Below are 136,750 nucleotides of genomic sequence, written 5' to 3' on the forward strand. Positions count from 1 at the left end.
GCTTGCGGACTCTAGAACACAGCCTCAGTAGTTGTGGCACACGGCCTTAGCTGCTCCGCAGCATATGGGATCTTCCCGGACTAGGGCTCGAACCCGCGCTCCCTGCACTGGCAGGCGGATTCTTAATCACTGCGCCACCAGGGAAGCCCGAAATCATTTGCTGAAGCAGAGATTAGCTGTGATTTCTCAGTATCCTGGGAATTCTTGCGAAATGAGAAAAACCAAACCTACAGATGGTTTCTGAACATCACCAAGTTTTCAGGAACGCCGAATTCAAGTACAAAATCAAGGCTGTGGGGTGTTTTGTAGTCACCAGTTCAAAGTTTTATTAATCGGGCTTTTGCTAGTCAGGACTCAGTCATTTTATTGCTCTTCTCTTAAGGCTGCATTTCTTCGGGATTCTGGCAAATTCATAGGCCCTAAATGGGGCAGCCTGGGGTGTGGGAGCTGGAAGCACCCCGACCCATGAGAGGGGTCCTGGTGGGGCTGGGGCCTCACCTTCCCAGGTAGAGGCTGAGAGGCTGGGCTAGGGGGCTGGGAAGGTGTGATCACAGTTGACGCTCCAAGCTCCTGCTTCCTGGGCAAGACGGGGACAGAGATACCCATGGGCAGACAAATGAGGCCGCCTGCGGCTCTGTGGGGCCGCTCCCTGTGGCCTCAGAATTCAGCACCTGTGGGAAAAAAGAGGGAGCTGGCAGGTCCTGTCTTGACACTTTGGGGGTGTGGCTGTGGGCATGTCGCTGTCTGCCTGGCTTCCAGGTGCCACATGAGGTGCCACACGAGGCGACTTAAGGTTAACAGGACCCTTGAGATCTGCACTCTGTGCCGCTCAATGTCATCACCCACCAAGAGAAGCTGGAAAGGTTGATTTTTATGATGAAATCTCCTGATTTTTAAATGTTGGTAACTGACTTTTAATTTCCCTAACACTTTGTGGACCAGATGAAATGTGTCCAAGGTTGGATCTGGCCCTATGGCCACCTGTGTGAGTCTCCATCTTAGGGACTAGGAAAGCTAGGGGTGGGGCAGGGGGGAGGTTCAGGTACCACCATTCCCCACCCCCCCGCTACCCCTCCTCCCCTCCAGGCATGTTTCTGCCTCAGGGCCTTTGCAACAGCTGTTCCCTCTGTCTGGGATTCTTCTCCCACATGTCAGTACTGACTTATCTATCTTCAAAGCATATTCCAGGAAACTCCTCTTTGCTTTTTTGATTATCATGTCAGGTCCTCCCCCAAATTTTCATCTGAATTATATAGAGAACAACACCTGGCAGTAATGTAATGGTGCTCCTGAAGTATTTCTTAAATAATAAGAGAAAGGAGCTCTTATGCCCCCGCTCACCATCACAGAGGCCTTGCTGGAGTGAGGTGGGGGTGGTGAGGGCAGAGCTGCTAATGGGGGCAGGTGGGCAAGGGGGACCACATTTGCTGACAGTTCTGGACCAGTTTCCTCATCACTGGGGATGGGGGCTTGGGCTGATGGCTAGGAGTCCTGAGTGTGAGTTGGAATTATAGGGAAGCAAGAGAGAGGATTTGGGGGTAGGATGGGGAGCCCTGTAGCCTCCTCCCAGGCTGTCTCAGTCCCTGAGACAAGGATCTCAAACTGGCGGCCCCCGGGCCAACCCAACGATTGTATATGTTTGCTTGAGTTCAGAGAGTGTTGCAAAAATTCACAGTTGCCAACATTTAAACTCGGGATATTTCAACATAACAAGCTGCATGTTCAGCTTCTCGTGGAAGATCTGGCCTAACTGGGCCACATTCCCCCTTGGCATTAGTTGTTGGAGGGGCAGGTCTGTCTCCCCGGGGTGACCCAGGCCCCATCTTCCCCTGATAGGAAGCTTCAAGGGAGGGAGGGAGGCAGAGGGAGACCCACAGTTGCTCTGGCCCCAGGCCTGCTCCTGTCACCTCCCATCCGAGACCCACCCTCTGCCTATGTGGCCACCATTACAGCACAGACCCTGGACACACACATCCTGAGGGACTCATTCCTGGGGGATGCATCATGGCGCGGTTCAGGCAGGAAAAATCCCCAGGACTGTCATCCCGAGTCTGCCCGAGGTCAGGGGAAAAGGCATGATTACAGAAAAACCTGGTGATATTTTGAGACTCCCTCCTGAAAGTCTTTGGCAACTAGCATCAGAAAAGACCAAGCCTTGTAAAATCCCTGCACATAGAAGGGGCAGGAGAACACTTCTGAGATGCAAGAACTCAGAAAAAATTATGAATATAGGTAGAGACATAGAGAGGTAAAGCAAATGAGGCAAACTATTAAGAATCGGTGAATCTCTGTGAAGGGTATTTGGGTTCATCGTACTGTTTATGTAACTTTTCTGTAGTTAAAAAAAAAATCAAAATAAAAGTTGGGGCGAATCAATAACATTTTTTAAATTAACATTTATGCAAAAATAATAAAACACAAGATCAAAAACAACAGAGGAAAAATAAATTCAGAATTGGGTAACCTAAATGTTAAATAAACAGAATTTAATTGAACTTTGGATATCATGTATTTATGTTTATACTATACAATAATTAAATATTATTTATAAATAAATATATACATTCATTTTTTTCCCTTTTAGATAAAAGCCTGTGTTCTTCCACACACACACACAGTCTTCCTTTTCCTTCTCTCGGATCAGTCCCTGACCCCTTGGTACCCACTATGCCCCTCCCGCTAGCCGTGGGTGCCTTACCCACTCCTGGCTGCCTAGCCCTGGCCTGGTGGGGGCACCCTGAGGCTCTGAGGCTGATGCTAGGGCTGGCAGGCTCCTGCTTGGCTGCAGAGGCAGGGAGATGAGTCTGCAGTTCTAAGAGCTCGGCTGGCAGCTGCTGCTGTGCAGAGGCACTGACCAGGCAGCCCTCAGGCAGCCAGGGCCCCTGACATCTCAGTCTCCCAGCTCCCTTCCCCCTGCACCTTGGCATCCAAGAAAGCATTGCTGAGAGCCAACTGCACACCCCTGTACATCCCTGAGTCATGACCTGCTATTGCTAACTGCCTCTCTCTATTGTCAACTAACAGTCCTGCAGCATGTGGGGCTGTGGGACTTACCACTTGCTAGGCAGGCATTGTTCTCCCAGCGGAGGAAACGGTGGCACAGAGGAGCTCAGTCACCTCCCCACAAGACACACAGTTATTTAAGGGTTAAAGTTGGGATTCCAAGGCAGGTTGTCTGGCTCCACGCCCTGTGAGTGTGTAGGATCAAGGGCCCCGCATAATTTTGTGGGTCCCAAGAACAGACAGCTGGTCAGAAGAGGGAATGAGACACCAGAGAATATTGCCAGAACCAACCACTCCTCCCCTGCCGCTGCCCCCACCCTGGCCCAGCCTCCATCCTCTCCCTCCTGGACCATCACACAGCCTCCTCCCTGGTCTCTCTGCTCCCATCCCACCCCTTACAGTCAGCTTCCCACACACAGCCAGAGGGAGCCTGTGAACCCCTGAGTCAGATCAGGGCCCTCCTCTGGTTGCATCTCACTCCTGGTAAAAGCCAAGGTCCTCACCATGACCAGCAACCTGTAAATCACTCCCCTACCTGGTCACCCATCACTTCTCCTCCCCACTCACTCACTCACTTACTCAGCTGTAGACACACTGGCCCCCCTGCTATTCCTCCAACCCACTAGGTGCCTTTCCAGCCCCAGGACCTTTGCACTTGCCGTTCCCTCTACCGAGTTCACTCTTCTCACAGATGTCACATGGGTCCCTCCCTCATCTTCTTTTTTCAGGGCTTTGCTCAAATAGCACCTTCTTGATGAGGCTTTCCTTGGCTACTTGATTTAAAACCACATCTTCAGGGGCTTCCCTGGTGGCGCAGCGGTTGGGAATCCACCTGCCAATGCAGGGGACACAGGTTCAAGTCCTGGTCTGGGAGGATCCCGCGTGCTGCAGAGCAACTAAGCCCGTGAGCTGCCAACTACTGAGCCTGTGTGCCTAGAGCCCATGCTCTGCAACAGGAGAGGCCACTGCAGTGAGAAGCCCACACACTGCAACGGGGTGGGGTGGCCCCCGCTCGCCGCAACTAGAGAGAAGCCTGCGTGCAGCAGCAAAGACCCAATGCAGCTAAGAATAAAATAAATTAAATTAAAAAAAAACAAAAAACCACATCTTCAGTCTGGAACCACCTCGCCCCACCCTGTTCTCTACTTTTCTCTGTAGCGCTAGCATATATCACCTCCTGACATGCTGTGTAATCCTATGCTTATTGGTTATATTTATTCTCCCTCCCATGTCCTGTAATGTCAGCTTTGGGAGGGAGGGACCTTCCTTGGCTGTTCAATGGAACACAGGCCTCTGTGTCCCCAGCACAAAGTCTGGCACATAGTAGGTGCCCAGGAAATATGTGTTGTGTGAATGAATGAAAACCATTCTTGCGAGTTACTATGTCCCAGGCCCCATAACAGAAGAATCAGTTACCCCCCTCCCCTTTCCTTAAGTGGGTCACACTTTGGGGGCACCCAAACCCACAAGCGGACTGGGAAGGATCTCAGAGGCAGAAATCCTAGGTTCAAATCCTAGCTCTACCTCTTTCTCACTGTGGGACCTCGGGCTGCCAAGTCTTCTTCCCTGGGCCTCAGTTTCCCCATTTATACAATGGGGATAAGAATAATACCCACCCTGTAGGGCTGCCCTTTGGATTCAATGGGGTTGTTGTGTGGGATGCTGACAGCATGACTAATTCTGAAAGCTGGTTCCCTTCCTGGAAGGGGGTGGGGTGGGAGGGGCACAGCTGTGTGTTTTCCAACAGCCAACAATGGAACTCCTGTAGGAGGGGCCCTCAGGCGTGGAAAACACATCCACCCCTGTGGGTTTCAGACAAAAGTCTCAGGTCTCAGAAGGGATGTTTTCCAGGGCATTTACATTCCTTGAAGATTGTTGCAACAAGAAATACTGGTTTGGGAATACGAGCCCACTGGAGTGGGCTCCCATTGTATCCTTCTCCCTACAATGAGCAGCTGTGAGGGTTGGAGGGCTCCCTCCTAAGTACAGCTCCTGAGGCTAGGACCAGATAGGCTTAAGAGAATCCCTGGGCCACAGCGATTGGCTCAGTGGGGTCCAATCAAAGTGAAACACAGGCATTTTGGTTTAGTAGTTGAGAGAAGAAAAGATTTGGGTTTTGCTTCGGACAGCGGAGAAAGCACATTGGAGGCCTGGAAGGGGAGGTCATTTTGCCACCACCAGAAAAGCCTGCCCGAGGGCAAAGCTGACACCATGGAGGACCACAAACCAAGGGAAATGCTGATAGATACAGTCTGCTCCCTGATCGAGTCATGCCAGCTCTCCCTCTGGAATTTTCAGTTACACACTCTAAAATTTTGACTTGAGTTAGTTTTAATAAGGTTTCCTGTTATTTGTAAACAAGAACAGCCAAGCCGGTATACAGAGAACTTCCGTGGACCCAGAATTACTACACTGTCACTGGGATGTGTCACATGATTTTTACTTCGTTTCAGCCAAATCATTTCTTTTAGCTTCAGTCAGCTCAGGCATCTCCAGGGGTCAACGAGTGCTTACCTTGGGCAGATCAATGCTCTCTGTCTCTCTGTGAACAAACCTGGGTCCCATTCGCTTGGAGAGACGGCTTTGAAATGGACCTGTCCCCCCTCCCAGCCTCCACCTTGGAAAAGGACAACAAGCTGGAGAAGCCACAAGACTTTGCAAAGATGGAAGCACAAATGCCTGGGAACTCAGCGGTCCTCCCGTTGAAGGTGTGAGTGCCCAGAGGCCTGGCAGGTGCCTGGGGAGGGCGGGCGGCACCCCAAAATGCCCCTCAGGGTCCCACACTCCTGCCCAGACCCGCAGGAGGAGGGGGAGCGGTGCACGGCGTTGGTGGAAGATGCGCAGTGTCAGTACCGCTCTCACTGCTCCCCAGGTGGTACCTGCCCCCCATGGAGAAGCCACGCTGGATGGGGGGCCACGCAGTCAGTGCCGCTGAGCACAAAGCCTGTGTCACCCCGGCAGCCCTCCTGCTGGGCAGATGTCGGGCAGGGTGGGCTCAGCGCAGGAGCTGGGACACGAGGAGCCGCAGAGCTTATAGTGGCTGTGGGGAGGGCACACCGGCTCTGGAGGAAGACAGATGAGAGTTAATAACGAGCCAAGCATTGCTCTTCTGGAAAGTATCCAACCGGAAGAGGACCGAGGGAGCAGAGGGAGGGTTGAGGGGGCCAAGGGCAGGTCATAAGAGCAGGGGGAAGGTGGGGGTATCATCAGGAGGTAACGTGAGAGTGATGGTGATGCTGGTGATCGTGGCGCTGGAGAGGAGGATGGTGGTGGTAATGATGATGATGGGGGTGACCATGGTGATGTGATGTTGGAGATGATGGTAGTGATGAGGATGGTCTGAGATAACATTTCCTGAACAATTACTCTACACCGGGCTCTGCTCTATGCTTCCTCAGGGTATTATATTTTATACTTATTAATATCTTCTTCCTGAATTCACTGAAGAAAACTGAGTTAGCCACAAACCACGCAACGTCATTATCATCTAACTGATGAAAAGAGCTACCCATAATTGAGCAGATACCAGGAGCTTGCTTTTCATATAGCATCTTGTTTACACCTCACAGCAACCCCAGGAGACAGGGACTTTCATCACCCCGTTTCATAGATAAGGAAACTGAGGCCAAGAGGGGTTAAGTGACTTGCCCAAGGTCATACAACTACTGAGTGTCAGAGCTGGGATTTGAAGGCTATTGGGTTGCACTGAGCCTGGACTCCCACTTAGCAAGAATCATCTGGGGAGAGCAGCGCCAACCCCGTAGGAAGGACATACTCCCACATTTGCCTGGCCTCCGTCATGATGTGTTTTTAATTGGGGTATAGTTGCTTTACAGGGTTGTGTTAGTTTCTGCTGTATAGAGAAGCGAATCAGCGATATGTATACCTATGTCCCCTCTTTTTTGGATTTTCTTCCCATTTAGGTCACCACAGAGCACTGAGTAGAGTTCCCTGTGCTATACAGCAGTCTCCCCTCATTATTACATCTGCATCAGACATTTGCCTGCCGGGCTCCACTGGCGTTTGGGTTTCTGAGCCCTGAAGAAGCAGCAAGAAACCACCTGGGGGGTGTAGACACACATCAGGAAATGTAAAGAGAGGTGAAGGGCAGCAGACAGGGGTCAGAAGAGTGGGCAGGTCAGTCCACGTGAGGGCTCAGGTGCTCAGCCAGAGGCGTGCGCTTCCTCCTAAGGGCAGCTGGAATCAAAGCAGCTGCATCTTGCTGACTCTCTGAGTGACCTTGCCCAAGTTATGGAACCTCCCTGTGCCTCAGTTTCTTCATCCATAAAACAGAGGTAATAACAGCCCTTCCCTCGGCAGGCTGTTATGGGAACTGAATGAGCTAATGCATATGGTAGCGTCACTTATGGCCACTGAATGCCCACGTGCTTCCCCATCCCAGCACCGCACTTGCAGGTGAGTGGGACCACGACGAGTTCTGGCCAAAGTGCTATGACTTCCGAGGTGAGGATCGAAGAGCAGGGGGTGCACGTGTTACCGGCGTGGCATCACGGGCTGGAAATGAATTTGAATCATGTCCTGGACAATACTGTGGAATTTGTAAGAGAGAGACTAACCCTTGGTCATGGTTGGGAATGGAAATGTTGGGTTGGTTGGTTACTGCCGCGGAACCTAGACTATCGTGGCTGATGCGATGTCACTCAGTGTCGGCCGTCATTTTGTTGTTGTTATCATTGGCTGTGCTGCACCGCTTGCGGGATCTTAGTTCCCCGACCAGGGATCAAACCCATGCCCCCTGCATTGGGAACGTGGAGTCTTAACCACTGGACCACCAGGGAAGTCCCCCAGCTATCATTTTTAATGAAGCATTTTAAAGAGGGAGAGTCCTCACGGGGGCAGTTATCCAGCAGGGTGTGCAATGACTTTACTTGGGTGGCACTGACCTAGGAGGATTTCCTGGAGGTGGTATGGGGCCAGCTGGTGAGAACAGGCTGAGAAGGACCGTCCCCTGGCAACACCCACTCATCACAGGCCATCAGGTGCCTCCAGGGCTGCACGGGGAGGCCTCGTCGCTGGCATTCCTGGCCATAGCTCCCCAGAACGGCACACAGTCTCCCGCGATGCCCCTGTGGCAGTTCTCCAAGTGGATCCGAGGCTCCATGTCCTTACTGCAGGCCCGATAGGGCCTGTCCGGGCCCCAGCCATCTGCAGAAGGCCTGGAATAGGGCTGCCTTGTCAGGTCTGTGTCTTGCGGGAACAGAGGGTGGCAGGCCTGTGGCTGAGCCGTGGGCATCAGAGAGCCACGTGCTGTTGGAGCCACGGAAGCCATCCTGAGTATCCGTGTGAAAGTCCCCTGACAGGCCACAGAGGTTGCCAGTGTAGTTCTCAGGCGCTGTCACCCAGAGAGCACGTGAAAGGCCACAGAGAGGCCAGGGGCCACCTGACTGTGATGGTGGAGTACGTGGAGAATGCCCGGAGAGTGCCCCCAGCCAGGGTCGGGACCCGTTCACCTGGAACACAGGCACCCAGGCTGTGTCAGGCAGACCTGCCCAGATACCAGTCCCTCTGGGGACCCCCTGCTCCTGCCCCCCGCCCCGTGATCCGCTCTCCACGCGGCATCCATTGAATCCTTTAAAATCACAAATCAGATCCTGTCCCTCCCTTGCCCCAACCCCTCCCGTGGCTGCCTAGTACACTCAGATAAAATCTAAACTCCCACCTGTGGCCTGTGCCACCCTACAGAACCAGCCTCTGTCACTCCTCTGTCCTCATCTCCTCTCACTCACCCCCTTGCTCACCCTGCTCTAGCTACACACCAGGCACCATTCCAACCTCTGGACCTTTACACTGGCTGTTCCCTCTGCCTGGTTACCCTTCCCGCCTGTGTCTACCTGACTCCCTCCCTCATCTCCTTCAGGTCTCTGCCCCAATGCTTCCCTGCCCTCTGTCTTAAAGCGTAACACCCCAAAGCTCTTGTCTCCTCTCCTGCATAATTTTTCTACAGAACAAACTATTACCTTCTGACATACTAGAAGTTTACTTATGTACTGGTTTATTATCTTTCTCCCAGGGAGTTTTGTCTAGTTTTCAACAAAATAAACTAAGTCCCTGCCCTTGGAGAACTCTTATTCTGTCAAGAGGAAGACAGACAGGAAACAAAGAAGTGATCAATAGAAAAGATGATTTAAGGACTTCCCTGGTGGTTCAGTGGTTAAGCATCTGCCTTCCAATGCAGGGAACGAAGGTTTGATCCCTGGTCGGGAAACTAAGATCCCACATGCCTCGGGGCAACAAAGCCCACGTGGCGCAACTACTGAGCTCTTGCACTCTGGAGCCCAGGCACCACAACCAGAGAGAAGCCCACACGCCACCACAAAGAGCCCATGCGCCGCAATGAAAGATCCCGCATGCCGCAACTGAAACCCAACGCATCCAAAAATAAAATAAATAAATATATTTTTTTAAAAAAGAAAAGAGGATTTAAGATACTGATACATTACTTTGAAGGAAAGAAAATGGGAGATTATAGTAGAGAGAGACTGGGAGGGATGGCTCCTTTCATGGGGGTGGTCAGGGAGGGCTTCTCAGAGGAGGTGACATTTGAGAGAATGAGAGTGCATCAGCTATATGTGAGCCTCTCCAGGAAGAGTGTTTCAGGCCAAGGGAAGAGCCAGTGCAAAGGCCCTGAGGCGGGAGCCTGGCTGGCTGTTGGAGGAGAAGCAGAGAGGTTGGTATGGCTGGAGCAGAGTGATGAAGGGGGCGAGTTAGAGGAGATGAGGGCAGAGAGGTCACAGAGGCCAGTTTTGTGGGGTCACATGGGCCACAGTTTTACTCCGAGTAAGACAGAGCCGTGGGAAGGCTTTGAGATAGGACCCTTGTGACCTGACTTTAGATTTTTCAAGATTGTATCTTTACTCTGCGGTGGGGAGCGGAGCACGGCCAGGAAGCTGGTTTGCCTTTGCAGTTATATGTTTGATTTATTTATCAAACACTTTATGCCCTTACTAAATGCCTTGTCCTAGGCAATTTATACCTTTTCATCTTCACATACAGGTAGGCCCCTGTGACATATTAAGAAATATATATGTTGTCTCTGCCCCCAGTTTCTGGCACACAGCTCCTGAGCGATAGGGGTGCAGGGAGCATCTTTTGTTTTGCTGTTTGGTCCTTGACCCTTGTTCCTGGTACACAGAGCTCCTAAATCCCTTGGAATTTCCTGGGTGATAGGAGTGTCTTTTGTTCTAATGAGGCAATGCTTGGTGGGCTTCTGGATGGGGGCCGGTCCCTCGAAAAATCAAGCCAAGGTTAGAAGCTTGTTGCTATGATTAGAAGGCTGGAACTTTCTGTCCCACCCCCGCTTCCTCTGGGGAGAGGAGAGCGGGGTAGGGATTGAGTCAATGATTGATCACGCCTGTGTGATGAAGCCTCCATAAAAATACTTCAACTATGGGGTTTGGGAAGCTTCAGATTGGTGAACACAACCACATGCTGGCAGGATGACACATCCCAATTCCACGGGGACGGAAGCTCCCATGTTCGGGACCCTTTCACAGACCCCGCCCTATGTACCTCTCCACCTCTCCATCTGTATCCTTTGTAAGAACCTTTATAATAAACCAGTAAATGTAAGTGTTTCCCTGAGTTCTGCAGGTCATTATAGCAAATTATCGAAACAGAGGAGAGGGTCGTGGGAACCCCTGATTTGTAGCCAAATCAGACAGAAGTGTGGGTAACATGGGGACCCACTACTTGGGCTTGGCATCCGAAGTGGGGATGGTCTTGGGAGATTGAACCTTTCAGCCTGTGGGGTCTGATGCTGACCCGGGTAGAGAGGGTCAGAATGGAACTAAATTGTAGAGAACTGCCTGGAGTGGAAAACCCACACGTCTGGCCACAGAAGTGTTCACCGTACCATGATCCCCCATTCTACAGATGAGGCAACCAAACCACAGGAATGTAAAGCCAAGGTCACTAGCAAATGCACAGTGGGATTCAAACCCAGGCCTCCAGGTCCGGCACCACGCGCTTCACCACTTCACCCCATTGCTGGGCGCTGGGGTGCTACCCACGGCCACCTGTGACCAGAGGTGCGTGAGCCACAGGCCTGGACACCCACTCGAGTACCACCCTCGTGCCTGCGGGCCCCAGACTAATACCGGGTGGGCCTGGTGTCCATTTGTCCCTGAATTGTGGGCCCAGAACAAGAGCATAAATGGAGGCCCACATCTCATATGTCTTCAAGCTGCCGAACTGCTAAAGGAAATACGTTCTATCCTCCTGCCTTGACACCAGGACCTTCCTAATGCCCAGAGGCCAGGTGTGACTCCTCAGGGTTCCTGGACAGGAAATGGCGCCCAAGGACGGGCTGCCCCAGGCCCACCTCCTACCTTCCAGCCCTGGCAGAGGTCCTGCGTATTCATACGACCCAGCCTGCTCTCCTCAGCCCAGTGTGGTTCCACCCTCCCCTGCAGGGGGGCTGCAGGGGGGCCATGGCGTGTGCTCATTGCCGCTGCCTGGTCCATTCTCTGGAGCAAGGTCTAGAAGGGGTTGGGAGGGACAGCAGGATCCTGGGGGCACTTTTCAAAGGGCCTTGGACTCTGCCACCCGTGGGGAGGGATGCAGTCAGAGGTGTCCGGAGCGGGACCTCTGAATTGCAGGGCTGGGGCAGGGACCCTCTGCGCAGTTCTAAGGGCGTCAGAACCCCAGTATCTCTGTCTCCAAAGGGAATGCCCTTGGGCTACCATTTTTTCAGCCTGTTGTTATTCATGTTCATTATGAGTTGGCCGATGCCTACCTGGCCCCCCCAAAATTGTCCCACTAGCAGTGACAGCCGCCATCCTGCCACGTCCCCATCCACCTGCTGGGCCCACGTGGCACCCCAGGGCTCCACTCAGAGGGCGAGGGGGCGTGTGGTGTGGCAGCATGTTCTGGTCAGTGTTTCCCGGCCAAGCCCTCAACACTGGTGGCGAGTCCCGCTGAATGTGTGCAGGTGAGGGTCTCCGTAGAGCCAGAATGTCCTGTAGCACATGGGGCAGCAGCCCCGAACACCCCTGCGCTGGTGGCACAGTTCGTGGGGACCACAGGCATGAGGGTGGCACTCGAGTGGGTGTCCAGGCCTGTGGCTCACGCACCTCTGGTCACAGGTGGCCGTGGGTAGCACCCCAGCACCCAGAAGGATATGTAGCAGCCCTGCGGGCAGCAGCCACAGCGAGTGTGCGGCACGCAGATGCCCGCTTTCAGGGCAAAGCCCTGGCAGAAGAAGCAGCCCGCCGTGCTCTGGCAAGCGCGGGGAGCGGAGGGGTTAAGGCTGGCACAGGTGGCTGGGCAGGGTGGCCCACAGAAGTCATAGTAGCTGGTGGCAGGACACACCATACCTGGGGGAGGGGCACCACCCTGAAAGCCTGGATCCCTCAATCAGAGGGAGAAAAACCTAGGATGGTTGCAGGGTGGGGCGGAGGGGGAGGGGGAAGGGATGGACCTCGGGATACTTCGGAAATCGCCGTTGGTCCTGGTTAATGCTTTCCCTCCATATGGTTTATTAATATCCCATCCACTGGCCACTTAAAAATCATGGCACATGATAAACAATGAGGACTACTCAGGATCAAGTATGGAGAGGTAGGAGGGGGGATTAGACAGGGGCTGAGAGGAGCCCTGATTCTGGTTTGAGGTTTGGGTCGCCACCCCAGAGAGCAGGGTTTGGGGTCTCCCTGGGGGTGAGGGGTTTCCAGTCAGCCGAGCAAGGGGACATCCTTACTGCCCAAGGGGTGCGGTCCTGGTCAGAGGTGAAGAGGCACCTACTGCATCCCAGGCTGGGTCGCCCCTCAGGCGGGCGGATGCCACGCAGGGTGCAGAGCTCGGCGTAGGCCTCCAGCGGCACACAGCATGCGGTTGCCAGGGCCGTACTGGCAGAGGTTAAAGACGCGGGCCTGCATGGAGGACACGGGGTCCTCGTACCAGTGGCACTCAGCGAAGGGCCCGGCACGTTTCGCCGGAACTCTGTAGAGCTGCTCCCCCGCGGGACCTGTCCCGGCAGGGCTCGGAGCACCCCCCATGTCCTGCTGACAGCTGGGGGGTCCCGGGGACTCAGCATGAACACCTCCAAGCCTCACGTCCTGCCCCCTGCCGGACCAGCCCCTGCCAGCCTCTCCCTTCAGGCCCTGACAGCCCCTGGCACAGTTTTATAAAGTTTAAAAAACCCCAACCCATAGTAAAATGATGTTCCTTCTGCCGCTCAGCCCAGAGTAGAGCGTGCATTCTGGAGTCAGCTCTGCTGGCTTCAAATCCCAGCTCTGCCTTTGGACGGCTCTCTACACCTGTGCCATCCAATACAGCCGTCCCCAGCCGCCTGTGCTACTGAGCACTTGCGATACGACTAGTGTGACTGGAGCGAGAGGTTTAATTTAATTTAAATTCATTCACATTTGATTTTCAGTGGCACATGAGGTTCGTGGCTGCTGCATGGGACATCTCAGGACTAAAGGTTTGGTGACGGGGAGGATTTGCTGTCTCCTTTTGGCAAAGGTGGTCGAGCGGAGTATTTAAGATCAAGGACTCTGGAGCCAGGCTGCCTGGGTTCTAATCCCTGTTCCATAATTTGTTACTGTGAGAACTTGGGCAAATACTTATCTTCTGTGCCTCAGTTTCCCCATCTGTCAATGGGTATAATAGTTCCCGGTAATAAGGGGGACCCCATGTTTGCTATTAGCGGCCTCTGTTTCAGCCTGTCTGTCCTTGAGGCACCACCTGCTGTTTGCCCCCAGCCCCGCACTTCCCCCAGCCCAGGCCTCCCTGGTCCAGTATGGCCACTCACCCAGGCCAGCTGTCCCAGCTCTGCCAGGTGTTGCCAAAATCAGCATCGCTGGAGCCGGGCACCCTGCTGGAGAGCACCTTGTCATCACCAGGGTCACCGCTGAAGTTGCCACAGAGGCTGCAGAGGCGGCCCTGGTACTCAGGTCCCACCTGCAGGAATAACGTGTTGCAGCCTTTGAACCATAGCTGGAGCTGGGTGCCCGCCACGGGTGGGCCTCGGGGCCCAGCTGCACCGGGAGGCCCACCACCTCGCCATCCACCTGGGCATGGGGGGCGCTCAGGGTCTGACTCCTCATGCCACCTCCTGCCCCTGCCCAATGCCACAGGTATGGGGGAAGGGAGGGAGCATTAAGGGGCATCTCCAACTCCACGTGTCCAAATCTGAGCTCCCATCATACCCCAAGCCCTGCCCCGCACCTTCTGCATCTCAGGCAGGGACAGCTCCATCCTTCAGGATGCAGGGGCCAAAAACCAAAACAACCTGGAACTCGCCCTCTCTCTCACCCCGCATCCGATCCTTTCAAAATATTTCAGAAACCCACTTCTCCCCATCCCCTACTACCCTCTCCCTGATTCCAACCCCTGCCCCTTCCCGCCTGGCCTATCCCATTAGCCTCCTCTATGGTCCACCTGCTCCCCAGATGCCCTCAATAGTCTGTTCCCCACATGAAGCCAGAGGGAACCTCACCCGATTTAAAATTATAACCCCCACCCCATACACACACGTACTCCCAATCTTCCTTTGGTGTTTTATTTTTCTAGGACTTATTACCATCTGATATATTATATATTTATGTTTTACTGTCTGTCTCCCACTGTTACAATGTAAAGTCAAGCAGAGGAGGGCCCTGTCTGTTTTGTGCTGTGCTGTGCTCCCAGAGCCTAGAACAGGGTCTGACACAGTCAGTGTACAGTTTTGTTGAATGGATGGATGGAAGGATGGACGGATAGAGGGAGCAATGAACCGAAGTATGGAGGGATGGAGGGATCGATGGTGCGCTATACTGTTAGAGATGGTTTGAAGCAGGGGAATTTCAGTGAAGGGAGGCGTTGATAGAGGGGCAGATCAATTGAGGAGTGGAAGGATGGAAGGGTAGGGGATGGATGGATTGAGGATGGTTGTACGGAAGAATGGTTATAAGGATTGATGGATGGATGACGGCTTGGACTTAAAGGCATGAAGGTGGGATGAGGGATTGGCCTGGACAGGACTGAGTGGGCCTTACCCTTCTGCCCTGTCACCTGAACTTGCTGGCCCCATTCCAGGATCATACGGGTCTTCAGCCCCCAGCTGCTGAGCTCTTCCTCCTTGCGGTACGGGAAGGACACGTGCAGGCTGCAAAAGTTCCTGTTGGAAGCCTCTACGCTGAAGGAGAAGCCCCCGCGGATGGGATCTGGCTCGCAGGAATGGGCCAGGTGGTAGGTGCAGGTGCCTTGGAAGTGGGCCACAGCCCCATCAAAGGTGAAGTAATGAGGTCTCCGGTGGCCACACAGGTGCCTAGGGGGCTCGGGCAGTCCAGCTGGCCACCCCGCAGACCACAGACCTCCCCAGTAGGGCACGGAGCTGCTGCGGAAATGTCCTGGTCTGTCGCAGCTGCAGCAGCGGGTGCATCAGTTCACCTAGACCTAGGGAGGGAGGCCAGATAAGCATCCCTGCCCAGCCCAGCTGACCCAAACAGGGCATGGTGGAGGCTTGGGGCCGGCAGAAGTTTGGGTCTGGCCTGGCGCCCACAGGTGCGCATCGTCGTGGCAGGCAGAGCCCTCAGCACAGGCAAGGCCGCCGCTGGGCGGGTGCAGCTGGGCAGGGACGCCGAGGTGCCCTGCACGGCAGGGGTCCAGGCAGAGCTGGTAGCGGCTGTGCTTGGGGCCCGTCGCAGCTGACAGGGCGGAGAAAACAAGCGCAGCGACTAGAATCTGCACCCTGGTGCCCCGGCTCCCTGCCGCCACGGCTCCCTGCCTCTGTGCGTCACATCCCGGCTCTGTCCCCGACCAGGACATTGTTGCTTACCTCTCTAGGGGGGCTCAGCCTCCCCATCTCTGAAATGGATCCCTAGGACTTCCCTGGCTGCGCCGTGGATAAAACTGTGCTCCCAATGCCAGGGGCCCAGGTTCCATCCCCGGCCAGGGAACTAGATCCCACATGCGTGCCACAACTAAGAGTTTGCGTGCCGCAACTAAGGAGCCCACGTGCCACAACTAAGGAGCCAGCGATCTGCAGCTAAGGAGCCCTGGGGCTGCAACTATGGAGCCCGCCTGCTGCAGCTAAGACCTGGAATAACCAAGTAAGTAAATAAATATTTTTAAAAATCAACTATACTCTTTAAAAATAATAATAATAAATTAATTAATTAAATGGACTCTTTAGTACCGGCCTCAGACTTGTTTTGAGGACTAAGCAAGTTAAAATAAACTATGGGTTTGGGACAGCACCTGGCATATCATGAGCGCATGATAAACGCGACCTATTGTTATTCTAGAAACAGCCCCTAGCCTATCCTTCCCTCTCCAGGAACAATCCCACCCCTCTCTCCCCGACTCCAAAGCCTTGGAGGGCTCCCTAGTGCATGGTACCAGAGAGTCACATCTGGATCTAACATCATGGGGGCAGGGCATGGTTTTAGGGATGTTCTGATCCCCTAATGGTCCCATGAGGACTTTGGGTTGGGCGAGGGAGTGGTGCCCCCCCAGAGAACAAGCCTTGTCCCTGTTGCATCCCTAATGTTCGAACCTCTGATACCCAAGCATTAGGGAGTCAGGAAAAATTGTGGTGCAGGGGAGGAGGGCAGGATATTTTGGGGACAATCAGAAAGATATGAATATGGACTCAGTTTTTCATATCAGGGAATTCTTGTTCATTTTGTTAGGTGTGAGCAAATCAGGCCTTTTTTTTTAAGCCCTATCTGTTAGAGAATCATGCTGATCTATAGGCTTCCATGATGTCTGGCACTCGCTTCACAAGAAGTGAATAATAAGGTGAGGAGTGTGGTGGGTCAAACAAAGTTGGCCACAACTTAGCCATTGTTATGCTGCCTGATGGGTACAAGAACCTCCACGATACTATTCTCTCTACTTTCGTTTGTGTTTGAAATTTTCTATGCTAAAGAATTAAGAAAGAAAGAATTGCAGGATGTTGCTATAATAAAACTTCTTCCATTCCTGGAGAAAGAAAGTCTTGGGTTCCAGTCTAACAATGTCCTTTATCAGCTGTGGACAAGTGACTGTAACTCTGTGAGCCTCAGTTTTTCCAGCTGTAAAATGTGGGTTTAAAAAATCATTGTCTGTCACTCATGGGGTGTCTCCGAGGAGGGGACAGCAAGAAGTACATGAAGCCCTCAGCCCCGTGCCTGGGACAGTATAGATGCTCAGGAAGTATTAGCAGTTTGGGGGATTACTGGCATCTCTGGGAATTAGGAAGGTGGACCTCTCAGGTCAGGCTCTCCGAGGGTAGAAAAGGATCTCTAGTCCACTTGACAGGGAGGCAGGGAATAGCACAAGGAATCACAGAGTCAGCCCAGGGGTGGTATTAAAATATACAGCAGTCAAATAGAATTGCTCCAAACCAATTAGCATGCATCCAGCTGGAACCTGGGAAGAGTCTGGAAGCCCTTGCTATACCAGGCTTTGGAATGTGGGAAGAAGTTGGGGGCCCTCAGGAGTACAGAAGTGTTTCGGTCTGTTAACAGTGGGCGTGGCCATCTAGAGCTTGTGATGAGTTCCTGCCCTACTCAACCATGACTCACCACAGAAGGAAGAATTCCTCCAGGGTCCAATGGTGACATTTGCACCCTAGCAGACTGCGGTGTACTCCTTCAGGGCCCAGCAGAGGATGCGGTCAATGCCCCCAGCAAGACACAGACCGCAGATACCACTGAATATGTATGCATCTGGGTTGGTTTCGCTGGGACAAGAGGCAAAGGGCCCCTGGGGGTCCTGCAGGAGCCAGCACAGCCTCCTGGGTAATGCAAAAGCCCTGAGGTGGGGAGGAGACGGACATGTTGCAGGAACAGCCAAGAAGCCAGTGGGGCTGGAGCCAAGTGAGCTAGAGGGAGAGGGAGTGTAGGAGGTGAAGTGTTGGGGGAGGGGGTGAGCAAGGAGAGGCAGCACGTGAGGGTCTCTTAGAAGGATGTGTGAAGGTTAAATTTCATTCCAAGAGCAATGCAGAACCATGGATGGGGTTTATTTATTTATTTATTATTATTTTTTGGGGGGCTGCATTGGGTCTTCATTGCTGCGCGCGGGCTTTCTCTAGCTGCGGCGAGCGGGGGTTACTGTTCGTTGGGGTGCGCAGGCTTCTCATTGCGGTGGCCCCTCTTGTTGCTGAGCACAAACTCTAGGTGCTCGGGCCTCAGTAGTTGTGGCACACGGGCTCAGTAGTTGTGGCTCACTGGCTTAGTTGCTCCGCAGCATGTGGGATCTTCCCGGACCAGGGATTGAACCCATGTCCCCTGCATTGGCAGGCAGATTCTTAACCACTGTGCCACCAGGGAAGCCCCAGAACCATGGATGGTTTTATCAGAAATCTGATGAGATCAGATTTATATTTTCAAGGCATCATGCCAGGTTGCTGGTGACACAAGGGTGACCAAGACACACCCCATCCCTCAAGACAGACCCCTGTCTTTGGGGGTTTCAAAAATCAGGGGAGAGACAGAGGTTGCTGAGGAGGCGTGTGTGTGTGTGTGTGTGTGTGTGTGTGTGTGTGTGTGTACTGGGGGGAGTGTCTTCTAGTCTCAGAATTTAATAAAGGAAGTCAAGAAAAGAGAAATACTCTGGAGTGGGACAGGGGAGTTTTTCAGCTAAAAGTTCATCTTTTTGGGTGCCCAGAGCCCTGGGGCGGGGGAATTGCCTGCACCCTCCCTGGGCCGTTTCCCTGGGTTCCCAATACTTGTAATGTTCTCCCTCAATCAATGTGGCTCCCTCCCTTCACTCCCGTGGCAGTTCCCCACACACTGGCCATCCTTGACCCCAATACTTCATACTGCATGCCCTTCCCCAGCATTCCCCAGCCCCACCCTGCCTCATTTTGCTGGCTCCCTCTCTCATCTGTGTATCTATCTGCCCTCTCCTGTCTTCTCCACTGGAATGTCAGCCCCTTTAGGGCAGGGTTTTGTCTGTTTTGCTCACTACTGAGTCCCTAGCCAAAAACACTGCTTGGCACTTAGTAGTTGTTCAATTAACATTAGGTTTGGTTACTGTGAAGTGAGTAATGACTTGAGGGCTTGTCTCTGGCTTTGGGAGGACGTGAGACAGACTGGGACCTAGGACCCTTTGCTGCAGTGCTGCAATGCCTGCACCTGGACACACCTCTGCTTGAGCAATAAAATACAAAGAAATCGTATGGGACTGAAATAACTGCGTGCATGCAGAGTTGGGGCAAATTCTGGACCCAAAAGATACAAGGAGACCAAAAACCCCAACTGCCACTTTTGAAGAGCCTGGAGCAAAAACAGGGTGTCAGGAGCAAAAGCAGGGTACTGTGCATGCCTCCTGCACTCAACACCACCTAAGGGGTGGGCAAAACACCTAAGCCTCCCCTCTGGCCCGACCCCTGGACACATCCCTACCCTCACCCCGTACAAGGAACAAGCTTGCCCCCCTGCTCAGGGAGCGAGAAAGCAAGGGAACCTGTTGTTTGTTCTTGCTCCCGCTGCTGCAACAGGGGCCCCAATAAAGCGTTGCCTGAATTTCTTGTCTGGCCTCTAGTCAATTTCTATTGATTGGGGAAGGCCAAGAACCCTGGTACAGAGGGGCAGGCCAGGGAGGGCAGAACCCTCAGCTTCCCCCCGGCCCCCCACCAGATCCTTCTGCTGGCCTTTGGAACATGCAATGGGCTACTTCCTTTAGACAAAAAGGGGTTTTGTCTGAGGGACACTGAACTCACTCCTGAGAGGTGCATGGGACTGGGGTGGACGAGGGGAGTCCCTGGGTCCCATGAATTAGCGGGTCTCAGGCCGTCAGGATAAAGCCCTCACTCCGTGTCTGTCATTCAATGCCCTGTGGGCCCAGCCCTGGCCCGTGCGCAGCCTCATCTCTCTCCAGGGTTGACCGAGGTCGTTCAGACCTCAGTTCAGAGGTCCCCTCCTCTGGAAACTTCCCCTTACCCCCCAGGCTGGCCTGGACCCCTCCCAAGGGCTCCCACAGAACCAGAATGTCCCTCATTGAGCCCCAGTGACTCTGCCTGCGCTTCCCCCCATCACAGCCCCGACCGCCCTGGGTTGTTGCTGTCTGAGCACAGCTGTCTACGCCAGTGGAGTGGGGGCTCCACTGGACAGAGCCAGAGACATTGTCAGTCACTGCTGTGTCCCCAGCATCGCCCAGGCAAGGTCTGGTCCAGAGTGCCTCCAACCCACTCTCTAGCTGTGTGGCCTTGGGCCAGACCCCTCACATCTGTGCCTCAGTGTCTCATCTGTGAAAGGAGTAAGAAGGTGGCTCAGGCCACCCCTCAGCTGCCTGCTGAACTGGGGAGGGTCTGGGCAAGGCTGACTCTTACTCCCCCCCAGGACGGGGTGTTCAGGCTCTGGAACAACATCTGTCACCAACAGGGCCCCGGGGTGCAGAGCCCTGAGGGCAGAGTGACATCAGTGCAGCGTCTTTCCCTAAGGTGAAGAGAATAAATCAATCGAATAATGACAGCTAATACTTGACAGCATTCGCTGTATTGCCAGGAACTATTAATCTGTTGGATTCTCACAACAACCCCACAAGCAAGGTACTATTGGCATCATTTGTTTTTGTTAAAGGGGAAACTGAAGCACAGAGAGAGGTTAAGTGACTTTCCCAAGAGCACCCAGCTAGGAAGCGGTGCTGATCGAATTCTAACCAGGGCCGGCTGACTTTGGGATCTGTGTTCTCAACCTAAAGGCTGTACAGGTATATTGGGCAATCCCTGCTTTTAAAAAATAAAATAGAAAAAAAGGGAATGGAAAGTATTTGAGGACTTCCCTGGTGGCGCAGTGGTTAAGAATCCGCCTGCCAGTGCAGGGAAACGGGTGCGATCCCTGGTCCAGGAAGATCCCACATGCCATGGAGCAAGTAAGCCCGTGCGCCACAACTACTGAGCCAGCGCTCTAGAGCCTGAGAGCCACAGATACTGAGCCCATGCGCCTAGAGCCCGTGCTCCGCAACAAGAGAAGCCACCGCAATGAGAAGCCCGTGCACCGCAATGAAGAGTAGCCCCACTTGCCGCAACTAGAGAAAGCCCACGCGTAAAAATGAAGACCCAACGCAGCCAAAAATAAATAAATGAATAAATAAATTCATTAAAAAAAAAGAAAGAAAGTATTTGAGTGTCAACTATTTGGTGACACTTTCTATTATGTGTATGTACATATTGGTGTGACCAAATATTGGCCTAATCTTTGGATCTTGTGAACCTGTTACATCACATGGCAAAAGGAACTTTGCAGATATGATTAAGTTATGGACCTTGAGATGAGAGAGGTTATCCTGGATTATTCAGATGGGCCCAATGTAATCACATGAGTTCTTGACAGTGGAAGATGAAGGCAGAAGTGTTAGAAAGAGGCAGGAGAGATTTGAAGCATGAGAGGGACTGGGCCTGCTGTTAGTGGCTTTGAAGACAGAGGAAGGGGCCACAAGCCAAGGGATGTGGGAGGCCTCTAGAAGCTGAGAACAGACCTCAGCTTACAGCCAGCACAGAAATGGAAACCTCAGTCCTACAACCACCAGGAATTAAATTCAGCAATAATATGAATGAGTGAGAAAATGACTCCCCTAGAGCCTCCAGAAAGGCCCACAGCCCTGCAGACACCTTGATTTTAGCCTGATGAGAACTGTGTCAGATTTATGACCTATGGAATTGTACTGTGATAACTTTTTGTTGTTTTAAGCTGCAGAGTTTGTGGAAATTTGCTACAGCAGCAATAGGAAACGAACACAATTGGGTCCCCAAACTAATTGTATTTTGTACTGTGAGTCTTCATCAAAAATATTTGAAAGTGGGCTTCCCTGGTGGTGCAGTGGTTGAGAGTCCGCCTGCCGATGCAGGGGACACGGGTTCGTGCCCCGGTCCGGGAGGATCCCACATGCCGCGGAGCGGCTGGGCCCGTGAGCCATGGCCGCTGGGCCTGCGCGTCTGGAGCTTGTGCTCCGCAACGGGAGAGGCCACGACAGTGAGAGGCCCAAGTACAGAAAAAAAAAAAAAAAAAAAAATTTGAAAGACTCCTTAATGATCCTGACAAAGGTGGCTCAGCAGCAGGGCCAGGATGGGGAGAAGAGTGTATGTTTGTCCTTGGGGCACCAGCCAGCACCCACTGTCCACTGCTAACATCACCCCAGCTTCTGCCCAGGCAACCTCCCCAGGGGCAGAGCCTGGAGTCAGGCAGAAGCCAATTGGGGAATCATCCCACCCCACATCCCTGAGCCTGGCCAGTGATTGGTTCAAGAAGGAGCCAGTCACAGCCACTGAGACACAGCGAAATTATGCTGGGGCTTCCCACCTGAGGCTTTCTCTTTCCTGCTGGGCTGAAACCTGAGTGCCTGCAGGTCTGGAGCTACTCTTCTCTGGGTGAGCCTGTCCGGACAAGGGCCAACGTGGCAGGAAGCAGGAAACCAGGGCTGATGACACTGTTTGAACTCCAGACTGAGCCAGGCCTGAAGTTGCTACTCTTAGATCATCAATTACAATCGGCCAACAAAATGAGCTGATTGGTTTTCTGTAGCTAGCAAGCAGAAGACTCCCGGCTGGCATGGAGAGGAAGGCAGTACCCATGCCCTGAAATCCAGTACAGTGGTCACTCACCACAGACTACCAGGTGTCTCCAGGGCTGCATGGGGACGCCATGCTGCTGGTACCGCTGGGCATAACTCCCCAGCACGGTACACAAGATCTCCCTCAAACCCCTGGTGGCACAGAGGTCGTGGACATGGTTCTCCATGGAGACTTGGGCCTTGGCTGGCTCGTCGCAGGCCTGGAAGGGCCCGTTGTGGCCCTCAGCAGCCCACAGAAGGCCAGGGACTGGTACTGGCCCTCCCTGTCGTGCGGGCACAGAGGGGCACGGAGCAGCCGGCTGCGGAGCCCCGGTCCTTCCAGCTGAGTGCAAAAAGACCTCTGTGTCGGGCAGCAGGGAGTCATCTTGGGGGTCCCCATTGAAGTCCCCACCCAGAGGGCACCAGCATAGGTCTTGGGCGCCATGACACATAGGTGGTTGCACCAGTCATAGGCGACTAGGAGGCCAGTCTCGGTCTGCAGCACCGCCCCAGAACCACTGAAGTACACATGCACAGGGTCTCCAGCCAGGGGCAAGGGCAGGTGGGCCTGGGTCCCATTAACCTGGAAACACAGATGGGGCCGTGTCCATATCAGACACCCCCGGGTGGGCCCTGACTCCCTCAGGACCCTTGGGATGGGCTCCCCAGGGGGGTTGCTGCCCCCCATGGACTTCTGGCCCTAGACCCTGCCCCAGCTTACTTGGACCCTCCCGGGAGTCTGAGCCTCCGTCATCACCTTCACCCTGTGGGCGTCCACCTCGATCCGCCGTGCCCCTGTCATGCTGGCTGCGGGGCTTAGGTAGTCATTGTCGACCCATGCTGTGAACGCCGGTGCCCCCGGCCAACTGGACAGGTACAGCTCAGCACATAGTGGCAGACCCCCTGGGCTGCGAAGGTGACCCCATCAAAGGTGCGGTAATGGGGGTCACCTGACACCCAGGTGCTGCCTCTCGGGACTCCACAGCGCCAGTCCCCAGCACGCAGGAGACATGCGGCCCCATCTCCGCAAGCCTGGGGGCTACAGCGAGGGGGCCCCCCAGGCTTTTACCCTTGCACGGCTCACGGCAGTGGGGGCTCAGCTCTCGAGCCCCCAGGGACAGGATATGGCCTGCCAGGGCAGCCACAAGGGGCCAGGTGCACGCCAGCCCCACCCGTGAACACATAGTCCTCGCGGCACGGGCTGTGGCAGGTCAGAGGCACCTCCTCGTGTGGGCAGCTGGCCCCGCAGATATCGGCACATGTCTCCCAGTGGCTGCTTTCAGGGCAGAATTGTTCTGGAGCAAGCAGAGAGAGAGAACGAAAGAGATGAGTATCAAGCTTTGAGTTCAAGACAATCTCAGACACACACACACACACACACACACACACTCACACACACACACACGGTAGGGCTGTATCCTCTCAGACCCCAGAACAGGGCCAGATGTTTTTGTGCAGTTCACAGCCTGTGCAACTGTACACAATGTTCTTGGGCCCAGCTCCCACCCTTCTCTTTACTATCTCTCTCCAGCTCACCACAGAAGTCAGGACCACGCCAGGTCCCCACGGGGATGTCAATAGTTTGACAGGCCCGGGTGACGGCAGCCAGTGCCTGACAGAAGACAGCCAGGCTCCCGTTGTCTGAACATAGCTCCTCCACACAGCTGTCCATGAATGGGCCTACAGGGAGGGTAAAGGCACAGGCTGCAAAGGGGCCCGTCAGCTCTGAGAGCTGCCCACAGGCCTTGGGACCTGCATACCTGGCCCTCAGGTGGGCTGGGCAGCTGGGCCATTCTGAGCTGCAGGACCCCGCCTCCTGCCAGCTGGCCTGGAATGACCCAGGCTCCAACTGGGGTGTTCCCAGAGGGGTCAGGGCCTCAGCTTCTGGCTCCACAAGCTCCAGATGCTCACGCTGGATCCACAGTTCAAGGCCGGTGTCCATGGCCAGGCGGGTGGCTGAGTCCCGTGCATGGACAGCAAGCCCAGCCTCGGGGATGTAGAGGGGCAGAGGAAGCAAACGCCCATTCACCTGTGGGGAAAGGATACAGCACTGGGCTCAGGGGCCTTGGCGCGGTTAGACTATGGGGGAGGCTCTCGGTGGGAGACATTTGAGATAGAAATGCTTGTGTCAGGTGAGGTTCAGGTTATGGTGACACTCCTGAAGGGGGAAGGGGATGTAGATGGGGGTATTTACAGCAGAAAATGTGGAAGAGATGCCCAAGGGAGTGGGTGAAGATGGGGGTGAAAACACGGTGGGCTGAGCCCGGGGGCACTCAGCGTTTAGGGTGACAGCTGATGAGGTGGCCCAGCTGGAGAGATGGGAGGAAAACTAGAAGCCTGGGGTCTTAGAAGCGGGGAAAAAAGTGCTTCAGGGAGGAGAGAGGTATCGGGTGGTGTCTGAAGCCGCTGATGGTCAAGCAGGACATGGACGGAGGATTGACTGCTCGACGGGAGGCGGGGGGCCGTGCTCATCAAGGGTGGTTTGGGAGAGGGAGTTCCCTGGTGGTCCAGTGGTTAGGACTCAGTGCTTCCACTGCAGGGGCCTGGGTTCGATCCCTGGTCAGGGAACTAGGATCCCGCAAGCCTCTCTACAAGGCCAGAAAATAGATAGGTGGAGAGATAGATAGATAGATTGATAGACAGACAGATTTTTAAAAAAGAGTGGTTTGGAGGCTTCCCTGGTGGCGCAGTGGTTAAGAATCTGCCTGCCAATGCAGGGGACACCGGTTCGAGCCCAGGTCCGGGAAGATCCCACATGCCATGGAGCAACTAAACCCGTGCACAGCAACTACTGAGGCTGCGCTCTAGGGCCCTCACGCCACAACTACTGAAGCCCCCTCGCCTACAGCCCGTGCTCCGCAACAAGAGAAGCCACGGCAATGAGAAGCCTGTGCACCGCAACGAAGAGCGGCCCCCGCTCGCCTCAACCAGAGAAAAGCCCGTGAGCAGCAACGAAGACCCAATGCAGCCAAAAATAAAATAATTTTTAATTAATTAATTAATCAAAAAAAAAGAAAAAGAGTGGTTTGGGAGGCATGAAGTTGAAGGGGGACAAAAGCCTGACCAGAGAAGATTCAAGAGAATGGAAAGACAGGGCCTGGAGGCAGCGAGCACAGACAACTCTGGTGGGCCTTTGCTATAAAGGGTGTCTAAGAAAGGGGGCAAGAGCTGACGGGGAGGAGGGACCGAGGGAGGTTTCCTAAGATGCGACACATCGAAGCCTGTTGGAATGTGGTGAGGAGCCCGTAAAAAGAGGCAAACTGATATGGTGGGATTAAATCAGTGGGGCCAAGCGTCAGAGTCCCCAAGGGGCTGGTTAAAACAGACTGCTGGGCCCACCCAGAGTGGTGGTCTAGGGTGTGACCCAAGAATTTCCACTTCAAACAAGTTTCCAGGTGACGCTGATGCTGCCGGTCTAGGCCCCCTTTGAGAACCACGGATGCAGAAGAGAGAGAGAAGGAGGCCTCTCCGGGTGAGATTCGGGAACAGTCACGGAGTGGGGCTTAGCCAGGAGCACAGGCCGTCTTCCATCACCGCAGCCTGGAAGGCAGAGGGGCTCGGGCAGAGGGGCTCACAGAGGGTTTCTGCCCAGGTTTCCCAGTGAAATAGGAAGCGAGATCATCGCAGCTGAGAGTGAGGTGATTTGGTCTGAGGGGAGAGGGGGCCAGCGAAGGTACTGGGGGCCTGGTGAAATGGCTCTTCAAGTTCATGATTCCAGGAAAGGAGGTGGCCCAGAGGTGTTCAGCTGCCTAGGGGTGACTGCAAGAGGAGAGGGGAGCCTTCTGATGCGGGGTTTGCTTGGTGTGTGGGAGGGAGGGCACAGGAGGGAACGTGAAATCTGAGGAGGAAAGGGATGAGAGGGAAGCAGCAGGGTCAGTGGGTTAGTAGGTTGGATGGCCAGTGAGGTCAGCCAGTGGCTAGAGTCCGGGAACCAGGGCATGGGAGCCAGAGTCTGGGTTGTGTAACAAAGAAAGGGGGTGGAGGGGTGTCAGCCTCCCTCCCGCTTTCCCTCGGTCTCTATTTCCTATTTCTCCTTTTCTGCCTCCACCCTCCCACTCCCCGCCCGCCCCCCATCTATCCTTTTCTTCCTCTTTTGCTCTGTCTCTCTCCAACTGATGGTCTCACTCCCCTTGCTATCTCTCTGTCTTTCCTTCTCCATCTCTCTCCCAGTCTGTGTCTTTCCCTCTCTGTCACCCATTTTCTCTCCCTCCCTGCAGTTTCCCCTCTGTCTCTCCATTTCTCCCATCTCCCTCCTGTTTTTATCTCTCGCTCTTTTCCTCTGTCTCTGACTCTCTCCCTCATGGTGTCTCCCACTTGCCCAAGAAGCAGACCCGTCCTCCCTGGGCCTGGGCCGGAGAACCCCAGCCTGGGTCCTTCTCTCCCATCCCCTTCCTCACCTGGGGGCCAAGGGTCCCCCAAAAGAGAACTTGGTCCCAGGTGGCCACGAGAAGGGCGCGTGGGGTGGGAGGGCTGCGGGGGAGGCATAGGCCAGGTCTTGGGCCGCCCGCTGCAGTAGTTCAGGCCGGTGGCTCTGCCTGTACCACACGTGGCCCCTGCTCGATGTGGACCCACCCACCCAGAACGGGGCTGCAAAGGCCTGGCCCATCTCCAGGGGAAATGCCTCAGGCGTGAACAGGGCCACAGGCTCCCTGAAGGACACCAGCCCACTGGTGCAGACCTGGGGGAAGTGGGGAAGGAAGAGACAGGCAGAAGGGTGTCATCAGGTCAGGGATCAGACGGGGGACAGGACCCAGGACCCAGAAGGAGCAAGGAGCAGATACAGACAGGATGAGGCAGGGGTGGGGTCAGCGTGAAGATGGGGCCCAGGGACCTCTGGTCAGGGTCAGGGCACTCACACAGGCCATCCTGTGTGTGAACTCAGAGTGTAAAGGGCTCCTGCCGCTGCAGCTCCTCCAAGAAGCCATCATCCTCAGCAGGAAGGGCTTCGTCCCCGTGCTCCAGCCCGTAGGGGTACAGGAGAGAGGCTGGGGACACCAAGACCTGAGGCTCCCCCAGGCCCACCAGGGCGGGGCCATGTCCCTCCAGCACCGCGCACCCCCCCGGACTGGGCCATGTCCCTTCAGTCTCCAAGGTCAGGGTCAGGTCCCCACAGGTCTCCAGGCAGGGCCATGTCCTCTCAGACCCCTAGGACCCTCCCTACCTGGCCCCCAGTCCTGTCCCCTCACCAAGCTGGGAAGCATGTCCAGCCTCACCTCTGAGCTCCTCGCTCCAGGTCACTTGGCTCTGCAGGACTAAGGGGACGGGGTGTCTGCTAAGGGCCGGGGTCCACCCAACACAGCTGACCCTTTTCCAGAGCCCCCAATCCCACTGACCCACCAGCAGCAGTCAGAGCAGCCCCAAGGTAGCCCCATGGATTGGCTGGCCGCTCTGGCTTATGCCTGGAGCGGAGGTGGGGGCCAGGTAGGGGGACCTGTAACTCAGCTCCACCAACCCATTGTTCATGGATCCAGGGGGCCTGGGAAGCACCCAGGGATGCTGGGTCTCATCCGGTCTGGCTGAGGCTGGGCCAGGCCTGCAGGTGGGGGTGGGGCAAGGAAGGAGAGAGGAGGTGGCCCCAGGGCTTTCCCAGGGGGCAGGGTTGTGTCACAGGCATCCAGGCCCTGGAGGAGCTCCCCACCCCATCAGCAGGCCAGAGCCCGGGTCAAGCAAGCCGCAGGTGAGCACACTGGAGCTCTGCTGAGGCTGGAGGGCTGACGGTGCAGAGCGCCGCTCCTTCCGGGGCCCTGCCAGTTCTCTCCCCAGCAGGTTAAAGATGAACTCAGAGCCTCCCCGATCCTAAGGGAGCATGTGCAGGGGGCGTGGTTGAGATGTGCACCTGGGGAGATGAAGGGGCCCAGGGGGACATCTGCAGAGAATAATGGGAGAGTCTGTGGTAGAAACTCATAGTTGGGCATTTGGGAACATGACTGGGGGATGGACCGTCAGAAGGAGAGATCCACCTGGAAAGACGTATGAAGGGCAGGCGACAGGGGGCTCAGACTGTGCACGTGTGGAGATCGCTGGGGGCTGTCCTGACAGAGGAGGCTCAGAATTAGAAAGTGGGGACTCCATCTTCAAAGTGGGAATCCCCAAGCCACTGCTCTGGCTCCCCAAACCCAAGCTAGTCCTTCACATGGTCAAACCCAGTGGGACAGAGGCCCTGCTTTGCAGGCTCCCTCCCACCCAGCATGAAGGAGTGGCCCCGTCACCTTCTCCCCAGTCTGAGCAATCTTTGGTCAAGGCCTCCCACCTTCATCCCCAGAAGACCCCCAGCATCTGGAAACAACAGGTTTCCCTGGGGGCCCAGGGAAATCCTGGGGGGCAGTGTCCAAGCCCGGTCACCCGAGAGGGTGGTCACTCGAGGGGGAGTGGGAGGCTCAGTACCGTCTCCTGAGATGCCCTGGTCACGGTCCCAGTCTTAGCTTTCCCCCCTCACATGCGCCACCTTGAGCAGATTCACAGCCCTCCTGGCTTGCTGCTATTTTATACCACAAAGTTTGGGACGGTTTGCTATGCAGCAGTAGAACTGGGACAGCTGCTCACAAAATAACTGCAGGATTTAAATAGTATTACTTTTTCTGCAGAAACTAAAATCCATTCTCCACTTACAGCACTATTTGAACATTCAGAATAATTATTTCTGAATACAGATGTCGTGGCCATCACAATCATTGTTAATTATGGCGGTAATTTACTTGCGGAATAACCATGGTGGAAAAATAACTACATTTCTCCTTCAACTTGACGGGGAGAATGCCAACTTATAAACCACACATGGAGCTTTCCATTCCAAGTTACATCCAGCAGGCTTTCTATATTTGAAAGTGAATATTCAGATATAAACACTCACCATGAACGCAAAGCCTTGCTTGTATTCCTGAGGTGGTTACATAAATTAGATCAGATGGGCCAAATACTTCTGGGTCGGAGATACACAGCAATGACATGGAAGAGAGAGATTTGATATTTGATCTTTCTGAAGATCAAGGTCCTAGCAGAGCTTCAAAGCAATCCTGTGATTGTTATTATTATTTTTCTAATATCTGCGTGGCTCCTTGGGGTGGGTGACAAGGTTAGTGGCAGCAGGAAGAGAAACAGGCTCACCGACCCCTGGCCAACAAAGGAGACTGACTGATGAGTGGCTGTTGAGTGGATCGCAATCTCCCAACCCCCTCCCCCCTCCAAGAGCAATGATGTGCGCAGAGCCCAGAGTGGTCCCCTGGTCGACATCTTCCCAGTGGACAACCCGTTGGTTTTTAATGTCCAAACTTCCACCATGTCTCCTAGAATCAGGCTGCAGCCCCTCAGGTCTCCCAGGGCGGGGCCATGCCCTCTTCAGTCCCACCCAGAGCAAGGTCATGTCTGCTCAGACTGGCCCCCTCCCTGCCAGGGTGAGCTGTGTCCCCTCGGAACCCCCAGGACATGGTCATATCTGCTCAGAATCCCCCAGGTGGACCATGTTCTTTCAGAGTCCCCAAACTTCGTAAAACACACATACAGTACATTTGTCAGCTAACAACAACAAAGGAAAATGTACAGCCCCATCCCCGTAGCTCAATACGTTTCTAACAAAGCAATGTGTGGGTCAAGTCTCGAATTGTATCTCCGATATGATGGGTAGAACGGTGTAGCAGCATGCAGACGTTTGGAAAAGCGCATGGAGATGTGGGGCTGGGGCGTTCCTGATGGACAAAGTAATGGTGGGATCACCAAATCCTAAGAGTTCGGTCCAGGGAGGGATGCTTGCAGCATTTTCTAAATGGGTATCTGTATGTTATTCAAAGGGGCTTTCCTGTGTCTTTTTATGTTTTAGGAAATTGCTTGGGGGCTTGTAGCTGATGAGCGACACATTTAATTTTTATCATTGAAAGTCATGGGAGGGACCCCCTGGCAGCCCAGTGGTCAAGACTCTGCGCTTCCAATGCAGGGGGCGTGGGTTCAATCCCTGATTGGGGAACTAAGGTCCCACATGCCCGACGGCGCAGCCAAAAAAAAAAAAGAAAGAAAGAAAGAAAAGAAAGTCATGGGAAACAGGCACCTGCTGGGTGTTTTCCTGCAGAGCATCTGGTGTCCAGCAACACCTGGACAAGACTACTCCTTAACTTCCCGTAGTTTAGGGGGCAGTAGTGCCCCCTGGTGGCCATTGGTGTCCCAGCAAGGTCTGCAGATGTTCTAGGGAACAGAGTGGGTCCCAGGGGAAACTGAGAACCACCTCCAGCCCAGATGACAAGATGAGGGTCTCAGGTTGTGCTCACAGGGCCTGGTGCTTCTGCCTCCTCCCTACAGGGCCCTGCTTCCCATGTTGATCTACAGTGGATGTCTTGTTTTCACTGGGCATCTACAACCATTTTTTCTGGAAAGAGCAACCCATTTTCCTTTGGAGAACCCCTCACACTCAAGTCATGTAGTTCCTGAGGGTCAAACCTCCTCCCCACCCCATGCACAGGTGCACAGTGATTTGGTAAGGGATGAGCATGTGACCCAAATCCGTCCAGGGAGAGCCAGGCCTGGGACTTTTTTGCTGTAGCTGATGGGAAAGAAGGATTCTTTTTCCACTGTGGCTGTTAAGTCATCCATGGCATATAAGAGTTTCGGTGGGTTGGGGGGACATCTCTGTCTCTGACTGTAGGGGAGCCTGCTTGGAAATGAAGCTGACACAGAAAATCAGATGTGAGAGAGGAAGTGAGGGACAGTCCTGATGAAAAATATTCAGCAGCTGGATCCAGCAGTACCTGAAGCCAGACGCTCCAGAGCATTTCCAGTTAGGGGAAACAATTAAGGTATTTTCTCTTAAGCCAGTGGGAACTGGAGGATCACACTCCCTGTCTGATGTTTGCCAGGCCCAACTGCTCTCTTCCAACCCCCCAAAATGTCCTCATTTGCTGCTTACATTTGCAAACTCAGAGACCACATTAATCAAAACCATCTTTATTATTTAAAGAGCATCCTGTCATCAGGGGCACTAGATGGGACTCCCCAGACGGCAGAACAATATTTACATGGGGCTCAGAAGGGTGAGGCTCGGGTGGTCCCAGGGCTGAGTGGGCCCGCCACTGTGGAGGACCTTGGAGGGAGGGTATCCTTGGACCTGTGGGCTGGGCCCAAGAAGAAAAATGTTCCATCCCAGGGTGAACCCCATCATGTGGGCTGGAGCCACCTAGAGCAGCTTGGGCCCTGCAGGCGTGCACAGCGAGGAGAAGCCACAGGTCAGAGCTGGGTCACCATGCCGCTGGCTTCGGAGTGAGTCTGGGGAAAGACAACTAGGGGCTTCCAAGGTCTGAGAGGCTTCCCCCAAAGTCCCACAGCTGAACTCCCCTCCCCAGGAGCCCTTTGAAGGCTATCCGTTCCCTAGGGCACCCTCTTCTAAGCCTGAGCGCTGGTTTCTGGAAAACCCTGGCTCCCTTTCCCCCTCAGAGTCCCAAACCCTTCCACCCTCTGGCTCCCATCTGGGCCCAAATTTCACCTTTATGGCCTGGAAGATCCACTCCCGGAAGTCACTGACTTTGGTGTAGACGCCTGGCTTCTGGGCCAGGGCACAGCCGGTGCCCCAGCTCACGATGCCACAGAGCCGCCAACGTGGCGTCCGAGAGATGCTGTCCTCACACACGAAGGGGCCACCGCTGTCGCCCTGGTGGGGGACGGAAGGCCTGGCTGGAAGCCAAGATGGCTAGCCGAGAGGCCCTCCTCGGATGACTGTGGGCTGTGGTCACAGAGCGCTCTGGCCCCGAGGTAGCGAGCCTGACCACCCACTGCCATGTGTCTCCACCCCCGGAGAAGCGGGGGCCCGGGCTGCCCCTCACCGTCCCTCACCTGGCAGGCATCAATGCCACCCTCAGGATAGCCGGCACAGAACATCTTGGGTTTGATCTGGTTCCCGTAGAAGTCGGGGCCGTTGCAGACATCACTGCTGATTATGGGGACTCGGGCCTCCTGGAGTACCCCCGCCTGTTGGCCTGGGGGTGTGCAGGCAGGGCTGGACGAAGCTGGGGGGCATACACACCCCCCTTCCTTCCTGGTGCCCACCCAGGCTCCTTAGTGTCCCTACACCCCTGGGCCATGAGGCCTTCAAGCAGGCCAACGGCCCTTCCCCAGCCCGGATCAGAGTCTCCCTTAACAGTGACTTCACAGGCAGAGGACGGAACTCACCGTAGTACTGCGTGTTGCCCCAGCCAGTCACGGTGCAGATCTTGCCATCCACTAGGGCCTGCCCGGCAGCCGGGAGGCACACGGGCTGGATGTACTCTGTGAGACAGACCACGCTGGTCCCACCCCTGCCGGCCTGCCCCGCCTGGTACAGACCTCAGCCCAGCTGCCCCTGGTGCCCCCGGCCCACCCTTCCCTCTGTTCTTTTACAACAACAACAGCAGAAGTTGCCTTCTACTGAGAGCTCACTAGGTACTAGGCACCTTCCTGGGTGAGTTCCTTTAATATCCCATCAGCCCAGGGAGGTAGGAGTTATCAGTACCCCATTTAAAGAGGGGAAAATAAGGCCATGTCGTTTGTCCAAAGCCTCAGAATGAGTCCATGAGTCGATGGCAGAGCCAGAATTTGAACCCAGCTTGGCCCAATTTCCAAGCCTGTATTCTTAACCATGGCCCATGGGGCCGCCCCTGCCTAGAGGGTGCCTCTGTGAGAAATTTTACAAGGTATTATCTTGAGATGCTCGACTTCCACCTGTCCACAGTAAGAATGGCATCCCTGACACATGACTTCCTTGTGCAGTGCACAACCCTCACCAGTGGTCCTGGCAGCCCTACCTGCTGCCTGCTGGTGACTTCACCTCCCTGAGCTCAGAGCTCTCAGGTGCAAAGTGGAAAGAATAATCATTTCCCCCCAGAGGTGTATAGTGAGACATCGGCGACGCGTTGAATAGCATGCCTGGCTAATAGGAAATGCTCACGTAACTAGCAGTAGTAAAACACAGCGACAATGGCAATGAGTGTTAATATTAACTGAGTGCTGGCATTGCTGTAGGCTCTTGACTCAGATTAACCCTTTTCATCATTTCAATAACCCTCAGAAGTCATTTAACAGATGAGGGAAACTGAGGCATGGAGAGGTGAAGCCACGTGCTCAAGATCGCAGAGCTGGCAAGTACCTGACCCCAAAGCCCGTGCTGTTACCCCTCAGCCACGTGTCTCAAACCTAGGCCCCTCCCACCCCATCTACCTGTGCCCCGTGGATACCTCCCCACTTCAATCTTTTTAACCCTCTTACTCCATTCACTAAAGAGAAGGGTTTATTTTAAAGAGAAACATGCACACCTTTGTAAAGCAATTATACTCCAGTAAAGATGTAAAAAATAAAAAACAAGAGAAACATGTATTATTCAGTACTCTGTAATGACTTATATGGGAATAGAATCTAAAAAAGAGTGGATATATGTGTAGGTATAACTGACTCACTTTGCTGCACAGCAGAAACTAACACAACATTGTAAAGCAACTATACTCCAAAAAAAAAATTAATTTAGAAACAAGAAAAGAAAAACATGTATCGCTCCCTTAAATGGAAAACCAGCATCATGGACCATTCAGAAGAAAAATAACCATAAAAATAAGAAAAATGCAAACCAAATAGTACTGACCTCCCTGGCAGCACAGCCAGGGGCTCACAGGCACTGATTCCAGCGCCGGGCAGCCTGGGCTCAAATCTTTGCCATTTGCCAGTTGTGGGAATTGGGGGCCTTATGTACCTTCTCTGTGTTGGGACCTTTCCCCTTGTGAAAAAACAGGATCATAAGGGAACCAACTCTCCCCGGGCTGTTGGGACAATGAAATGAGTGCATGCTTGGGACATGCTGAGGGCAGTAGCCACACACAGGAGGAGTGTGCAGGTGTTGAAGTTCATCCTATCATCATTATTATTGTATTCTTTCATTATTATTATTGTCATCACACTGTTGCCTGCTGAAGACACCATCATCGCTATTTTAACTTCGTTGTCATCACCATTACTATTTTTTTTAATTTTTATCATTATTATTACTATTCCTGCTACAGAGTGGCCTTCTGAAAGCTGAAGCCCACGGCCTGCCCTTAATCCAAAAGGCATGTGTAGCTGAGGTATTAAAGACACCCTGGCACCCAAGTGAATCTCACTGAGAGCAATGGAAATGCTCCAGAGAACCGTAACACGGATAACGCCTGACTTTCTGATTCATTCATATACTTAAAATTTTTTCATTTCGTTTTTTTTTGGGGGGGGGCAGTAACGGCTCTTCTGAGATATAATTCACATACCACACAATTCACCCACTTAAAGTGCCAAGTCAATGGTTTTTAGAGAGGTTTTAGATATAGGTACTAGCCTGCCTGGCAATAGGAAGGTGCAACCACCGTCACAGTTGATTTTAGGACATTTTCATCACCCCTTTTACCTGGGACCTCCCGACATCCCCATGCCCGCCCCCCCCCACCTCCTGGGGAACCACTAAGCTACTTTCTATCTCTACAGGTTTGCCAGTTCTGGATATTTCATAAGAATGGAATCACACAGTATGTAGCTCTTTGGGCCTGACTTCTTTCTTAGCACAGTGTTGTCCAGGGTCATCCACTGTGTACCATGAATCAGGACTTCACTTCTTTTTATGGCCTAGTATCGTTCCATTGTATGGATCTAGCATGTTTGGTTTATCCACGTGTCAGATGGTAGACGTCTGGGTTGTTTCCACCTTTTGGGATAATGCTGGTCTGAACACTCGTGCCCCAGTTTTGGTGTAGCTACGTGTTTTCATTTCTTTTGGGTACGTACCTAGGAGTGGAATTGCCAGGCCAAATCGTCACTCTGTGTCGAACTGCTTGACCAATCGCCACATGGCTTTCCAAAGTGGCTGTACCCATTGTCCCCATCTAATGAATGCCCAGTGTGTGCCCCTCAGCATCATTTCCCTCATCACCATGGATTCCTATGCCCTAGCCCCCTCCTCCGTCCTCCTGGCCCCTGGTGTCCCCAGGCCAAGGAACAGCCCCAGACTTACCTGTGAGGGGCAGGGAGCTGGACAGGTGGACCAGGGCAATGTCATTGCTGTTCTCCTCGCTGTTGGGGTCTCGAAAGGGGAGATAGCCCCCGTGGTAGATTACTGCCTGCACCCCCAGCTGCACGCCATGGGGTGAGGTCTGGGCCACGGCACCAGCAAACACTCGCCATCGGGACAGGACCCGGTTCCGCCTACCAGGGACAGGAGGGGAGGGTGGCAGCCTGCCTGGGCACAGCCTCCCCGACCCCGCCGCTCCCCAGCCTCCCCCCTCAGCGCCATGGGAGACACTCACTCAGGGAAGCAGTGGGCGGCTGTCAGCACCCAGTCTCTGGAGAGCAGGGAGCCCCCACAGAGGTGTGCTCCATCGTAGCGAAGACTGACTTGCCACGGCCACCTGCCCAAGCTGGTGTCCTGGCCACCCACGATGCGATCGACGGGCAGCTTCCTATGGCCACAGTCTGTGGGAGAGGGGGCAGTCAGGGGCAGTGGGAGGCCTGGACCCCCTGCCTTAGGGGGTCTGAGAGGTCATGCGCCACTCTGAGAAGAGTGAGTGGACACGATCCTAACCTGAGGGGTCTGAGGGACGTGGCTCCACCCTCGGGGAGGGTGTCTGAGGAGACACAGCCCCCTCCTTGGGGACCTAGAGGGACATGGCTCTACCAGGAGGGGAGGGAGATCTGAGAAGACACAGCCCCATCCTTGCAGGATCTAAGAGGATAAGGCCTGCCTGGGGGTGTCTAATGGGACGTGGCCCTGCCCTCGGGGGGGTCTCAGAAGAAGACTCTGAGTTTCAGGGTCTCACCTTGGCAGATGGTAGCTAGGAAACGACCCCTGGGACAGTCGCTGTGGGAGAGACAGGGATGGGGACACAGGGGGAGACAAAAAGAGAGGCCAATTAAGAGGCAAGAAAGGCACATTGGGGGAGCAGGGGTGTGCGTGCCGGGGGCGGTGCGCGCCCTGCCTGCCCGCCGCCCTCCTCACCACACGGAAAGGACCTCGAGCAGCCTCCGGGCATGCGGCAGCCTCCCCTCGTCCACGCAGAAGAAGCCCGACGTGCCGTTGGCGCCCGCCGTCCGCACATCCAGCTCCGAGTGGGCCAGCGCCCTGGGCGGGGCAGGGGTCAGGCCTGCGGCCCCGCCCCCCAGCCCCCCACCCCCAGGGGCACCCCGGTACCTGAGGAAGCCCATCTCCTCGCAGCTGAGCCCCGCCACCCTGGCGTTGGAGCGCGAGGAGCACAGCAGGCGCCACGTGCCCTCCGTCTGGTCAAACACCGTGAGCCGAGCGTCGGCCGGGCCGGCCTGCACTGCAGGGTGACAGGACCGCCGCCTGGGTCGCCTTCCTGCCCGAGCCCTCCCGGCCTCTTCTCCGACCCCGTGGATCTAGTCCTGAGTCCTGGCAGGCCCGATGGCAGCACCCCGGGCCCCCCACATTTGTGACTGCGTCTGGAAGGGCCCATGACTCAAGTTGAACCAAAGATCGAGGTCTCTGGGACTCTGGCTGCCCCGCCAGGGGGAACCAGGGGGCTTCCTCCTACCACTGGGGTTCCTAAGCTGGTTGCCCATGAGCTGGAAATCTGGAATTCTGCCAGGAGATTTGGGACGAGGGAAACTGTTTTAACCAAGCTCCCAGGAGAATGGCATGTGAGGCTGGGTCTGCCTGGGCCCATCTTTGCCCCAAGGAGGCGAAAAATGAGCCAATGTGGAGGAAAGTCAACAGATTTCTGATAACATTTTTAAAGCCCCTGATGGAGTCAGGCTTGAAGAACCCCCAGAACTGTTGCTTAAGTGAGTCAATAATTTCCCTTTTCGTTTAGCCAGTTTCTTAGATTTTCCTTTCGTCTTTTGCAGCCCGAAGACCCTTGACTAATACATCACAGTGCCAAAATATTTAAATAGATTTCCTATAATCTTAAAAAAAAAGAGAGAGAATAGCTATCTTTTTCTGCAGGACTTGTCAGAGCCTTGAATACACACTAAATTGCATGATAATTCTCCAAGCAGAGGATGCAGTATTCATTCATTCATTCATTCAACAAGTGTTAACTAGACACATACTCCATGCCCAGTCCTGTGTGGGGTGATGCCGGGGGACATAAAGATGACCAAGACAGCCCTGGGCTGTGCCCTCACCAACCAAAGTCCACCAATGGGGGAGACAGACAGCAGTAAAAAAATCACCCAACCAAACACAGCATCACAAACTCTGAGAAGAGGTAGGGCGGAGATACACAGGAAGACTGGAGAGAGCTTATGGGGGATTCCTCCTGCCTGGGGCTTTACTGTGTTGAGAAGTGATGCTCCCCTCAGCCCCTCATAGGCTGCTCCTCAGACGGTCAGAGGACCCTTGTCCACACCTAAGCCAGGTCACAGCCCTTAGCCGTATTTATTTACATTTAGCAAACACTCAGTATGTGCCAGGCTCTATTCTGGGCGATGAACAGATCAGACAAAACCCCCAGCTCTGAGGAGCTCAAAGGCCAATAGGTGAGATGCATAACAAACAGGACAGAGAGGTTAAATAGATGGTGTGTCACAAAAGAAGGCGCCAGGGAGGTAAATCGAGCTTGATCGAGGCAGGGGAGTGCCGGCATTGAGGGGAGGGGAGGTTGCACTTTCCAACAGGTGGGCAGGGAAAGCTGCAAAAGATGCGAAGGAGGTAAGAAGCCAGAGGAGGGAACAGAGAACCAGGCCAAAGGAACTGCCAAGTGCAAAGATCCCACGGTGGTGGAATGGGGGGCGGGGAGACACGGGGGATGTTTAAGGAACAGCAAGGAGGCTGGAGCAGAGTGAGCTAGGGGAGGGGAGATGGGAGACAAGACCGGACTGACACTAGGACTTTGGCTTTTACCAGGAGTGAGATGCGGCCAGAGGAGGGCTCTGAGCCAGGAGGGCCCTGATCTGACTCAGGGGTTCACAGGCTCCCTCTGGCTGTGTGTGGGGAGCAGACTGTAGGGGCGGGATGGGAGCAGGGAGACCAGGGAGGAGGCTGTGTGATGGTCCAGGAGGGAGAGGATGGAGGCTGGGCCAGGGTCGGGGCAGTGGGGTGGGGTGGGGGGAACAGAGTTTAGATTGAGGATAGATTCTGTGGGTGGAGCCCACAGGGTCTGCTGAGGTTGGATGTGGGTGTGAGGGAAAGAGGGTCTGAGGGCAATTCCAGGGTGTTTGGCCTGAGCCGCCAGAAGGATGGAGCTGCCACTGACTGAGACGGGGAAGGTGGGGAGGAGTAAGCCTGGGGAAAGATCGGCTGTGCACCCCTTTTCTCCTGAGCCTCCTGCATGGCTGGTGTTCTGAGAGCACATTCTGGGAACGTGAATCTGGTGCAAACTCAATTTTGCATCCTTGTAGGAAGAACTTGGTGAGGCCACACCCAAGCTGAGCAGTCTTCCCACAGCCCCACAGATCTGGACGAGGGGAGGCAGGACTTCCAGGGAAAACCCTATCCTGCTGAGGACAGAGAAAGGCAAACAGAGGATGTGCATTCAGGCCTGAGGGACTCCAAACCCCAAGCTTTTAACGTTGCCCTAGACAGCCTCTCACGTGGCTTCCCTCCTGAGGGTTAAACAATAATGGCACAGTAATAATAACACTTGTCTATGTTTCCTGGGGATGTCAGTGGGCTGACCCCATGCTATGTGTCATATCTGGGGGGTTCCTTGAATCCCACCACCATCCTGGAAGGTAGAGACCATTTCTATGCCCATCTTGCAGATGGGGAAACTGAACCTTGGAGAGGCTATACTTGCCCGGGGGAATATAGCTAAGAACCTGCAAAGCCAGGATTTGAACCCAGGCCTGCCTACCTGCATACTCCCTGCTCCTTCTGTGGCTCTCACATGGACCCTTACCTGTCCCCACCCTAAATATATTCACCCACAGCCTGAACTAGGAGCTTCCTGGCTGGCTCGCCTTAGTCACGGCCTCCAGGTGGGGGCCCAGGGATGCCTGGTACCTCTGCTGGGTGGTGCCCACCACCCGCTGAGTCCCCAGACCAAGACTTCGGGGCTGAAACACCAACTGTGGGTGGGAGTGAATTCTTATTTTTAAATGACTTCTCAGTGCTCTAGGAATGTGATTTCCAGAAAGTGTGAGGTTTTAGGAAAAAATTATCACTTTATGGATGGATTTGGAGGGAGGGGGAGGGAGGGAGGAGGGAATGTCAAATGCCCCCTCCAAGTATTTTTAAAACTATATTCTGTGCCACTGTTTCTCACTTCTAAACTCTTTATTCTTGTTTGTATTATTTTAAGCAATGCAAAAAGTATGTTCTGGGTCACCTGGTTTGCTCAACAAATTGTCTGATATATTTAGAGGTGTGAAAATCCCAGAAAAGTGAGGTGGGGATATCATTTCTGGGTTGTTTTTGTTTGTTCATTTTGTAATTTCCCAACGTTTTTGAAAAACCCGAGTATAATGGAAGGGCACGGTGCTGGCGTTGGCCAGAGCCAGGTCTGAATCGTGGCCTAATTACTTTCCAGCTGGAGGCCCAGGACAAGTTGGCTCATGTCGGCGATCTGTCCTCATGCTTATTCATTAAGCAAAGGTTTCCTGAGCACCTACTATGTGCTGGACACTGTCTGGGGCAGTAAACAAAATGCCCCCGCCCTCCTGAAATTCACCAGGAGTAAATCATGAACTTCAAGTGTGAGGAGGGTTTTACCAGGGTCAGCAGGATGGCTGTGGGGAGCGGGGTGGGGGGTGGGGGGGCAGTGTGGAGCCTGGGGGCAGAAAGGCCCTGCTCAGGAATGTTACAGCCTGAAGCCTGAGACACAAAAGCCCATGTTAACCAAGTTGGCTGAGAGTCAAGTGTTGCACGGATCATTACCTCCTCTAATTCTCACTCCCAGTTTCCAAATGAGGACTCTGAGAACCAGAGAGGGCAGGACAGGTGCGAGCCTCAGCTCAGCAGGGATGGTGCAAGATCCTGAAACCCGCCTCGGGGTGTGAGCGGGAAAGAAGGTGGTGCGGGGAGGGTCCTTCGAGGGCGTGAGAGCTGCCAGTGCGTTGGAGCATGAAGGGCACCGGAAGCAAGCATGAGGTGAGGATGGAGAGGGGCCCACACCCTAGGAGCCTCGGAGCCTGGCTCCTTTTAGCCCAGTGGCAGTAGCGAGCTTCCGGCAAGTGCATGACCCTCTGCCCTGCCATTTATTCAATGTGCGGACTTGGACAAGTCAGTTCACTTCACTGGGCCTCAGTTTCCCCATCTGCAAAATGGGGATGATGATAATGGCCCCGACTTCACAGGGCTCTTGTGCAAAGGCTGCAGCCAGGGCCTGGCATGCGTTAGCCGTCACTATGGCAACTCACTTGGCCGTTTCCTGAGAAACAATAGAGTATAGTAGTTCTACCCAAGAGCTGGATCCAGGCTGCCTGGTTCCCATCCCAGTGACCTGAGGCAAGTCACTTGGTCTTTCCAAGCTTCATTTCCCCGTATTAAAATGGGCTGTGGGGAGGATTTAATGAATCAGTACCTGCAAAGCCCTGAGGCCTGTGCCTGGCACGTGTAAACGCTCTCTAAGGGTCAACTGTGGTGCTTGACCTTGATGGTGGCTTTCCTTGTCTAGATGCTCGTTTCTGCTCTTAATGTGAGCTGAGTCCTTTACGGAACTACATGAGGCTTGTGGGAGTGAAAAATGCATCCCATCACCCGACTTCCCCATTCTTCCTGCTGCCCTGAGCCACAGAACGGCAGCTTGGAGTTGGCATCTGGGAAGATTCATTCATTCCACAATGCGTTTCCGCAACTATTTGTGTGGCCACCTGCATGCAGATACATCCCTATCAGTCCAGTCAAAGAGCTATTCGTGGCCCCATCATTTACCAGCTGCATGTCCTCTCTGGTCCTCACTTTCCACATCTGTAAACGGGGATACTAACAGCAGCTACCTCCAAGGAGAGCTAGAAAAAGGTTGGCTGAATTCATACAGTACCTCTCAAACAGGTTTTGACCACGTTCCGCAATAAGAAACACATTTTTACATTATGATGTAGCCTTGAACGTCTGTTTTCTGGGGTGAACTGTGGCATTGCTCTAAGCCTCAGTTTCCCCATCTGTAATATGGAGAGAATAACGGTCCCACCCTCATAAAACCAAAAGAAAAGCTTAACAGAACTTCTTCTTACTGAGAGAGATGCACTCTGATTTTTTTTAATCTATTTCACACTTTTTAAAGTGTGGTTTTCAGCTCACTAATTTCATGATGCACTAACGGGTAACACACTTAGAGTCTGAAAAACACTGGGTTAGACAAGTGAAGTGTTTAGAGCAACAATACGAGTTCATTCAAAAAACTCCTTTCATTGAGTTCCCACCAGGTACGGGCTTCCTCCAGGGCTCCCCAGAGGGTCTCAGCACGCTCTACTCACCTGGATACAGCGGCTCTTGGTCACTCCTGAGTAGAACGGTCACTGCAGAGAAGGCAGAGGTGAGGGCAGGTAGGCTGGGAACTGCAGGGGGCAGGGGAGGGTAGAGGCGCAGGGGTCCGTCCACTCTCACCAATGGCCCAGGACGCTGCCCCGATGCCTGTCAGGAGCAGCACGGTCCCCACAGTGAGAGCTGCCACCTTGGGTCCAGAGCAGCATGGCACAGTCCGGCCACCTGCAATAGACACCATGCTGGGGCCACAGCCAGGTCTGTCCTCATTGTGGCAGGATCTGAACACGGGGCCAGCTCTGGCCTGCCCCCAGGCCAACTTCGCACGCCTGAGCCTGCCCTGCCCTGGGCCCAGTTTCCTGGGGTGAACAGTTGGCAGGGCCGTCCCTCCCCTGCGGCGAGGACAACCAGGTGTCCAGCCCCCCAAGGGTTCCAGCTGGGAAGAGCCGTGGCTGGGACAGCTTCCGCCCTCCCTGCCTATATTCCTGGCACTTAAGGGATTTCTCCTCCCCTATGACGCTGCGCTTCTGTATTTCCTTCATCACGTTGTGCCGTCTTTTCTTGAACGTCTCACTTCTGCTAACTTTCCCAGAGGTTCTTGGAGGCTCTTGGGGGCTGTGACCCCTGACCTTTGCCCTCTTGGCAACTCTCTTCCCTGCTGTTTGGCATTTCCTCACTGCCTCACTTCTCTCTGCTATACCAGACCCTCTGCCCCTGGGAACCCCCCAAAACCAGAACTCTCCCAGAGGACCCAGCTCCAAGGTCAAATTTGCCCCTGGAGGTTGAGAACCTACATTTGGAAATTTGCCAGCCTCACTTAAAAATATTGGCCTTGGACTTCCCTGGCGGTCCAGTGGTTAAGACTCCGCACTTCCACTGCAGGGGGCAACAGGTTCGATCCCCGGTCTGGGAACTAAGATCCTGCATGCTGCGTGGCGTGGCCAAAAAAAATATATGTATATATTGACCTTACCCATTCTTATGTGGGACCTTGGGCAGGTGGTGTCACCTCTTTGAGCCTCAGCTTCCTCATCTATTTAATGGGCATCCACCTAGCACACACCTCTAAGTATAACGTTTTAAAGTTCTTTTAAATAATAATAATAAAAACCATACTCTTATCACATGTTGTATGTGCCAAGCACTGCTCTGAACGCATTAACTTATTCAGTCCTCATCTAAGTTATGATTCCCATTTTTCAGACAGGGAAAACTGAGGCTCAGAGAAGTGGAGTCACCTGCCCAAGGTGACTCAGCCAGGAAGAGGCTGTGCTGAGTCCTGAACCCTGGGGTCCAAGTGTATAACCACTAAGCCATGCTACCCCTCCCTGTGCTATAGTGGCTGGCATATAGCAAGTTCTCAATAAATGCTTTTATTTATTTATTTATTTTTCATTTTTTATTGGTCAATAAATGCCTTTAAATCATTAGAGCTGTGTGGTCCTGGGCAACTCCCTTCACCTCTCTGGGCCTCAGTTTTCTCATCAGTAAAATGAGACTTCATTCATTCATTGTCCTATTGAACATCCACTGTGTTCCTGGCACCATTCTAGGCTCTGGAGACACATCCCAAAACAAGACGGATGAGATGTTGGTTCTCATGGAGCTCACATTCCCATGTGTGTAAAGTGAGGGGAAAACCAAAACAAGTAAACAAGTAAATGAACTTGATAATCTCCAGATCGTGGCAAAGTCTATGAAGAAAATGATGTGGGTTGGGGGTGGCAGTGTTCTGTGGGGTGTTCAGGAAGGGCCTCCCTAAGAAGTGACTTTGGAGCGGAGACCTGAGGGGTGAGACCAGCCAAGCAAAGACCTCTCATGGAAGGGCACAGTGGGCAGAGGGAACAGCACAGGCAAAGTCCTTGAGGCAAGAATAAGCATGGTGGGTTAGAGGGCAAGAGAGGCCACTGATGTGGCCAGAATGGCATGAGCTTGGGGAAGGCAGTGGGACCAAGGCTGGGGCCAGCTGGGGAGGGCTGGCAGCCCCCAGACAAGAGGGATTTTATTCCCAGTGCAACAGGGGCCCTGGGGCTGAAAAGCCAACCCTTTTGCTAGAGATCAGGAGAACCAAAGGGAAAAGGCAGCTGAAAGCTTTTGCTGGGCCTGGCATGCACCCGACTGCCCTTGGCATCTGCAAGGCCCTCCCAGGGCTGCAGGACCTCCCAGCTTTGCCATCTGTGTCGTGGCAGTACGGCTGATGGGCACAGGGCCAGGCCAGCACCCGGAATGGAGCAGGGAGCAGTCCAGCACCTTCCTGGGATGCCTATTGTCTGAGTGTCTTAAGAATTTGAGAGCCCAGCCATTCCCGGCAACGTGCTCCTCCCTCCAAACAGGCCCCAGTGGACCGGGCCAGCCCAGCCCTGGCTGGCTGACCCCTTCCTGTCTCCCTGAGGAGAGAGGTCCCCACCTCCACCCCCAACCATCTTCCTGGTTCCAGTGGGAGGTCTTGGCTCTGCTAGCCGTCAGGCTTGTCCTGGTTCCTTTCTGTTCAGATGTGCCTGCAGAGCTTTGGGCCACTCACAGCCCAGCCCAGAGGCTTTGGCACGTCTGCTGGGGCAGGAAGCACTGCCACCCTGTGTCTCTTAAGGTGAGAGGCAAAACTTGCTTTCATGCCTTCTGGTTCAGGGGACTTCGGGCAACCCCCAAACAGGTGCCTCTGGTGGGACAGGAAGCATCCTCGCTCTGGGTCCCTGGTGTGAGAGGCATTCTCACTGCATATCTTTGCTGAGGCAGGAAAGCGTCCTCACTGTGCGAGAGGCAGCAGCATCCTTGCGTGATTCCTCAGGGGCGAAAGGGCTGGGTAAGCCAGGACCCCCGAGCTTCCCCCTGAGGCTCTGCTCTCTGTTCCTCCAAGGGTGCTAGGCTGCCCTTGTCTTCTCACAGGACAGTGCTTCTGTCCCCACCATTTGGCTGCAAAACCCTCCCAAGTGACATCTTTGGCTCCTTGTCTCTGAAACTCCATTCAATCTACAGCTCCGTGTCTGTTTTCATTGTACGCAACTCCAGCTTCCTGAACAGAAGTCTCTCCCCGTCTGATTTCTGGGACACCGCCCGTGCCCGATTCTGATTCTCCCTCTACTTCTCCATCTCCTCCACACACTCCCTGAAATCTGGGGTCCCCAGGGCGGCCATGGCCTCCTCCCCCTCATGCTTCCCCACTCCCGTCTGTCTTACACACCTCCACAGCCTGTGTCCCTTTTCTGTCCCCAGCCCTGGACTCTCCTTTGTCCTAGATCGGGGGTCCCGCAGTCTCTTAGATGCCTCCCACTTGAATCCCCAAGGTCCTTCACACCTCCCAGGTCCCATACTGGCCTCAACATCTCCCCAAATCCCCAGGTCCCGTCTCAGAGGCCCTCATCCTCAGGAATGTCCCTCATCTGCAGGACGCCTCCCTCCCACCTCAGCTACAGGCCTCCTAAGTGTCTCCCGCCCACTCTCTCCTTCCCTGCTCCCACCCCATCCAACCCCTGGGCTCAGTCTCTCCTTCTGGCCCAGCCTCCACATAGAACCCCAGGGAATCTTCCTAAACACCAAATCCAACCTGTCCCTACCCTCCATGACTCCCCAATGCTCCCCAGGACAGAGTCTAAAGCCCTCAGCCTGTGGTACCAGCCCCTCTAGGATGTAAGCATGGCTATTAGAGATTTGGGGGTTGAACATGCTTTCCTAAATTCCCACACAGCCATATGGGTCCTTATCAGACAACTGATAAGCCGGTCCAAAAAGCAACCAAAACGACAGGACTTATAAAACAAAGAATACCCACCAGCGCCACCTTGTGGAGAGACCCGGCACTGCCCAGTCATGGGCCAGCTTCTCACCAAAAAGAGTCCTAACGGATCTCAATCACCCTCCCAGCTACATTTCCAACTTTACCGACAGAAATACGAAATTAGCTACGTGCCACTGCACACCGGGCAGATTGTCACCCCGGCTGTTAGCCTTGCTCTTCCCTCTGCCTGGCACACCTACCTACTCCCTCCTCATCCTGAATGTCAACTCAGATATCACCTCCTCTGATTCTAAGTCTCCAGGAAGCACCAAACCTCGCCTTAGGTGTACTTCAACAGCAGAATGGGGCTTCCCTGGTGGTGCAACGGTTAAGAATCCGCCTGCCAATGCAGGGGACACAGGTTCCATCCCTGGTCCGGGAAGATCCCATGTGCCGCGGAGTAACTAAGTCCATGCACCACAACTACTGAGCCTGAGCTCAAGAGCCCACGAGCCAAAACTACTGAGCCCGTGTGCCACAACTACTGAAGCCCGCACGCTTACAGACCATGCTCCGCAACAAGAGAAGCCCGAGCACCGCAACAAAGAGTAGCCCCCACTCGCTGCAACTAGAGAAAGCCCGCGCGCAGCAACAAAGACCCAACGCAGCCCAAAATAAATAAATAAATAGATTTATTTATTTATTTGTTAAAAATCCAGCAGAATGGTAACACAAACATTAGCACAACTGCAGCCACAATGGTTCTCAGAAGCTACACCGACCTTAGCCCTGTCCTAACCCCATCCTGCAGTTTCCTAAAATCCTTGCAACTGTTAATGAGGAAGGTGTCATTATCACCATCCCCAATTTACAGATGAGGAAAGGAGGCCCAGAGAGGTGCAGCCACCCACCCGGGGTCACCCAGCAAGTAACCACAACGCCAGAACTTTTCAGCATTCGTGTCTAGGTTTGAAACGACAGCAGGACTCCCCTCCAGGGCCAGGCCCGAGCTGCCTGGGGATGCACTGAAGACCACTGTGCCTCGGTTCTCTCTGTCCCCAGGCCAGTCTCTGGCCATCCTTCAGCACATGCTCTGCTTTTCATCCCTGGTTCATTCACCCGTAGGCCCCAGGCCTGGTGAGATCCCTTCAGCGGGCTCCAGGAAGGAATGGTTCCAAAGGTGCAGGGCTCTGCTGCCCACCTGCTCCGCAAGGGCACAAGCACCTTCTCCCGAGCCACTGGGAGCCTGGATTTACTCCGGGCCACAGCTGAATGATTTGGGCTCTGATTTGCTAGCTGTGCTGAGACCCAAAGAGGCCAGTAATCTACACCCATCATTTCAGCCAGCACATTCAGGGCTTCCTGCCTATCACAGCATGTAAATCCTCACACCATCCTCTGAGGTGGGCACTAGTACTGTCTCCATTTTACAGAGGAAAAAACGAGGCCCAGAGAGGGTAAGTCACCTGCCCAGGGCCTCACAGCTAGAAAGTGACACTGCCTGGGACCAAACCCAGCTAGCCTGGTTCCAGGAAGAAGAGAGGGAGCCAGCCCCAGCTGGGGAGCGCGGAAAGGAAAGGCCACCCCTAACTGGGCCCTTCCAGCTGGCTCCCAAGTGTGGACCAGGGTAAGAAGGAGCCAGGGTGTCTGGAGCCCCTGCCAGGGGCTTCCATGAGCCCTCGAGTGCCCGCCACTCTGAGGATGTGGTTTCTCCCCACCATCCCTGGAGCAGTTTCTCTGTTGTCTCTCCCCTTTCCATCCATCCGGACCGAGTCCAAAGTCCTCCCTCTGCTGTTTTGCCCACAGTGTGAGGAGGTGGCAGGAATGTCTGGAATCGGTGGGGGTCTTGGGTCCCAGGACTCCAAGTTGGCCGACCTCTTCCACGACAGCTCTGGTGCACCGCATCTGTCTTACACGCTGAGCCCCATGCGGGTGCCTTGTGTGTGTTACGTGCTCCCAACAACCTCACGTAGGTAGGCAGGTAGGTGGGTAGGGAGGTAGGGAGGTAGGTAGGCGGGTAGCATTAGAATCCATGCTTGACCCAGGGGGGAAATGAAGCCCAGAGAGACGACGACACTTTCACAAGGTGGCACAGCAAAAAAGTGGCAGAAGCCAATTCGAATGCAAGCCTGTGTATTTGACTCCGGAGTCTGTGTCCTTAACTGTGATAGCTAGTCTCCCCGCCTTGGCCCCAAGTAGAGGACAGGTCCAGGGATAGCTGAGAGATCACTGGGGGATGAGGGGAAACTGAGGCAAGGAGCCAGGAAGGTCATATGGGGTGGCAGGGAGGCAGGTGGTGCCACAGCCCCACAGAAAATTTGGTTAATAGTTAATCAGGTAGAGGAGACTTCAGAAGCGGGTGGGGATGGGCCCCAGGAGGGGTGCCAGAGAGAGGGGGCTCCAAGGCGGTGGAGGGCTGGGAAGGAAGCACAGAAGGAAGGGCGCCAGGCAGAGCCAAAGTTGGGGCTCAGGGAAAGGGGGACTCACCCTCCTTCTCCGCCATGTCACGGCCTCTAGTTAATGATTCCCCGGCTGACCTCCTGGGCCGGGGCGGGACCTGTGGGGAGATGAACGGGGGGAGGCAGGGCCTGGGGGAGCCCAGGCCAGCCCCTGTGCCCCCAGTCCCAGGCGCCCATCCAGGGAGGCTGAGGGACTGGGCCCCGGCCAGAGCACGCCATGATCACGGACACAGACTGGGCTGGGTTCAAGGATGGGGTCAGTGTGTGACCAGCGGCCAGGGGGATGCCTGGATTTGCAGGCCTGGGGGACCCCATACGCCTGGGCCTGGGTGAGGAGGAGACTAGGGCTCTGAACTCCTGGGTCTGAAGGGGGAGAGCTGGGGCCTCAACTCCTGGGTCCTGGGGAAAGAGGTTTGGGGGCCAGCCCTCCTTCGGAGGAGGGACACAGGGGCCTGGATTCCGGGGTCTGAGGGAGGAGGAGACCGGGGCCGATCTTGGAGTCTGAAGAACAGGGGGCTGGGACTCTGAGGTCCTTGGGGAGAAGCCTGACAGCCCACCCTCCGGGTCCCTGGGAGCCCTTCTACTGGGAGCTGAGCATTAGGGCGGGTTTGGGTGAGGGGGCCCACGTCCTGGGGACTGGAACTGAGGACCCTGGTCCTTACCCTGGGGTCCGGCAGGTGGGGGCGGAGCTGAGAGATGGTGCCGGTTTAGGGTCAGTCTCCAGGCCTGGGCAGGAGCATGGTGGCCCCTCAGCAGCGGCGGCCCCAGAGGCAGCGGCGGCGGTGGCGCGGGGCCTGCTAGGCCTGGCTGCCTCACCTGAGGAGGAGGGGGCTGGGCGAGAGGCGGGGGAAGGGGCGGGGAGGGGCCGGGCAAAGGGATTGGCAGCGCTGGAGGCCACCTGGCTGGTGGGACAGGGTTTGCAGGGGATGGACCAGGCCGGCCCAGCAACCTGCCTCCGGCCTGGAGGGGGCTCAGGTGTGCGGGGCTGAGGGGACGAGGAGCTGGGACTGGCTTGGCCTGAGGGCCGGGGGTCTGGGGAGACAGGGCAGGCTGGGGGTGCTTCCAAGGACCAACGGAAGGAGCTACGAACTGCAGGGACACAGAGGGAGGGCACCAGCTGCCCCAAGCCCACCCTGCCCCAGCTTCTTCGCCTGCCTCCTGCCCAGCCCCCGCCCTGCCCCAGCTCAGGCTGAACCCCGTCCCTGTCCACCCCTGCCCCTTCCGGCACCCTCTGCCCAGCCCCAGGCCCACCACTGCCCCTGCCATTTCCTGCACCTGTTGTCCAACTCCCGAACAAGGCGGTCCCAGCTCCGGGCCGGCTTCAGCCCAGCCCGTGCCCCAGACCCCTCCCGCACCCCAACTCCTGCACCAGCCTCTGCCCCTCCAGTGTCCCCAGCCCAGCCCCAGTCCCGACGCCTGCCCCCGCCCTTGCTCTCCCTCCCCCCCCACCCCCTCCCCCCAGCTGCTTTCCTACAAGTCACGGGGGCTGGTTTGCTTTGGCAGCCTCTCTGCCGCCAGCAGCAATGACCTCTGGAGCTGGGAAGTCCTAGACGGGGGTGGGGGATGGGGACCTGGCCCGGAAAAGGCAGCACTGAGTGCTGAGGCCCAGGCCAAGTGGCCGGAAGTGTCCAGAGGCAGATACACACTGTCCCGCATCAGACACTCTTGGCCAGCAGCCAAGAGTCATCCACGTCACACCCCAGGGCCAGATAAACACCCAGACACACAAGGATCACCAGCAGACACCTGCCTGTGGACAGCCATGCCCTCAAACACAGACCACGGCTGCTCACGCCAGATGGGCCGTCCCTGTACAGTTGGACCCACTCGCTCACCCCTCGCACCCCCTGTACTCACAGCCACAGCCTTCCACAGGGGGCCACACTGGGGCAGCCTTGGCACTGCCCAGCCCCTAGCCTCTCCTCCTCTCTCTCCATTCATGGCCCTCTCTCTCCTCCCCTCATCACCCCCGCTGACACCGGCTACCAGTCTGCTTCCCTGGCTCCTGCTGGCTCCCTCGAAACTCTTGGTCCCCGCAGACCCCAACACATTCATCAAGTACCAAGTGGCTGTACCCGCTGAGCCTTCAGGCAGGCGCTGAGCCTGAGACACTGCCACCATCGTATCCCCGAACGTGTGTGGAGAGGCCCTGCTGCCTGCCCTGGAGGCCCGGTCCCCAGGAAAACTGAGGCTCCTGGATCTGGAGGGGGTGTAGAAGGTGACTGGGCTCACGAGAGAGACTATGAAGCAAGTCCAAGAATCTTTATTTCATGAACAAAACTACTTGTGTAAAGAGAGACGAGGCTGAATGGGCCCCTTTCGAAGTGGCCACAATCCAAGGCTGGTGAGAGACGGCGGGTTGGGCTGGGGCGAGAGTGCATCACAGGGAGAGGAGACCCCAGGTCCAGCCAGAGGAAGCAGGAGGGGAAATGTCGCTGCGGGTCGGAGCGGGTCCCAGAACCCCCCGTCCCGAGCTGTTCCAGCCCATCATAACCCTCACCGGGCAGGGAGGGGGCGGGGAGGGGCTGGGCCCCAGTAGTGCGCGTCCAAAGCGGCCAATGTGTGCAAATCAGCAAGAAAGAGGGGTGCGGAGCCGCTGCCCCCACCTCACCGCCCCCTCCCAAACAGGCAGCAGAAGCAGGCATGGGGGCAGCGGCAGTATTGCTTTACCCATCATGCACGGCGCGGGCGGGTGATGGGGCAGGAGGAAGAGGCTGGATTCGGGGTGTGAGCCAAGCCCCCTGCCCTCTCCCACCCTGGAGGCTCCGTTGGCAGGACTTTGAGGCTTGTGGAGGCCCAGGAATGGCCAACCCCCATTGGGGGCAGGCTGTGCCCGGATGTTCCCCGTTAGGGCTGGCTCTTCCTTGAGGCGGAGCCCAGGGCCTAAAGGTGAGGGAGATACAGGGCATCAGGCACCTAATGGCTGACACCTCCCAGGCCCTCCAGCCCCTGCCTGCCCAGCCCACCTTACCGGGGCTATTCGGCCACCTGGACGCCCGTACAGTTCTCTTTGCTTTCTGAGGTGATGGCCAGGTATTCTGAGCTGTGGGGGCAAAGGTCAGGGGTACAGCAACCCCACCGTCGGTCTGGCCCACCCCCCGGAGGCCAAGGAGGGTTGCGGTCTCTGTCCCAGGTGCACAGGGCTCCAGTCAGAGAGAAGAGGGGGCTGGCTGGGTCCCAGGGATCCTAAAGAAGCCCAGGCTGGGGCTTGCAGTCCTGAATGTGAGGGAGGAGGCATCTGGGGGGTTAGACTCCTTGGGTTCTAGTGGGGAAAGGGGTTGAGGGCCTGGAGTCTGAGTCTGAGGGAGCAGGGACTGGGAGGTTCAAGGGCTAGGGCCTGGAGTCCTGTATCTTTGGGGCAGAGGATGCTGGGCCCGAACCCTGGGTCCTGACAGAAGTGGGGGCTGAAAAAAAAAAAAAAAAAAAAGAAGTGGGGGCTGAGAGCCTGAGGGGGGAGGGGCTGGGACCTCATCCCATCTCTGACACCAAATGGTCCCCTCTGGGGAGGACCGGCAGATGGCGCCCTGGGCTGCTCCCCTGCCCACCTCCCCACTCAGCTCATGCTCCCCTCTGGGAAGCACTGGCTGTCCTGGGCCGCCTCTCCCCCTCCTGAGCGACCCCACTCACGCGTTCTCCTGTGCAGCAGCCTCCGTGGCAGCAGCGATCTTCTTGTAGCAGTAAACCATCTCTGCCACGAACCATATGGTCAACACCACGATGAGCAAGTACATCATGATCTCAGACACGATGGACGCCATGTCTCTGTTGGCTGCAGGGGCCGGGCAGGGTCAGGTGGCAGCCTGAGTGTGCCTTGAGCCTGCTGTGCAAGCTTGGGCAAGTGGCTTGACCTCTCTGGTCCTGGTCTGCAAACGAGGCCAGGCTGCTTCCCTAGAGCCATCGTTGTTACTGTGATTCTCAATAACCAGCCTTGGACGGGCTTCGGGATCACCCTCAACCTGCCTCCCTGTGTAACTCGAGGGTCCTCTGTGTCATTCAGGTGGTTGTAGGTGCCCAAGAGCTGTAGCTCTACAAGGAGAAGACTCAGGTTCAAATCCTGGCTCTACCACTTGCCAGCTGTGTGACCTTGGGCAAGTGACTCAACCTCTCTGGGTCTCCGTTTCACCAACTATAAAAAGTGGAGGGCTTCCCTGGTGGTGTAGTCATTAAGAATCCACCTGCCAATACAGGGGACACGGGTTCGATCCCTGGTGCAGGAAGATCCCACATGACACGAAGCAACTAAGCCCACGTGCCACAACTACTGAGTCTGCAATCTAGAGCCCGCGAGCCACAACTACTGAAGCCCGTGCGCCTAGAGCCTGTGCTCCACAATGAGAGAAGCCACTGCAACGAGAAGCTCACGCACCGCAACGAAGAGTAGCCCCCACTCGCCGCAACTAGAGAGAGCCTGAGCGCAGCAACGAAGACCCCACGCAGCCAAAAATAAATAAATAAAATAAAATCCCCAAATAAAAATAACAACAAAAAATGATTTTAAAAAGTTCATAATCACAATATCTCTTTCATGGGAGTGTTGTGAGAATTAAACAAGCTCTAAAAATCCTTAGAACAGTACCTGACATATACATAGCATTTGATACATGTTTACTATTATTAATATTATTACTGTTATTATTGGGGCAGTACAGCACAGCAGTTAAGAGCAGGGGCTCTGAGACCAGACTGTCAGGGTTCAAATCTTATCTCTGCCTCTTACTAGTTGTGTGACCTCAGGCAAATGACTCCACCTCTCTGGGCCTCTATTCTCCTTCTGTAAAATAAGGATGATAATACTCATGCCTTCTCACAGGGTTGCTGGGAAGAGAAAACGAGTTAACATCTGTAACATGCGTGGATGTGCCCACAGTCAGCACCGCGTTAAGTGTTGGCTATTCGCTGACGTTTTCTGGAAACACTCTATCCTTTCCGCAGCCCTGGCTCTTGCCAACACCAGCTTCCTTTCATTGAGCCTAAATTTAAACTGTAAAGGGAGCGCGTTCAGCCAGGGGACCAGAGCGGAAGGCCACTGTGGCGTCCTCGGCCGGATTTCGCAAGTGTCCACTCCTCATCCCTGGTCCCCTCCTTCTGGATGGTCAGGATCTCATTTTCCCCGCTGTTCCCATGTGGTCTTCCTCCCCTGGGAGTGGGCACTTTCTGCTGCTACACCCGGTGCAGATGGCACCAATGTTTTCTGGACCACAGGGAAGGGGGGGTGCAGGGCTGGATGCTTCTCCCCTGCTTCCCTGCAGGAGGAGCTGGGGACAGGGTTCCACACCTCAACTGTTTGTTCGTTCTTTCACTCCAAAGATACCATGAATGTGTCCCATGCAGTGAATGCATGCTCTCAGCCAGGCTCTGTGCTAAATTCTTTACCTGAGCATCTCTCTGACTCTTTGAAACAACCCCAAGGATAGAGACAGTCCAGGCTTCCCACGTCAGCTGACCTCCGGAAGCACACTGAGTTGAATATATGTTGGATAAAGCTCAATCATCGGAATTCTCACCCCTGCTCCTGGAACTCAATGCCCAAACGGATTTAGGTAATCTGGTATCTCCTGCTCTCCCAATCGGATTAGGACAGTGACAGGTATGGGCTCTGTAGCCCATTTGCAGGACAAGGTCACTGAGGCCCAGAGAGGGCAAAGTGCTGGGCAAGGATGCACAGCCAGGACTGCACTCAGAGTCAAGATTCAACCCTAAGTGTAACCGACTGTAGGGTCCAAGCTCTTATCTGCTCTGGAAAGCTTCCCCAGCCAAAGAGAAACTTGGAAATGGCTGGGATATGTCCAGTGCAGTCTCCATGGACCCACACAGACATCTCAGGAGGTGGGACTCCTCCACTTTACAGATGAGGAACTGAGGCAGAGGGGTCACACTGAGGGGCAGAGGCACCTTCTCTAGGGAGACCTCTGATTTCTTCAGAAACCCCAAATCTTCTGAGAGCTTCACCTGCCTCCCCACACAGGCAGCCACCAGATCTGAAGCCCAGCCTGCACCTTTGCAGGCCGGATGTCCCGCCAGCCTCAGCGACTGCTTCACCTCAACACCTGCTCCCTTCATACTGGGTGTGTCCAAATAGAATTAGCCAGCTTGTCCCCAGCTGCCAGCCCCATCCCTGGTGGGGGACCCCCAGGTGCTTCCTACCATCTTCTGCACCCCTGCCAGGTCAGTGAAGGTCTCACCACCAGCGCCCACTGCCCCTCATTTGGAAATGACTCAGTTCATTGCTGAGGGGTCATTACCAGGAGGCAATACAGACTGATGGGTAATGTTGAAACTGCAGTAAGACAGTGGATTACAATATAAAAAGAATATAGCATGGCCAGTGATGCTAACAATACAATAATATCACGGGGAATGAAAAAAATACTGTAGAGTGATATGTAATGTTAAAAATAGCAATGCTGGGACTTTATTGGTAGCACAGTGGTTGAGAGTCCGCCTGCAATGCAGGGGACACGGGTTCGTGACCCGGTCCGGGAAGATCCAACACACCGCGGAGCGGCTAGGCCCGTGAGCCATGGCCGCTGAGCCTGTGCGTCCGGAGCCTGTGCTCCGCAACGGGAGAGGCCACAGCAGTGAGAGGCCCGCGTACCGCAAAAAAAAAAAAAAGCAATGCTGGGACTTTCCTGGTGGTGCAGTGGTTAAGAATCCACCTGCCAATGCAGGGGACACGGGTTCGAGCCCTGGTCCAAGAAGATCCCGCATGCTGCGAAGCAGCTAAGCCCATGCACCACAACTACTGAGCCTGTACTCTAGAGCCTGCCAGCCACAACTACTGAGCCCACGTGCCACAACTACTGAAACCTGCGTGCCTAGAGCCCGCGCTCTGCAGCAAGAGAAGCCACCGCGATGAGAAGCCCGCACACCACAACAAAGAGTAGCCCCTGCCCGCCACAACTAGAGGAAGCCCGTACACGGCACTGAAGACCCAACGCAGTCAAAAATAAATAAATAAATAAATAAATTTATAAAATAAAATAAACTTAAAAAAATATATCAATGCTACAGTATGTTGTCACTTTGGCAGCACATATACTAAAACTGGAATGACACAGAGAAGATTAGCATGGCCCCTGTGCAAGGATGACACGCAAATTCATGAAGTGTTCCATATTTTTTGGCAGCCGTAATAACTAATGACAAATTCATGGCTAGTGATATACAAAATAAAATTTTCTTTAAAAAAAATACTACAGTATGATTGGTGATGATAAATATATACCAAGTAAAAATTTTAAATACTACAATATGATTGATAATATTTTAGAATACTATAGCATGGTGGCTAATGATAAAAATGTGATAATATGGTTGATAACATTAAAAATACTCTGGTATGATGAATTATGATAAAAAGTTATACGTCTGCTAATGTGAAACAGTATAGCATACAGTATAATATAAAATACTACACTACAGTGAGTAATGTTAAAAAAGCAGTACCGTAATGTGGTGGATAAAAAATACTGGGGTATGGTGGAGGATGCAGAAAATACAGGCTCTGGGAAGATAACAGAAGGAGTTCTACGTTATATAAATATAAGAACACAGGCTCTGGGGGACTTCCCTGGTGGTCCAGTAGTTAAGACTCTGTGCTCCCAATGCAGGGGGCCCGGGTTCCATCCCTGGTCAGGGAACTAGATCCCTCATGCCACAACTAAGAACCCGCATGCCGCAACTAAAAAAAAAAAAAAACCCACATGCTGCAACGGAGATCCTGCACACAGCAATGAAGATCCCACGTGCCACAACTAAGACCCAGCGCAGCCAAATAAATAAATAAATATTTTTCAAAAGAACACAGGCTCTGGGAGGCAGTATAATGTGGTAGATAACATTAAAAAACAGAGACTCTACTAGGTCACGGGTGTGCGTGAGCCCAGCCTCCACCATGCAGGTGAGGACAGCACTGTGAGCAAGGGCTGAGCCACAGGGTGGAAAGAACCTGGATGCCTGAAGGGCATCGTGGAGCCTCCGCACCGCCTGACCCTTCACCGCAACAGATTTGAGAGACAGGACTGACAGAGATTTTGTTAAGCCACAGTATTTGGGGTGTCTTTGTTACAGCTGTCCCCCCAACTCATGAGGGCAGGGCTCCATCCTCTACATCCATGGGCGACTGTCCACCCAGCATAGTGACCTATGCCAAAGAGTCGCTCAGACGTGTCTCCTGAATTGAATTCTGCTGGATCACTTTGACAATACACTGAAAAATGCTAATTATCGGGGCTTCCCTGGTGGCGCAGTGGTTGAGGGTCCGCCTGCCGATGCAGGGGACGCGGGTTCGTGACCCGGTCTGGGAGGATCCCGCGTGCCGCGGAGCGGCTGGGCCCGTGAGCCATGGCCGGCCACTGAGCCTGCGCGTCCGGAGCCTGTGCTCCGCAACGGGAGAGGCCACAACAGTGAGAGGCCCGCGTGCCGCAAAAAAAAAAAAAAACATGCTAACTATCAAAAGAAACCCACAGGCTCTGGCTGACAGAGTATAGTGAATCATGCCAAGAACAGAAACAACAGTCACACAGGCTTGGCCGGGTTCAAATCCAGGTCCCAGCTCTGTGACCTTGGCCATGTAATCTTATCTCCCTGAGCCTCTATTTCCCCATCTGTAAAATGGGGATAGGAAGAGCCTCTACCCCACAGGGTGGGTGGGAGGATTCAATGATGGACTCCATGTAGGGCGCTAAAGCCAGCACCCCTCTCAGGGAAGGGTGGGCCAATGCACGTTGCCGTGATGATGTGTGTGCACTGCAGGCCCCTCGGGACTCACGTGCCCTGCTCTTTGGTGGCCCAAGGTCTGGGATACCTCCCTGACTCTCTAAGCCAATGGGTCATAGGGCCCTGGAAAATTCCAATTTACACCCAATCAGAAGCTAGTTCAGGAAAGGGGTTCAAGGCAGCTGAAGCCAAAATGATGAAATGGTTCAACAACACCTTATATCTCTGCTGCTCGGTGTGGGCCCAGACCTGCAGACTTGGCCTCGCCTGAGGGCTTATTGGAGATGAAATCCTGGGCCCAACCCAGATCTGCTAAGTCAGGATTGACACATCAGCAAGACTGCCAAGTGGTTCGTGCACACAGTCGAATACGACGAGCACTGCTCTAGGAGACGCTCTCCTATCTCCTGCGCCACGTGACAGAGGGAGGCAGGGCTGAGGTTACTTGACAGTCAGACGCACCACCACCATTGCCCCCGTGTGCCGAGGCCCTGCTGTGACAGACACACCAGCCACTGACACCCCGCAACTCGCTCAATCCTCACCAGCTCCCTGGGACATAAGCATGGCTCCACCAACACCAGGAGAGGCAGATACTATTATCATCCTGTTCGCTACGGGACGATCCTTCGGCTCAGAGACAGGGAGGCACCCGCCTGGAGGTCACCCAGCGCAGGTGGCAGAGCTGAGTTATGCGCCCAGCACTTCCACGGGACAGGCCCGCTGTGACCTCCCCGTGGCTGAAGGGAAATGGAGGCCGGAGCTGGACTCCAGGAAGGAGGTGCTACTCCCCGCCCCCGCTGCCCAGGCGCGGAGCCAACCCGTCCCCTACTGGCCATCTGTCCCTCCATCTGGCTGCCCATGGGCCCGACTCACCTTTGTTCACCACCTCAAGGTGGATCTTCTTGACGACGCTGGTGTTGTGCTCGTAGTTGTCGAAGAAGAGCAGGCGGTACACGTGGCACTCGTAGTCGCCCGAGTGGTTGTAGGTGACGTTGGTGATGAAGATGGACAGGTCCTGCAGGTCCTTGGTGCCCCGGCTGCCATTCCACACCACACGGCCCTCAAAGCGCTCATCCTCCTCCAGCTGCAGCACCTCGTTCTCATAGCGCAGGATCTGGGGGCAGTGGGGGCGGGGTCACCGCCGGGCCACGTCCCCCACCAAGACCTCTATTCTGTCCCGAGCCCTGACACACACACATGCTGACACATGCGTTCCTCAGTTATCCGCCCAAGCCCCCACGCGGCATTCCTGGCCTTCATTCTCTACCATTCTTCCCCGGCCCCCAGACACGCTCCCCAGGCGGGGAGAGAGGCAGCCTGATGCCGGCTGCTGTAGACCCCAATTCTCCAGCAGGCCCTCAAAGTTTATGGCGCCCCCTCATATGTAATTCAAACTACACGGAGCAAAAAGGAGGTCAAAAAAGTTCTGTTTCCTTCTATGACGACCATCTAAGACATTTTCGCTCGTACTAAATAATGGCAATGACATTGATTTGGTGCCAGGTGCTAGGTGCAGGAACTCAATCAGTCCTCATGCAAACCTCAGAGCTAGAGACCACCTGCCCCCCATCTTTACAGAGGCAGAAACGGAGGTTCAGAGAGGCTCAGTGACTTGCCCAAGGTCACCAGTCGGTCATGGTGGAGCTGGAATTTGGATCCAGGTCATCAGTAATAGCACATTATTGCAAACAACCAACCAACCCCTACCGGAACCCTGCCCCCGCCAACCCCCACACAGACGCCCACCCTCCACCACCCTGCCAGGCTCCCACACACCTTGACAAACTCCTCTGTGCCCTTCTGGCGGAAGGTCCACTCCGTGAAGGTCTCGGCAGTGGTCTCGCTGCGGCGCTTGCAGGAGATGCACAGAATTTTGAAGGTCATCCCATACACGGCCTCGGTCTCTGAGTCCACCTCCACACAGCCTCCCCAGGCTGAGGACGCTGCGGGGACAGCAGGCTCAGGTCGAGCCAGGGCGCCCGTCGCCCTTGGCAATGCCAGGCTCGCTGGCTGTTAGTTCTCGGGCCCCTCGGAAACCATCTGTTTTCCCGCAATAATGATCAGGAACGGCCAGAAGCAGATGCTGAGCCTGGCCCTGCCAGCTGCTACGCGCCCTTGGCAAGTCCCTCATCCTCTCTGAGCTTCAGTTTCCCTCTGTGAATGGTGAGGGAATCGATCGTCTTTGCTTCTGGAGGTTGCTGGGCAGGTCCTTTAGGGTAGGTAAGGTCGCAAGGGGTCTGGCACACGGGACACCCCCAATTAACAGGGCTGTTACCGTGGTCAGTAGCTCAGAGTCTTTGCTACCCAAGTACCCCTTCTTCAGAAGGCCACTTGCCCAAAATACTGCAGCGTGTAGGTGGTGGGACCAGATTTCCAGCTGTGCTGGAAGTTCAAGGTGGCGGTGTCAGTTCTACCATTATTGCTCTGTAAGACCAGCCAGCCCCAGAGAAATGGGTTGGGAGAAGGCAAGGCCTGAGAAGGAGGTGGGCACGGGAACCAGGGCAAACCCACACTCCAGCCCTGCTCCCCAGTCCCATAAGTTCCTGTCGTCCACCCCCACCCCAAGCTTCTGCCTCAGCCCCCTCTGCTCCCAGGCTCCTCACTTCCTGAAGCCAATCCCACCTCCTATTAGCTTCTCAAAACTCTCAGAGCGCTTTCCTGCCCCAGGGCCTTTGCACCCTCACCGGATTCCAGTCCGTTTGAGTCCCTCCACATTCTTACCTGCCACCTCCTTCCTGCTCACTAGCTAATGCTCTGTCTCTCCAGCTCTGGGGCTTTTCCTTTGTCCCTGATTCTTTCTGCTGTTAATCTTGGGGTTTTCTGCCCTCCTCCTCTGCTGTCTCTTTCCATCTCCCTGAACGCCTCTGTCTTTGTCTCCCCCTCTTTCTCTCTCTTAGGGGTCTCTCTAAAGGTCCCACCACTTTGTGTCCTTTTCCCAGGCTCAGACACGCTCTCCCGGCCTCTCGCTCTCTCACTCCACCTCTCCCTGTCCTTTTTAAACTCCATCTCTTCCTGTGTCTACCTGTGTCTCCATCTCCTTCTGCCTCGCTCAAGTTTTTCCTCTCTCCACCTCTCAGATTCTTAACTCTCTCTCCTCAGTCTCTCTCAGGCACACTCTGCATCCCTCTCTCTTGGCTCCCCACTTACTTCCATCTCTCCAGTCTCCCAGCGGAGCGCTCAGGAGTTCTTCTGTGTCTCTCGCCCCTTCCTTCCGTCTCCATCTCTCCCAGTCTCTCCTTCTCTCCGTCCCAATCTCCGGGCGCCGCCTCCACCCCCGTCCCAACCCCCACCTCCCGCGGCTGTGGGTGTCACATTGCAGCCTGCGGGGCTCCGGGAGCAGCTGACTCCGCGTTTCCTCGCCCCCGGCTGGGCGCCCGCAGCCACCAACCTGTGCCAGCCCGGCCCCCGCCCGCTCGCGCCCACCCGCACCTCCGCGCCCTCCGGAACCCCGCTGCCCGCGCGCACAACTTCTGAAGAGGACTTAGCCGGGCCGGGGGATGGGGTGAGGGTGGCCCCCGCCCGCGGCCGGGAGTCCAACGCGCGAATCCCGCCGCCTGGCCAGTGCTCCAGCTGTGCCCCCCGCCGCGCGCGCCCCCAGCGCACTCACCCAGTGCCGCGCCGACCACGAAGGCCAACAGCGTCCCCATGGTTGCGCTGCGCACGCTGCGCCCCCCTCCCGTGCCGCCGGTATTAACAGCGGGGCGAGAGGCGGCGGGACCCGGCGGCGGTCAGAATGTCCCCGGGAGCGCGCGGGCGCAGCAGCTGCGGCTCTGGGACCGGCGAGGGGGGGAGGAGGGGGGGCGCGGCCCCCCCGCTCCGGTTACCGCCGGGGGCCCAGCCCCGGAGCCCGGTGTCCGGGCATCCCCGCCGCCGCGCGGGCGGCGGCCGCTGCTCGGGCTGTTGCGCTGGCGCGCGCAGCCGAACACATTCGCCAGGTGCGCGGACCCCGGCCCCGCTCCGGCTCCGGCGCGCCTGGGCGCGGGCCGCGGTCTCCTGCGCACTGCAGCGGCGGCGGCTGCGGCCACGGGAGGGAGGAGGGAGAGGGAGAGGGAGGAGGGAGAGGGAGAGGGAGAGGGAGGGGGCGGGATGAATCACCGCGGGGGGAGGGCGCGGCTGCCCAGCCTTTGCCGCAGCGGCCCGGGAGTCGCCCGCTGCACCGGCCTCTCCCGGTGGCGCAGGGACCGCGGCTTCGGGCGTGGGTCGCGTGGTCTGGTTGTCCGACCCCTCCAGACTCCGGGGAGCCCCAGTGTTGGAGTCTGGGAGAGGTCACCCTCAGAGTTACAAGAGGGTTTGGAGAGCGGTTTGAGGGCAGAGCTTCGGACTTCAAATTATGGAGGTCATCCCCATGGGATCTCGAGGGGAACTTGGCTGGGACCTCCAAGTGACCTCCCCCTCAGACCCCTGGCACTCCGGCCTGGAGGTCACTGTGTGGGAACCCAAGTGGGCATGGGGGGTGTCAGGCTAGGGCTACCCATAATACTCCAGACCCCTCTCAAGCAGGATGGGCACCCTGGATCCAAACCAGAAAGTCGGCTCTGGGGATTTGAGGCGCCATGTTTCTAGAGGAAGGCCCTTCAAGACCCCGCTACCCTCTTTTGTCTCTGACGTCATCTTCTACTCCCCTCTCCAGGCCACTCCCCGCTGCTGTCCAGGTCCCTGCTGTCCCCAGTACACCAAGCTCATTCCCACCTCAGAGCCTTCACCCTTGCTCACCTCTGCTTGGGCCACTCTTCCCTTAGATGACCAAGGGGCTCACTTCCTCTCCTCCGGCAGCTCTCGGCTCTAACGTCACCTTCATCAGGCCCCCTGTCCACTCAGGACCAACTGCCTCCGCAGTCCCTTACTTGACCTCCTTTACTAGTTTTGTTTTGTTTCTTTTCTACAGCAGTTGTCACTACCTGACATTATACTCTTCTCTGTATAGTTTTTCTCCATTCACTGCTTGTCCCTCCAACCCTGGAAAACAAGCTCCCGCAGGGTGAGGACACTGTCCTGTGCACCACTGCGTCTCCAGCACCTTCCACTGTGCCTGTCACATTGCAAGTACTCAATAAATATTCGTCAAATGAATAAACCGCCAAGCACAGAGCCCTTCTTTTTTTTTTTTTTTTTTGGCACAGGCTCAGCGGCCATGGCTCACGGGCCCAGCCGCTCCGTGGCATGGGGGATCTTCCCGGACCGGGGCACGAACCCGTGTCCCCTGCATCAGCAGGCGGACTCTCAACCACTGCACCACCAGGGAAGCCCCAGAGCCCTTCTTGTATGGATTCACTTCTACCTCCCCAAACATTTACTGCACTTCTATTATTAATCTGCATTTTACAGACAGGGAAACTGAGGCTGGGAGAGGGCCACTCCCTCTCCCAGGGTCATGCAGCTGGTCTCAGGTGGATCTGGAATCCTGCCAGGTGATGGCAGGGGGCTTGTCTGCTAAATGGAGAGGATGAGGGGTGAGGCTCCGTCAAGACCAGGGTGGGAGACTTTTGGCTGAGGGCTGCTCCTCAGGTCCTAACCTCCAGTTCTGGGTGGGGTGAAGTTCCAGAATCTCCCCCCTGCAGCCTTGCCAGGTGAGAGGAACCAAGGGTGGGGCTGGCCCGGGGCAGAGGGAGAGGAAGCCAGGGACAAGCCAGGGACACCAGATACCTTTGTGATCTGGGCCTTTGTGCCAGCACCTCCTAGGCTGTGAAATTCCCCTGCAAAAAATAACTCTCTTGCTGTTCCGATCCCTCCCCTCTGATCGGGGGTGGCAGGCAGAAGCGCAGTGAGGACAGGCCGTAGGCACCAGGCAGGGGCACCTAGTGACAGCCCTACAAACTGATGTTGGCTGCGCACCTACTACGGGCTTGGGGCTGTTCTAAGCGCTTTATTAATATTAACTCATTTAATTCTTCCTACGAGATGGGTGTTACCATTATGCCCATTTTACAGGTGTGGGAAACTGAGGCTCAGGATGGGTAACTTGCCATGATCACATAGCTAGAGGTTAGAGGAGGCTGGCTCTGCCCTTTGTCACCTGTGGTCCATCCTGCCCCATGCAGCCTCTCCTCCAGTCCTCCGCGCCAAGCCATCAATTAAGATTCTTACAGCCTGACTGTGACTTGTCAAAGGTCTCTCTTTACCCCACCTCACTCACTCTGGAACCAGAACAGGGTTTGAGTGAGACAAACCTAGGTTCTACCTGGACCGAGACCTTGCCTCTAGGCCCATTTCCACATCGGTAAGATGGGGTCCAGATGGCCACAACCTGGACAGGCTGGTGTGGGGTCCTGAAGGGGGGCCCTTGTATCTAAATGTGGAGACACCAGGGGCTAGGCCATGCCTCCCAGGCATGTAACCGTTTGTTTGTCTCCATCTCTTGGAGTAACTGTGAGAATTAAATGAACATCAGACCGTGGCACAGAGCCTGGTACATACTTGGTCCCCACTCCATGACTCACTTTTTTCTCCCCTCAATTTTCCTGCCATAATAGTAACGTTTATTGAATACGTACTCTGTGCAGATCCTGTTATAAGTAGCCACCTTTATTAACTCCTTGAAACCTTATAAAGCGGTTCTCAAAGTGGGGTCCCTGGCGCATCAGCGTCACCTGGGAACTTGTTGGAAGTGCAGGAGCTCAGCAGACTCGCCCCAGACGTGCTGAGTCGGAAACTGAGGGTGGGGTCTGGCATTCTGCTTTTTAAAGAGCCCTCCGGGAGAACGACTCACTTCTGACAACCCTGGGAGACGGGTGCTATTCTTTTTTTTGCAGCACGGCATGCAGGATCTCAGTTCCCTGACCAGGGATCAAACCCACACCCCCTGCAGTGGAAGCGCAGAGTCCTAACCACTGGGCCGCCAGGGAAGTCCCCAACAGGTACTATTCTTATGCTCACTGTACAGAAGAAGCAGCCGAAGCTCAGAGAGGTTGACCTGCTCCAGGCGACATGCCCACTAAGTATCAGAGGTAGGACTGAACCAAGCCGCCAGCCACCAGGCTGTCCTCACAGCCCCCGCACTGGAGCCTGATGGTGCAAAGCTTGTGACAGATGCTCAGGAATTCCAGGTCGCGTCAGTGACTGTGGCCCCAGAAAATGGATGGTGCGCCCCTCCTACCACCGCGGGATCTGAGTGCGACAGGAGGCCCCCACCCACTCCCAGGGCCCCGCAGGCACAACCACAGCCATTTCCAACCCTTTATTGGGGCGCTGTCAGCCCCAAATAAATATAATACATTAAACCCAGAGCTGAGGGAATCGTGCACCCCGGGAGGTGCCCCCCATAACCCCAGCCGAGCACAATAAGTTAGTGGGGGGCCTGCCGAAGGCCGGGCCGGTGCCCTGGCGGGGCAGGCGATGGCAGCTGGACTCACACGCTGGTCTAAAGTGCATCTCGGTTCCGTGGTCCCCATGTCTGCGTGGCCCCTGGCCGGGCCACTGGGAGGGGTGGGCGGGAGGTTCCCGGCGCTCACACCGAGCCAGCAGTGGCCACCGAGCCTCTGTGTCCATCTGTCCATTTGGGGAGATGGCCGAGTGGCCAGATATCCTCAGGAGAAGCTGTCGTCGGACCGTGGCTGGGAGTCGAAGGGAGGGTCTGAGATGGTGATGCCTTGATGCAGCTTCTCCAGCGAGAACTTCATCTGGGGGAAGAGGTGGGCAGGGTGGGGGATGAGTGCTGGGAGGGGCGATGCATCCCCCAACATGCCGCAGCTGAGGAACTGGGGAAGGTCCAGAGAGGCCAAGGTCAGCCTGTGCCTCTGCACCCCAGCCATTCTGCACCCAGTTTTACTTCTCATAGGCAGCAGGTGGAAGGGGCCCAGGTGGCCTGGGTTCAAGTCCTGGCTCTGCTACTTACTGGGTAACCTTGGGCAAGTCCCTTAACCGTCCCAGGTCCCTCAGCTGAAACGTGGGTCAGTAACATACCTGCTTCACAGGATTAATTCAGGGATCTGACGGGTGGACGCCTAGGACCTGGCACACAGGAGGTGCTGGGTACACGTTAGCTATTCTTACTCCCTGCCGTGCGACCTTGGGAATGCCTCTACCTCAACGTTCCTGTCTACTAGATGGGGGGTAACAAGAGCACCCCCCTCGGAGGCTGGCCATGAGAAACAAATCAGTTGGTCATTTTAGCTCTTAGAACAGCCCGGCTCAATTGGTGTCTGCTGTTAGTATTAATTTGTGCAGTCAATCCCATGCCCTTGGCAGTTTGAGAGAGGAAAATCATCAGAATTGAACTGAGGATGGGAAGGCCCTGACCTCCCTCTCTCTGAGCGACGGGACCGCAGCCTCAATGATCCCTCTCCCCTGTCCTGCACAGCCCTTTCCTGCGTGAGCATCTCCCTCTGAGCATGATTTCAGGGTGCAACGAGGCCCCTAAAGGTGAGCCTCAGCATTCCAGTCCACAGTGACCAGGAATGATTTTCACCATCACTGGCACCCAGCCAACGCCAGATGCTCCCCAGCGTCCGGCGTCTGTGCGGACGCCTCCCCCCACCACATTTACTGAGCACTTGCTTTGCGGGATCTCACTAACAACGGTGAATGCAGGTGAGGTGTTTGCATGAGCTGGGCCCTACTCAGATGCTAACTCCTTTAATCCTCACAGCAGCCTTTGAGGTAACATCCATTATCATCCCGTTTACAGAGGAGGAAGCCAAGGCCCCAGTGGTGAAGTCACCTGCACGAGGTCACAGGTCAGAATTTGAACCTGGCCGTCTGAACAGATGCTGCCAGCCAATTACAGTGGTTGTCTGGGGCAACCCGTTCTGGAGATGAAATCCCAATAACCTTCGGAGAACCTCTTTCCCACCCTCACGTGACCCCTTAGTCACCTCATAGGCGGGGAGGGGTTCAGTGACCAAGCCTTATCCCTGGCCACTATGACTGGTTCAGGGATGGGAATGTGACCTTTGGATGTTACCCTGGAATGTAGGTACCATATTGGTCATCCTAGGATGCCCCAAACAAAGGCAACCCTGGGGGTGGGCAGAGTCAAGACCTGGTAAGAGAGACTGATTCTTACTACTATTGAGTGGCTGGATCGAGCCATGCCTGAAGTCAGACATCCCTGGACTTTTTTCCCAGGATGAGAACCAGTAAGTTCTTTCTTCCATCCCACTGATTTTTCCAGCAACCCTGGGAGGTAGGGGCTATGAATGGCTTTCTCATTTAACAGAGAAGGAAAGTGAGGCCCAGATGCACACGCCGCATCTCGGGATCTGAATGCAGGGTCCCACAGCCCAGAGCCGCACCTCGTCCAGGAGCTCCACAGAAGCCCGCAGGATCTGCCTCCACTTGTGCACCTCGACGCTGTGGAACTGCTTCTGCAGGGCCAGGATCTCCGCCCACTCCGTGGCCGTCTGGGGGAACTTGCTGTGGGGGATACAGGGCCTGAGTGGGATCTGGGCCTCCCCCGACCTCCCCAAGCTCCCAGCTCCCTGGGGCTACCCACTCACCCCTTGGCCAGGGCCAGACTGTGCCAGGACTCGAAAGTGTGGGCTGTCCTCTCCAGGGACCAGAGGCGGTAAAAGAGGAGGACGTTGAGGGCAATGAGGACGATGAGGCTGGGGGAAGGGTCAGAGGTCAGGAGTCAGGATACCAACGTTCCCACAAGTGGGGGGTCACCCACGTGACCACACCTTGAAGGGGTGCCATGATTAGCCCTCTTTTCAGAGGAGGAAACTAAGACTCAGACAGGGTGAGTGACACGCCTAGGGTCACACAGTCCATAAGCAGCAAAGTCAGGGTTCAAACCCAGGCCTGTCTGATGCCCGAGCCCTCAACTGCTACTCCAGGCCACCTCGCTGGGGGAGCTGGGGGCACGGAGTGAGGACAAGGGGCTGCAGCTGAGGGTGAGACACAGGTGAGGGGAGGTCAGGACGCAGGACCCTACCTCACACAGATCCTGAGGAGGCACAGAGGGGGAGACAAAGAGATGAGAGCCGCCCAGCTGGTCCCGGCCACCCCCCCGACCCCGGCAGCCCTGAGCTGAGCGCACCGTACAGCACCTCACTGGACTGCTGTTATTGGCAAACTGAGGCCCAGAGAGGCTGAACGTGTGGCCGATCTCTCACTGCCCAGGGTCTGCGGGGAGCATGGATCTCATCTCCATTTCCTCAGAGCACCGTGCCCCTAGCCCCGGCCTCTGTGCATGTCACTCTCCCCGCCTAATCCCCATGGGGTCTCAGCTCAGAGTCCTCTGCTTTCCTGGGAAGCCTTCCCTGACGGCCTACCTGTCCAGCCTGGAGGAAGCCTTCACTGGCCTCCGAAGGCTTCCCTGTCCCCTCCGCCCATGTTTCCTCCATCACCACCCCATCCCTCTGGTCTGGTGCCAGGTCTGTCTCCCCCCAGGGCTGCTGGTCGCTACTGTGTCCCTCGCATCACACAGCTCAGGGCTGGGCACAGAAAACCTGAATGAAGTGTGACATTGCTCCTTTTACACACCTCTCCTGGTTCACCCAATTCCGGCTCCCTCGGGGGCCTGCTCCTCCAGCCCTGGGGGCGCGGTCAGGCCCCTCTGACCCCCGCCAGAGCCCTGAGGCTTCCCTCTCCCTGCAGGGATGACCTCGCCATGCAGACTGAGCAGTACACCATGGGAGGAGTCCTGCTGGGCGCATCTCAAACATCACCTCCTTTAATCCTTGCTATGGGGTGGGGAGCCCGTGCTCTCACGTAAGCAGAGACCCAGAGAGGCCAAGCACTTGCCCAAGCTCACACAGCCAGGGTGCAGATCCAGGCCTGTCTGACCCCCAAGCCCGGCCCCCTTACTCACACAATGCTGATGAGAAACAGGGCGCTGGGGATGCCTGCCCCGGGGCCCTGGTCCACGGACGGTTCTGAGAAGCGGGAGCTGAGGGAGCCTGCGGGGGAGCAACTCGGAGTCAGACAGACTCATCCCCACCCAGATGGACGGGCTCACCCCACCCAGACCCCAGGCCTGACGGAACTCACCTGAGGGGTGCATGCCAACCCGGGTGCAGGGGTCGGGGTCCGGGTGCTGCGGCCCGTCACCGTGGCCCCTCCAGCTCAGGGGCCGCTTCCGCCTGCGCAGGCCGGACAGCAGCCCGCGTGCATCCTTCCCGCCTTCCTCCAGAGACAGCTTCTCGGCCTTGGCGAGCTCTCGCTCTGCAGACACGAGAGAGGACCCTGCATGTCTGCACCCGGCCCGGCCCCGACCCTGTCTGTGGCCCTGGCCGGACCCTGTCCCCTACCCAGGTGGTGGAAGTACTCTTCGATGCCGCTCCACGAGTTCTTCTCGATGAGCGACTTCACAAGGCTCCAGGGCTGCTTCCGATAGCGGATCTCGGAGGACACTCTGGGGTCGGGAAAGGGGTGAGGGGGTCAGGCTCTGACTCCAGCCTTGCTGTCCCATTCCCGGGGGCAGCCTTCCCTCCCCTGATTCAGAGAGGGCCCCTTGTCACCCACAGACAAAACAGACACCCCCCAAGGGTTCCCTGTGATCCCCACTCACCACCCCACTCAGCCCGCAGCCCCTTCTCTGTCCACACCCACTACCTGGGCAGGTCTCCCGCCTTCGGCGCTGCCCCACCACTGCCCACCCAGACTGCCATCCTAGCCTACACCTCACCCTCGAACCCCTTCCATCTTGCTGCTGCGTCCAACTCCACACGGGCTCCTGAGAGACATCCCAGCAAGTCCCAAGCTGAGCTCCAATCTTCCCCCAAACCTGCCCCTCCCCACCTTCCCCTCCCGGTCAATGGCGGCTCCATCCTTCTGGTGGCTCAGGCCAAACACCTCGGGGTGTTCCTGACTTCTGCTCGCCTGCCACGGTGGCAACCACCATTCTGCAGCTGACTTGGGGTGGGGAGACTGGGGCAGGGGCCCTGCGACCATCAGGGGTCAGGTGGAGGGGCCGGGCCACTGCTCACCGGAGGCGGGCCTTGTTCCGGGCAAGGCCCAGGATGCAGTAGCGGTGGGCAGTGTAGAAGTAGTCTTGGTAAGGGATGCCCTGCGTCAGCACCTCTGAGTCCACCACACACCCGCCTGCCTGCGGGCCGTGCCGGAACAGCGTCTGCGGGGCCAGGGGAGGAACAGGGAGTCAGCGCCATGCCCCCCACCCTGGCCCCCGGCCACCCCACCCGCTGGCCACCCTGCCTGGCACACCTGTGTCTCCACCACAGAGGCGCTCTTGGGCCCCAGCGGGTTGCTGATGGGAATGGTGTAGGTCAGCACTCGGCGCTGGCGGCACTCGCTGTCCCCACTCCAGGGGCTCAAGGTCACGTCTGGAGGATGGAGGGGCAGAATGAAGACACCACTCTCCAGTCCTTTGCCCACAGGCTGTAGGAGACTCAGCCTTTCTGGAAGGTTCCAGTTCTCTGGGGACTTGCCCCCAAACCTGCGCCTCCTCCCTGCCCCCACCCCGGTGTCTGCCCCGTCTTCCCTCTGGACGCCCAAAACTTCAGACGTTGATGATCCTCAGAGCTGGGACCGCTCTCGTGCCTACACTTCTCAGCCCTCCTGGGCCACCTCCTCTACTCCTGCAGCCCCAGTCTCCTCTCCTTACCAGTCCTGGCTTCTCCCCTGAGCCTCAGACCTAGGGTCCTGCCACCTCTTGAACACCTTCCCCTGGAAGTCCCCAGGGCCCCTCACACCCACTGGCCTCCGCATCTCCTCAAACACATCCCTCCTCGCCCCACTGTCCTCCAGGCTTCCTGCAGAGCCCTGAGCCTCGTCCTGGACACTCCCTCCCCGTCTATTCACTGACCGCCTGAGCACTGTCCTAGTTCAGCCCATCCTTGCCTGTCCAGGGCCCCTCTTCAGCCTCCCCCTGAGCTCCTGGCCTCCGTCTCTACCCCTGGTCCAGCGGTAGCTTCTTAAAGCCAAGCCTGACCCTGTCCCTTATCTGTCTACAACACTCCATGGCTCCCTAGTACTGCCAGACAGAGTCTGAGCTCCTCAGTCTGATGTGCCAGTCTCTCCAGGATATAAGCATAGTTTTGGGGGACTCGAGTGCCCCCAACACAAGGCATAGTCTTACTCATTCTGCAGGGGATTCTATGTGGTTCATTTTCATCAATACAGAAAAAAGAAACAGAGAAAACTACCATCTGAGTAGGCCCTCCCCAACTTGAATCTCTTTTGCAGCCTCCTGAGCTCCCTGCTAGTCCCCTGGTCAGCCCTTCTGCCTCTGCTCGTGCTGTGGCTTCCACTCTCCACACCTGGCCACAGGGGCCCAGCCGCAGGGGGCTTCTCCCAGTGCCAGCCTCCAGCCTCAGGATCTTTGCAGGTACCCTGCTGGCCTCCTGGACTCCTCTCTCCCACCTCCTCCACTTTCCCTAAGAAAGTTCCTCCTTCAGGCCTTCGTTTCAAGGCCACATCCTTCCAGCAGCCTTTCCTAACACCCCCCAGACCACAGCCACCTCTCCGACATACACACTTCTCTGCCTGAGTATCTGTTTACTGCTGTTCTCACTAGATTCTGGAATTCATCTGTCCTGGTCTCTGCACGGGCCTGACAGAGCGCTCATTAACTCGTATTTATTAAATGCTTACTGTCTGCTACTGTTCTAGGCACTTGTCTAGTATTAACTCATTTAGTTCTCCTGATACCCTGACAAGGCAGGTAACTAGTATCACCCGCATCACACAGAAGAAACCGAGGCACAGAGAGGGTCCGCACCTGGCCCAAGGCCGCTCAGCTGGTAAGAGGCGGAGCCCCTCTGGCCTCACAGATGCTGCTTTTAACTCCCCAGCCTGCCACACCTGATCTGCACAGCGGTGCCTGCCCGTCTCCTGGTCTGCCCCTCCTCACCCCCTCCCGTGTACCTTGGTCACCTCGGCCCCTGACCTGTGAACTTGCACTGCTGCAAGAAGCCCTGCAGGAAGGGCGAGTCTGAGAAGAGCATCTGCTGGAGCCGCTCGGCACCCACGTGGAAGACGGAGTTGATGAGGAGACGACCGGAGAGGTCGGGAAGGAGGGCCGCCAGGTCGGCTGGGCAACAGAGAAGGACAGGGGATGAGGCTGCCTGCGTTCCTCAGTTTCCCTGAGTGACCGCTCCTCCCCACTTCCAGGCCTTGTGGGGTGCCTGGGCAGCCCCGTCCTCCTGGACCAGAGCGGACACAGACACGGAGCTACTCAGCCCCCTCCACCACAGGATGGCTTGAGGGTGGGCGTGTGCCCCAAGCCCAGACAATCAGAGCTACCACCATGGGTTCAAGGCAGAGCACACACCTAGGCTCACGCACCTGCAGTCCCAGTGATGACAGGGGTGGGCCTGCCCGTTAGCCTGAGCTTTCGGCCCCAGTGATTGGTTCAGGGGTGGGTGGATGGGGGTGTGTGTGTGTCCCAAGCCAGGCCATCAGCCACAGTGAGGGGCTCAGGGGTGGGCTTGCTCTCCAGTCAGAGCCAACCCTAGAGCTTTTGGTGCAGCCACTGGGAGAACCATGCTTTCCCTCTGCTAGGCTTGTCTGGGGCAGGCCTGGGGCTCTCTCTGCCACAAGAGTAGAAGCTATCTGAGAATAAAGTTGGCACAGAGAACATGGAAATGATGATGATGATGATGATATAATAACAGCCAACACTTACTAACTGGCCCAAACACTTTACCTGTATTAAGACATTTAGTTCTCTCCATGACAACACTATGAAGTGGGTAGTGTTATTGCTAACCCCAGGTGAGGAAAATTTTTAGATGAGGAAAATGAGGCTCAGAGAGGTTGAATAATTTGCCCAAGTCACACAGCTAGGAAGCAGCGCGGCCAGGATTTGAGCCCCAGCAATCTGGCTTCAGAGCCTATACTCCTATCCACCCCGCTAAGCTGCCTGCAAGCAGAGCTAAATACAGACAGATGTCTAACAACACCATTTAAACGCCTTATCTTAGCTGCCTACTCCGTGGACTTTTCAGTCCCACGAGCCAGCGAATCCCTCGGTGCAGCCCCTGTGAGTGAGGTTTGTCATGTGTACCCGAAGCAAACGAATCGGCCACCTGCCCTGCCTCACCTTCCTCCCCCGTGGACGAGGAGGAGTTACTCGTGTCTGTCAGCAGCTCCTCACTGGGCAGCAGATCCAAGGGGCCCAGGGAGGCGGGCCCGTCAGGGGGGGCGGGCTCTGAGCTCGCGGGTTCGGCCACCGGGGTCACTGTCTGGCTGGAGGAGGCGTCTGGCTGGCTGTCTATCTGCTCCTCCTTGTCTTCCTCTGCCTGCAGAGAAAAGCTTAATCCAGCTTTGTCCCAGCCTAAGGGCCCCTTGTGTACCCACATCCACCAGAAGGCTTCAAGACTGTAGGAGAACCAGTGCCGGGGAGGTCATGTGTAGCTCTTCGCTGAGCTACGGGGGGCCCTGGGGCCACCCAGACGAGGACTCCTCTCAGCCTCTCAGCCAGGCCTGTCCTGGATGCCTGGGCCATGAGCTTTCTTATGCCTGTCCTGTCCATGCCTTATCTGTTTGTATCCGACCTCATCCAGCCAGCCAGCCCTCTATCGGCTCTTCTGTCTCTCCCGCTTCCCATCTATCTACCTGCCCCATCTTTGCCTGTCTCTCTCTTTCCCTACCTGTGCCTAGTCTCCTTGCCCATCTTCCCAGCTCCATCCCATCCCTCCATCCATCCCCTCACTTACCCCTCCATCTACCTCTTCTCTGTCCATTCCCCCCCGTCCCCCCTCAATCTGTCAGTCTGTCCCTCTCTCTCCCCGGCACCACCCAGCACCCTCCTCGCCTCTCCACGCGCCCGCTCACCCCGTGGTCTGCGTCACTGCTGGCCCGGGAAAGGCTGGGGGTGATGCGGCCACGGCGCGAACCTGCCGGGCTTGGCTCCTGGCTGTGGTCAGCTGCCCCCGAGGAGGTGATGTCGCTCAGGGCGATTACATCTCCCACTTCCTTGGGGCTCCTACAGAGAAAGAGAGGGAGTAAGACCGCTGCATCTTTGAGACACCCACACACCCTCCTGGTCTCCCAGACTTTGTACCCCCGCCTCAGTCCACCCAGGACTCCAGGAGCTCTGCACGCAGCCCCTGCTGTCTCCTCCCGACCCCCGGAACCAGCCTCCAGCTACCGACTCACCCTAGACCATTCAGCTGCAAGGGGCAGACATAGTCTTCATCCTCGCTGGTGAGGCCCAGCTCTGAGCCGTAGCACTGATGCACCAGGTGCCAGAGCTCTCGGGGACTCAGCGTCTGGGCAGGCAGGACGGTAGGTTGGCCTCCACCCTATCAGGGCCAGAGCCCTTCCACCCGCGCCCACCAGCCCTCAGCCTCAGCAGTTCCCCTGGTGTCCACAAGGGGGAGCATGACCTCCCATCCCAGACCTCTCCCAATCGCACTCCGCACCCCATCGCATAGGAGCCAGTGTGCTCAGGAATTCTCCCTTAGGTCCTCACAATACTTCCACAGCTACAGGTTAAAGTTCCCAGTTTTACAGAGAATATGAGGCCCAGGGTGGAGAACTCGTGCTTGAGGTCAACTCTGGGGTTCAAACCCAGCCAGACTCCAGAGCCAATGCTCCCACCTGCCATGCTGTCCTGCCCCCAACTACTTTCCCAGGTGTCCTCAGAAGCTACCCATGGCTGGAGTGGCTGGATGATACTGATGAGATCTAACAGTAATAATAGTAGCAGTCCCAGCAGCTGACATCCGCTGAGTTGTTACCATGTGCCAGGCATTCTCCTAACCCTTTGTGCATGCTAACTCAACAAGTCTTCAAAACCGTTCTGTAAAGTAGGTGCTAACATTGTCATCATTTTAAGATAATGACGCTGAGCCACAGAGGTGGGTGATGTCATCCAATTAGGAAGTGGCTGTGTTGAGATGTGATCCCAGGGGGCTGGTCTGGCCCTGGAGCTAACCACTGGACTGCACTGCCTCCCACAAGCTGACATTTCCAAGCTCTGTTCTAGGCCCAGCTCGGGTGCTGTGAAGGAGGGACGGTCCGCATCTGACCAATGGGGTTCAGTGACTCGCACTCGGTGACGGGGCTGAACTCCATCCCCAACAGTCTGGCTACCCTTGTCCTCCTTGGAGACTTTGACACTGCACTGTTCCTCCCTCGGGCTCCTGCTCCAGTGCTCTCGCCCCTGAGGATGGCCATAGCTGGAGCTGCCCCTGAAGACAGGAAGTGAGTTCAGCCCTGCTGGAGGAGTGGGTTGGGGCCTTCTGAGGTGCTACAAGCCAGCAGTAGCAGCCACTGTGTGATGCCTACCTGACATCTATCCACCATCCCTTCCTGCCAGCAGAACCCTGATTTGTTTGGGGTGAAAATCTTCCCCAGCCCCAGGGAATTATAACTCGCTTATATCAACTCATTTTTCCTTTGCCACATACCCAGCTTCCTGTGCAACCAAGGGTGATCATGTGACCAAGTCTTAGCCAAAGAAATACAAGGAAAAGTCTGCTAAAAGAGGCTTTCCCTTCCTGATCAAGGAATGCCCACTTTCCATCCATCCCTTTCTTCTTTCATGTTTGGGACACTTAACTGAGGGCATGACATCTGGAGCTGTAGCAGCCACCTGCAACCATGAGGCAACAAGCATGTGGACAAAACATCAATATGCAGAAGGACGATGGTGTGGAATGATGGACAAGAGTTTGGGTCCTGGGTGACAGAGGGAGCCCTCAAATCTACCCTGGATTGCCTGCCTCCAGACCTCTTGTTACATGGGCATCAGTGCGATTAAGTGGACTCCAGAGCCTGACTGTAATGGGTCAGAATCCCAGCTCTGCCACAGAAAAGCATATGTGCCCATGGGCAAGGCTTTCCCTCTGTGCTTCACTGGTGAAATAAAGATACTAACCACACTGCCTTGAAGGGTGGCTGTGATGATTAAATAAGTTAATTCATGGAGAGCTCAGAACAGTCCCTTGCACCCAATAGCTCTGTTAAGCGTTAGCTATTATTATTATCATCTGAAGTAATTCAGTGTCTGTTTGTTTAAACCATTGTCTGGTTGGGTTTTCAGCTACTTGCAGCTGAATGCATGCCACATAAACTCATGCAACCACAGTGGGCATTCCAGGAGAGCCCACTCAGGGCTGGCCCATAACAGACTATCAGAATGTGAGAAGTAAATGTCTGAAATCCCTTACTCAAAATCTTTGGGGTAAGACTTGATTCAAAATTAAGAAATTTGGGGATTTAAGAAAGATAATACACTGCCTATACTATAATACAGCACTAAAAATATCTATATTATATGTAGGATCCAGTAAGTACAGTGTATACCAGAGGTTCTCAAAGCGTGGTCCAAGGATTTCTGGGCATCCCCCGGACGCTTTTAGGGAATCCATGAGGGCAAAATTATTTTCATAAGTATGGTAAGTGTTACTAGTAGCATATCACTTGCCTTTTTCACTTTTATTCTCTCATGAGTGTACAGTGGAGTTTTCCAGAGACTATGTGATCTTATCATTGTTCTGGTGGCTAATGTAATGTGTGTTTGTGTATCTTGTGTTTAAAAATTTCCCAGTTTCAGGACTTCCCTGGTGGTCCAGTGGTTAAGACTCTGTGCTTCCACTGCAGGGGGGCGCGGGTTCGATCCCTGGTTGGGGAACTAAGATGCCACATGCCACGCAGCGAGGCCAAGAAATTAAAGAAATAAAAAACACACTGAAAAACTTACTCTCTGTGGGAGGCCTTCCCACTGACCCACTGCACCACTACGTCTCCCAAACCTGCCCTTCTTCTGTTCCTTTCTCAAACTCTGAACACTTTAAAAAAATTTTTCCCAGTTTCAATTTCTAATACAGTATAAATTGATAGATATACTCTACTTAAACAGAAGCCCTTTGGAGTCTATAATTATTTTAAAGAGTGCAAAGGATTCCTGAAACTACAGAGTTTGAGAATCACTGGTATATTCTGTACTGCATACTATAATATTATACTGAGTCACAACTATATTTAAGATTTACCCCAGTCATTCACATTATTATTTTTTGGTCCTCAAACATATGAAAAGTCCCATTAGTTGAGATAAATACAGACCTGTGTTATACAAGAAGCACACGTGGTGTTTTAAGTTTAATTAAAACTGAAATTAAATTGAAAATGCAGATCCTCAGTCACACTAGCCACGTTTCAAGAGTTCAACAGGCAAATGTGGCCAGTGGCTACCATACCGACAGCACAGCACAAAACTCTGTTAGACAGTGCTGATAGGGACTGTAAACCATGTCAGCTCAAGTCAGGTTTTGCTTTACCAAAAACCTCCCCATCTTGTCAGGTTTTGCTTTACCAAAAACCTCCCCCTCTTCGGAGCATTTTTGATTTGCAGGTGTTGACTAAGCGGTTGTGAGTATGCATTTCTCGTGGGCAGGGTGTGGCACCGGAGCCCGTGGCGGCCCCCTGTGGGGGCCTATGGAAGAGCTGCAGGCACATTGGGTCTGGTGCCCATGGAGAAGAGCTGGAGGGGTCCTCCAGTTCCCCGAGTCCTGGCATCTCTGGCTCCATGGTCCCCCCACTCCAGCCCTCCCCCTAGCCCCCCTGCCCAGGATTCGCCCAGGCCCACCTTTTCAAGCAGTGCGTTCTGCCAGAGGCGGAAGATGAGGAGGAAGCAGCGATCTCGGGCCCCAAAGGAAGTGAAGAAATGCTGCAGAAGAGAGAGGTGTGTGAGCCCCGGGGGAGAGACAAGGCTGGAGGGAGGAGGAAGCTCCACCCGCTGCACCCTGTTCCCGGCTCTCCATGCTGATGTATGTAATCATTCATCCCTTCACTCATTCCACAGAATATCTGTCCTGTGCCCAGCCCAGCACTGGATGACCCTGGAGTCACCACGATGTGGAGATGGCCCCCAGCCCCGGCCCCAGGGCTCACAGTCCAGAGCTCACAGCCCAAACTGGCTGGGCTGCTTGGGGGAAGCCCAAGGCACATTCCCAGTCTCCTATGCCCACAGTGGGTGGCCAACGGATCCCCTTTTGGCCAAGAAAACACAAAGGGAAGTCTGCTTGAAGTCTTCCCGCCCCATTTCCTTCTCCAGTCCCGTCTGGGCCACTGGTGTGAGGCAGCCCTCTTGGATGGACCCTGAGGCAACAATCATGATACATGGAGCATCAGGGAAGGCTTCCCGGTGGAGGAGGCCTCTGAGCTGATAGAATTTTTCTGTTAATACTATCCCTGAACAGCTGTGTCAGGGGACAGACTGCAGGGCCTGAGACAGGAGCAGGTGCAGGAGTCCGGGTCAGAGACTACAGGAGCCCATGCTGGGGTCGGGAGAATAAAGAGAAAGGGAAGATGAGAGAAGCTGGGTGCTGAGTCAACAGGGCTCTGGGTGGTGGGGAGGAGAGAGGAGCCGGTGAAGATCAGGGACCCCGGGGCCCCTGTCTGCTGATCCTCTCGCTAACCTTCTCATTCTCCGTGCAGATCTGGATGGCGTTGGGGATCAACTTGGCCGTCTTTTCCTTCTTCAGACACGTCACTTCCTTCAACTGGATGGAAATCTGAGGACAAAAGACAAGTCAGAAGGGGCCAGGGCCCTGCCCGCCCTGGGGCCCCTCCTCGTCCCAGGCCGGTCGGCTCACTGTCGTCTCCCAGCGGAAGATGTTGCTGTAGAAGCAGATCCAGTTCTCGGAGAGATAGAGGCGGCCCTGGAGGAGGATCTCGCGCTGCAAGGCACAGGAGTAATCTGAGGCGGCCGAGGGAGAGACGGGCAGACACCCGAGTCACACGGCTGTCCTGGCCGCTGGGCCGGCACATGCGGCAGGGTCAGGAGGGCAGAGCTGGGAGCCCCGGGTCTGGCTGGCAGGGACTCACCCACAATGAGGCGTTCGGCTTCAGGGAGCTTGCTGAACAGTTTACGGAAGTCCTCATTCCGCTGCTTGTACGTGGGGCTCAGCATCTGGGGGAAGTTTGGGAGGTGAGAACCGGGACAGGGGGCCGCACCCCTAATTCTGTCCCCCAAAGCTCCCAGCACCCCTCAGTCTCCTCAGCCTGGGAGGAGCCTCTCTGAGGCTTCAGTGTCTAGCTCACCTCTGGCTCCTACTGCCTGTTAACACAAGAGTAACCATAACGAGAGCCATTTACTGATTGCCACCTAAGCCAGGTCCTGTACCACGTACCCACCAGTATCACTGACTCTCAGTGAATGTTCCCTTCAGTCTAGTAAGGTCAGAACTGTTTCTCAAGGAGAGAGAAACCCAGAGAGGTTAAGCAACTCACTCAAGGTCACAGAGCATGTAAGTAGCAGCATAGGATGTGACCCCCAGGTCTGCTGACCCCAGCACCCACTCTGACTACTGCAGCCAGGGGCCCCTGGTTCAGCACCTGTCCCCCTCCCTTTCATCTTCCAGCAAGGCCCCCTGCCCCAATACTTACACTGTACCAGCTCTGCATCTTCTGTAAGAGAAAGGAATGGAGTCAGAATGAGCCTCGGGATGCCCCTGCCCTCCCCCCCTCCCCCCCTCGCTCCCCCCACCCCACCTGGGCTTGCAGCAACTGACCTTGCTGTTGCGGATGAAGTTCCGGCTGCCCAGGCTCTGGGTGCCGGGTGCCCCAGGCACCCCACCCTTCTCTGAGGAGCTATCTGACCCCTTCTCCACCATGGTACCCGGTTCCGGCTCAGGTGGGGGTCGGCTTGGCGGCAAGAGCTGAAGCCGCTTACGGAGAGATGGGGAGCTGCTTGGCGTGCTCCGGCCAGAGTGCGGGGTGGTGCTGGGGGAACAGGAAGAGGGGCATTGTGGGGAAAAACAGGCTGGGGTGGGGGGACAGGCCGGCGTGGGGGGGACAGGCCAGCGTGGGGGGGACAGGCCAGCGTGGGGGGGACAGGCCAGCGTGGGGGGGGCCCACCCATCAGCCCATTGATCCCCACCTACCCACCCTGCTCTACTTCCTAGCCATGTGACCCAGAGCAGGCCCCCTAGCTCCCCAGGCCTCGGTCAGTTCATCTGTAATCCAAGGGTGAGAAATGCATGTCCTCTTCTAGTTGTCTGGAGGGTTAAACAAATCAGTACATGTAAAGGGCTTCTGACAGAGCCTGGCACATAGTGAGCTCTCAGTAATGCCTGCCGGTCTTAAAATTAACTCATTAATTCATACAATAAATATTTATTGAACAACCACTTTCCACTCAGTGGCTTGAGCTAAAAACCTAAGCGTCTTCTTCTTTCCTACTCACCCCTCATTTTTACTCTATTAGCAAGTCCCACATGGTCCAGCTCTAAAATCTATCTCCATTATTTCTATTTGGCCCACCTCCCCCTGCTGCAGCGGCCTGGCCCAGCCTCCATGCTCCCCGCTCCTGGACATCGCAGTAGCCTCCTCGCTGCTCAGGTCAGGGACCTCCTGGCTTAGTCCTCTCCCCCTGCATTCGACTCCAGGTGAAGGCAAGGTCCTTACCGCCTCTGCTCAGGGGCCAGTTCTCCAAGATACCTTCCCTCGCCCCTCCATGTAAACCACATCCCCTCTCCCGAGCCCCCTCCCTCTTCTCTCTTCCCCACGCGTTTCAAATCCTCCCACACCAGGAGGTGCACTTCACAGGGGAAGGGGGTTTTGTTCCCAGCTGCACCCCATTGCCTAGAATGAGGCCTGGCGCACAGCAGGTGCTCCGCAAGCTTTTGCCCCTGTAGACTGAATGAGTGATTGACCCCCTCCCCGCGCCCCCCACCCTCCAAACTTGGATTCCACCAAGGGTACCACTGGCCCAACCCTCCGCAGGCTGAGGCTGCTGCAGATCTCAGCTGGACCACTTCCCTGTGACCTTGGGCAAGTGCCTGACCCTTTCTGTGCCTCAGTTTCTTCTTGAGTATAATGGGGATAACAGCGGTATCCACCTCCCAGGGCTGTCTGGAGGACATACATACACAGAGCCCACCACCTGGAAGGTGCTCGGGCTGAGTAGGGACTGTCAGGCTGAGATGGAACACGCGGCCCTGCCGCCACCCCAGAGCACTTGCTGCCGAGGTGCCACGCTGACCCCTGCACAAACACCTCAGCCTGGTATTTGGAGCCCAAACGAACGCCAGCCCCAGTCAGTCACCCCTAAGTGCACACGGAGCACCCGCCCTGCACCGGGCACTGGGGACACAGAAGTGGGCAAGACAGACCCAACAGCTGCCCGCAGGGACCTGACATTCTGATGGGGGAACAGAGACGATCAGTAAGAAATCATGTAAATAAGGATGATGATCTCAGACACTGGTCAGTGCTGTGAGGCAGCGCTGCGCACAGGGCCAGCGCCAGCAGTGCCTGGAAGCTGTCAGAAATGCAGTCTGGAACCTACCGCAGACCTCCTGAATCAGGAAGTGTGGGTGGGGCCCAGGAGACTCTAATGCATGTTCAAGTTTGAGGACCACGGAGATAAGGAGGGCTAAGTGGGTTGGTGTGCAGGGACCACTTGAGCTAGGGGCAGGAACAGTGAGTTCCGGCACAGGACTGAGTTTGGCAGGTCTGAGGAGGAGCGAGGTGGCCAGCGGGGCTGGGGAAGGAGGACAGGAGGCCACAGGCCCACCTGCAGGCCCTCTGGGCCCTGAGCAGGTGTTCGGGCTTCACCCTGACGGCCCTGGTGAGCTCGGGAAGGGTTTAAAGGAGGGGTGACCACATTCCTCCCCTGCCTCATCTTCCTGCCTCTCTAGCCCGAAATGCAGACCCCCCCTCCACCTATCCTACTCTCCTGCAGCCTCAGGTCTAGGGAAGGCGCCTGCAGACAAGTCCGACACACACAGACAGGGCCCAGCCTGCGCCCCCAGATCTCGCTCCTTGGCAGGACAAAGAGGAAGTGCTCAAGCCTGACAGCCCGGAGGCTGCCCAACCAGGCAGGCTGTAGCAGAGGGAAGGGAGGAGCCCGACACGGTGACATGGCTCAGGGACTTGGAAGAGAATGGGGTTTTGTCACTGCAGACACCTCACCTCCGGTTTCCCGGGCCTAAAGAGGCCAACAGCTCCCTCCGGTCAGAGAGGGGCAGAGGCCTACACAGGTGTGCACAAAAGGGAACCTCGACGTGGCTCACACACAGCCACTGTCACAGGCAAACTGCAGTTCCCCACAGTTGTAAGAAGTCTCCCCTACCCCTCACCCCCCATACACCCTGCAGTAGTATCACAGGTATATTACAGTCCCACACAAAGCCACGGAGTCTCAGCACAATCACACACAAGGACGCCACAGCCACACACAAAGTCCCAGAAGTTACACACACATGCACGTGCATGCATGCACAACACACACGCAGCTGCAGAGGGTCACAGAAACAGAAAACCATGCGAAGTCCCAGGTACATTCACACATACGGGCACGAGAAAGTTTCAGAGGAGACTTGAAAGCAAGTAACATTCCCACAGTTACAGAGAGAGCCACACAGTGAAAGAACAGTCACAGGGGACCCCAGCTAACACGTGCACAAGCCAGGTAAATGAAGCCTAGGGTCAGCTCAGCTCTCATGGCATTCCCCATCTGGAGGGGAAGCCAGAGCAAAGACCTGCTCTTACGTGGCAAGGGATGGACATGTCAGCTGCTGTCGCTGACCGACAAGAGAGCCCTGACACTCACACAGCCATGAAGGACTTGGGAAAAATGCAGCCCCGGGAGGTCGTGGACACATCTCGACAACACAGTGGCCAGGTACTGAAATCATGCATGGGACATGCTTTATAAACTGTAACAGCGGAACAGCATCAGTTACGATTATTGCTCCGGAGAGTCAAGGGTACAGCCAAGGTCTCAGGAGGGAGGGTCCCAGGCTCACTGTGAGCCACAAGGGGTCTCTCTCTCAGTCACACAAAGCCCCAGAGGGTCCCAGCTGCTCACATGGAAGCCCAGGCACGTACAACAATGTCATGAAGCGACACACAGGAACTTTCACACAAAGATGGAACCAGAAATAGATAGAAAGGTACAACCCCAGAGCGTTTCAGTCATACTCAACGACCCCAGACACACAATAATGTCACACATGGACACACACAGGTGACTTACATTTGCACACAGAGCTAACAGGTTCAGAGGCAAATTATAAGCACACAGAGGCAAAGGGTCATAGCAGCAAACAAAGAGCCCCTGACACATGCACACACACACACTACAAAGTCACAACTGAACACACAGGCAGCTTACAGTGACACTTGGAACCACAGATGGTATCCCAGATAAATTCACACACACACGCACACAGCCAAGGAGGATCACAGCTGCCTGCACACTAGGAGACTTAGACACATGTACACACACTCCAAAGTCACAATCAGACATGCATAGGTCTGACGGGATGAGATACATTACACACACACAACCACGGAAGGTCACAGCCACACACACAAAGCCCCAGACCCACACTACAGTCACAATCAGACACACACAGGGAGCTTACAGAAACACATGGAGCCACAGATGGAATTCGAGGTAAATCACACACACACACGGAGCCAAAGAGGATCACAGCTGCCTGCACACTAGGAACACAAACACGCATACACACTTCCAAGACACCTACAGTGCAAAATCTAAAATACTCTGGGCCCAGACAGAGAGTAGGTCAACTCCGTGCCCACGACCCCAGAGGATCTCACGCACGCGGTCGGCCGGCCAGCCACGCAACAGCCCCCATCCGAGCAGCCCCGGGCCCAGCAACAGATCACAACGGCGGGAGGGGGCCCAGATCGGGAGAGGTTGCTCCCGGGCTTGCCCCGGGCTCCGGGACCTGGGGGCCCGGCCGGAGGGGGCTCGTCTGCGTCCTGCCTCGACCGCAGGCCCGAAGACCTGGGTCAGCCTCGCGCACACCCCTCGCCTCCCAGGCAGAGGCGAAGGAGGCCCGGGCGCTCCCGGAAGGCCGGGTCCCCCAGCCAAAGCCCCGCCAAGCCAACGAACCGGCCCCGGGGGCCTCCCCGCCGTCAGGGCCCATCCCCGAGCGCACCCATGGGCCCCCAACGCCTCCCTCCCCTCCCCCTGGCCGGCCCCCGGTGCACAAGCTCCCGGACCTCGGCCGCTGCCGCGCCACCCCTAGCCGAGCCCGCGGAGCCCCCTCCCCCCCGACCTCCTCCCGAACCTCCCCCGCCCCCGCCGCGGTCCTCACTCGAACATGGATGCGGAGCGGTGGGCGCGCCCAGCCGCAGGGCAGGGCCGGGCCCGGCTGAGCGTCCCCGCTCGGCAGCCGCCTCGCCTTCTTCGGCCGCCGCCCGCACCCGACCCCGCGGCCCGCAGCCCGCCGCCCGCACAAAAGGCCGGGGCCGCGGGAGGCAGCCGCAGCGTCAGCTCCCCCTTCCTGCCCCCGCCCCGTCGCGTCACAGCACCGCCCCCCGCCCGCGGGAGGGAGGGGGGAGGGGAGGGACCGGCCGAGGCGGGGAGGGGCGGCGGGGCCTAGATGGAGTCAGATACCTGGAGGGAGAAAGGGGCCGCAGGGAGGCAGGAGAGCAGGAGGTGAGAGCGAGAGGGAGACCCACGGGGGGCTGGCCAAGGCGAGGGAGGGACGGCGGGGACAGAGCGAGGCCACTGGGAGAGAGACGCGAGAGGGAGAATTAGAGAGGGAGGGACGGGGCGCTGGGGCAGGAAGAGCGAGACAGAGATGGAGAGGGGCGGCTGGGACGCCAGAGCACGGAGAGAGCAAGAGAAACAGACAGAGGCTCTAAGGAGAGAGACAGAGAAGTGGACCGGGGAGGGGGAAAGACAGGAGAAAAACACAGACTTGATTAAAACACGACACCGCCATGGCAGCTAGAGGCTTGGGCACAGGCCCGACCCGCTCCCCTGGTAGCGGGAAAGGGGTCCTCGGCTCCAGTGAGGACCCAGGCTGGGGGCTCTTGGCACCCCCCACACACACCCGGGGCGGAACCTGAGAGGTGGGGTGGAGCTGGGGGTGGGATGGAGATTCGGGGAAACGGAGGGGTTGCGGCTGTGGGTACGCAGCTGGCGGGAAGCGGGTGGGGCCCTAGGCCGCCTCCCTCTGCGCATCTCTGAACCCCCGCTGTCGGACCCCGGAGGGCCCAGCGCCTTGGTTTCTGGGGACCCCTCTTGGTCCCAGCCCGCGTCAGCCAGCCCGAGTTAGAATCCAGCCTCCCTGGCGCTTATCTGACTTAAAGCAAGGCACCTAGTCCTGGGGATCCCACTAACTCTGTGGTCAGGACTTTCCCACAGGACAATGGGGGGTGGGGGTGGAGGGACTGCCCTTTTACAGAAGGGGAAGCCTGGCCTCAAAGATGGGAAGTGCCTCGCCGAGGTCACTGTTGTTGGACGCAACCCTCCCGTGACGCCATAACCTGCGCCTGTCTCTGCAGCGGCTGCCTGAGTTATCAGCTGCCTGAGTCTGTCGGTGTCCTGGACCCCTTGTCCGAGAACACAGACATGGGAGTCCCACCTCGCAGCTCCTGGCCACGGGCGCCCCAGCACAGAGACTTGCTCCCCGCTCCTCTAGGACAGGCTGTTCCTAGCTGTTGAAAAAAACTCCATTCCCATGGCTCTCCCACCCTACACCCCCTCCCTCCAAAAAAACCCACTGGCTTCTCCATTTTGGTGGATGGTAGGCCCCAAACTTCAGCTTTTCTTGACCCTCTCTTTCCCTCACACGCACATCCAGTCTCTCAGCAGACCCTGTGGGCTCCACCCACAAAGTCTATCCAGAATCTAAACTCGGCTCCTCCACTGACCCCACCCAGGCCCAGCCTCCATCCTCCCTCCTGGACCATCACACAGCCTCCTCCCTGGTCTCCCTGCTCCCATCCCGCCCCTACAGTCTGCTCCCCACACACAGCCAGAGGGAGCCTGTGAACTGGTGTCAGGTCAGGGCCCTCGGGGCTTGGAGCCCTCCTGGAGCCCCACCTCTCAGTCCCACTGAAAGCAAAGTCCTCCCCTTGTTGCCTAAGACTCCAGTCTTACTTCTCCTCTGGCTCCCCCTTGCTCACAGCCTCTAGCTACCCAGCCTCCCTGCTGTTCCTCTAACTCCCCAGACACATTCCTAACCCCAGGCCTTTGCACTTGCTTTGCCTCTGCAGGGAAGCTCTTCCCCCCTTCTTCCCGTGACTGCCTCTCAAGGTCAGATCTCAGGGTCAGATCTCAGCCAGGCCTTCCCTCCACCACCTCCCTTTGTCTCACTGTTCTCTTTCTTTGTATTTCTCTTTGCCTGTTTCTTCTTTTGAAATACTTTAAAATTTTTAATTAGGGAATATTTATTTCAAACAGGAAAAATGCAAGAGTCATCCTGGTCCCTACCAAGCATATATGACATCAATAGATGTGGACATTTTGCCATTTTTGCTTCAGATCCTTTTTCTTTTTCTTTAAGAAATAAATGATTACAGTTACAGTTACCAACTCCCCATCCCTCGTTTTTCTGTTCCTGCCCCCCAAGGTACCCCGTGCCCTGAAGTTGGTGTGTGTTCTTTCTGTACATTTTTTTATCCTTTTTCTGCATCAAGATGCATCCACTAACAATATATCCTATTATTCAATGTCTTCTAAAAAGATACACAATTAGGCTCCTACTGTATCATTTTGCAACCGTCATTGTTTCTGAGACTTCTCCACGTTGATACACAGAGCCCTACTTCATAAACTTTAACTCTTATCGAATGTTCATTGTTGGAAGAAACCACAATGGACATTTCTATTCAAGGCCAATGTAGTTCTTTCCTCTTTCCTCCTATAGCCTTGAACCTCCCTGTTCCTGTCTCCTTGTGCCAGAGGTAGTGTTTCTATGCAGAAGTTTTGTTTAAACTTTTTTTTTTCCCCAAGAGTTTCAGCAGGAAATACCTTTTACATTGGTTTCCAAGTACACACTTAAAAATACGGTCAGCCCTCTGTATCTGCAAATTCCACATCTGTGGATTCAACCAATCAAGTGTCGAAAAAAAATTTTTTTTAATTCCAGGAGGGGTACACTTGAAACTAACACAACATTGTGAATTAACTACACTTCAATTTTTTTTAATTAGTACATAATATGTTAGTTTCAGGTGTACAAAATAATAATTTAATATTTGTATAAAAAATTGGGGGGCTGGGGAAGGATAAATTAGGAGTTGGGATTAATACTATATATAAAATAGATAAACAGCAAAGACCTACTGTATACCACAGGGAACAATATTCAGTATCTTGTAATAACCTGTAATGGAAAAGAATCTGAAAAAGAATAGATATATGTGTGTATGTATAACTGAATCACATTGCTGTACACCGAAAACTAACACAACATTGTAAATCAACTATACTTCAATAAAAAAAAAAATTCCAGGAAGCAAAACTTGAATTTGCCGCCTGGCAACTATTTACACAGTATTTGCAACCATTTACGTAGCATTTACACTGCATTAGGTTTTATAAGTAATCAAGAGGTAATTTAAAGTATACAGGAGAATGTGAGTAGGTAATATGCAAATACTACACCATTTTATATAAGAGATTTGTTTGTTTGTTTTTTGCGGTACACGGGCCTCTCACTGTTGTGGCCTCTCCCGTTGCGGAGCACAGGCTCCGGACGCACAGGCTCAGCGGCCATGGCTCACGGGCATAGCTGCTCCGCGGCATGTGGGATCTTCCCGGACCGGGGCACGAACCCGTGTCCCCTGCATCGGCAGGCGGACTCTCAACCACTGCGCCACCAGGGAAGCCCTATATAAGAGATTTAAGCATCTGCAAAGTTTGGTATCTGCAGGGGTCTTGGAATACCCCCATGGACACCAGGGACAGCTGTATATGTAATGTCACAAAATTTGTAGGAAGCCACACCTGTTCACTGCCTCATACAGTGTGTTGTTTTCTTCTTCTTCTTTTTTTTAACACTGTTATTTTCGATTCTCTCCTGATTCTATTTGGGGAGAAGTGTTGATTGCTGTGTAGCAGCCCTTAAATGGGTCATGACCCACAGTTTGAAAAACACCAGGCGGGTCAAAAGAGAATGTTCGCCTCTGGTCTTAGTAAGCAGTGCTCAGCTGAGCTCAGTTGGTTATCCCAACACATATTCCCAGCTGCAATTTTCATCTGCATCTATTTCACAGCTTCCAGTCAGGCCCCTGTGGGGCTAAGGCCACATTCTAACTGACCTTCAGCTCCCCACCTGGAGTGCCAGCCACAGGGAACCCACCCTGTGGGTCCCGAGAGAGAGAACCCCTTTCCCACCCCACCACCCAGGTCTGACCTGTCCTGGGGCAAAGTCTCCGGGTCTGGGGTCCTTGGCAGCTGCAGGCGCTGGGGAGGTGGGGTGCAGGGGGGTGACTCCCCATCGCTGGCTGGCGTTATCTGAATGGAGGGCACCCCTGGGAGCCTCCAGGGCTTAGAGACCAGGCCCTGGGCCCTGCCACCCTGTGGCTGCTGGCTCTGCCACTTGGCTGGGGGGACAGGTGAGTCCTGGGCACCGCCGTCCTGGGTCAGCAGGGGTGCACAAGGCAGCAGGGGCAGGAACTCAGCCATGGGGAGAGTTCTGCCTGCCCGGTTGGGGGGTCTTGGTCTCTGGGGGAGAAAGAAGAGGTGAAGAGGTGAAGGGGAGAGTTCCCATGCAAACCCTGCCCCTCCCCCCTCCCCCTGCTGCCCCTCCCCCTCCCCCTGCTGCCCCTCCCCCTCCCCGTGCTGCTCCTCCGGGAGGAGGGGTGAGCTTGAGCTTCAGAACACAGTGTGGGGGTCAGAGAGGTCTGGGTGGGATTCCCACCTCTGCCAACATCCTCCTTTTCGACCCTGAATCTCAGGTTCCTCTCTGGAAACTGGAGATCCAGATAGTGACATCCTAGGGTGACCGGGCAGTGTCAGGGAGCTCTGACAAGTGTAGGGCCCAGCCCAGGGCCCGGACCACAATAAGTGGTCAGTGAACTCTGTTCATGCCCCTAGACTGGGGTTTATTTTTTCTGAGAATTCACCAAGGCCAAGCCCTGGGTGAATATATACCCACCACCCCAGCACCCTTCCCCACACACAGGGCCAGGAAGGAGCCAGGCCTGAGTGGGCCCTAGAGGCCCTTGGGCCTGAGTAACGGGCTGATGAAGCGGAAAAGAGAGGCAGAATCCAGGATTTCCCTTCCCTGTTTGCTCAGCAACTGCCCCTCCCAAGACACACAAAGGGAGGGAAGCAGGCCAGCTCCTGCCGTTGTGATTATGATCCTGGAGGCCTCGTGGGGCTGGCGAGCTGAGATTAGTGTCTGTCTGTCCTCACAGCAGTACGTGGCAAGGGCTTCTTGGCACCCAGCTACTGCGGATAGAGGGAAGGAGGACCCGTGGGACCCAGAGAGGGTTTCCCCTGGTTTGGGAAGACCCTGACCTTCACAGGCCAGGCCTGGACCCCAGAGTCCCTCCCAGACACCCCAACGCCCCTACCTTATGGCTTCCTCCTCCTTCCGTCCTCACAGGGTTTGCTCCGACTTCCAGGGTGAGGGCAGGTGACCAGGCCCTTTTCTCCCCGCCAGGAGTCCTGGCCAGAGAGTCACGACGCTGTGAGGCGGAATAGCGTGTCCAGCTGGAGTCATGTTCCCCTCTGGCCAGCTGTTCCTGGGAGAAGGGCGGGGTGCCGGTGGGGGCATTCATATCTCAGAAGAGGCCCTTCCCTCTTGACTGCCTGTGGAGCAAGGGGCTGTCCTCACCCTAGGCCTCTATTGCTCCATGTCTCCTGTTGGCGGCAGCCAGCACGATGTCCCTCCTGTCCCCACTTCTCCCCCAGGACTGCTCCTCCAACCCCAGACATCACCCCCGGGTGGCCAAATCTGAGACTCTCTCCAGTCCGCATCTTCCAGCCCTGCTCCTAGAGGCGGGAGCCTGGGAGACCCCTCTTCTTTCTGGTGGGTTCTCTCGGCCTCAAGGGCATCCCACTGACAGCTCCACCTCACTTTTGTACACAGCTCTGTCTCCTCCACCTGCTCTGTAAAAGCTGGCATTCCCCGTGGCTTAGCTCTTTTCCAACTTTATTATGTAATAATCGACACATGGTAAAGGACGTCTGCATCCTACTTGTGAGTTACCAAGTTTAACAGTAAAATGAACCCCATGATCCCCCACACCCAATTTGAGAGCCAGCACATACTGTGAGTCCCCCTGTGACTGCTTTATCCCACCCCTGCCTCCCTTCCAAAAGCCTCCATCACCCCTCATTTGTCAGTTATCATTCCTTCACGTCTTTTAATTGCTGTTTTGTTTTGTTTTTGCGGTACGCGGGCCTCTCACTGCTGTGGCCTCTCCCGCTGCGGAGCACAGGCTACGGATGGATGCGCAGACCCAGCGGCCATGGCCCACGGGCCCAGCCGCTCCGCGGCATGTGGGATCTTCCCGGACCGGGGCACGAACCCGTGTCCCCTGCATCGGCAGGCGGACTCCCAACCACTGCGCCACCAGGGAAGCCCGCTTCACGTCTTTTAATTGCTGTTTTGAAATCAGATTGGTATGCATTCCTAACCATTATCATTTTTAGCTTTACTTGCTTTTGAGCTTTATAAAATGGAGTCATTCCATGTGTCATCTTCTGTGTCTAGCTTTTCTCACTCAACATTATTTCTAAGATTCATCCCTAGGGGAGCAGGTAGTTACACTTCACCTATTTTTGCTGCTGCACAATTCCTTTGTGAAATGAACACCACAGTTTATGTATCCATTTTTCTTGCCCATAGACCCTGGGTGGTTTCCGGCTCTCTGCTCTGATGAGCAGCGGAGCTGCCCTGAATGTTCCTGGATGTGCTTCCTGGGTGACTCCTGGGTTAGCCAGCGTCCGCCTGATTGACCGGCCGTCTGTGCCTCACCTGTGGGCCCTGTCTCTAAGCGCCCAGGCTGGATCTGTGGATCTGCCTGACTCTGAGTCTATACGATATCTCCTCAATTACTTTATCTTTAAAGTAAGTCTTGATATCTGGTGAAGCAAGTCTTTCTGTGTTGTTCCTGTTCTACCAGCGTCAGTTTGTCAAGTTCCAAGGGGGAAAAATCAACAATGAGAGTTTCACTGTTATGCTCTAGCAAACAATTGATATCTTTACAATACTGAGTTTTCCAAAACGTCCACATGGGGTCACACTCCACATATTTAGGTATGTGTTAATGTCCTCTCTGAGAGTTTAGGTTTGTTTTTTTTTAAGTCGTGGCGAAATGCACGTAACATAAAAGTTACTGTCTCAACCTTTTTAAGTGTACAGTTCAGAAGCATTAAGTTCATTCATTGTTCCTCAGCCGCCACCACCATGTGCTAAGTTACTTTTGAAAAATAATGTTCCTTACCAAGTTCTTTCATATCTTTTCTTAGATTCGTTTTCCCTTTGGTATTTTATGTTTTCAAAAAGCTTTTTGTGACAGATAATACACACCAAAAAAGGCATAAAATGTAAATAGCTTAATATATAATCATAAAAAGAGCTCCCATTAGACCCACCGCCCAAGTCAAGAAAAAGCACGTTGTTGCCCAACCCGCCCCCTACCCTCCGCCAGATGCCACCAAGTGACGCTTCCCAGGCAAACCCTCCTCCCCTCCAAAGACAAGTACCCTCCGACTTCTACGTTAATCCCTTCCTTTGCGTTTCTTTAGTGTTTCACTACCTGAGCATATGTTTCCCAACAGCCCAGTTTAGTGTTTTGTTTTTTTTTGGGGGGGGGGTACGCGGGCCTCTCACTGTGGTGGCCTCTCCCGTTGCGGAGCACAGGCTCCGGACGCGCAGGCTCAGCGGCCATGGCTCACGGGCCCGGCCGCTCCGCGACATGTGGGATCCTCCTGGACCGGCGCACGAACCCGTGTCCCCTGCATCGGCAGGCGGACTCTCAACCGCTGCGCCACCAGGGAAGCCCCAAGTTTAGTTTTGCCTGCTTCTGAACTTCATAGAAATAGAGTAACACACCTTGAAGTCTTTTGTACTTGGTTTTTTCCCTTTAACATTCTGTTTGTGAATCATCGACTTTATTGTGTGTGGCTGAAACGTCTTCATTTTTAATGGCGTATAGCAGTCCGCTACTGAACTAAATTGTAGATGAATACCGCTATGTACTTATTGACTATGTTGATGGATATTTGAGGGCTTCCCAGTTTGGACTGTTGAAAATAGTGCTGGTGTGAACATTCCTTTACATGCGTCTTTGTGTTCCTTCTGTCACACATCAAGTATCTATCTATCCATCCATCTACCCATCCATCCACCCATCTATCCATCCATCCATGCATGTTTCAGAGCTTCATTTGTCTATCCCTGTGCAGAAACCACACTATGCTAGTTATACATGCCTAATCACCATATGTATAAACACAGATATAAACAGGTGTGTATTTTATACATATATACACGTAAGTATAATATACATATGTGTAGTTTCATGACTAGTCTTGAGATCCGGGCTGGAAAGTCTTCCCACTTTGCTTTTCTTTAGGAGTGTCTTGGCTTTTCACGTGAGAGGCTTTCCTCAAATATTCATGATCCTTCGTCCGTATTTAGAAGTGGGGCCCAGCCTGTGGTTTCACTGAGGGGGCAAAGGAAGACAGAAATGAGAAAATATTTTGCAGAAAAACCTCCAGAGTTCTATTTAGGACAACTTGTTGGTGATGCCCGTGCATGCTCCAGGTGGAGAGGTCCAGTGGGCAGCTGGCAAACAGAGGTCAGGGCTGGCCCCGGGAGTCCCCAGCATGTTGACGTGATCAACCCCCCCAAGAGGCCTGGAGTCAAGGTGTCCCTCCCCTCCCCTGGCATATCTTTTCCCAGAACCCACCCTTATCTTCCTGCACAAGATTACTGTCTTCAGGAGACATCGAGCTTGACTCAGATTCCCTCTTAGGGGCTGAGTGACGTGGGGGACCTGGGCTTACAGCCAGCGTCGTCTTTACCTTTTCTGATCTCGGCTTTTGCAGACAGATCTCTGAGGGAAGTTCGTGGCTGGCCTCAGGACTGTGGAGAGAAGGAAACTCTTTAGCACTTAACGTCCTTGGAAACACAGGAAGGGCTGGTGTGCGGTCACGAAATCTCAAACGGAGCAGGGCTACCTCAGAACAGCGCACGTGAGGCTCGCACGTGAAGGTCCCCATGTTCCCCCATCGGAAAAGCTCTGTGGGTTGAAAACCACCTGCCTCTTATTCCATTATTTCTGCTTTCCCTCGTTCAGGAGAGTAGCAGGGTCACGAAACTCCCCCTGGAGTCTCCTCCCAGCTGGGGTAGGGGGGTGAGTTGAGGGGGTCCTGACTGTGTGCCATTTCTGGAGCATTTTTCCACATGAAGAGTTGAAGCACAGAGAGAGTCAGTGCTACTTCCATCCTCCACTCCTGTGTGGGTGCTCAAGAGAGCGTGGGCTTGTGTGTTTCTGACAAATAATAAGCAATAATGAGATATTTGCGCTCCCCAGATACTTCAAGATTTCCCGACTGTTATCTATCCGTTTCCAATGAACTGTGCCTTCTGATTTCTTCTCTGAGTGTATTCACGTGGTCTGGTAAGTTTTGACTTCTTACCTAATCTCACCCACGCTCTCTGTGCAAGGTTTCTTCCCCCAAGTGTGTCTGATTTTAGCAAATCCCTTCCCACACCCTCCACCCTGGAAAGTCCCAAATTGCCTGGCGTCCTCCCCTTCAGTTCTTTGTTTGCATATTGAGAATTCTGCCTTTGGGCTAGACGGAGCTCCATTTCTACAGAACAGGTGCTCACTGGCTGTCTGTGGGGCAAGCTGGACAGTGCCTCCCAGCCACCCTCTGCCTCGACCTCCCATACCGTATCACTGGGGCATCTGTTTCTCTTGAACTTCTGCTTTGTCTCTTCACCATCTCGGGTTGAATTGTTTGTGCTGCCGCTCTCAGAGCAAAGGCACCCAGTCCAAGACCATTTCCTGCCCTTAAACTTGGGACTATCTGGGGAGGAGGCGTAGTGTACCTTGAGTTCCCAAGGAATCAGCACCTTGACAAGGACAAGGTAGGAGGGATGAAGATGGATTTTTTACATTTTGTCAACTAGAGCATTAAGGACTGGGCCTCCCTCCCAAGGGTTTCCTTCTTCTCCCCAGCTTCCTTCCTAGCACCTATTTTTCTGTTCTGTCTTCTAATTTTATAAACTTTATTCTCACCCTAAAAACTGGAAGGAGGGACCCGAGACATAGTCTAAGAAAGGATGGCCTGTTCTAAAACCTAACCGCATTTTTTCTCCATTTGGGTTCATTTCTACAAGGATTTCTCAGGACCAAATACAAGATTTTCTGTAGAAAATAACTGTTTTGGACATAGAAAGCAAACTAATGGTTACCAAAGGGGAAAGAAGGGATATATTAGGAATTTGGGATTAACATATACACACTACTGTATATAAAATAGATAAATGACAAGGACCCACTGGGACTTCCCTGGTGGTCCAGTGGTTAAAAATCTGCCTTCCAATGCAGGGGACACAGGTTCGAGCCCTGGTCCGAGAAGATCCCACATACCACGGAGCAACTAAGCCCGTGTGCCACAACTACTGAGCCTGCGCTCTAGAGCCCGCGAGGCACAACTACTGAGCCCGTGTGCCACAACTACTGAAGCCCACACGCCTAGAGCCTGTGCTCCGCAATGAGAGAAGCCGCTGCAATGAGGAGCCCACGCACCGCAATGAAGAGCAGCCCCCGCTCACCATAGCTAGAGAAAGCCTGGGCGCAGCAGCGAAGCTGCCATTCCTGAGTGTCCACCAGCAGTAGCCTCTCTCCCACCATCACCTGGCCCTCATGAGCCCCTAAGTATGGGACCAGGAGTGAACAGAAGGCCTACGACACCAACACTGATTCTTGGTGCCAAGGGCAGAGTGGGGCTGAGCAGGACCCATGTCTTGGCCACAGCACCACCCTGGACAGGCACTGCAGCCCTTGGATGGCCAAGTATCCAGGAAGAAAGTGGGAGATGGTGGAAGGAGAGCAAGGGGAGAAAGTCAAGGGTAGCTTATCAGGGAGGGGTGGGCCTGGGCTGTGGGGCCTCAGAGCATCCTGATGGGGCAGAAACACGGGATGAAGCCAGAGCACAACCTTTCATATCCTTCCTACACTTCAAATGTTTGCAGGAGAAGGGTTGTTTGGGGACCCGGGAAGGAGAAGTGTTTCTACCCCAGAGGAGAAAGAACACTTGACAGAAGGAAGGGGAGCAGGGAGGCCTTTATCGAAAGGGTCAGTATATGGAGGCTCATTGAATTCTTCAAAGAAATTTACAGCATTTCATTTGAGCGGGAAATACGTCCAGACTTTAACATCTTTTTCCTGTACCATAGAGAGCACTGATGAGAGAGTTGGCCATTATTTGAGAAGATAAAACCAGCTCCCTCCCATGGTGCCGGCAGTATTTCTACATACATCATTCTTCACAGCTCTTGGTTCAGAGGTTAGAAGCACACCCCACCACCCCACCTCAGACTCATGGCTGGATTAATCTTCTGCATCTTCTTCCGTTTCTCAGATTTAACTTCGCAAATCTTCTCACTTCATTTGTGATTCATTCATTCCACAAATATTTTGTTAAAGTGCTAGAGGCACAATGAGAAATAAGTTCTTTGCATTGAAGAATCATACAATGAAACATTATCATTATTGCTAGCACATCCTGAGAATTTACTCCACACCTGGTGAATCCTCTATCGAAAAAGAGAAGTCATATAACTTCGTGGAGATTAGGTAGGAGATAAACCAAAAATTCCAGAATGACAAAACAAACCCTCCACCTGGGGGAGGAGAATGAAGAAGGAAACACAAAGTTTCCAGAAATGCTCCCAAACAGTGAGGAAAGAGAGGTCAGAAGTTGGATATTGCCACATCTTGGAAATAGCACTTAGAAAATCAGAAAATTTAGGAAAGCAATTTCTTCTTCTAATTCTTCCTGACTCATCCTGCAAATTTCATCATGTCTGGTCACCTCTCTGTCACTCAGTTTTCCACTACTGAAGGGTTAACCTACTATAACTTAACACAGATCGATATTGTGAAAACGAAAGAATGTACATAAAAGTGCATCGGACTGTAAAGCGCTATATAAATAGGGAAGAACAAAGATTTTTAAAAGTCTGTCCTAACACTGCCAAGTTCCTCTATCCTCCAGGTACCTTATTCCTTGAAGTTCAGCTCACGGGTCCCACCACCAGCCGGGGAGACTGCCCAGGTTACTGTAGTAATTGTGGAGGGTGCTTCATTGAGCAAACACACTGCAGGAACGAATCAGCACATTTCTTGCTCTCCAGGAGTCCCCGGTGGAGATCAGGAGGCACCGTCACGGGTCAGGGAGCACCTATCGGGGAGTATCATCGCCAAGCATGTTGGGGGGTGGGGTAGAATTTCTGTCTGAGGAGCCGGTGTTTGACCTAGGTCTTTGAAGCACTTTGAAAACAAGATAACACTGCCTCAGTGTTTCACATTTTCATGTTGCCCTGACTTCACTAGAACTTGGAGGCCCCTGAGGTCTGGGGCTTTATGTCCAGGGGTGGGGCTTTATGTCCTTCTCGGTGTCTACACCCAGGTGGACGAACTATAGCTTATGCACAGGGTTCTTCCAGTGTGGAATGAGCTACACTCGCAGCGATTCTCAACCTTGACTGCCCGTTAAAATCCTCAGAGGAGATTTTAACAGTCCGGACCTCAGGACCGTTATAATCAGAATTCCTGGGGAGTGGTCCCCTTGCATCAAGCGATTTTTAAAGCTCCTGGGTGATTCTAACACGCAGCCAGGGTTGAGAAGCACCGCGCTGGAGTGCCCCTCAAACGTCAATGTGAACACAAATTGCCTGGGGGTCTGACAGAATGAAGATTTTGAGTCAGTGGGTCTGAGTTTTTTGCCTGAGAGTCTGCTTTTCTAAGTTCCCAGGTGATGGAGATGCTACTGGTAACTGTATCAAGGTGGCAAAAAGGAACTGCGACTCGGGACGTCTCTCCCCTGCCACAGGGATTGTGGTTCTAGCGCCCTCTGGTGGTCAGAACCTCCCTAGCGGCACCCAGCAGAGAAGAACTGATGGTGGAAACCTACCTAATAGATACAATTTCTGGAGTTTTTCAGATTCTTCCCCAGAGCCCGACCACTGACATCTTCATTTCAGCCTTTTAGTAACTTGAATACAAGCCCGCCTAGACTACTCACCCTGGACTCCTGACCTACAAAACTGTGAAGTACTAAATGGGTATCGTTTAAGCTGCTGAATTTGTGGTAATATGTTAGCAGCAATACAAAACTAGTACAGAGAGCTTTATAGGCTTTACAATAACAGGCCAAATGAAAATCCCAAACCCACAGTGTTGGCCCAGCAGTTCTGCACAATGTTTCTTTTCTAGTGCAGGCAGACGGATCCGTTCCTAACCTCCAATTTAATTGCAGAAGAGGCAGAAAGGATTGTACTTCTCATCTGTCAAGATTATACCTGCTGTCTTATTTCTTCCAGACTGCACACTTCATTTCACCTTATGATGTGTGTTGTCACTGACACTCATGAAAGCTCAGGGACAGAATAGGGGACTAGTTTGCTCTCTGTGGCAGATTGCATTTTTCCAAAGATGAATCCCATCCCATGTGCCCTTCTTAGGATAAGATCTTGAGGTTCCTCCATCAAGATATGGGATCTAGGGCTTCCCTGGTGGCGCAGTGGTTGAGAGTCCGCCTGCCGATGCAGGGCACACGGGTTCGTGCCCCGGTCCGGGAAGATCCCACATGCCGCAGAGCGGCTGGGCCCGTAAGCCATGGCCGCTGAGCCTGTGCGTCCGGAGCCTGTGCTCCGCAATGGGAGAGGCCACAGCAGTGAGAGGCCCGTGTACCGCAAAAAAAAAATAATAATAATAAAAAAGATAGCCTTCAGAAGATTCCAGCTCCCCGTCTTCAAGTTGCTCCAGACATGAGCTGCGCCCACTGAGCCCTGTCCAGATTGCAGGTCTGGGAGCAAAATAAATGTTGTTTTAAACCACTAAACTTTAGCTTATTGTTATTTGGCAATAGGTGACTGAAACACCCTCAGACTCTCCTGAGGACAATACATTGAATTTGACTGGGGGTCAGGTTGGGGATGAGGAACCTCTGGTTTTGATTAATTACAGGTGAGTTACCTATTTTCCATTAGTTACTATTTATAAATTTATTTATTTGGCTGCATTGCGTCTTTGCTGCTGTGCCCGGGCTTTCTCTAGTTGTGGTGAGTGGGGGCTACTCTTCATTGCAGCGTGTGGGCTTCTCATTGCGGTGGCTTCTCTCATTGCAGAGCACAGGCTCTAGGCGCGTGGGCTTCAGTAGTTGTGGCATGAGGGCTCAGTAGTTGTGTCTCGCGGGCTCTAGAGCGAAGGCTCAGTAGTTGTGGTGCACAGGCTTAGTTGCTCCGTGGCATGTGGGATCTTCCCGGACCAGGGCTCGAACCTGTGTCCCCTGCATTGGCAGGCGAATTTTTAACCACTGTGCTACCAGGGAAGTCCCCCTAGTTACTATATTTAAAAGGCAGTCTCATTAGAAATTAAGTTCAGTTCTTATAAACTATTAGGAAATCAGCCCTTAAATTTTTTTAGAAATGTTGACATTTTTATGACTTTTCTTCTTTGCCATTTAATTCATTTAAAAGGCTGTCTCCTTGAGTACTTCTCAAGAACAGTCTAGACCCAGAGGGAAGTATAGTTTTAGGTATTTTTCTGCAGGTACTTCCTCACCTGTGGGAAGCAGACTTCTACAAGGGCCTCCAATGACCCTCACCTCCTGTTATCTGTGACCTTGTGTAATCTCCTTCTTTGAGTTTGGGCTAGATTTCATGACTTGCTTACCAATAGAGTATGGCAAAGGTGATGGAATGGTTGGATTACAAAAGATTGTGACTTCTGTCTTGGCAGCAGACTTTCCCAATGGCCCCCTTGACTTGCACACATTGATGACGCAAGCTGCCGGGGGTGGGGGGGGAAGGGATGCTGGGGAAAGGAAGAGGAGGACCCAAAGGCAGGCTCTGGCCAACAGCCAGTAAGGAACTGAGGCTGTCAGTCCAACAGCCTGTGAGAGAAGACATGAACTTGGAAGTGTCTCCTTCCCAGTTGCGCCATGAGATGAGACACCAGTCCTGGCTGACACCTTGATCGTAGCCTGGGGAGAGACCCTGAGCAGGGGACCCAGCTAAGCTGTGCCTGGATGCCTGATCCACAGAAACCGGGACGTAATAAACGTGTGCTGCTCTAAGCCGCTAAGTTTAAGGATAACTTGTTATGCAGCAACAGAAAACGAATAGCTGCTCGTGTTTCATTTCTTTATCAGGATCCCCAGTCACGCACAGGCTGAATGTGTGCCCATACTCCCCCCTCCCGCCCCCCTCCACACACCAGGGTTCTCACCCCGGGGGGCCAGCCTGTGTCCACGTGAAGGCAATATTTTAGTTCCACACTGGCCCCTGGCTTCTTTCCTGCTGTCTGTACCTGTGTTTGCTGAGCCTAACTTGACTCCATGCACCATCCTACAAATCTCCTCCCTGGAGCCTGGGTCAGATTCTGTCTGAATCGGGTAAAACCTCAGATTCACGCTGCGCCCCTGAATACTGCAAATTCGCATCTTCTACCTCTAGGCCAGGCTGAGCTCAGGCTCTGCAAAACCTGTGGTTTCCTCAGGATATACTGGCTCTTCCTGTAGCAGGAAGAACCATTTCCTCCAAGTCATGAACTTTCTCTCATTTGAGTTCCTGCCTCTTGTTCTCTGGCCGTTCTGAACTGGGATCCCCAGGCCAGAAGCCGTTTTTTTGCTTTCCAATGTTGGAATCTGAGGAGAGGTCTTACCCAGTACAATTATTATTTTTATTTTTAAATTTTTCGCTGCGTTGGGTATTCGTTGCTGCGTGCGGGCTTCCTCTCTTTGCAGCGAGCAGGGGCTACTCTTTGTTGCGGTGTGTGGGTTTCTCATTGTGGTGGCTTCTCTTGTTGTGGAGCACGGGCTCTAGGCGCGCGGACTTCAGTAGTTGTGGCACATGGGCTCTAGAGCGCAGGCTCAGTAGTTGTGGCGCGCAGGCTTAGTTGCTCTGTGGCATGTGGGATCTTCCCGGACCAGGGCTTGACCCAGTGTCCCCTGCATCGGCAGGCGGGCTCGTAACCACTGCACCATCAGGGAAGCCCTTACCCAGTACAACTGATGGAGGAATTCTTTCTTTTGTAATTTAATTTTTATTTTATATTGGAGTATAGCTGATTTACAATGTTGTGTTAGTTTCAGGTGTACAGCAAAGTGATTCAGTTATACATATACGTATATATAACCATTCTTTTTCAGATTCTTTTCCCATATAGGTTATTACAGAATATTGAGTAGAGTTCTCTGTGCTATGTAGTAGGTCCTTGTTGATTATCTATCTTATATATAGTGGTGGGTATATGTTAATCACAACCTCCTAATTTACCCCTCCCCCAGGTTGAGGATTTTTTTTGGCCATGCGGCATGCAAGATCTTAGTTCCCTGACCAGGGATAGAACCCGTGCCCCCTGCAGTGGAAGGGTGCGGAGTCTTAACCACTGGACCGCCAGGGAAATTCCTGATTGAGGAATTCTTGACTGGAGGGACCAGAGGGCCGGAGGAGCAGAGGTGGATTTCTGGACTGAGCTTTATTGGAAGAAGAACAATTGAAGCAAAACAGAGAAAGCTGGGGCCACCTGGGTATTTCTCCGTGGTCTCTGGTCCCACATCTACCTACTTATATCATGTGACAACATAAATTATTTTCCCTACCTTTATACCCCCGATCTTTCCTTTTGTCTTCACACATTACATTTACGTTCTGTAAATCAGAACCAAGCACTGCAGACCAAGAAAGAAAAGCCCATCTGCTTTGGATCTCAAATACTAGAGGAAAGAGCATTTTCCCAGGACTTTTGGGTTTACATCTACAATGGTTTTCAGGACCAGACACAGAAGAGGATGTTTTCTATATTCTGGAGCTAGGAATACTCTAGTTACCACCTAGTTACCGTTCCACATTATGAAAAAGGATTCAGGAAGACTGGTTAGGTAAGCACCACACAGATACCCGTACTGCAGACAGCTACAATCAGAGCCAGGGTGGTCTTCTCTGCTAGAGGCTCCCGCCAGAAGAGAGAGAGTGCTGGCCATTTCCTCATCCTCTGAGAAGTGTCAGTGCTTGTTGCTACAAGGAAATACTCTGAGTGAGTTTCCCCGTGAGAAATAAGGGAGGCAGGCAGTACTTAGGTCCCTGAGATGCAATAAAACACCACAGGCAACAGAAAATAATGGTTTCAGGGGAGGATGTGTTGGTGCACCTGAGTGCTAATTTTTTGATCCAAGCAAAAATTCATTGGGTATCTACTATGTTGCAGGCACTGTCTTAGGAAGTGATGCTACGGAAGAAGATAAGACACATAGAGCCATCATTGCAAATCAGGATCCATTCTAAACGATGCAAAGACCTAACCGTAAGGCACAGAAGCCATGAAATACTGTAAGTATGGAAGAGTATTTTTTTAAATTAATCTCAGATTTGGAGTGGTCTTTCTATGTATGATGTCATAAAAATTTTAAATGTTCACATTTTTTTAAAGAATGAAATAATGCCATTTGCAGCAACATGGATGGACCTAGAGATTATCGTAGTAAGTGAAGTAAATCAGACAGAGAAAGACAAATACCATGATATCACTTACATGTGAAATCTAAAATACAACACAAATAAACTTATTTATGAAACAGAAACAGACTCTCAGACACAGAGAACAGACTTGTGGTTGCCAAGGGGGATGGGGGCTGGGGCAGGGGAGGGTTGCAAGTTTGGAATTGGCAGATGCAAACTATTATATATAGACTGAATAAACAACAGGGTCCTACTGTATAGCACAGGGAACTATATTCAATATCCTGTGATAAACCATGATGGAAAAGAATATGAAAAAGAATACATATATATGTATATGTATATATATCTGAACCACTTTCCAGTACAGTAGAAATTAACACAACAATGTAGATCAACGATACTTCAATAAAATATATTTTAAAAAAAAAGAAAAAAAAGAAAGTCTCCCAGTTCAAAGCTCCTAAGATTAAAAGGCTAATTGGAAACACCTGGATGTTTTATTCACCCAGATGAACTTTGGAGTCACCCAGATGGCCGTTTGGTCTCTCCTCAATTCCTTGCCTGAAATTTAGTCTATAGCTTTCACAAAATGAGAAAATAAACTAGATCAGCTCCTCAATTGGCAACAGTGAGCAATTTTTACTCCTTCCCTGGAACAAATGGTATTCTTTTGCTTCATCTGCCAAAAACAGATGGTAAAGGTGGGCAAGGAAGAGAGCCACCTCGGGCAGGACTCTTTCTCTATTGGCAATTAGATTTTATTAACTCCCTATATCTTATGGTTATAAATATATCCTTATCATTATTCACATGTCTCTCATTGGATCAAAGCCTTCCCATGTAAGAGGACCACCATTACTACTGTTGATGAATTTCTGTTAGAATGATTTTTCTCCACCTGGGAATTCCTCTTGCCCTGTCTGTTGAGTGTGCAAGTGGACTCTTAAATCTAAAATTGCATATTTTAAGGAAAAAAAAATTTTTAACTGGAAAAAAAGACATCTAAAACTGCAAAACTCTCAGAGGAACCTGGCTTCCATGGTCCAAGGTTTTACCTGGCTTCGATAACTCTCTATCTTCACCAACAAGGCCACATCAACTCTTCCTCTATGAGATAATTACTGGAAGACCCATGAGAATTCCATACATGTCATGGGCTATAGAAGATTCCAATTTGGTCAGTTCAGACATTCTCTACTATTAAAATGAACTCATTAACTTATCAATTTACCCATATTTATCACTTACCAATTTATCCATACTCATCACCAGATTAATGTTGTTTTTCCTCCTGTCCTCCCATCGAAACTACTCCACATATAGAAATTGGAGATCTGGTTCTCTGGAAATGGCATTATCAAAGATTAACCTTGGACCTCATTGAAAGGGTTCATATCTGCAAGTCCTAACTCCCCCACCCGCAAACAACAGTACTGTAGATCACATCCTCCACCCCTACACTTTTCTTGGAATATCCTCTGTCCACAGCACTCGTGTAAACTCCAAGAGAGCCCTGATTTATTTTTTATTAATAATAGACTTTATGTTTTTTAGAATTATTTTATTTTATTTTTAACGTTTATTTATTTGGTTGTGCTGGGTCTTAGTTGCAGCAGGCAGGATCCTTAGTTATGGCTCCTTAGTTGTGGCATGTGAACTCTTAGTTGCAGCATGATATGGGATCTAGTTCCCTGACCAGGGATCGAACCCAGGGCCCCTGCATTGGGAGCACGGAGTCTCAGCCACTGTGCCACCAGGGACATCCCTAGAATAATTTTAGATTTACAGAAAAAAAATGAGCAGATAGTACAGAAGTTTCCTCTATACTTCTTCCCTACACACATAACATCTTACATTATCTGGTACGTTTGTTACAATGAATGAGCCAATATTGATACATTATTGTTAACTGAAGCCTATAGTTTACTCAGATTTCCTGAGTTTTTAATCTAATGCACCTCTTATGTATCAGACTCCCATTCAGGATGCCATATTACATTTAGTTGTCATATCTCCCTAAGCTCTTCTTAGCCATGACAGTGTCTCACTTTCCTTGTTTTTGATAACCTTGACAGTTTTGAGTAGTACTGGTCAGGTATATTGTAGGCGGTGCCTCTATGAGAATTTATCTCATGATTTTCTCATGATTAGACTGGGTTAATGGGATTTGGGGAAAAAGAGAATTGAGGTAAAATGTCATTTTCCCCACATCATATCGAATGTGCTATGGTATAACAAGAAATATATTTGGTCTTTGTCTCTGGTTCCTGAAAAAATCTCCCAAAGCCCTTGGTATTTCCTGAGTGATAGAAATGTCTTTGTTATTCATAGAGACCTTTTTTTTTTTTTTTTTTTTTCGGTACGCCGGCCTCTCACTGTTGTGGCCTCTCCCGTTGCGGAGCACAGGCTCCGGACGCGTAGCCTCAGCGGCCATGGCTCACGGGCCCAGCCGCTCTGCGGCATGTAGGATCTTCCTGGACCGGGGCACAAACCCGTGTCCCCTGCATTGGCAGGCGGACTCTCAACCACTGCGCCACCAGGGAAGCCCCATAGAGACCCTTTTGAGCACACCTGAGTTTATGTTAATGAGGTGACTTAGGGTAAGGTCCCTAGATAGGCTTAGGATGGGACCATCACCAAAAAAGACCAAGTGATTTAAGGTTGGAACTTTCAGCTCCATCAGCCTCTGGGAAGGGAAAGTGGTAGTGGTTGGAGGGTACAGATTAAACTCTATAAAAACTCTTGAACAACAAGATATAATGAAATTCTAAGTTGAATTTGGTGACCTCATCCATGGGGACAGCATATCATGGGGACAGAAGCTCCTGCACTTGGGACCTTTCCAAACCTCACCCTATGTATCCCTTCAACTGGCTTTTCATCCGTATCCTAATAGCCTTCGTAATAAACTGGTACACATAAGTAAATGTCTCCTTGAGCTCTGTGAGCCAGTCTAACAGAGGATCAAATCCAAGTAGGGGGTTGTAGTAACTGCTTTTTTTTTTTTTTTTTTTTTTTTTTTGTGGTACACGGGGCTCGCACTGTTGTGGCCTCTCCCGTTGTGGAGCACAGGCTCCGGACGCGCAGGCTCAGTGACCATGGCTCACGAGCCTAGGCGCTCTGCTGGATGTGGGATCCTCCCGGACCGGGGCACGAGCCCGTGTCCCCTGCATCGGCAGGCGGACTCTCAACCACTGCGCCACCAGGGAAGCCCGGTTGTAGTAACTTCTGATTTATAGTCAGTTGGTCAGAAGCACAGGGGACAATTTGGACACGCAAATTGGTGCCTGAAGTGGGGGCAGTCTTGTGGGTCTGAACCCTTAACCTGTGGGATCTGATACTATCTCCAGGTAGATAGTGTCAGAATTGAGTTAAATTTGTAGGACATCAAATCAGAGTCTGCTGAGAACTGGCGAATTGCTTGGTGGTGTTGGAAGACACACATCAGAATTAGAGGTACACAGTATCAACTATCCTGGCTTTGCCCAACCTCAGCAACTTATAAGACTGATAATGAAATAAACCATGATAATCCTAAAAAAAAACCATGAGTAGAGTACACATTCTTTTCAAGCTCACATACAACCAAGATAGACCACATCCTGGGCCATAAAGCAGAGCTTAAAAATTTAAAAGAATAGAAATCATACAACGTATGCCTTCAGACCACAATAGAATTAAACTAGAAGCCAATAACAGAAACATAGTTGGAAAATTCTCAAATATTTAGAGATTAAACAATGCAGTTTTAAATAACATGTAGATAGCAAGGGTATCTCAAGAGAAACTAAAATATATTTTGAACTAAATGAAAACAAAAATATAGCTTACCAAAATTTGTGGGATGCATTGAAAGCAGTGTTTAAAAGCAGTTGTTAACAATTTATAGCATTGAATTTATACATTAGACAAAAAGAAATATTTAAAAGTCAGTATAGCTTCCACCTTAGGGGGAAAAAAGAACAAATCAAATCAAAGTAAGCAGAAGAAAAAAAAATTAGAGCAGAAATCAGTAAAACTGAAAACAGAAAATTAGTAGACAAAATCAACAAAACTAAAAGCTGACGCTTTGAAAAGATTAATAAAATTGATAAAATTCTAGCCAGGCAAACTGTATTAGTCTGCTCATGTTGCCATACCAAAAGAACAGAGTAGGTGACCTAAACAACAGAAATTAATTTTCTCACAGCTCTGGAGGCTAGAAGTCCAAGATCAAAGTGCTATCAGAGTTGATTTCTGGTGAGACCTCTCTTCCTGGCTTGTAGATGGCTTCCTTCTTGCTGTTTTCTCACGTGGTATTTCTTCCCTGTGCATGTGGAAAGAAAGTTATCTCTGGTGTCTCTTTCTCTTCTAATATGAACACTGATCCTATCAGGTTAGGGCTCCACCCTTATGACCTCATTTAACCTTAATTACCTTCCTAAGGGCCCTATCTCTCAATACAGCCGCTTTGGGGTCTAGAGCGTCAACATATGAATTTTGTGTGCAAGGGAACACAATTCAGCCCATCAGAATTAACAGACTAAAAAAGAGAAAGACACAAATTACTAATATCAGAAATAAAGGAGAGACTATTCACTACTGATCCCATGGTCATTAAAAGAATAATAAAGGAATATGATGAACAACTCTATCACAGATTTGATAACCTAGATGAAATGGGCCAATTTCTTGAAAGACATAATCTTCCAAAACTCACACATGTAAATTAGATAACTCAATTAGACCTATATCCATTAAAGAAATTGAATCAATAATTAATAACTTTTCAAAACAGAAAAAACAACAATAATAAAAACCAGGTCCAGATGGGTTCACTGGTGAATTCTACCAAACATTTAAGGAAGAAATTATACCAATTCTCTAAAATTTATTCCATTAGACAGAGGTAGAGGGAATATCTCCTAAGCCATTCTAAGAGGCTAGCATTTCCTTAATGTCAAAACCAGACAAAGACATTACAAGACCAGTTATAGACCAATACTTACTATGAACACAGATATAAAATTTCTCAACAAAACATTATTAAATGGAATGTAACAATATATAAAAAGAATTATACACCATGGTCAAGTGGGTCATACACTGCTGGTTCACCACTGGAAAATTAATGAAGGTAATCAATCTCATCAGCAGATTAAAGAAGAAAAATCACATGATCATATCAATAGATGCAAAAAAAATGCATTTGATAAAAATCTAACATCCATTCATGATTTTAAAAATCTCAGCAATCTAGGAATAGAGGGGAACTTCCTCAATTTGATAAATAACATTTTAAAAACCTATAGCTAACATCTTACTAATAGTGAGAAACTAGATTCTTTCCCACTAAGACAGGAACAAGACAAGGATGTCCCCTCACATCATTCCTATTTAACATCGTACTGGATGTCCTAGATAATGCAGTAAGATGTGAAAAGGAAATAAAAGGTATACAGATTAAGAAGGAAGAAATAACACTTTGTTCACAGATTACATGTTTGTTTATGTAGAAATCCTAAAGAACTGACCCCAGAACCCTCTCAAAACAAACAAAAAACCTCCTGGATCTAATAAGCAATATAGCAAGGCACGTGGTTAATACACAAAATATACAAAAATCAGTTTCTTTCCTATATACTAGAAATGAACAATTGGAATTTGAAATTAAAATACAATACCATTTACATTAGCACCAAGAAAATGAAATATATTAAAATATAAATCAAACAAAATATGTACAAAATCTATATGAGGAAAACTATGAAACTCTGATGAAAGAAATCAAAGAAGAAATAAACAAATGCAGAGATATTCCATGTTCATGGATGGGAAGACTCAATTTTGTCAAGATTTCAGTTCTTCCCAACTTGATATATAGATTTGAAACCACATAACTCAGATTGGGGCTTGAATCCACTGTGTTTTAATTGAGATCGCACCTGGTCTCAGGACTTAATGAAGCTCAGGTTCTTTATGTCTCATCACAGAAAGAATTCAGTGAGAGACAAGGTGATAGGTAAGAAGTGGATTTATTTAGAGAGATACATATTCCAGAGACAGAATATGGTCCATCTCAAAAGGCGAGAATGGCTTTGGGAGGAACATACTCCACAGACAGAGTGTGGGCCATCTTAGGTGAGAGGCCCTGAAATATGGAGGTGGTTAGTTTCTATGGGCTGGGTAATTTCATAGGCTAATGAGTGGGAGGATTATTCTAACTCTCTGGGAGAAGGGGCAGGGATTTCCAGGAATTGGGCCACCACCCACTTTTTGACCTCTTATGGTCAGCCTCGAAATTGTCAAGGTGCTGGTGGGTGTGTCATTTATCATGTTAATGTATTATGATGAGCATATAATTAGGCTCAACGCCCACTAGAAGTCGAATCTTCATCCATCTTGAACCTGGTGGGTTCTAACCAGTTTATGTCATACCCTCAAGGGCTATGTCATACTTTTAGAGTTTGTACCATGCCCCCTTCCCTCCTGTTTCAGATTCAAGGCAATTCCAATAAAAATTCTAAAAATCCCAGGAAGTTATTTTGTAAATATCAACAAACTGATTCTAACATTTATATGGAGAGGCAAAAGACCCAGAATAACCAACCTAATATTGAAGGAGAAAAATAAATTGGAAGACTAACACTATTTGATTTCAAGACTTACTATAAAGCTACAGTAATCAAGGCAGTGTGGCAAAAGAATAGACAAATAGGTCATGGAACAGAATAGAGAGCTCAGAAATGGACTCATACAAATTTAGTCAACTTGTCTTTGACAAATGAGCAAAGACAATTCAATAGAGCAAGGATAATCTTTTCAACAAATGGGTGCTGGAACAACTGGGCATCCACATACAAAAAAAAAGAAGTAAGGTCTTTACACCATGCACAAAAGTTACTCAAAATGGATCCAGATATAAATTAAAAATGCAAAACTAAAAAATTCCTAGAAGATAGCACAGGAAATTTAAATGACCTTATGTTTGGCTATGACTTTTTATATACAATACCAAAGGCACAATCAGTGAAAGAAAAAAACTGATAAATTGAACTTTATTAAAATTACAGAGTTATGTTACCGAGTACAAGCTTGCTAAGCTCGCCTCATGACAGGCCAATAAATCGGAGACGAGGTACTGAGGCAAGGAGTATGACTTTATTTGGAAAGCCGGCAGACTGAGAAGATGGCAGAGTAAAGTTTCAAAATAACCATCTTATCAGAGTTTGGATGCCAGGTTTTTTTTATAGCACAGAGAGGGGGAGGAGATGAGGAAGTAAAGTAAAAAGGCCATAAGTTTTGCAAATATCACCTGGAATGGCCAGCCTCGGGGAGGGGATGTGTTAATTTCTTCTTTCTTGTAGCCATCCACAGGTGGACAAGGTCTGGATGTTTCCCTGAACAAAGGCACTTCAGTTTAACATTCAGGCAGAGGGGCAGGGCTCCCCGAGGCAGGCCATTATGTACAGACAGTATCCTTTTAGTGAACAAAAGTAGTGGAAAGCAAAGGTTAAAGTAAAAGAAACAGATCTAACAGGTAGTCAGATTTGGTTCTTCCCTGTTACAGTTATAAATATTTTTACCTTCCTCCTGGACAATAAAAGGGACTTGGAATATTAATCACTTTGTCTCATTTCAATTTCTATGACTTTTCTGGTATGCATGTGTAGGGGAGCAGGATTTGCCACCCTAAATTATGTCTCTTTGGCACTTTTTTTTTTTAGCCGGGCGGGGCCAGCATGCTAGTTCGATTCTAGTTCGCTCAGGATTCTAGTTCCCTGCCAGGGATCAAACCTGTGGAAGCATGGAGTCTTAGCCACTGGACCGCCAGGGAAGTCCCAGCATATTGTTTTAAGCTGGTTATTTTCTGAGAAACAGACAGGAGAAGGGCTCTGAAGACAAAGTAGGAGTTGCCTTCGTGTAACAAACATTTCCATTTGTAAGGGAAATCTCCATTGTGTCTCCCTGGAAGAGAAGGATGAGCAAATCTCTAGAAACTCTTATCGGGTGGAGATTTAAATGTGCATCACAATCACCCTTGTTTACTTTGCTATTGCTGGTAACCTCCCATAACTGACTCCTCCTACTCTCAACATCCGCTTTGATCTTTTTTTTTTTTTAATGGGATTTTTAAAAATTAATTTATTTTTGGCTGCATTTGGTATTCGTTGCTGTGCACAGGCTTCCTCTAGCTGCAGAAAGCGGGGGCTACTCTTCGTTGTGGTGGGCGGACTTCTCATTGCCATGGCTTCTCTTGTTGCGGAGCTCAGGCTTTAGGCACGTGGGCTTCAGTAGTTGTGGCACGTGGGCTCAGTAGTTGTGGCTCGTGGGCTCTAGAGCGCAGGCTCAGTAGTTGTGGCACAGAGGCTTAGTTGCTCCGTGGCATGTGGGATCTTCCTAGACCAGGGCTCAAACCCATGTCCCCTGCACTGGCAGGCAGATTCTTAACCACTGCACCACCAGGGAAGCCCTCCTCTTTTGTCTTTAGCTGAAGATGTTATTTAAGGTGAGGGTTTCAGCCATTTTGGTGAGTTACTCAATTTTTCTGGGTCTCTCCCACGTATACATGATACTAAATCTTGTTTGATTTTCTCCTGTTAATCTGTCTCATGTCAATTTAATTCTTAGATGAGTCAGAAGAACCTAAAAGAGTAAAGATAAATTTCTTCCTCCCTGACACATGGTAATCCCATCATTCTATCTCCACAAGGAAATATTATTCATGTTTCATACAGATAATGAATAGCTGTATTAATCAGATACACTCCTCTCTCAGATCCTCATTCCTAGAAATACAGAGCTTTCACCTGGAATCACTTTTTATTGTTCTTAAATACAATCTTTAGAATTGCATTTTCTGCAGATTAATTTCTCTTTTTTTTTGGCTTGAAATAATCTTATTTCATAAAAATGGAAAATTCTTGAAAGATGCTTTGACTCTGCATAGAAATCTAGGTTGGTAGTTGTTGTGGTCTGAACACGGGTTGGAAAAGAATTTCCAGACATAAGGCAGAATGTAAAGAAGACAGAATTTATTAGAGGGAAGGGTCGCTGCCAGAACAGGCCGACTTCCTAATAGTCTGGGAGAGTCGAGCCCAAACATGTGCTATTGATCAGTTTTTATAGCCAGAAAACAAAGGAATGGTCTGAGGTGAAAATTTTGTTTACTGATTGGTCGAGGCACATATACCTTCCTTCTATAGGGTGGGAGTGGGACAGGGCAGATGCCTTTCCTTATTTGGGACAGGTCCTGCTGCCCAGGTGGGCGTCACCCAGGTGGGCTCAGGAATTTCGTAACCATCACAACATGGTGGGGAGGGCGAGTAAGAGTCCGGTAGGGGGTGTAACGCTGACACTTTTTCAGGCAGGGTCGTCCTTTTTCCTTGGAGCACCAGAGTAGTAATTCCTTCAGTGGTTTGAATAGGTCCTTTCACTGTGTCCTGGAACCACAGCTATGTATTGGGAATGAGAGATGACAGATAACTTATTTTGTTTATAATCTCCTGGCCTTAGGTTAGGTTGGGAGCGTAAATACTAAGACTGAGATTGAACCAGTGACTAGATGGGGTTTGGGTTGTCATATAAGAGAGAGGCTGAGAGTATTGACTGGGTAGGAGTAGGAAATGGGTTAACAAATTGTTCTTGAAACTGGTTATATTCTCACCAATCCTTTTTTCTCTTTCTGTTCACCAAGCATCCCTTACATTTAATTTGTACCATGTAAATGAGCTTGGGGTGTCGACTGAAAAAAATGCACCACTTAAAATTGAAGAATTATGTTATATTTGGGGCATTACCGAGGACTATAGCCCGGGAAGGCGGCCTCTCAGAGAGCTCTGAGGAACTGTTCAGAAGAGGTAATGGAGGAGCCAAGATACACACAAATTTTTACTGAAAAAAAAAAAAATATATATATATATATATAGTAGTCAAACATCAAAAGATTACTGCTAATCACAAAAAAAAGACATCTTTTTTTAAAAAAAAAAAATTTATTTATTTCTTTGGCTGCACCAGGCCTTAGTTGCAGCATGCAGGATCTTTTAGAGGCGGCATGTGGGATCTAGTTCTCTGACCAGGGGTGGAACCCGGGCCCCCTGCATTGGGAGCACAGAGCCTTAGCCACTGGACCACCAGTGAAGTCCCCAGACATCTTAAGTTAATGATTTCAGTGTCTTTCTATGCATGGGAAGATGCAAGTCTGGGCTCACTGAAATTATTCCTTAGCTATGCAGAAACCATGTGCTAGGCCCTGTTACCTACCTTGAGATATATAGTGTTATTTCTCCCTTTTTTTTTTTTGCGGTATGCGGGCCTCTCACTCTTGTGGCCTCTCCCGTTGCGGAGCACAGGCTCCGGACGCGCAGGCTCATCGGCCATGACTCACGGACCCAGGCGCTCCACGGCATGTGGGATCTTCCCGGACTGGGGCACGAACCCGTGTCCCCTGAATCGGCAGGCGGACTCTCAACCACTGCGCCACCAGGGAAGCCCTTATTTCCCCCATTTTATTTACTGAATGTTAATGAGAGTCCCTTTTCCTTAAACTGGAATCCCCCGGAAGGCTTGTTGACACACAGAAGGCTGGGTCCCACCCCCAGGATGATTTCTAAGTGTCTAGGTTTAGGCTATTGCCTGAGAACTTGCATTTTAAACAAATTCCCAGGTGATGCTGACGTTACGGGTTTGAGATGCACTGAATTAGAGCAACATTTAATGTTAGTACACAAAGAACCCGTAAATTAGATATTAGCTTCATTTTTCCATGTAAATTAGGGTCCTCGGGAGCCTGAGAGGTAAAGGGGCCAGCTACGCCCACACAGGTACCAGGGGGTCTCATATTACAGACCTCTGAGGGCGGGCGGGACTTGGCCCCAGAGGCCTGGGGACAGCCCCTTAGGGAGGTGCAGCTCACGGTGCAGCTCGGCCAATGTCAACCAGCAAGGTCCGCTCTCCTGCCCCGCCTGCCTCCCTCCCGCCTCTCCCCCGCCGCCCCCGACCAGCCTGGCCGGATGCAGGACAGAAAACACGGTCTATTAGGCTGTGCCGGTGCGTCACCGGCTGGCGCTGGGCCAATGACAGCCCCGGGGAGTGTCGTTTCTTAGGGCCGAGGAGGTGGGGGCCGGAACTTCCTGCGTTTCAGCGCAGCAAGTCATTTCCCCGGGCCGGTGCGCCCCGAGCCGTGGGCCCGGGGCTGGGCCAGTACCGCTCTTCCCAGCTGGTTTTCCGAAGCGGGCGGGGAAGGACAGGGAGGCCAGGACCCTCCTCCGCGCCTTTGAACTAGTCGTGAGCCCCTGGGACGCGGTGTCCGCCAGGGTCCCGCCGGGTCTCCGCGGCCCCAGCGGTGGCATCGGGCTCTGGGTGCCCTTGATCCCGGGGAGACTGAAGTGCCACCTCGCCCCGGGCAAGGCGACGCGGTGCTAGGCTGAGCCCGCGATACCCGCCTCGGTCGCCCGCCTCTTAGGGCCCCTGCGTCCACGGGCTGCGATGGCGGCGGCAGCGCTGATGGACCCGGCGAAGGTGAGTGGATGGGCTTCAGGCCCTCAGCCGCTCAGCCCCCCACCCTCACGTGCCCGGCGCCGGGGTATCAAAGATGGGCGATGCCCTACGACTTCACTTCTTTTTCATCTTTCTGCTTTTGAGTCCCGGGTCTCCGAGGGTTTGAGAGGGCGAGCAGTCCCTCCCAGCCTAGGGTCCTGAATCCAGGCCACGGATTACAGAGAGCAGTTCCCATTTCTAAACTCTAGTGGGATGAGGTGGGAAAGGGTTTCCTAGGCACGGGAACCAGCACTTGCAAATGCCTGATTGACCTGGGAGTGTTCAGAGAGCAGGTGGGCTGAGGTCAGCCCTGGAATGGCGGGGTGGGGAGCTGGGGCTCTCTACTGAGAATGTTGGGAGCCACAGAAGGTTCAGAGCAGAGGAGGAAGATGATCTGACTTCGGTCTTAGCAGGGCCCTATGGATGCTGAGTGGAAAATTGACTGCGGGCTGAGGGTGAAGGCGGGGAGAGCAAGGAGTAGGCTGTTGCGGTACTGCAGCCCATGTGACTAGGGCAGGTGGCTGGAGGCCGAAGGAGCGACTGGATTCTAGGTGTGTCTTTTAAGCTAGTCTGACCAGATTTTCTGATGTGGAGGCCGACAAAGAAAAGAGGTGACGTGATGGTTTTGGGTTTTAGCAGGTGGAAGGATGGATGAACCGTCAACTGAGAAGGGGAAGTTGGCTGTAGGAGGAATTTTCAGTGGAAACAGAAGAAGTTAGGTTTTGGCCACGTTGAACTCTGATGTTCCAGGGACCGCTGCGTGAAGTTGAAGGTTGAGGAGCCAGACACACAGTTATGGTGTTCTGGGGAGACTTAGTTTAGGTTATGAGACACCAAATATACAAAGGGACAATTGAAAGACTATATATAAAATAGAACTCTGACCCACAACCTGCAGCAACCTGTCCAGGCAACCAACCCTCTTATCTACAATAAACAACCCAGGAAGCCATCCTGCTGAAAGTTAGCCTCGCAGGAAGCCAGATTGCCATCTCTAGTGACAATCCAGAAAGTTAAACAGTAACTTCTGTAACAATTGGCCCCCAAAGACCAGGGCTTAATAGCTCACAACTCCTCTAGTTTTTGTTCCTACTTCCAACAGAGGACCAACCAGGGAAACCAAATATGCACCCCTAACCAACCACATAGGATGCCCTGCGCCTAGTTAGCCTGCCCACAGCTTCCCCATGCCAACAGGGCGTACCTGAAGCCTTCCCTTTTTTTCCACTTCTAAAGCTTTCCCGCTCCTCTGCCTGCCTCTGAGTCTGTGCCAGCGCATAAGCGGTTGACTCTCTTTCTATAGCAAACTCAGAGTAATTAGCCTTTGCCGTTCTCATTTGGTTGGTCTTTATTTTCACAGTTAGAAACATCAAGGGACTTCCCTGGAAGTCCAGTAGTTAAGACGCCACGCTTCCACTGCGGGGGGGGGGGGGGGCGGGTTAGATCCCTGGTCGGGGAACTAAGATCCCACAAGCCGTGCGGCGTGGCCAGAAAAAAAAAAGAAAGAAAACAAAAAAAGAAACAACCAAGATGTGGCATCTGGTGTGTGGGCAAGGGTGTGTCGGATTTAGGAGGGTGAAACTTCGGGTCATGGTGGCAGTGATGTTAGGGGGAAGGGGGAGGGTGGGGCCTGAGAACTGAGAACGGGGTATCTTGCTGGCTTGTTTGGCATCATAAAGACAGATGAGGGAGAGTTAGTGTTCGTGGTGGTGGTTGGGCAGGGGGCTGTGTGTAGGGAAAGGTGGGTCTGGCAGGTGGCCAAATTTTCCTGGGGGCACAGATATGAGAAGGGGGGCTAAGGCTTCATAGTACTGGAGGTCATTTTTCAGTGAGGCCTGGGCTGGTGCTCATTCAGCCATCTTCGTTCTCACCAGGGCTTTGTGGACCCTTGAGGGGGCCTGGGGATTTTCAGTCGGGCTGGGGAATCAACTCAGGGGCAAATGGGGCAAGATGAGAGAGCCGTTAGACCCTGGTGGGTGGGGGGTAGGAGGACCGGAGCGGTTGGCTTTTGAATGAGTGACTGATGAAGGGACAGAAGAAAAGGGCCAAGGGCATCTGATGTAGTCCTGGGTGGCTTGGATTGAAGCCAAGAACGGGGCCGAGTGGGGAGGCCTTCACATCAAGGGTGGATGTTGCCCTTGGCAGTGGGAGCCACAGAAGGTCTGGGGCAGGATGGGATCATGGCTGTATTTGCCAAGAATTCTCCGGACTGCCAGGGAGGGGGCAGCTTCCTCCTCTACCCTTCCTTTGAGTTCTTGTGGCTGGACTAATAATAAAAGTAATATTAACAGGAGAAAAACGAATTTTAATGCACATGAAGGTCTCACAGAAATGGGACCTAAAAAGTGGCCACAGCAGGCAGCTTTTATACTTATTAGACAAGGAAACAATACATTTGTGAGGAACTGACTGGACAAAGAAACTTAGGTTTTGGGTGCCCAACTAGTGAAGAAGCTAAGCAAAGTTCGGGTTTCAGGTAGTAAATTAAAGAAGTAACAGGTTTTATTTACGTAGGTTTCTTGGCCCAAATTCCCCAACTTTGGCAATAAGGGTGTTCTTTTTTTTTTTTCTTTTTTAATGTTTATTTATTTATTTATTTGGCTGCGCCGGGTCTTAGTTGCTGCATGCGGGCTCTTAGTTGCTGCATGCATGCAGGATCTAGTTCCCTGACCAGGGATGGAACCCGGGCCCCCTGCATGGGGAGCGCGGAGTCCTAACCACTGGACCACCAGGGAAGTCCAAATAAGGATGTTTTTTATGTCCAGATGCAGGGAGTGCACTTTTTGCGTGAGAAATTTATTTCCTGTTTTCAGGGAGACAGAAAGGAGGGTCGGAGTGTCCCTTGTGTTGGCTGTTTCTTCAGTAACTTTAATTCAAAATAATCAATATGCCATTGAGAAACATTTAGGGGAGGCCTACCTCGGGTCTGACAGTTCCCTCTGAATCGTCCTCTGTGGAGAGACAGAATGGGTTAGTGGAGTCCTACAGTTCATTGAACCATTTTCTTAGTTCTGAGAACAGATTAGTTCAGTTAAACAGTTATACCTTATTTTAGGAGGCAGTGATGCAGGGGGGCTTCCAAAGCTAGGCCTATGTGCAAGCAATCAGGTATTTAATAGGAGACATTTCTAGGGAATCAAAAGAAAAACAAAGGTTAATGATCAGAGCAGATTATCAACCAGTTTATAGACCAGGATGCAGTCAGTCAAGAAGATTTCTAGATGTCAGGGTTGAAGCATCTTTTGCAGTTTGAAATGTCTCTGATGTCACCAGGTGTTCAGGAAAACTTTCTGAGTGGCTCATACAGTAAAAGGCACGAGGATAGTTTAAATGTGAGCCGTGGTGGCAATTTCTCTGAAGTTTATCAAGTCGTTTAGCTTCAATTTGCAGGGCTTCAGGAAAAGGGCAATTTTAGTTCTCAATGATTCCAACTCAATGATTCCACACTCAGTTTTAGTTCTCAGTGATTCCAGCTCAGAAGGGTGAGAAAAAATTGGAAACGTTAAAGAGTTGTAGCCAGATATTGGAGGAAACCAGAATAATTCAGGATCCAGACCAGTTTTCAGGCAAATAACAAAACCTCAATGAAAACTAATAGCACTAGAATCATATATACAAGTGTGCATTATAGTTTCTACTGAAACATAATTTTGTTCTCTAAAATCACTCTCATTTCTACCAAAGATAGCCAAATCAAGACGAATTTGTTTGCAGAGTAAGTCTAGATTCCATGAACTTGGCCTGATTATTTATACAGGTCCAGCAAGAATAGGGCTTAGCCATATAGGCTCTTCTGAATCTGCTTTGCTGGAACTTTTCATAAGGAATTTCCAGATTGAACTCTTAATAGCCTCTCGAGGCCAGGAAGCCACGTCAGACTTATCATCAGACTTGCCTGTGATACCTGTAGAATTGGGTGAATTCCTCTCTTGAGATCCCCCAAATATCCTGAGGTTCCTGTGCCTGTCAGAAGTGACCGTCCTTACTCACGTGGTAAGGCGCTGGGAACCCTGTTAGCAAGGTACCAGGATGCTTTTCCAAAGGCTTTGATTGGCCCATAAAGTCAATTTTGGGAATTCCCCGGTGGTCCAGTGCTTAGGACTCCTCGCTTTCATTGCCTAGGGCGCGGGTTCAGTCCCTGGTCAGGGAACTAAGATCCCGCAAGCCGCACAGCCAAAAAGAAAAAAAAATAATAATAATTTTAAAGTAAAGGCAATCTTAGTTCCTTCAAGCTGTCTGGTCATATCTGAGTCTACATGTGTCTCTCTCAAATATGACTTTCCAGTCAAAGCCGTGGCAAGATAACCAGTGTTTCTAATTGTGTCCTATTATGAAGAGAACAGATTCTTATTGAACTTATGCAAGTAACTGTATTGCTAAGAAAATAATACTCACAGAGAGTTTCTGAATTCTGGAGAGATCAGGTAGGGGGAAAAAGATAAATGTTTCATTTTTGCTTACAAAGGTATAATTTACCAAATTGCTGTAAATCTTTTTAAAAAAACTTCCTTGTATTTGGAAAACAAAAGGTTAAAAAATCAGTAATATTTTAAACAAAAAGTCACAAAAATTATAATCATATTCATCAGTTCATTCAATCCCATGTAATTAATTCTTGTTCTGCTCTGAGTCCAGTTCTTCCGTTAGTTCTGTCAACTTTGCCTGATGATTGAGGATGAGAGCAACAGTGATACTTCCATGAAGTTTGTGAGGTTTTTTTTTAAGGCTCATATGATTTGCCCCGTAAGGTGGATGCCTTGATCACTGGAGATTGTGGAAGGTATACCCAAATGGAAAACACATTTTTAAAAACCGTTTCTTTGCCCTTGTGAGGGCATCAGCTTTGTAGCAAGGGAGGGCTTCAATCCATCCGGAAAACATACATGTAATAATAAAAACATTCTGATAACCCATACGTAGTGGCAGTTGAATGAAGTACAGCTGCAGGTGCTCAAAGAGTCCAGAGAGAAAATGTCTGAGGCTTCTGGGGACAAAAATTGTTTTTCCCCAGGGTTATGGACTTGACAGGTCAGACATTGCTGGTAGGCTGCTTTTGCAATTTTATAGAAATCTTCCTGCCAATGTCTATTTAAATGCATCTTAAAGACACTATGGTGGGTGAAGGGATGCAAGAAAAAAAAAAAAATGAGGTTTGCCAGGGAACTGGGAAGAACCAAGTAGCCATCTTGGGTTTCCCGTAGCCCTGATTGTTCATTTAATTTACAGCTATTGTTTACCCATTTTAATTTCTCTTATTCAGAAGTAGACTGTTACCATGGTACAAGGACATCAGAATGGCAAAATCTGGCAATAGGGGTCAGGTTTTTTGCAGAAGCAGAATGGATTTTATCTTCATGTGCCACAGTCTTTACAGATTCTGTTGCTGCTGCCTTTGCATGACAGTCAGTGCATTTCCCTGATACCTGGGTTCAATCCCTTTAGTATGAGTCTCCATTCTGATGACAGATAACATTTTATGCCAGGACATATGTGACTTCAGAAATTTCACATAATTTCTGGAACACTTGGAATACATACCTATACAGACACAACATAAAGGAGACTTAACATGACTTCTTATGTGACAACAGTTTCCATATAATTTAACATATTAAATACACCTAATTAGTTTAATATCTTTTTATAAGGAGAGAGAATAAATCTTTGAGGGTATTTCAGAGGGCCCCTGAAATATCTCACGTCTCAATGTTAGTTCTAAGTCAAAAAGTTTTCATTTAGAATTTGATTTGGGAGAAGTTTGTCAAAAATATCAAAAAATATTTGACTTAAATAGGTCGCTGTGAAGCAATGCTTCGTTATCCACTTAACCAAAGTAATAATTAAAGACTTCTTAGGCAAATATAGAAGGTTATATAGTTCTGAGCAAAATTCAGGTCTTTTAATAGCAATAGGACTGGGTTTACTTACTGAATCAAAGACCTGATAAAGACATAGAACATAAGTAATTACTTTGACAAGACAGAAGATCTTTGTTTTTTTCTAGGCACATTACTTAAAGGTAAAGAAAAACCTTTCATAATCTCTTATTATCAAGAGCAGACCAATAGAAAACAAAAACAAACAACCAAAAAAACTTTGTTCTTTTAACAGAGAGAAAAACAAATTCCAATTTTGTACCAGTTTACTTTGATATTAAAACTTATTTACATAATTAAATTCATTCTAATCTTGTTCCGTCATGACCACACATAAAATTCCTTTCCAAAGAATCCTTTATTCACAAACTTAAAGTTGTCCATTTTAGTTTGTCCCTTGTTTTCTTTCCCATTTAGAACTAACCAGCTTTAGGACAAAATCACTTTCTTCTTCCTTAATAAAAATGTCTCCATACCTTTTCTTATCCCTTATTATATCTGCAGCTTTAATTAACATATATTAATTGGAATCCTAGTGAAAACAAAGAAGTAAACAATTGTGAAATTTATTAACATTTTGTGGTGTGACAAACACAAATACATTTTATAATTTCTAGAAACATGCTATTTCATAGTACAATCTTTCAATAAAGCACAAGATATATTTACTAGAGCTGAACATACTTAGTTTCTCTGTATCAAGAGCCAACAAGTAGGTGTAAACTTAGACTTGTTTAGAAACTAATGTTTCAATACCCTATCGTATTTGGAAATGATTTAGACATCCAGTTAATTCCCATCGTTTAAGTTAACGTAGCAAAACTCTAAGGGTATAAATTACCAAACAGATTTAGGAAACTATTTAAATGGACATATCATAAAACAATTATTGTCTAAAAGTTCACCTAAAAACTCATCACATTTATATCTGTTCAATTTATTTTTAACGATCAGATTACTCATGAAAATTTCATGAGACATTAAAGCAGTTAGTCATTATCTTGTTTGTTTGTTTGCTGACAAACTGCAAAAGAGACAACATTAGCCCGTTTGACTAGTACACCCAGGTAGAACAAAGGTTGTTTATCTACATTACATTTAATGCTAACTCTGAAGATATACCTGTATTAATTTAACCAACAAGTAGCTTTTATTTTCTAAAGATTATCTGAGGATATACCTTCAGGTAACTCTGAAGATATATCTGTATTAATTTAACCAACAAGTAGCTTTTATTTACTAAAGATTATGAGAAACGTTTGGGTTATTTTTTATTACATATTTGAGACTTTTTATATAAAAAAAGTCTTTATTTAAGCCAATTAAATAGATCTCTTTTACAGATTAATTTTGGCAGTGCCATCCAGAGGTAACATACACATATGGACATATAGATAAACTCAACCAGAGATCTCATAGTTCTTATTTTAAAACTTTAGTCATGAATCAGGTACAATAGAAAACTCACTAGTTTATCAGTAACAGTTGGAATGAATTAGGTTATTTGCTCAGCTAGCTAGTCTTTTATTATTTGTGTAGAAGACTTTTAAGATCTGTATTTGCCCTTGACAAGCAATTCTAGGGAGGCTGTGACTTATTAGAGTTTGAGCAAGAAAGTCCTTTTAACAGTGGGTGTTTGAAAAAGCCTCTCTCTCTTTTTTCTTTTAATTTCAGGTTTTACTGATTGAATTAGTCCAGGCTCAGGGTCAGGCTCTGTGGGCTGTGTTTACATTCAAATACATGACATAACTTGAAGGGACAGAGAAAGAAAATATGTTTTGGAGTATACTTGTCTATTATCATAGGTCTTAGGGTAATTATTATTAAATGTTTTTCTTAAGTAGAGGACAAGTTTGCACCAATATTCTGATCTACTGTAATATCTACAGGCATTTTGAGAGGACTAGGTGAGACCTTGGGACGAGTAAAGTTCGATGGGCTTTGACTTGTTTCTAGAGTTGTACTTCTGGTTTTGTAGAGCTTCATAAGACAAGCTTTGTAAGACAAAGACAGTTGTTTCTATAAATTCTTAAATATTGGCCTCCAGCCCATTTATTTTCTGATTATTTGTAGGAGAGCCTGGGAAATTGCTGAGAAGATGGGGTGATTTTTAAGAAGGAGAATTTATGTTGGATTTTTGTTTTAAGTGTAATTTCTGTTTTTTTTTTTTTATCATTCTCTAAGACTAGTCATTATACCTTTTTTTTTTCTTTTTATAGAGAATTTGGTCCTCCCATAAGTACCAGTATGACAGCTGTTTATTATGAGAGCTCTCAATTGTTTTTTTCCTTTTAAATATAGCCAATTTAAAGGATCTATCATCTGGCCATTGACAAGTAGGATCTTATATTTTCACATAGTGACTGAAGCCAATAAGTGTTTTATTATGGCTTAACCAAAGATGCAAGAGGCATCTTACAAGAAGAGTATATAGCCCTCACAAGATCCAAAAAGCCCACTCCCAGAATTAGTCTAAGAAGGTAGAACTCCTTTGTTGCTACAGGTGGTGAGAATGGTGTAGGGAAAATGGTGTCACCAGTGTTCCACAAAAATCTGGGGCGCCTCCAGCCATAAAACCGATAATTTATGGTATCCGGCAGGCGCTACTGGAATGGGACTTTTCCAGCACTAACAACTAATGAAGGTTGTGATGACAGAGGCCCGTTATGGACTGGGACGCCTAATGACAAAGTCCCCTGAGAGCTGGTATGGCCGGACAAAGAGCTTGGCCACCAGATGCACCCCAGTAAATGCACCTTCTGGATGGTAGAGACCAGAGACAGTATTCTCACTGGACACAAAGCCAAGCTCTGAGGACATAAAACAAGATGGAAGGAAAAAACCTCGTCTTTTTTTTTTTTTTTTTTTTTTAATAAAGAGCCCAGAGCAGGACTTCCCTGGTGGCGCAGTGGTTAAGAATCCGCCTACCAATGTAGGGGACAAGGGTTTGATTCCTGGTCCAGGAAGATCCCACATGCCACGGAGCAACTAAGCCCGTGCACCACAACTACTGAAGCCTGTGCGCCTAGAGCCCATGCCAAGAGAAGCCACCACACACAGCAACAAAGACCCAACGCAGCAAAAAATAAGAACCCAGAGCAAAGTTTGTCTAAACAGATGCCGGTCTGGTGAGAACTGCTAATTCACCAGTGTGTGAGGCTGGCTTGAACAGCAGGCTCATAGGGCCTATGCCTGTGTTCTGCCCTCTGGTTCTTCCTCGTGACAAACAACACGACAGACAGAGACAGAGAAAAACAGTGACCATCTCTGGGAGGTGAAGGATGAGGATTCCCAAGTCACTAATACAAGGAACTAACCAGCTCCACAAATATTTTCTCCTGCTAATCTAAATTTAGAGGCAGAGAAAGGGGAGTCTCACCACTTTCCCTCCCACCAGAACTTGCAGGCAGAGACCCGGGAGGCCGACTGGGTAAGAAATCTCATTACCTTCTGCAGTCTTTGTCCGATGCCCCGGATCTACAGCATCCTCAGGGCGGGAAGCAGGCTCCAGCCAGCCACCTGCCTGGCTCACCAACTGTCAGGAAGAGGGAAATTTCCCCCTCTGCCCCTCTTTTGAGATTTTGTGGCTGGACTAATAATCAGATTGACACAAGACAGATTAATAGGTGAAAAGGAAACAAATTTTAATTCCTGCTCATGGAGGTCTCATAGAAATGGGACCTAAGAAGTGGCCAAAGCAGGCAGCTTTTATACTTTTTGGACAAAAAAACAATAAATTTGTGAGGAATTGACTAGACAAAGAAACTTGGGTTTTGGGTACCCAATTAGTGAAAAATCTAAACAGAGTTTGGGCTTCAGGTAGTAAATTAAAGAAGTAACAAAGTTTGTTTATATAGGCTTCTTGTCCCCAAAATCCCTATCTTTGGTGATAAGGGTGTCTTTCTACCTCCAGATTGAGGTAGAAAGACACCCTTTTACATGAGACATTCATTGACTTTTACATGAGAGATTCATTTCTTGCTTTCAGGGAGACAGAAAGGAGTGTCCCCCTTGTGCTGGCCGTTTCTTAAGTAAATTTAATTCAAAATAATCAATATGACATTGAGGCACATTTTGGGGTGGCCTACCCTGAGCCCCAGCAATACCACGTAAAGAGTGACAGCGCATGGAGATGGCTATGATGTGGGCTGGGATGGGGAGGGGCTACAGCAACGATGGGGATGAAGTGGTGAGGTCCAGGGTTTGAGGAAATGTACAGTCCAAAGAGTGATATGCATGTGGGGAGGGCATGCGAGCTGTTGCCCCCAGGGCCCTGGTACTGGGGACTATGGGCCCATGTTCGTTTGTATCTGTAAGGCATGACATCGGCGACACTAGGGGCCCTGCACTTCAGGCCCAGAGCATTGCTGGCATTGCTGTGGGCTGAAAAGGCAGTCATAGAAGGCATGGAACCAGGGCCTGGGATCTCCTCTGAGTTGGGAAGCTGGGGAGGAGGGTGAACAGGGGATAGACAGGGAGTCCTGAGGAGAGAAGCTGATCATGGAATGAACTGTCCCCATCATGGCAGGACTGTGTGACCTTTGAGGACGTGACCATTTACTTCTCCCAGGAGGAGTGGGGACTCCTTGATGAGGCTCAGAGACTCCTGTACTGCGATGTGATGCTGGAGAACTTTGCACTGATAGCCTCACTGGGTAAGGCTTTCACACCCACCCAGGTGTCCTCAGCTCATCTCTGCCCATCCTCTTTTCCCAAGAAGAGGCTCTTTCCGTCCCACAGCCGGACCGTGGGCACTGCTTCCTTCCCCCCCACCTTTTTTTAAAAAAAAATTTATTTATTTTATTTATTTATTTTTGGCTGCGTTGGGTCTTCGTTGCTGTGTGCGGGCTTTCTCTAGTTGCAGAGAGTGGACGTTACTCTTCATTGAGGTGTGCAGGCTTCTCCTTGCAGTAGCTTCTCTTGTTGAGGAGCACGGGCTCTAGGCACGCAGGCTTCCATAGTTGTGGCACGTGGGCTCAGTCGTTGTGGCTCACAGGCTCTAGAGCGCAGGCTCAGTTGTTGTGGCGCACTGGCTTAGTTGCTCCGTGGCATGTGGGATGTTCCTGGACCAGGGCTCAAACCCATGTCCCCTGCATTGGCAGGCGGATTCTTAACCACTGCACCACCAGGGAAGTCCCCCTTTCCCCCCTTTCTGGTATATGTGCGGTGGGTTCCAGAGCTCAGCTGTGTGCAGGGTCCCACGCTGCCCCCAAGCAGCCCCAATACGTGCTGCCCTGAAGCCTTGTGGAGAAGGGTCCCAGAAGGAAGACCAGTGGATCCCATCTGACTCAGCCACTGCCCGCCTGGGTGATCGTCCAGATCTATGACAGTTCTGTTCTGCTCTTTTCCTTTAAAACTAACATTTCCTAAGGCCTGACTGCCAGGAATTCTAGGCACTGGTGGTTACTATTTGCTATGACCACTGAGATGTTCCTGCTAGACCTCCCTTGTGTGTTCCTTTTGTAATATTTTGTTTTCTTTCCTGTGGTCTGTTGTGGGGTAGTTCACCAGGGCAAGTGCTGGCCCCTTACCTGTCCTGTCTTTCCCTTAGGACTTACATCTTTCAGGTCTCATGTAGTTGCCCAGCTGGAGATGGGGGCAGAGCCCTGGGTGCCTGACCGAGTGGACATGACGTCAGCCATGGCAAGAGGGGCATATAGAGGGCCTGGCTCAGGTAAGTGAGAGATGGGGGACCATGTGACATCACTACTGTCTTCAGATCATACCTGCCACTTTTCTCGTGTTCATCGTTGTTTTGGTGCCAAAGCCTTCTATCTCTTCTACCTTTCCTTTCCTGTTCTTGACACATTGCCTACTTGTCACTTCTGCTTTGACTTGGGGCCCCTGGCTGTGTCCCTCACTGTTTCCACAGCTCCCTCTGCAGCACTCTCCAATGTGGACCTGCACTTAATATGTCATGCGATGTACACATTTCCTCTTATAGTCCTTGAACACCAGCTAGCCAGTTGCAATCAGATTTTCCTGGGCCTGAACACATCCTTCTGCACAGTCTTCATGGGTTACCAGCAGCCAGGGCTCCCCTGAAAAGCCTTTGTAGAGAAGTGAGGAGGAGACTTGCCTTTCCACCTGATACTGTGCACATCTTTGTGTCCTTGCTTCTGGTAAGGCCTCCCCTATTTCGTGACCTTACCAGGCACAGCACATTAGAGAAGACCATTCCTTATCCTGACCTCAGGCCTTTCATCTTGCCAATAATCCCATGGACTCATTCCTGTATCAGACTTGCATTTGTGATTGGGTTGTCACCAGCATTTTTCTACTTTCAGATTTTTGCCATGGAACAGAGGGTGAGGAGTCACCTGCTGAGCTTAGTGTTTCTGTAGAAGTGTCACAGGACATGAATCCCAAGGTGGTTCCATCCACCCAGAAAGGCTACCCCTGTGACCTGTGTGGCCTACACCTGAAAGACATTGTGCACCCAGCTGAACACCAGGCAACACATCCCTGGCAGAAACCACATGTGTGTGAGGCATACAGGAGAGAGTTCAAGTTCAATGCCAACCTTCACCAACCACAGATGCAGCAGAACGTGGACAAGCCTATCGCAAGGAACGAAAGCAGCGCCTCGCTTGTGAAGAGCTGCAGAGATGACACATCAAAGAAACCTTTCACACTGAGGGAGAGTGGGAAGGCCTTTGTGTCCAGATGTGGTTTTCTCCAGCACCAGGTCACTCCCCGTGTAGTGGAGCCACACCACAGCTCCGAAGGCGTGGTGGATTTTCCCACTATGCAATGCCGTAAGAAGCGCAGTGAATTTCAGAACGCTCTCAGTGACAAATCCTCACTTGTTCAGCAGAGGACCCACACTGGAGAAAGGCCTTATGAGTGCAGCAAATGTGGGATATTCTTCAGCTACGCCGCTGGCCTCTTTCAACACCAGAGAGATCACAATCGAGGAAAGCCTTATGAGTGTGGTGAATGTGGGACATTCTTTAGCCAGCAGTCCAGTCTCATCAAACATCAGAGAGTTCACACTGGTGAAAGCCCTCATGTGTGCAGCGAATGCGGGAAATTCTTTAGCCGAAGCTCCAATCTTATTCAACATAAGAGGGTACACACTGGAGAAAAGCCTTATGAGTGCAGTGAATGTGGGAAATTCTTTAGCCAACGTTCCAATCTCATTCATCATAAGAGGGTTCATACAGGTAAAAGTGCTCATGAGTGCAGCGAGTGTGGGAAATCCTTCAACTGCAACTCCAGCCTTATTAAACACTGGAGAGTTCACACTGGAGAAAAACCTTATAAGTGCAATGAATGTGGGAAATTCTTTAGCCACTTTGATGGACTTGTTCAACATCAGATAGTTCACACTGGTGAACGACCCTATGGGTGCAGCGTTTGTGGGAAAGCCTTCAGCCGAAGCTCCGACCTCATGAAACATCAGCGAGTTCACACTGGTGAACGGCCTTATGAGTGCAGTGAATGTGGGAAACTGTTTAGCCAAAGCTCCAGCCTCAATAGCCATCGGAGACTTCACACTGGTGAACGGCCTTATCAGTGCCCTGAATGCGGGAAATTCTTTAGCCAACGCTCCAGCTTCAATAACCATCGGAGACTTCACACTGGTGAGCGGCCTTATGAGTGCCTTGAATGTGGGAAAACCTTCAGACAAAGTTCTAATCTGAGGCAGCACCAGAAAGTTCACAAACCAGATAAGCCATATAAGTGCAATGAATGTGAAAAGGCTTTCAGCCAAAGGTCTACCCTCATCCGGCATCAGAAAATTCACACCAGAGAAAGGAGTTCAGAGAATGTGCACCCTCCTTCTTCTGCACGACAGCACCCACTAGAGATTAACTCTGAGAGTGGTCTTTATGAGGGAGCTGTCAGCCAGAAGTTGAACCTTGTTCATCCAAATATCTATGCTGGAGAGATTCCCAATGGATGCTAGATATATTGGAAGCTTTCTGGAGCAGGGTTGCATTTTCTGACCACAAACTTTGCCAGAGTTTTTCTCACTGCTAATGTCTGTGGTAGAAGTCGTCTCAGTTCTACCCACTGGCAGGTCTCCAGAGTGTGCATCAGCCACTTTCCTGTGCTCACAAAAGACAGGCCTCTGTTTGCTCTTTCCAGGAGGGAATCATGAGTAGCCTGAGGCCATGGGAAGATGTCATTCCCTCCCCCTGTGACTGGTTTAGCTGTGGACATGACCCATCTTTGGCCATGAAGACCTGAGCTGGGTTCTACTGGCAGCTTGCAGAGGTTTCCCTTTTTCAAGGACATTTGTTTATCTTGTATGATGCTCATGATGGATTCATCCAGCTTCCACCTTACCCATCTTAACAACTATTTACTTTACATTGCTCTGGTTTGGGTGATAAGAGCCTTATTGATAAAGCCACCTTTAATCTTCCGTGTTCTGATAACTGTGGATTGGGTTGAGAACAGAATTAAGGTCTACCAAACCAAAGGGGTCTCCAAATTTATTGCCTCAGGGAAGAGCAGGATGGCAGAGCGCAGTTTTCAGTCCAGATTTGGCCTCGTTTGTGTTGCTACCCAAGGCATCCTAGGGAAGCTTGTAGGGCTTTGTGGGCCTAATGTTGTGGTCTGAATGGCATGAATTTTTGTGAATCAGCGATTACTCTGAGGAAGGGGAGGTTGTGCAACCTCCAGTGCATCTGGAAGCAGCCTGAGTTGGGCCCCTTGTTTACTGGGGATGCCTCCTATTCCTTAGCACTGTTGAGTAGACACTGTTTACCTGGCCCCTGCCAAGGAGTTATATGCCCTTGATGTCTAATGTTCCAGTATATGTCACCTACTGTAAGACTTACTGGGTCCAGTTGGCAAACAAGAGGGAATGTACCTGTTCTAAAAGTGCATCCACAAATGTTCCCTTAAATGTGACTGTGCAGGATTCAGGATTTGCAGAAGTTCTCAGGACCTCCAGACCTCTGTCCTTATGACTAAGGTCACCGGCAGAGCAAATTATCTAAAGGTTTTGTGGAATACTGCAGGCTCTCTGCATTATTCATGTCAAAGCCATTGCTGGGTTGGCAGGAAAATGGGGACTAAGAGAAGGTAGATCCTGTACGCCAGGGATGAGGCATTTGTGACATAGCCAGCCATCTCTGCTGCCAACACTTGAGGAGAGAGGTAGTAGAATCAATATGGGGTTGCCAAATCTTCTAGTTTTCGAAAATGAGTAGGAGATCAGATTTTTATGTGCAACAATTTCTTTTAATGCTTTGTTGAGATATAATTTTCATGGAATAATTGGCTGTATGTATTTAATGTGTACACTTTGATAAGTTTTAAAATGTGTATACACTCAGGGAACCAACACCACAATTATGATAATGAACTTATCTATCACCCACAAAGCTACCTCATGCCCCTTTACTATCCCTCCTTGCCTTCCCCAGGGAACCATTACCTACATCCCAAGGAAACCATTGATTTACCTTTTTTTCCACTATAGATTTGTTTGCCTTTCCTAGAATTTTATACGATTGGAATCATAAAGTATTTGTACTCTATTTTTGGTCTGTTTTCTTTCATATAGCATAATCATCTTGAGAATCATCCATTCTGTGTGTATGAGTAGTTCATTCCTTTTACTGCTGAGTAGTGCTCTGTTGAATGAATACCACAGTTTTTATGCTTTTTTTTTAAATTAAAAAATATCTCATAAAATACACAACATAAAATTTACTGTCTTAACCATTGTTAGGTGCACGGTTCAGCGGTATTAAGTACAGTCATATTGTGCAACTATCACCATTATTCATCTCCAGAGTTCTTTACATTTTGCAAAACTGAAACTATACCCATTAAACAATAACTCCCTATTTCCCCCTTCCCCAAGCCCCTGAAAACCAATATTCTATGCTCTGTAATGGAATTTGACTACTCTAGTTATCGCATATAAATGGAGCTATATATTGTCTTTTTGTGACTGGCTTATTTCACTTAGCATAATGTCCTTAAGTTTCATCCATGTTATAACATGTGTCAGAATTACATTACTTTTTAAGCTGAATAATATGCCATTGTATGTATATGTCATATTTTGCTTATTCATTCATCCCTCAATGGATACTTGATTTATTTCCACCTTTTGGTTATTGTAACTAATGCTGCTGTGAACTTGGGTGTACGAATCTCTCTTTGAAACCCTGCTTTCTATTCTTTTGGGTATATACCTGAAAGTGGAATTACTGGATCATATAGTAATTATATTTTATTTTTTGAGGAAAAAAAATTGTGTTGTGTTTCCCACAGTGGCTATACCATTTTACATTTTCAGCAAGTGTTCTACTTTTTCTACATCGTCACTAACACTTGTTTTTTCTGTTTTTTGTTTGTTTGTTTTGGATAGTATCTATCTTGATGAGTATGAAGTGGTATCTTGTTTTGATTTGTATTTCTGTAATGATTCATGATGATAACTATTGTTTCATGTGCTTACTAGTCATTTGTATATCTTCTTTAGGAAAATGTCTATTCAGGTCCTTTCTCCATTTTTGAATTGGATTGTTTGTGTTTTGATGTTGCTGAGTTTTAGAAATTCTATATACTGGATATTAATCTCTTATTAGGTTTGTGATTTGCAGATAATTTCTCCCATTCTGTGGGTTGCCTTTTTACTATGTTGATAGTGTGTCCTTTGATACACAAAAGTTTGAAATTTTCATGAGGTCCAAGTTGTCTTTTTTCTTTTGTTGCCTGTGCCTTTGGTATCATATCCAGAAAATCATTGCCAAATCCAAGTTATGAAATTTTCCAATGTTTTCTTCTAAGAGTTTTATAGTTTTGGGTCTTACATTCAGGTCTTTGATCTATTTTGAGTTAATTTTTGTGAAAGGTAAGGGTCCAGCTTCATTCTTTTGCAGGTGGATATTCAGTTTTCCCATTGATTGATTTTGTCAAAAATTATTTGACCGTATATGGGAGGGTTTCTTTCTGGACTCTATTCTATTCCATTTATCTATACTTTTTTCTTTATGTCAATACCTCACTATTTACATTAATGTGGCTTTGTAGTAAGTTTTGAAATTGGAAAATGTGAGTCCTGCAATATTGATCTTCTTTATCAAGATTGTTTTAGCTATTCAGGGTCCCTTGAGAATCCATATGAATTTTAGCATAGATTTTTGTTTCTGCAAAAAAAAAAATTACTTGGATTTTGGTAGGGATTGCATGAAATCTTTAGATTGCTTTGGGTAGAATCGACATCTTAACAACATTCAGTCATCTAATCTATGAATGTGGGATATGTTTCCATTTATTTGTCTTCTTTAATTTTTTTTCAGTAATGTTTTATGGTTTTAAAATAAAGTTTTTACCTCCTTGGTTAAGTTACTTCTTAAGTGTTTTACTCTTATTGATGCTGTTGTAAAAGGAATCGTTTTCATAATTTTCTACTCAGATTGTTCATTGTTCGTATATAGAAATGCAACTGATTTTTCTGTGTTGGTTTTGTATCCTACTTTGTTGAATTAATTTATTAGTTCTAATAGTAATTTTGTGGAGTCTTGAGGGTTTTTTAGATTTAAGATTATTTCATCTGTGAACAAAGATAATTTTACTTATTCTTCTCCAATTTGGATGCCTTTTATTTCTTTTTCTTGCCTAATTGCTCTGGCTAGAACTTCCAGTACTATGTGGAATAGAAATGGTGAGAGTGGGCATTCTTTCCTTACTCCTGATTGAAAAGCTGTTAGTTCTTCACCATTGAATATGATATTAGCTGTGGGTTTTTTATACATGGCTTTTATTATGTTGAGGTAGTTTCCTTCTATTCCTAATCTGTTGAGTGTTTTTATTGTGAAAGAGTGTTGAATTTTGTCAAATGCTTTTTCTGCAGCAATTGAGATGATCAAGTTGTTTTCTCCCTTTATCCTGTTAATGTGGTGTTAGATGATTTTCATATGTTGAATGATCCTTGCATTCCAGGAATAAATCCCACTTGAACATGGTGTTTAATCCTTTTAGTATGCTGCTGAATTCTGTCTGCTAGTATTTTGCTAAGGATATCTGCAACAGTATTCATAAGGGATATAGGTCTATACTTTTCTTGTAGTATCTTTTTCTGGCATTGATATCAAGGGAAATGAATTAATGTGTTATCCTTTAAGTTTTTGGAAAATTTTTGACAAGGATTAATGTTAATTCTTCCTTAAATGTTTGGTAAAATTCACCAATAAAGCTTTCAGGTCCATAGCTTTGTTGTTGGGAGGTTTTTGATCACTCATTCAAATGAATGAATTCATTGAATCCTCTCATTCATTTTGCTTAGTAGTTACAGTTTTATTCAGATATTCTCTTTCTTCATGGCTCTGTCCTGATAGATTTTTTGTTTCCAGGAATTTGTCTATTTCATCTAAGTTATCCACTTTTTTTCATACACTTGTTCATAGTACTTTTGTAATCCTTTTTATTTCTGTAGAATCAGTTGTAATGTTTGTACTTCTATTTTTGTTTTTAGTAATTTATGCCTTTTTTAGTCATTCTAGCTAAAGGTTTGTCAATTTTGTTAATCTTTTTTGAAGAACCATCTTCTGGACTCGTTGACTTTTCTCTATTGTTTTTCTAGGTGTGCTGTGCGTTTTGTTTTCTTTCATCTCTGATTATTTTCTAACATTCTCTGTGATTTCTTCTTTGTTCCATTGATTGTTTAAGGGTATGTTGTTTAATTTCCACAAATTTGTGAATTTTTCAGTTTACCTTTTATTATCAATTTCTATCTTCATCTGGTTGAGGTTGGAGAAGATACTTTGTGTAATATCTATCTTTTAAAATCAATTAAGCCTTAATTTGTGGCATAACATGGTCTATTATGGAGATGTCCCATGCACACTTGAGAAGAATGTGTTTTCTTCTGTTGTCAAGTACAGTATTACATACATTTCTATTAGATCTAATTGATTTATTGTGTTGTCAAGTCTTCTGTTTCCTTATTGATTTTTTTTGTCTGGTTGTTCAATACATTATTGAGAGTAGAGTATTAAAGTCTCCAACTATTACTGTAGAACTGTCTATTTACTCTTTTAATTTAACTGTCAGTTTTTGCTTCATATAATTTCTTGGTCTGTTATTAGGTGCATAAATGTTTATAATTGTTATATCTTCTTGCTGCGTAGAACCTTTTATTGCTATATGAAATATCTTTTGGCTCTTGTAACTTTTCTTTTTTAAATAAAGTCTATCTTGTCTGCTATTAGTATAGCCAACCTCACTTTCTTTAGTTATTTGCATGGAATATGTTTTTCCATCCTTTCACTCTCAACCTACTTGTGTCTTTGGATCTAAAGTTAGTCTCTGTAGTCAGCATATAGTTGGGTCATTTTTATTTTTTTAATTAATTTATTTATTTTTGGCTGTGTTGGGTCTTTGTTGCTGTGCACAGGGTTCCTCTAGTTGCGGTGAGTGGGGGCTACTCTTCATTGTGTTGCACGGGCTTCTCATTGCAGTGGCTTCTCTTGTCACCAAGCATGGGCTCTAGGTGCGTGCACTTCAGTAGTTGTGGGTCACAGGCTCAGTAGTTGTGGCTCACGGGCTCTAGAGCTAAGGCTCTGTAGTTGTGGTGTACGGGCTTAGTTGCTCTGCCTCATGTGGGATCTTCCCGGACCAGGGCTTGAACCCGTGTCCCCTGCATTGGCAGGCAGATTCTTAACCACTGCACCACCAGTAAAGCCCTAGTTGGGTCATTTTTTAAAAATCCATTCTGTCAATCTCTGTCTTTGATTGTAGAGTTTAATCCATTTACATTTAAAATAATTACTGATAAGAAAGGATTTACTTCTGTCATTTGCTATTTGTTTTCTATATGCCTTATAGCTTTTTTTTTGTCCCCTATTTCCTGTATTACTGTCTTCTTATGTTTTTGATTTTTTAACGTGAATATTTTAATTCCCTTCCCATTTCCTTTTGTGTATATTCTATAGCTATCTTCTTTGTAGTTATCATGTGGTTACCATCCTAAAATTATAACACTATAATTTGAATTTATACCAGCCTAACTTCAATAACATACAAAAACTCTGCTCCTATACAGTTCCATCTCCAACCCTTTCAGTTATCGATGTCACAAAATTACATCTTTATATACTGTATATCCAAAAACAAAGAATAATTGTTTTTTAATGCATTAGTTTCTCAAATAATGTAGAAATGAAAAAATGGAGTTATAAAGTTACAATAATAGTAGTTTTAAAAAATGCCCAACGTATGTACCTTTACCAGAGATCTTTATCCCTTCATACAGCTTTGAGTTAGTCTAATGTCCTTTGATTTCAACGTGAAGGACTCCTTTCAGCATTTCTTGCTGGGCAGGTCTGGTGGTAACAAACTCCCTTAGATTTTGTTTATCTGGGAATTTCTTAATTCTTCCCTCCCATTTGAAAGACAATTTTGCCAGATATAGGATTCTTGTTTAACAGATTTTTTCCTTCAGCACTTTGAACATAACGTACCCATTGCCTTCTGGCTTCCAAGGCTTCTGGTGAAAAATCTGTGGGTAATTTTATCGAGTATCTTTTGAATGTGCCAAGTCACTGCTCCCTCATTTCTTTAAAGATTTTTTTTCTCTGTTTTTTGACAGTTTGATTGTGATGTGCTTTGATTTGGGTCTCTGAGTTCATTCTTGGAGTTCATTGAGCCTCTGGGATGTTTATATTCATATCTTTCATCAAATTTGGGAAGTCTTGAGTCATCAATTCTTCAAGCTATCTCTCTTCCCCTTTCTTCTTCTTCTGGCACTCTTTGGTGATATTTCCATTTTTCATTTCCATTTCCATGTCTTTAGTTCTTTGATTATCTACAAGACAGTTGTTTTAAAGTCTTTGTCTAGTAGATCTGCCATCAGGTCTTTTTAAGAGACAGTTTCTGGTGATTTCTTTTTTTCCCCCTTGAATGGGCTGTGCTTTCCTGTTTCTTTGTATGGCTTGTAATTTTTTGTTGAACACTAGACATTTGAATCTAATAATTTGGTAACTTTGGAAATCAGATTCTTCACCTTCCCCAAGGTTTGCCTTTTTTTTAAATTTATGTTTTTATACAGCAGGTTCTTATTAGTCATCAATTTTATACACATCAGTGTATACAAGTCAAGCCCAATAGCCCAATTCATCACACCACCACACCCACCCCATCCCCCCCAGCTGCTTTCCCCCCGTTTGTTCTCTACATCTGTGTCTCAATTGCTGCCCTGCAAGGTTTGCCATTTTTATTTAAAATTTTTTTTTAATTGTTGTAGGCTGTCTCTGCTGGTGATCAACCTGAGGTGTAAACTTAAGGTCTTCTCAGGTCTTTTCTGAGCTTGTGCCTTTACATGTGTCATGACTTTCTAAATTCCCCTGTATATGTGATTGCTTTGAAATGTCTTAGCCCTAAAAATCTGGCTTCCAAAAGGAGAAAAGAGAAAAATGAAGGGGGGAATATGTGCTGGTGCAAATCCCCTGGAAGTTGCTTCAACTGGAGAGGGAGGGGCTTTCAACAATGCAATGACGTTTACACAAATGGTTGCGCACTTCTGTGTCTTCACCTCTGCAGTCAGAAGCAGCAATAGATCAGAGCACAAGTCCTCAATATTTAAAGAGCAGGGTTTCACCCATGTTCCCATCAACTGCGTGCAAGCTGCTCCAGGGACACATGCAGAACTGCCAGCCATGGGGCAAGTGTGTGGGGGATGGGTAGCTGTTACAGTGCTATGGGCTGAAATTGACCAAACTGCAATTTAGTGTCTTCAGCTTTCGTCTGGAAGTTGTAAGCCTTTGAACAGACCCCAGAGCTCCAAAATAGGTATGTGAGATACATTTTGTCAATACAATTGTCTAGTTGGGGAGACAAGTTCCTGATGCTTCCTGCTCTACCATCCTCCCAGATTCCTTAATCAAATGCACCGCAATTTTTAAACACTTTCTTCTGTTAAATGACATACAGGTTTTTGGCTATTACAAATCAAGCTACTATGACCATGAATGTACAGGTCTTCATATGGGCCTATGCTTTTATTTCTCTTGTGTTAATATGTAGGAGTGCAATGCCTTTGTCACAGGGCAGGTGAATATTTAAAAATTTTGCAGACTGCCAAATTGTGTTCTAAAGTGACTATACCATATGTGTTTCACCCAGCACTGAATAAAGAGTTCCAATTCTTCCACATGTTCACCAGCAACTGCTATAATCAGTGTTTTTAATGTTTGCTATTCTAATAGGCATGTAGTAGTAGAATCTCATTGTGGTTTTTACCTTGAATTTCTGTAATGACTCATAATTTTGAGCATTTTTTATGTGTTTATTTGCCACCCATGTATCTTCTTTGGTGAAATGTCCATTCATATCTTTTGCCTATTGTTAAAATGAACATTGGTTGATATTTCTATTTTCATTAACAGGAATACATTGAAACTGCAAAGAAATTTGTTGGAATGTCAGTCATTTATCAGTGACGTCAGTAATTTATTTGCTTAATGGGGTAAAATTTTTTGAGTACTGAAAGAATATTTCCTTGCAATTCTGTGCTGTACCCAACAGACAAAATACACCTTTAAGTTTAATCTGAATTATTAACATACTCTCTACTTTCTTAAATCTTCACATGAAACAATAAATCAAGCTCTGAGTTGTAGTGTTTACCACACAGTCAGTTTCAAGCTACAACATGATGTCTGTGAATGTGAAATTAGGGCAAGGTGTGTAGTAGCACAGCATCATATTCTGTTTCTACCATACGGGGATACATTAAATATAAATACTTAAAGCATGGATAATAGTAAAACGTAGTAAAATAATGAATGATGAGTTTTAAGTATCTCTTAGCTTAAAAAATCCAGCCTTACTCAAGTCTAAACTATACATATTTAACATGTAAAATTTGATACATGTTTCTACCTATGAAATTAAAGGTTTTTCTTGAGCCCTTTGTAATCTCCCTCTGTACTCATCCATCTGCTGGAAACCACTGATCTGCTGTCTGTCACTACATATTTGTTTACATTTTTTTCAGAAAAATTACATTAATCAGGGAGCAGTTTAGGTAGGCAGTTAGAGTTCAATATCCGCTATGAAATTGCAGGCAAGCTGTCTACTGGGGTTGTAGTCTCTGAAGATTTGCCTGAGGCTGCAAGATTCAATTCCAAGGTTTTTTTCTGTTGACAGGAAGCTTCAGTTCCTTGCCACATGGGTCTCCATAGGAATGATCATGATGGATACTCTCAAATAAAGCAAGTGATCCAGGAGCAAGAGAATGCACTAAGAAGGAAACCAGTGTCTTTTATAACCTAAAATGGAGGTGATTTGCCCTCACTTTTGCTATATTATGATTCATATAGGTCAACTCTAGTAAAATGTAAGAGGGCTACACAAGAGTGAGAATACTGGAAAGTAGGAATTTGGGGGACCATCTTAGATCCCCCAACTACAATTGTATGTTTTATCTTTTTTACATTAATTTTCATATACCAAACCCTGCATTTCTTGTATAAATTACTTTTTCTTGATATGTTACTTTTTTAATATTTTTGGATTTGATTTGCTAAAATTTTGTTCAGGTTCTGCATCTATGTTAATGAAGGATATTGGTCTATGGTTTTCCTGTAATGCTTTTGTCTGGTTTTGGTATGTTACCTTCACAGAGTAAGTTGGAAAGCATGTCTTTCCAATTTTTTGGAATAGTCTGTGTAGAATTGGTATGTTTTTTTCTCTAAATGTTTAGTAGAATTCACCACTGAAGCATTTATGCCTGAAGTTTGCTTTGTGTGAAGGTTTCTAATTCCAAATTTAATTTCATAAATAGGTGTAAGGCTATACGGGTTATCTTATATGATGACATCTGTATTGGTGTCTCTTCTCTCATTCCTGATATTGGTAATTTGTGTATTTACTCTTTTTAATTTGATAAACTCTTGGCTAGAGGTTTGTCTATTTTATTATTATTATTTAAAGATTTGTTGTTGATAGCTTTTAAAAATATATATATTTATTTATTTATTTTGGCTGCACCAGGTCTTTGTTGCGGCATGTGGGATCTTCATTGTGGCATGTGGGATCTTTAGTTGCCGCATGTGAACTCTTAGTTGCAGCATGCATGCAGGATCTAGTTCCCTGACCAGGGATCGAACCCAGGACCCCTGCATTGGGAGCATGGAGTCTAACCCACTGGACCACCAGGGAAGTCCCTATTTTATTATTCTTTAAGGCTTTGGGTTTCACTGACTTTCTCTGCAGTTTATTCTGTTTACTTCATTGATTTCCACTTAGATCTGTATTATATTATTTCTTCTCCTTTCTTTACTTTTCTCTTTTCCTAGTTTTTAAATATGGAAACCGAGATCCTTTTTCTGATACCTTTTCTTTTGTTTAATGTGTTTAAAAAAAACATAAACCACCTTCACCTAGCCATCAGTTCTGACAATCTTCTTCTGTTTCCTACTAAATTATTCATACATTTATATTTTATATTTCAGTCGTGATCCACCTTGAGTTCATTTTTGTTTAAGGCATGAGGTTAGATTGATGTTAATTTCTTTTGCCTATGGATGTTCAATTGCTCCAGTATTATTTGTTGAAAAGACTTCCCTGCCTTCATTTACTTGATTTAGTTGGTTTGTCAAAAATCACTTGGTAAGTTTGGGTCTATTTCTGGATTCTCAGAATGGTTCAGAACAGAATAGTTCTATTGACCTATTTTTTAAAATTAATTAATTAATCAATTAATTAATTTATGGCTGCATTGGGTCTTCATTGCTGTGCACAGGCTTTCTCTAGTTGTGGCGAGTGGGGCTACTCTTCGTTGCAGTGCGTGGGCTTCTCATTGTGGTGGCTTCTCTTGTGGAGCATGGGCTCTAGGTGCATGGGCTTCAGTAGTTGTGGCACACAGGCTCAGTAGTTGTGGCTCACAGGCTCTAGAGTGTAAGTAGTGTGGCAAACGGGCTTAGTTGCTCCACGGCATGTGGGATCTTCCCAGACCAGGGCTCGAACCTGTGTCCCCTGCATTGGCAGGCAGATTCTTAACCACTGTGCCACCAGGGAAGTCCTTGACCTATGTTTTTAATCCCTGCATCAATATCATGTTACCCTATTTACTGTAGCTATATAACCCTTATCATCATGTAACCCTTAACACTAGGTAGGATGCTTCCCCTCAAATGGGACCCCCTCAAACAAAGGCTCTAAAATATGTCAAATTTAAATCAACAGGCATATCTGTTAGTGCCCTCCAAGATGATTTCACTGTTGATGCCATGGCAACCTCTTCTCGTGTGTCCTGGAGTTTCTGGACCACCTTTAATGGCCATAAGTTGGTCAAGAGCTTCTGAAGCAAGAAGATGCCCCTCTTGGCCTCTGCTATACAGCATTGAAACAAAATGACTGACTAC

General features: G+C 50.9%; 4 protein-coding genes and 1 non-coding gene across 13 annotated transcripts; 2 read left to right on the forward strand and 3 right to left on the reverse strand.

Moving 5' to 3' along the window:
- Positions 1 to 31,406: 31,406 nt before the first annotated feature.
- On the reverse strand, positions 31,407 to 49,385 carry HPN (hepsin). 4 transcript variants are annotated; one of them, XM_070044204.1, is made up of 13 exons: positions 48,667 to 49,385; positions 48,033 to 48,102; positions 41,957 to 42,058; positions 41,827 to 41,868; positions 36,638 to 36,767; positions 36,446 to 36,568; positions 36,267 to 36,307; positions 35,757 to 35,922; positions 35,465 to 35,655; positions 32,632 to 32,727; positions 32,296 to 32,438; positions 31,949 to 32,113; positions 31,407 to 31,731 (listed from the first exon to the last, which is right to left on the reverse strand). In XM_070044204.1, exons 2-13 carry the CDS (start codon positions 48,046 to 48,048, stop codon positions 31,693 to 31,695), a joined length of 1,254 nt encoding a protein of 417 aa, XP_069900305.1. In that variant the 5' UTR covers positions 48,049 to 48,102; positions 48,667 to 49,385; the 3' UTR covers positions 31,407 to 31,692. The 4 variants fall into 4 exon arrangements, with proteins under 4 accessions (XP_069900305.1, XP_069900302.1, XP_069900304.1 ...); XM_070044201.1 differs by having other exon boundaries at positions 31,407 to 32,113; XM_070044203.1 differs by having other exon boundaries at positions 36,446 to 36,767.
- Positions 49,386 to 50,251: 866 nt separating this feature from the next.
- Positions 50,252 to 60,540, reverse strand: SCN1B (sodium voltage-gated channel beta subunit 1). Of its 3 annotated transcripts, none has more exons than XM_060288863.2 (6): positions 60,333 to 60,540; positions 58,502 to 58,668; positions 57,599 to 57,839; positions 51,632 to 51,773; positions 50,971 to 51,047; positions 50,252 to 50,887 (listed from the first exon to the last, which is right to left on the reverse strand). In XM_060288863.2, exons 1-5 carry the CDS (start codon positions 60,370 to 60,372, stop codon positions 50,981 to 50,983), a joined length of 657 nt encoding a protein of 218 aa, XP_060144846.1. In that variant the 5' UTR covers positions 60,373 to 60,540; the 3' UTR covers positions 50,252 to 50,887; positions 50,971 to 50,980. The 3 variants fall into 3 exon arrangements, with proteins under 3 accessions (XP_060144846.1, XP_030730639.1, XP_030730640.1); XM_030874779.2 differs by having other exon boundaries at positions 50,976 to 51,047; positions 60,333 to 60,536; XM_030874780.2 differs by lacking the exon at positions 60,333 to 60,540 and adding an exon at positions 59,873 to 60,027 and having other exon boundaries at positions 50,976 to 51,047.
- Positions 55,019 to 55,125, forward strand: LOC115862700 (U6 spliceosomal RNA). The gene has a single exon (XR_004043186.1). It is a non-coding gene; the product is annotated as a U6 spliceosomal RNA (small nuclear RNA).
- Positions 60,541 to 63,884: 3,344 nt separating the features above from the next.
- On the reverse strand, positions 63,885 to 82,807 carry LOC115862587 (protein Aster-A). 2 transcript variants are annotated; one of them, XM_030874589.2, is made up of 19 exons: positions 82,654 to 82,807; positions 78,091 to 78,301; positions 77,966 to 77,986; positions 77,405 to 77,489; positions 77,173 to 77,276; positions 76,996 to 77,091; positions 76,164 to 76,244; positions 72,725 to 72,837; positions 72,401 to 72,551; positions 71,667 to 71,865; positions 70,512 to 70,655; positions 68,828 to 68,946; positions 68,593 to 68,735; positions 67,915 to 68,018; positions 67,655 to 67,828; positions 67,476 to 67,563; positions 66,160 to 66,267; positions 65,956 to 66,076; positions 63,885 to 64,341 (listed from the first exon to the last, which is right to left on the reverse strand). In XM_030874589.2, exons 1-19 carry the CDS (start codon positions 82,659 to 82,661, stop codon positions 64,249 to 64,251), a joined length of 2,163 nt encoding a protein of 720 aa, XP_030730449.1. In that variant the 5' UTR covers positions 82,662 to 82,807; the 3' UTR covers positions 63,885 to 64,248. The 2 variants fall into 2 exon arrangements, with proteins under 2 accessions (XP_030730449.1, XP_060144724.1); XM_060288741.2 differs by lacking the exon at positions 82,654 to 82,807 and adding an exon at positions 78,467 to 79,028.
- Positions 82,808 to 111,153: 28,346 nt separating this feature from the next.
- Positions 111,154 to 134,422, forward strand: ZNF792 (zinc finger protein 792). Of its 3 annotated transcripts, none has more exons than XM_030874639.3 (4): positions 111,154 to 111,516; positions 121,939 to 122,065; positions 122,962 to 123,084; positions 123,698 to 134,422. In XM_030874639.3, the coding sequence occupies exons 1-4, from the start codon at positions 111,484 to 111,486 to the stop codon at positions 125,320 to 125,322; spliced, it is 1,908 nt and encodes a 635-aa protein (XP_030730499.1). In that variant the 5' UTR covers positions 111,154 to 111,483; the 3' UTR covers positions 125,323 to 134,422. The 3 variants fall into 3 exon arrangements, with proteins under 3 accessions (XP_030730499.1, XP_060144760.1, XP_030730501.1); XM_060288777.2 differs by having other exon boundaries at positions 121,981 to 122,065; XM_030874641.3 differs by lacking the exon at positions 121,939 to 122,065.
- Positions 134,423 to 136,750: the final 2,328 nt, after the last annotated feature.

Source organism: Globicephala melas, chromosome 19 (genome assembly GCF_963455315.2).
Source record: "Globicephala melas chromosome 19, mGloMel1.2, whole genome shotgun sequence".
In the NCBI taxonomy this organism is placed as follows: domain Eukaryota; kingdom Metazoa; phylum Chordata; class Mammalia; order Artiodactyla; family Delphinidae; genus Globicephala; species Globicephala melas.

Bases quoted from the DNA above. Each gene is read 5' to 3' on its own strand.
- LOC115862587 (XM_030874589.2), bottom strand. The intron at 72,838-76,163 runs GTGGGCCTGGGC...CTGCCTGCCCAG, and splicing joins AGAACGCACTGCTTGAAAAG to ACGCTGAGTCCCCGAGAGCT. The intron at 68,947-70,511 runs GTCAGGGGCCGA...TCCATCCTCCAG, and splicing joins GCAGCAGTGCAAGTTCACAG to ACGTGACCTTGAGCCCCTGG.
- SCN1B (XM_060288863.2), bottom strand. From the start codon at position 60,372: ATGGGGACGCTGTTGGCCTTCGTGGTCGGCGCGGCACTGG. The intron at 58,669-60,332 runs GTGAGTGCGCTG...CTGTCCCCGCAG, and splicing joins CGTGGTCGGCGCGGCACTGG to CGTCCTCAGCCTGGGGAGGC. The intron at 51,048-51,631 runs GTGAGTGGGGTC...TTGCCCCCACAG, and splicing joins GCTGCTGCACAGGAGAACGC to CTCAGAATACCTGGCCATCA.
- ZNF792 (XM_030874639.3), top strand. From the start codon at position 111,484: ATGGCGGCGGCAGCGCTGATGGACCCGGCGAAG. The intron at 122,066-122,961 runs GTAAGGCTTTCA...TCTTTCCCTTAG, and splicing joins TGCACTGATAGCCTCACTGG to GACTTACATCTTTCAGGTCT. The intron at 123,085-123,697 runs GTAAGTGAGAGA...TTCTACTTTCAG, and splicing joins ATATAGAGGGCCTGGCTCAG to ATTTTTGCCATGGAACAGAG.
- HPN (XM_060288824.1), bottom strand. The intron at 36,308-36,445 runs GTGAGGAGGGCG...TCTCTCCCACAG, and splicing joins CTCGAGGTCCTTTCCGTGTG to CGACTGTCCCAGGGGTCGTT. The intron at 35,923-36,266 runs GTGAGACCCTGA...CCTCTCCCACAG, and splicing joins CCTAGCTACCATCTGCCAAG to ACTGTGGCCATAGGAAGCTG.